The sequence below is a fragment of the Melanostigma gelatinosum genome (assembly GCF_949748355.1).
Source record: "Melanostigma gelatinosum genome assembly, chromosome: 14".
Lineage (NCBI taxonomy): Eukaryota > Metazoa > Chordata > Actinopteri > Perciformes > Zoarcidae > Melanostigma > Melanostigma gelatinosum.
The window spans coordinates 5,230,726-5,367,216 of NC_136647.1; the positions used below are offsets into that span (position 1 = coordinate 5,230,726).

At 42.2% G+C, this 136,491-nt stretch overlaps 4 protein-coding genes across 8 annotated transcripts in view; 3 read left to right on the plus strand and 1 right to left on the minus strand.

The window, feature by feature from the left end:
• Positions 1-5,145, plus strand: part of LOC306787765 (hexokinase-4-like) — a 17,802-nt gene extending 12,657 nt beyond the window's left edge. Inside the window, exons 9-12 of one of the 2 annotated variants that reach the window (XM_079283028.1) lie at positions 1,385-1,568; positions 1,921-2,076; positions 2,354-2,587; positions 3,076-5,145. In XM_079283028.1, coding sequence (XP_079139154.1) covers positions 1,385-1,568; positions 1,921-2,076; positions 2,354-2,587; positions 3,076-3,277 — 776 coding nt within the window. In that variant the 3' untranslated portion in view covers positions 3,278-5,145. Of the gene's footprint in view, positions 1-1,384; positions 1,569-1,920; positions 2,077-2,353; positions 2,588-3,069 lie in introns of both variants that reach the window. The other variant, XM_079283027.1, reaches the window with a different exon arrangement.
• Positions 5,146-9,790: 4,645 nt separating this feature from the next.
• LOC306787772 (uncharacterized protein) lies at positions 9,791-39,878 on the plus strand. The gene is made up of 12 exons (XM_079283036.1): positions 9,791-9,883; positions 20,726-20,878; positions 23,284-23,391; positions 27,032-27,251; positions 27,678-27,905; positions 28,258-28,364; positions 29,079-29,226; positions 30,701-30,753; positions 31,590-31,687; positions 31,802-32,003; positions 32,850-33,053; positions 33,294-39,878. The coding sequence occupies exons 1-12, from the start codon at positions 9,863-9,865 to the stop codon at positions 34,536-34,538; spliced, it is 2,787 nt and encodes a 928-aa protein (XP_079139162.1). The 5' UTR covers positions 9,791-9,862; the 3' UTR covers positions 34,539-39,878.
• A 6,652-nt stretch (positions 39,879-46,530) lies between these two features.
• On the plus strand, positions 46,531-121,527 carry dbn1 (drebrin 1). 4 transcript variants are annotated; one of them, XM_079283149.1, is made up of 14 exons: positions 46,531-46,652; positions 101,019-101,074; positions 103,185-103,297; positions 105,989-106,078; positions 108,211-108,357; positions 108,729-108,806; positions 109,552-109,703; positions 110,226-110,283; positions 110,979-111,035; positions 111,313-111,427; positions 117,831-117,959; positions 118,147-118,628; positions 118,737-118,836; positions 118,994-121,527. In XM_079283149.1, the coding sequence occupies exons 1-14, from the start codon at positions 46,570-46,572 to the stop codon at positions 119,047-119,049; spliced, it is 1,716 nt and encodes a 571-aa protein (XP_079139275.1). In that variant the 5' UTR covers positions 46,531-46,569; the 3' UTR covers positions 119,050-121,527. The 4 variants fall into 4 exon arrangements, with proteins under 4 accessions (XP_079139275.1, XP_079139276.1, XP_079139277.1 ...); XM_079283150.1 differs by having other exon boundaries at positions 118,150-118,628; XM_079283151.1 differs by having other exon boundaries at positions 105,989-106,063.
• Positions 121,528-130,928: 9,401 nt separating this feature from the next.
• prr7 (proline rich 7 (synaptic)) overlaps positions 130,929-136,491 on the minus strand; it is a gene marked incomplete at both ends in the record, with an annotated part of 7,310 nt that continues 1,747 nt past the window's right edge. The window contains one exon of the mRNA XM_079283306.1: positions 130,929-131,554. Within this exon, the coding sequence (XP_079139432.1) occupies positions 130,929-131,554 (626 nt within the window). The remainder of the gene's footprint in view (positions 131,555-136,491) is intronic.

A 136,491-nucleotide genomic window follows, 5' to 3' on the forward strand; every position in this document is an offset into this window, starting at 1 on the left:
AAGTACAATGTAGCATTACAGTGTATACAGTATATATTAACAAACACCATTTCCCATAAGCCCTGGTGGTGCAGAAACTGGTATTGTTTGAAGTCCACATTACCCAGGAGGATGTTACTGAGCCTTACAGAACACACTATTTTATACCTCAGAGACATAATTTGTTGCACCTGGTGAACAGGAGACTCACTCCACAGCATTATTAGATATAATGAGGGTCGTGTTGTAGCTCCTTTCTTCGCTCTAATTAGTTTGTGCGCTGCAATATGAAGCAAACGGTTTTCCCTCGGGAAATAATGACACCAACCCCCTGTGTGTGTGTGTGTGTGTGTGTGTGTGTGTGTGTGTGTGTGTGTGTGTGTGTGTGTGTGTGTGTGTGTGTGTGTGTGTGTGTGTGTGTGTGTGTGTGTGTGTGTGTGTGTGTGTGTGTGTGTGTGTGTGTCGGACAAAGCAGGAAGGTTTGGTTGTGGTGTGTTTGACGTTAACGTACAATCAGCCGCAATATCTCCAAATCCCTTAAAGGAGCAGTGTGTAGGATTTAGTGGCATCTGGTGGTGAGGTTGTAGATTGCATCCAGCTGAATACTCCTCCGCTCACTCCTCCCTTTCCAAGCGTGTTGGAGAAACACAGTGGCCTTCAGGTAACGGAAAAACACGAAACGCTCTCCCTAGAGCTAGCGTCAGTTTGTTTTTGTTTATAGATATAAAACGGCTCATTCTATGGTGACAGAAACACAAAAGTTATTAGTTTCAGGTAATTGTACACAAATGAAAAGATAATTGTGAATATTGTATTTGTCACTAAACCCTACATACTGTTCCTTTAAATCACTGCGGCAGATCCCAATGCACACCGTCTCCTGAATTAAATAACATGAATTAATAACCATCGCACTCACAAGACTGCAAAATGCAAGAATTGAATTCTAATGAATAATAATAAGACAACGAAAAATTGCCTCCTTGGGGACAATAAAGATTGATTGATTAAATCGTTAATTTTCCAGTTGACCCGGGCCTAAAGGGCAGCGAAGCCCTCTTCAATACGTTCAATCTTGAGATATTCCACTGGATGAGTGGAGCTGAGTGAGGATGGGGTTGGATTAAAATTCAGAGGAGTCAACACAGCACATGACTTTTAATAAACCTCACCCAGATTTGATGTTGCAACATCCAAAAATCTGGGTTTATTTGTGATAAGGAAAATTGTTTAATTGAGTCTATTCAGAAAATAATGAGACCAAAGAAAATCATTCATAGAATGCAGAATTCCAGTGTTATTATTCCACGCTTCAAATACTTAAATCTCAGGCGTGGCCACATGCTCAGATTATGTGTGCTGTAATGAATGCCGGCTGTGTGCTTCTCTTCTCTTCTCTCTTTAGGTACGGGAACCAACGCCTGCTACATGGAGGAGATGAAGAACGTGAGGCGTGTGGAGGGCGAGGACGGGCGGATGTGCATCAACACAGAGTGGGGCGGCTTCGGAGACGACGGCTCTCTGAAAGACATCCAGACGGAGTTTGACGTCGTGGTGGACGAGACGTCCATCAACCCCGGCGTCCACACGTGAGTCCGACGGGTCAAACTGTTTTCAGACCTGAAACAGAATTAGTCGAACAACAGACAATGTACAACAAGTTTTAAATATACATCAACCGTCATTTGTCAAGAACAGATGCCAAATAATTGTCTGCTTCCAGCTTCTCACTTGAGTGATGATTCACTGCTTTTTCTCTAAATTTAAAATCTTTGGGTTTTGAACTGCAAAATCAACAAATCAAGAGAGAAATGAGAAGAAAATGCAAAAGAGCATGCTGTTTGAAATCAAATCTTTACTTTTTTTTTATTTGATGTGTTTTTTACCCATTTTCTGATAGATGCTTTTTTTGTCTCTTTCTGTGCTTGTTTTCCTCTGAAGCTTTGAGAAGATGATCAGCGGCATGTATTTGGGAGAAATCGTTCGGCTGCTGCTGGTGAGGCTGACGGAGGACAAGCTGCTGTTTAAGGGACAGACATCGGAGGCGCTGCTGACCCCAGAGGCATTTCAGACAAAGTTCATCTCTGAGATTGAGGAGTGAGTGTCCGATAAATCTATTCAATTCAATCATCCACGTTGTCTTTGTCATCTGGAGTCATAAACCTTCTGATCTGGATTCATTTATTTCTTCAATGAGATATTCAGTCATTTCATATCTTTTGGTGAGATTTATTTCCCTCACTTTAAGAAACAACCAGGCTTTTATTTGAGACAGAATATTATAGATTTACACCAATTTCAGAACATTTTACAGAACGGCAGAGTTGAGCACTAATCTGTGCGTCTTTACTTCCCGTCTGTGTCTGTGGTTCAGGCAGGACGACGGTCTGGAAAACACGCAGAACATTCTGACCAAGTTGGGATTGAACTGGGATTTGGTCGACTCTTGCGTGGTGCGTCTGGTTTGTGACGCCGTCTCCTCGCGCTCCGCTCGTCTGTGCGGCGCTGCCCTCGCAACCCTCGCCAACCGTATCCGGGTCAACCGCCGGCTGGACCGTCTGAAGACCACTGTAGGGGTGGACGGGACGGTCTACAGAAAACACCCCACGTAAGAAGCACTGTGAGAAAAATACAGATGCCGTGAAATGAAACATTGGCAAGAAAAATGTAAAAGTTCAAAAATTCAAAAAAGAATTTCCATACATTTTTTGTATTTTTTGGGTTTTCCCAAAAAAGTCAAACTATCATTGAGTTGAGGTGATGAGAGGAAAACGCCCACCAAACAAATGAACCAGGAGGACGATCAGTTTTGTGGAGATATGAAATCATATATTTATGTGTGTGTGAACACACTTCCTGTCTTTGTGAGAATGTCACAAATCAAAGCATCTCACAGTTTAAAAGTCCCATTCACTCCTTAGCGTCAGCATCATTTTAACAAAACATTTCTGCAGAAGACACTTTCTCACGACAGTGTCCAATATATTCTACTTGTTTAATATATTTTATTGTCTCTTGTCTTCCCATTCACTCTCCCTCCTTCCTCCCCTCCCTCCTTCCTCCCCTCCTCTCTCCTCCCCCCTCCCGTAGTTTCAGCGAGGAGCTCCGGGCGACGGTGCGCCTCCTCGCCCCCGAATGTGACATCACCTTCCTCGTCTCGGAGGACGGCAGCGGGAAGGGCGCTGCCATGGTAACGGCCGTGGCGCAGCGGCTGGCTCACCAATCCCGCCTGTTGGAGGAGAGCGACGGTGAGGAGGACGACGAAGAGGAGGAGGAGGAGGAGGAGGAAGGCCAATAGAGAGGGGGATACAGATGGTGCACAACTATATTTTCAGTTTTTTAAAAGCCAGGATTCACATCTCATCAAACCAAGTTGTTAACGTTGTACATAAGTGAGTCAAACTTGTTACTTTTTTCATTTCTTTCTGTTTTGTTCATGGCCGTTCTACTCGTCTTCTATTTCTGTGGTGCTCAGCAAAGTAAACTAGTAAACATTGATGTAAACGATGCAGGATGTGAAATGTATTGCACGAGGAAGGAAATACATTCAACACGTTTGTTAGAAAACTCCACAGTGCACCTTTTACCCAAAGAGAGAAAAAAAGGAAATGATCAACAATGATCAACACATCAAACAATCTAAAAAATAGAAAAAGATCAGTTTTGCATACTTCTAGAAGGCAGATATAGGTTATTACAGCCGAAAATCTCGTTTTCACAGTTAGTTTTTAACTTTTTTAAGTGGCTACAGAGACAGTAGAGGACATTAAATACAGAAAATATATGTGTATAAGCTAAGAATTATAGATTTTAGGGTGAGTGGAAATGTGTTTTTCTTGGGTTTGCACTCTTTGAGGAATTTGCACTTTTTAAAGAAAGAAAGAAAAGAAAGATGGATTCCAAACGGGCCAATCAGAGCATGGGCATATTGCTGCATAAGAGCAGCAGTCGACCAATGTTCTTGTATTTTGAGGGAAGAGGAAGCCGCTTTTTACTGTCGGCACAATGCAAAGCTTTTTAGTGCTGTTACGTCCATTCAGTGGTTTTCCTGCACTGTAGTGGACAAAACATGCCTCGTGGTGGCTGTGGACTTTAAGTCTGTTACTTCCCATTGCTCCTCTTTTCTTCTGCTTTAAGAAGTTACTGCTGCTCCGTCCAGCTTCCTGTTGCAGTGATACACGGGGCAACTTTTTTGGGTAAATTCACAGCAGGTGTTGCTGCAACACTGCAGCTTTAATTACAGTTCGTCACAACTGGAGTCTTGAACAGATGTGTATATACAGTATATACAGTGTGTATATAATATGTATGTATGTCTATATATATATATATATATATATATATATATATATATATATATATGTATATGTATATATCAATATATAGGTTTTCTCAAGTTGCTAAAAATCTCACTGTTTTTGTTTGAAAGGTGAAATAAAGGGACATTGTTCTAACATAAGGCAGTACAACTTGTTTGTCTGTAGTGATGCTGATGGATGGTTTTAAAGGTGCAAAAGATCAGAGATTGGGAGCATTTCAATTGCCTCTCAACGGCTCTCAACATGGCGGCAGTTAGCCGGCAGCTAATTGGTGATAACAGTGCAAACTACAGCGGAAGTGATGACAGAGTTAACGGTGTTCACGTCATTGTTTACAGCCAATAAATGTACTTGTTTAAAGCCTGTTCTGCAGCTATAATGCTTTATCTTGTTGTTAGTACATTTGTGTTTAATTTGCAGTTAAGAGTTTGAATTCATGTGGAGAACAATGTTTTTGTTGAGAGAATAAGATGATTATCCAAGAAACTGAATACAGCCAGAGATGTTTTCTTGGGAGTTGCCTTCCAGTGGCTGTGAGCAGAACTGCAGCTGAATGCACTTTTACATCAGTGTCGAAGTTCAGTCTGGTGATTGCTGATAAGCAGTAACAGACAAGCGGTCATCAACCAGCAAAACCAAGTTCAAAAAGGGAAATCAAAAATAAATGTTGTTTTCTGTACATGTCCTTGCATGTCGTGCGGTGGCAGCAAACTATCCCAACAGTATCTTTAACAGTGGTGACAGATCTCTGTCCTCAACACTCACCTCGCAATGTTCCAGATAATAAATGCCAGAAACTGAACTGTCCTTTTAACACTGCTACTGCTGGAATTACTTTGTTTGTTTGTTCTTGCACAGGATGATTAAGATCAATATTAATTAAGTCGGTTTTCAATGAACTGAAGTGTGGTACATGAATAAAAATGTTCTCAAGATGGAAGGATGGATGGAAGTATGTCCAGAAAAGTCATAAAAAAGCCATTAAGTATGTCACAAAATACTAAACTTACTGTATTATTATTTGTTCTTTACTTACTTTATTACTTATTTATTTCCCACTTTACTCACTTACTTTCTCCATTAATTACATACGTACAGCATTACTTCTACTTCCCTTTATCCCTGGGGGGATATCCGCATGTCTCGCAGCAGCACGAACAAACCACACAAACAGTGCAAAAACAAATGTTAAACACAAGTGCTAACATGAAAGTAAAATGCATATAAATGTGCAAATTGCAGTAAATTTTGCAAAACTAATAAAATTATAATTTTTAAGGGAAAAAGATGTATTGCACAGACGTTAGGCATATTATGTAATTATGAAGTCCAATTAGTGCACTAAGACTTCCCAGTCCTCTGATTTCTAAGTCAACTTAGTTATGGCCTGTCCCATTATTAAATACCACGAGCATGATTAAATAACTCGGCTTGGAATCCATTTTCATCCTTAAATCCTGGTGGAATCTGTAAAGGCACAAGAAGCAAGTCCATTAATATTGATCTAATATTAAACTGAAGAAGACAAAAATGATTCATCAGGTTTTATAACGTCCAAGGTGTTTCACTGTGCGATTTCATTTCTTGGGAAAAATGTCATCAGTGTGCTTCACTGCAGAATGACCAATTGAATCAGCAGTGAAGCCTCCACAGCTGTGTTGCTGCAGTTCTCGCTGACATGCAGAGGACGAAATGTTGCTGCAGCCTGATGTGCTGCTGCTGCACCTTGTTCCTGCCACACGGCTGCTGATGTGGGGATGAAAGCAAAGGGTCACTCAGCTGCTCGTCTCAGCACTGCAGCACTACGGTCAGAGATATGACAGAGTATTTATTAATGCACACAAACCGTGTAATGCCGTGTGTCAAAGTTTGTGTCTTTCAACTTCAAGTGTTTTGTCCAAAATATATAAATGTAATTCCGGTGGCGGAGAGTAACTAGGTACTGTACCATCTATACAATTGTGTGTTCCATGTACTTCACTAGCGGTTATCCGTTTTAAGCTACTTTTTACTTCTACTCCACTACATCTCAGAGGTAAATATTGTACTTTTTACTCCATTTGTCTTTAGTTACTTTTTAGATACCTTTTGCATCCCCTTCCTGTCCAGTGAAAACCACCTCCAGATGTGTTGATGTTGAATGTTTGTGATAAACTGAAGGATGAAGTGTTCTAAGTGTTGAGGAAATCCTCCTCCTTAAATACTTCTTAAGCTAAATAAACTATTCATAAATCATCTTGGATCCGCTGGAAAAGGCATCGTCACAAAGTTGAAAACAGGGCTGTGTTACTTTTTAGACCTCCATGGTTCTCACAGGACAGCAACATTAACATACATTGCTCTAGATTAAACTAGCCAACAAATGAAAATGCAACATTCACATTATTGCACCAGTAATATTGATCCAGAAACATCATATATATCAGTGTGAAACACTGACAGAGACACATTTTACTGCACAATGTGTACTTGAATGCAGGATTTTGTCTTGTAGTGGAGTGTTTTCAAAGTGTGGTGTTCATACTTTTTACACAAGTAGTAAACTCACACAGAAAATGGAAGGAAACTAAGTACTGTACATAAGTACTGTTTCTGTACTTGAGTATTTACCATAGAAATGGCAGGGATGGAAAACAACTCAGCACATATAAATGCCGTACTTAAGTACTTAAGGCTATTTACCATAGCCTGCATTATTTACCTCACACTCTATGAAACATGGAGTTAAAACAATGGGACTTCTATAGTTTCAGGTTGATTTTCAGTGGAGGGAGAAGTATTCCGGACATTTACACGAAGTAGGAAACATTCATTTACAAGCCTGACATCTACTTTAATAACAGCTCACTCCTTTTTGTTTGCCAGGAGTTGATTTTGACCTTCAGATTAAACACAATCAGAAACACATGTTAATCCGTAAAACAAAGCAGAGCAGAGTGCGCATGAGACTGCAATAATTACAGCTCATTTTCGTGAGCACAAAGCCTGATGTGAGTGTTTTATGTGAGGCCTGCCACTACATGAATGTCATTCTGCAGCCTCATGGAGAGGGCACGTGCTTCCTCCCCCTGCTGGAGACAACCAGCAACAGCAGTTTTGATATGCTCACACCAGGATAGGCCTACTGGAGTCCTGAGAGTGTGATCACGTTTCGACACGAAATCAGCCGAACGAGCTGTTCATCACGTGAGCTAAAGAGGCTGCTCTCTTATTTCACGACCCAATATTTGCACCATGAAGGCTTGATTTAACAGTGTGTGTGTGTACACTGATCATATATATATATATATATATATATTTTTTTTAATTTATATTTATGTAATTTCCTCCTGTGGTGTAGGGAGCAGAATCCTGATATTTTAACCCGAAAAGAAGTTCAAGTGTCCAAACTTTAGGGAGGAACCCTGTGCAGACAGGACATGTAAAAGAGCTCCACCTCCACCATCTGTAACATTGAAATACTGTATGCGTTAAAGGTGCCAAACACGAGATTCTGAGCATTTCTATTGCCTCTAAATGGCTCTCAACATGGCCACAGCTGAGCCTGCAGCTCGAAGCTAACAATGCTAACAGTGTTTACCTGAGGGGGAACCGGAGGATGGGCCGTTTGAGCAAATAGCTGTTTGCTGCTTTATGTATGTATGATGCTGTGAATCCCGTATATATTGCGCCTTTTAAAGCATCAGTCAAAATAGTCACATAACATGATAATATAGCTCTGCTTTTTTCTTTCCGGGTCTTTGGAGAGAAGACCAATATCATTGCGTCCAGGATCAAGTTAGCTTAGCTTAGCACAAACACTGGAAGCAGGGGAGAAATGCTAGCCTAGCTGTGTCAAAACTGCCTTCCAACAAAGCTGTTTGCTATATCTTTACATTTATATGATTAACTTTAGTGTTAAGATAAATACATTGAGACTTTGTGGTAATCAGTTTCATCTTCGTACCAGACGAGTAATTCCCAAAGTGATTGATTGTGTCTGCCTGCGACCCCAGACTGTATTTTTATGAATTGTGAACATCTGAGTAGTTCAACGTGTGATTTTCCATAATCAGATTCACTCACTTTAAGGCCTGATAATGTCAAACTATATTTACTGCAACAATAAAATGCTTTTGTGCTGGAAAGGAACTTAACTGAAACACTGCACTTGAGGTACTTTAATTAATACTTTTTCTATTATGCAATAATTGGGATGATTGTTTTCCACTAGAGACACATCACCATAAACCTCTCACATGGTTTCATTTAAATAACAGTTTGAGGCCCAAAGAGGTAAAATGATTCAATAACACTGTAACCCATTATATAAAATTGCACTTTACTGTTAGCTGCTTGTGTAACAGAGCAATATATCAGCAAGTGTGTGTATGTCTGTGTGTGTGTGTGTGTGTGTGCGTGCGAGTGTAAGTCTGTGTTTGAGGTTACAATAGAGTTGTGAATTTACATTTTTCCTGACCCACAGTTGGAGCTCTTCAAACTTTAAACTCTCCCAGTCCGTCCGAAAATATTAACAATTGCGTCAGAACGTGTCTGGTTCTTTGATAAAAAGTAGAAATGTGTGCACATGGCAATTAAGGGGAAGAAGTTAACTACAACTCCCATGGTCCAGTTTGGCAAGAAACATCCAATCAGTGATCTTAAAACTCTGTCATGGGCGGAGCGAACAGCCGGAGGGGAAAGATAAGCCTGTTGAGAAAATCTCTTTTAAAATCTGCAGCATGAATCAGAAAACGTTTAATTTTGGGTTAAACGTTGGTTGAATTCAGCAACAAAGAAGCGTTTTGTGACTGACTGTCTTATTTTACATGGCAACTGCCTTTTATTTGAGCTCAAAGGATTTAATTGATTCGTAGATTGGCAGACTAAATCTGGTAGATTCTGACTTTCAATTAGTAATTCTTAAAGCAAAATAAAACCTTCTGGTTCCAGCTTCTCAGTTGTGAATATTTTCTGGTTATTTCAGTATACATTATATATTTTAAAAGTGGTTAATGTATATTTTATCAGGTAACATACTAAACTTAAGTTCACATTTGAGGTACTTGTATTGTATCTATATTTACTTGTCGATGCATCTCACTTTGTACTTCACTATCTCAGTGAGGAATGCCATTTTCATTTCATGTGGCTGTTGATAAAAATATAAAAGTTATTCCAGAAAACAGCTGCATGTCTCTCCGTGGTTACAATACACTCTACAGGACAAATGATAGTCTCTTTTCTCGCAATTTAATGATATTTTTTTGATTTAAAACCCCTCTCGCTCAATCTAAACCCCGCCCACGTGTGCCGAGTCACACGGAAATACGTCACACTGCTAAAGATGCTTCAACTGCCGTTTCCCTGTGACTTTAACATTAAGTTGTAATGTACTCTGTGGCAAACTTTGGCCACACCTAGATCCTGTCCCATTTCCACACACACACAAAAAAAAATAACACAAAAAAACCAGGCTTTTTTTTTTTTTTTTTCTTCTTCTTTCTGGTGCGTTTGTTTGTGTGACGGCGAGTCCCGACGGTGTAACCGGAGAGGGGCCTCAGAAGAGGGAATGCAGGACTGCAATGGAGCACAATGCAATACAGGTAAAGCCGATATAATTTACAAATGAATGTCGATTTTTTCTCACGTACACCCGGCGGATTTTCTTAACCTGACGACACGGGGAATATTGTAACCGTGTGTCGCTGTGCATGCATGTCCGATATCGTGTTTTATTTCATTTAGTTTGACCATGTCGTATTGATTGTTTTCCCATATCAACCAAACCCCAGCTCACCGAGAGTTGGTCTGACTTGCAATTACAACTTTATTCAACCAGGCGCAACTTTTTTTTTTTCTTCTTCCTCCAGATGTAGCAGAATGAACCGCTGATATCTGTTTTTACGGGGAAACAACCGTGTGTGACACCGAGCGGTCGCCTCGTTTTTATATCGGAGACTCGGTCGTTAAATTCCGGTGTAATATTTCTGATATTTCCTCCGTGTTAATGATTAATTTCTTTGTGTGTCGTGTCGACAGTCTCCGCTTTCTACGTTACCAACCCCCACTCACACTAACAGCACATTAGCGAAATAACATTTCATTTTCTGACCGTTTTGCATGCGTGAAAATATCAGGAAACTTTTAAGCTCTGCGTCGACATTTTTTCATTTTTGAACGTTTGAGTCTTAAAAAATTTAATTTCCACCCCCCGAGGTGTGATATTAAAGATTGAAAAATAAAATTTCGACAGGGACTAGGTGGAGCAGCAGCAAGCAATGTTGGTTATAATAGGAAGCATATTGATATTGTTGTCAAATCCCTCCCGACATTTTGTCTCCAGTGTAATTACCAGCAGTTTAAGGAGGAATGTTAATATTGTGTGTCAAGCAAAGAGGGAAATGAGGAGTTTGTGTACTTGAAATAGCGAAGATTAGTGCAGCCTAAAAAACCCAGGAAACATCCAGAGGACACACAGCTTGAGCAATGTGGTGTTTTAATCGAAATAAAAGACGTCTTTTATTTTGACAGGAATCCTTCATGTGTGGCGTGGAGGGTATATTCAATATTCCAGCGGTGGTTGTGTATATTTTTAATAATATCTCTTTATTTTTTTTGAAATATTAATTTATTGCCGTATTGAGAGTTTTTTTCTTTCCTGTGGTGAACTTGTGAGCTTGTTTTGAATAACAGGATACACCCAAGGTCAGCAGTGTGTTGAGATTTTATTTATTTACTAAAGCAGGAGACATTTTATTATTATTAATATTCGTCATACCCCCCCCTCCCTCTCTCTTCCTTCCCGTACTGAGAACTGTGTTTAAAAAAAAATATCTCACTGCATTATCACAGAAATATCACGAGAACTGACGTGTACAGGGCGCAGATTAAGGGTTTCCATCTTAAATTCCTGTGTGTGTGTGTGTGTGTGCGCGTGAGTGTGTGTTCTTATTGTAGACAGAGGACTGCCTCTCGGTGCTCAGATTATATTATATTATGTGGCTTTTTATTTTCCTGCCTGCTCAGCCCTGCCTCGTTTCCACCACTAGGCTGGAGCACTGTGTCAGCTGGGCCACACACAAAACAACCGATTCATAGAACACTCCTATAGTACATAATGGTATGTTTATGATACGCTATACTCGCTTGATGGTAGGACTTGTCATATGGTCTCACTATAATTTAAGTTAAATACACGTTTAATAGTCATTCTGGGGCTAAAACTGTCTGCAGCTAATCTTTCATAGCTAGTCTTTGATCTCACTTTGTGTTTTTCCTGCTTTTCTATCTACAGGGTCTGTGTTTACATATGACTATATGTATAACAGGACTATAACTAGTGCTCAAAGCAATTCATGGATTAGTTGATTAACGGCAATAATACATTTTTTTTACCAGCTTCACAAATATGATCTAAATTGTGGATTAATATGAATTTATTGTAGTGTATCTCTTTCTTTGTCCTGCTCGTATACCGACACATAATAACTAATATCTCAAACTATTGATTAATCAGTTCATGGACAGGAAATACATCTGCGTTGATTTTTGTCAGCAGAAATGCCCAAAAATGATCTGGTTCCAGCTTCTCAAATATTGATATTTGCTGGTTATCCCAGTCTTCTGTGGTAGTACATTTAATATTTTTGTGTTTTGGACTCAAAACAAGGACATTTAAATATGTCGAATTGAGATTTTATCAACGGTATCATCAGCCTAGTCAACAACATGACCACCAGCTTAATCATTTCTTTGACTGACTGGTATTCTTGAAGTAATACTTTAATATTATTTAAATATATTCTGTATCCTTAATCTGACATTAGTGGCCAATATTTTGTCTCAATGGTGATTTTATCTTTCTTATTTTCTTCTTCTCTGTCCTGTTTAGAGTTCTTCTTTGGCTCGTACTTTGTCTGTAGTACTCAATAGTCTCTTATCCTTTATTTTCCAATTCCCATGTTATATGAAGTATAATAGTACATAAATAGTACTTACTTGGAGGGGTTTATCTGTCTTCATGGTGTTCTTGGGAGCTTGAATATATCTATCGTTTACCTCTCGTGGCGTATATTATGTATGTAGAGCTTAGTAGTGATATTATATCATTTTATTCCACTCGTTCCTCTTCGTTGTCCAGGAAAACGGTTTAATGTTCCTTTTTATTGTTCCTGTAATGTCGAACACCTTGTCCGTCTAATTCCTTCTTGATTATATTCCTCCTCGTGTTGTAAGTGTGATGGCTCAGAAATAAACCTGCAATTCTCTCTGGAGGCTCACGGTGGACGTCTTATATGACTTAATGGAGTATGAATCGTATTACTGTAATATTACATCAAATATCGAATGAATACTAATAAGAGCCAATATTCTACATGTGGAGCTATAATCCTGTGATCAAATAATCCTGTGATACTTGTCCAGAGGCTAGTACTGTCGATAGTACTCTGTTGTGTCTTGTATCATAATGAAATGCCTTTATTACGATAATATTCCTTGAATACATGTCTACAATATTCCCACAGTGGATAACACTGAGTCTATACAGCTCAGTGTTGATTTTGTCGTACTTTTATTATATAATTTCTCCTTTTTAATTTGTATACCAATAAAAGAAAAGATACTGTTATTGATAATGATACTGTTTAGTCTTACTTGATAATCCTAGCTCATGTGTCGTCTCCAGTGTAGAAATCCTTAAAAACATTGATGACATAATAACACAATAACACAATAACAGAGACTTCCATCTTAATGTGTTCACAGTGACGTCTGCAGGACCCACAGGTGGTCATTTCAATGGCTCCCCGGTCACATTGGTGTTTTTGACTCATTTTAACTGGCGTTTATTTAGTTATATGGTTATGATTGTGTTCATGCATGTTTATTTACAAAACATACAAATAAATACGGAAAAGCAACGCGCGTCCCCTGGATGCGTCGACAGTGCGTTTACTGCGGCCACACAGCAACACCACTGACTATATTCCCTAAATAGTCTCATAGCATCGATAACGGCCTCCAGGGTACTCGGTAGGGATTTCTATCATCAAACTTAATGTTCATATTTGTACATTAAAAAGCATTTTGTGTCCATGACTCAATATTGAATTTTTAGAGCTTTATATTGTGTCTTTTTATTTTATTTAGTCACTCATGTATCATTAAATTGCACATCGTTAATATCTTTATGTGGACTTGAAATGTACCTGTGAGACTCAGTGCTGGGTTTACAGAGAATATTGAACAATTATTTAATAAATGATGATGTTCTTATAGACACTTGCAGTGCGTTCAGTGACGTTATCTCACGCCGTCGTCTTATAATCTTGCTATGTGGGCTTTGTGTTGCGTCTAAGAAGTCCTGGCGTGATGTTAAACGTGCTCTTGTTGTATCATCAGAGTAGTTTTATTTAACCCTCCCATGGTTCTTTTGGTTTCACTTCATATCGCAGGATATCGAGTAAGTCTGACGTTCAACGGGGACCTTGCCTGTTGCAGTCGTAGTCTCTCTTCAGGTGTGTCAACATAATATTAATTTAATAACAAATATCAAGTTTATATAGAGAATAAAAGTCTCCAAGTAATAGTGAGCTTGTCTGTTTGGTAGCCTACAGTTTTCCCTCAGGCCCTTTTTAAAGCGTCTGTTATACTCTACAGTGACGTAATCAAACATCATGACCGCGTTATGTTATGTGCTGACGGGTTTTAAAAAAAATATTTATATATATATATATACACACACACTGCAGGGGGGTATTAATGTCTATGGCTTATGTATATTTTCTGCTGTGACATTTATTCAGTATCTTTCTAAAAATTGATCGTGGGCCTGCTGCAGCTGGTCTGCAGAGCTCCAGCGGGTGGGGGAGGAGGTTGTGCCTGTGGTGGGGTATGAGTATTGGTTGGGGGAGGGTGTGCTGGGTGGGGGGGGGGGAGGTTGTGGATGATCAACACAGGAGTGTGAATTTGAGAATATTCTGCATTTTGTCAGCAAGGCAGCGGAGCTCGATGACTGGCTGAAATCCAGTTTGTGCGTTTATTTGGTGAATCTTCATGATGTCCCGTCTACTGAAGTAAATGAATAGCAGCTGCACAGCCGGATACAGCCGGAGCTCACGCGCTGTGCTGGGCCTTCTACATCATGGAGATATGGTGGATGTGACCTCTGCCTGCTTTGATTTCATTCACACGTGTAAAACTGTTCAGCCGTGCTTCATCTCAAACATTAGAGCCGCAGCAATTAATTCGTTAACACATTGGTGGGAGGGAAGGAAAACCAACCTGCAACTGTTTGGATAATCAGTTTGAAGAAAAAAACTCCAAATGTTCCCTGGTTAGAGCTTCTCAGGTGTGAGAATTTGCTGCTTTTCTCTGTTTTGAATCATCGTACGCTGAGTATCTTTGGGTTTCAGACATTTGGACAGAACGAGACATTTGGGGGACTTAAGATGGGATATTTTGGAGACATTTTTCTCGACTAAGTGATCAAAGATGATGTTATTTCATGTCCCAAACCTAATGACATGAAGAGTTTACTCTCATAAAAGACAGAAAAGCAAATATTCACATTTGAGAAGCAAGAACCAGCAACGTTTGGGTGTTTTCTGCCGAAAGAAATCACTTGAAGGACAAATAGATAATTACAATAGTTGCCAATTTAATTTTCCATTTGATCTACTCGTAAATATATCGACGAATCGTTGGCGCTCTAAACGGAATCTCTTTAGATTTTGTACTGCTCGGAGGACAAAACAAGACATTTGAATGACGCCATCTTGAGCTTCAGGAAATAAAAAGTCAAACAATGAATTCAATAGAACATAATCTGTGGTTGCAGCCTAATTACTGCCTTGTTTTCAGCTTGTCACTGAGAAATATCTCTTTGATATTTGGGCTCATTTGTAGCTCGTGCGTTGCAGCTGTGGGGTCGCATATTACGTTTCATGTAAAGCGGCTGTAATTCAGTCTTTTCTCGCCTCCAACTCCAAACAGGGGATTACAGAGGCTGCACCGTGGAGTCAGTATCGGAGACACAGCAGTATGCTCACGGCAGCCATGTCTTCTGTTAGGGCTGTTAAAAGCTGCAGCATCACGTCTGCCGTGTTGTACACGAACCAGATCGTCTGCTCGTGTCTGATTTGATCATCTTAAATCCACTTTGACATTTTCATAAAGAAAGGAGGCCTGAGAAATCCTTAATTTAATCCTTAATTTATCTGATCGTCGTCACATTGCATTAGAGGAGGGGTCCGGTGATATTCTAAATGTTTCTCACTGTCACCACATCCATCAATGGACAAAATGGGGAAAAAATGAATGAATCTACTTCCATTATTGTGCGTGTATCAAAGCCTAATATATCGTCTCCCCTCTGTGCCCAGAAACTATTAAAAACACATCAATAATGGTGACATTTTCCTTCATTACCATACACACACACACACACACACAGTTTACTCATTCCGCCTGATCTGAAGGAAAATACACAAAATGTATCTGGAATTTATTCCTTTAAGTATTTTTTTTAAGGAAAAATGCCAGCTGATCTGGTTCTGGCTCCTCAAATGTCTTTGCTGTGTTTGTCGTTTATGACAGTAAACTGTACTCGTAGGTTTTAAAACCTAAAGATCATCAAACCACCACTTGATTAATTAAGAAGGCAATTAGTAGATCTTGGTACCGTCTTTATTTGTTCTTGTTTATACAAAAAACAAATGCCATGTTTTTACTAAATCACACTCTAACCTTCACCTGAAGTAAAAAATAACACTGAATTGAAACTTTGCTCAGATGTAACCTTTTATTTGGAGAGTAAAAAGCTTTTGAATGAAACCAACCTGCTGTCATATACAAGCCAACAAAGGGGGCTATTATTATGATTCATCTCTGTTATTGTTTTCATCTTGGGCCCGTTGTAGTGCATGTGAATAAACACTGCTGACTGAAGCCTGGCAGCTCCCTGTCCTCCCTGTCAGATACACAGATTATCAATGAGGAGAAAGCTCTGCTGCTGATGAGTGCCGTTTAATGACACGCTATCAGACCTCTAAGCTTCAGAACAGCTTCGGAATCAGGACGAACTGCCTCCATCTTTTAAGGTGTGTTTGGTGTTATGTTTTAGCGCCTTTCCACAAACTACCCGGGGCTCCTCACACTTCCTCTTACAAAGCAGTGAAATCCAAACTGCAGCTTTATGTAGGCAGCAGCAGCAGCAGCAGCAGAGGCATTATTGAACCTGCTCGAGGTGTGCTCGATTTATTGTTGGAGCCGGTAAACACCCACAAACAGCGAGCATTATCTGCCTGTGAGGTAAGACGGATCAAGTGCTCCTCATCTCTTACAGAGCGTAAACCTGCAGGAAGCTCCGTGTAAACCGAGCTGTAGATTCAACAAAGACGGATTCCACATGACGTTCATTTTAGACAAATAGCACATCTGCCATTTTGGGGACAATAAGGGGGGAAACCTGCCTTCACAGAGTGACTGCTGGAGAACCTGTTCCAGGTTATTTACAGTTTATCAATAATCAATAAGCCTGTTTTAATGTCGGCATTCTAATTCTCAGTGCGCAGGTTTGACATTTTCCTACATTTTAGTGCTGCGGGCTACAATTACTTTCATCATCCGTTGATATGAGAAGAATTTTCTCTATTAATTCATTATACAGCTAGACATTTAAGTCACGTATAGCAGATTTATTAATAATTTGAATTAATATACCAGTTGTCTGCCTCTGTAAGAGAAAATGGTGGATGTGTCAGTAGTAACAACCCAAATATATTCAGTTTACTGTCACAGAAGACAAAGATACGGGAAATATTCAAAGTTAAGAAGCTGGAGCCTTTTGTATTTGTGCTTTAATTGATTATATAAATGTTCTGTCGGTAGAGTAATCAGTAACACGACTTGTCGTTTCAGCTCTAATATATTTTCGCTTTAAAGGAAAATACGAAAGGAATATAAACAATATTGACTTTAACATTCATTTTCAGTGTCAGGTGATCAATCTACGAAAGTAGTCCAAGATGGCATTCATCAAATCCTATTCAGTTTACAGCGATTATAAACGGAGAGAAGAAGCTTGAACCAGAGAAGGTTGTTTTTGAAATTCGAAACAAATATCACTTATTTTTCAGATAAAGCTAAACAAAACCTTCGCAGATGATGTGATTTGCAACTTTTCTTTCTGATTTATATTCCTGGAAACTGAACATCTTCGGCGTTTGGACTGATTTTTTTCAAACGAGACATTTGAAGTCGTCCCACTGAGGGTCCGGGAACTATCGACATCTAACATTCTGTCGACCAAACAATTGTTTCCAGCTCTTCATTGTATTGTGTTCTGTCCAAATACATAAAGTGAAAGTTCAGTCAGTTTCCCCGAGGGAAACTATTGGATGAATGGTGTTCACAGAGCCTCGCCCAACTTAGGATTCCACACTTAAGCCTCTGCTGAAGTGAAGCGTGATGAAGGTGTTTTATTAAGTGCTTGTTAAAGAACACATTTTAAACCGGCATGCAGCTCCATTCTTACACTTTACAACTCTGAGCTTTTCCCTTGTTGTTTTTCTGATGATGAAATAACACACGGCGGCGAAACAGACACCTTTTCTGAGCCACATGAAATGAAGGTACAATAAAAATGGAGGTTTGGTCACAGCAGCTGAACACTCCCACTGGCTAGCAGAAGAAGTGAGTCAAACTGCTGCTACAGAATCTGTGACGATACAACAGCTGCACAAGTGTCAGCTCTGAGGGGGAAATATTTGGTTTTAGTCCTTTTTGTCCGGTTTGTAAAAGTGGAAGAAGAAACACTTCATAAAGAAGTCAATTTATGAAGTTTAATTTAAAGCTTGTTGAACTCTCCGTTGCTTTACTCTGGTGTTAAGTGTTGTGATATGATAATGAGGAGATTTTATCAAATTGAATTAAAAGGAGATATTTCAGAAGAAGTTGAAACAATAAGCCAATTTTCATTCGTCTCCTGAGAGTATATGAAGCTGCGATAATTCAGATCATTTATTAAACTGTTTAAATCATTTATTACGCAAGAACACCAAACATTTGTATTGTTATGAATTTAATGTCCTCTGGTTGTGGACTGTTGATCAGACAAAACAAGGAACTTGAAGACGTCATCTTGGACATCTTGGACTCATTTCTCAGTATTTTCTGGTGTTTTATTGACAAAATGATAAAAAAAAATGATCAACAGATCAACAAATTCTGAGAATAATGGATAGATGCAGCCCCACCTTTGAACCTCATAGGTTATTAATGAATAACATCAATGTACGGCATCTTTAACTGCCTGAAACATCACCATGACACACCGAGAAACAGACAACAGTAGTTGCAAAGTTAATGCCGTTGATGCAAACTCAGCACTTCCTGTAGCTGTTTCAAAGTAAAAGCCTTCTACCAAAAAAAGGGACGGTGATTCCGGCTTTTACATTGGCGGACTTTCAGGAAGCGGTTAGTTTGTGTCATTCCTGCACGTTAGCTGAAACATTTATTTATACAGAGTTACCTGTGACTAACATTGTACAATTTCACGAATAGTTATTCTTGGTACGGCACTTACTTTAAAGGTTTAATAGCTTAAAAAACAGAAAGCAGGTAGTTTGATGTCCAGTTTATATTTTATATACATTTCTATACAACGGGTACAGTGATGAGGAGCGAAGCTTCTTCCAGTAATGAAGAATGAAGTCGACGTGTGAAATGAAAGCAGTGAGGGTAATAACGGGGCTACAGGACCCTCACCTGAGATCTGACCTGAGAGGAAGTCACATGACTTCCTGCCATAGTGTGCACATTACCCAGCATACCTAAGCAATTTAACCTTTTTGTTTACAACACACACATAAAATGTAATCATTAAAAAGAGAGTACAGCGATGCATAATCGCTCCAAATGCAGAGCTGTGAAAGGTCTCAGTCCTGTTGGGTTTCGTTCTTGACAGAAGAAGGAAGGAGAACAGCACGTGTACTGTAGTTGGATCCTCCATAATGCATCACAGATACTCAATGATTAACTACAGCTGATGATTGACTGCTTTCTGGGAATCACGTGGCCTTCATACTGTCCATCCGGCCGAAAGTAAAAGGCTGAATTATTTCTATTAATTCAACCCTTTAACTGTCGATGTTTATTTACCGAACACACCAGGGTGCACAGGCGTCTCAGATCAGTTTAACAGGAAGTGAGACCACCATGTTGCAGTGGAACTACTCATTACAGGAAGTTGGCTATCTTCATATTTTATTTTGCTCTCATATTAAGAAGTTGAACAGATGTTATCTGGAGAAGAGTTGCGACATACAGATGATTTAAGATCACACAAGTTAATACATGTCTTAGTTTTCAGGCTTTCCTATCATGTTTTTGATTGTTGGTAGTAACACTGGCAGTCAGTAAGAGCAGGCGCTGCTCCATTTTGAATACAAATATCACTTCAGTGATATCTGAACATAATTTGAGTCTTTATCAGGGGGTTACAGATATGTCTCAACAGTCGCAGGAGTTAATCTTTAACATTTCCTCTCCACGTTTCTTTAATAGACTGCATTACATTATCCTGCTCTGAGTTGCTGTTTATACAGCATATACATACATGTATATGCTGTATAAACATACATGTATATGCTGCCTCGCTGCAAGATGGTGCAACTTTATTGTCGGAGGTGTTGATGTCAGAGTTGCTTTCTGCAGAATTTATGGCTTGAACACACCCTGGAGAATGTAGGGAAGACACCGTGTAGCACACAGGCATTTCAACTGCCGGTTTCCTCTTGTAACGCAAGGAAATGTCAAATTGTAGAAAAGGCTGAATTCTATAACCTTGAGACTGTACCACGGCTGAGTGTTTGGAATCCCACCCACAGTCCTTTGCTGCATGTCGTCCTCTCTCCTGACGATCGCTGTCAAATAAAGGCAAACGACTATCTTTCGTATCTTTAGAAGAAAAATAAGAGAGAATATACCTTAAAAGTGGTCTTACAGTCACTTTGTCAGTCTGCCATTCGATTCATTCAATGAAATTTAAATTTGTTCCAGAGAAACGAGTAACTCAATGTTTTTGGGCTGGATTTGTAATAGTTTGTGTTATTACAAATGGCAAAGTGATTTTGAAGAAGACTTTGTTCCATGTAACTTAACTCTTTAATAACTTTGACTCTCTGTAGCTTGATTTGAGCAGCGCTACATGCTAGGAACATTCATTTCCTCCTCACGAACTTATTTCCTTTTTTCACTCTGATGTTACTTCATCAGGAAGCTGTGCTGAGATCTGGGTAACTATCGATGATGTTTCTGTCTCTGATATTTGTGGGAGTAACATTCTGGTCTGTGATCGTTCTTAAACACCCTGCGTATACCACCGCCTGTCGCGGGGGGCCCGCTAACTCTTCCTCATCAGTGCTGTCTTGTCTTTCCGTCAGTGGTTGGGTGCCCCCTCCTGCCAGCGAGGCAGCTACGCCTTCTATAAGTCGGTGGGCAACAGAGCTCAACCCGACGGGCCCGTCCAGGTGTGGAAGCTCGGGGAGTTTTACTTCATCCGCTGTGGACCGCAGGATCCCGTGTGCATCGCAGAGGTGAGATTACCTGCTCGTCTGTTCGGTTAAAGCTGCTCTAATCTGTATCACGGCAGCGGCTTCACGCAACTCTATAATGTCAAAAGGGGTCGCTCTTGTTAATGAACCCACAGAGAATTATCAGCTGACTCTGCAGATCGTCAATAATAGGAAGCTATTGTCATGCATTGTCTTGCATTAAAACGGTAACATTTAAGCAGCAGAGGCAGAGATATTCTACATTTTAGTCCCGAGCAGCTGCATGAACACTGGATACTACAGTTCCCACAATGCAACTTGAAAACAGCAGGTCTGATTTTTCACAAAGCTCCTGCAGAGCCACATAAAACATTCAACTGTTTCCACAAAATTGTAAAATGGTTTTGTCGTGCCCCTTTAACTGTTGACTGTCTGACTAAATGTACAAATTGAGGCCTAACTGGGTCACGCTGCTGCACTCCTGCCTGCTCACATGGGCTGGAGTGGACTCGTAGTGTGTTGAGTCTACATCCCACGGCAAGGCTACATTTAGGTCGCGAGCTGAAGAAGCGTTAATGAGATTGTATTTAGGTTGACAGTTTTGTATTGGCGGTAATGACGGATGGGAAGTCTTTGCTTTAACGCATTTGTTCAAGTGGCAAACGCTGGAAGGAGAGAAACAAACGCATTGTTTAAATGAGTCAACGAAACTGAACTGACAGGTTTGTCTTCTTTACCAAATCAACAATAAATCAGTAAGAACCACTTGACATATGTGGGTCAGTCGCAAACAACAACAAATGGAGTCTCTTTCAGACATGCAGCCCGCTACGTTAATCTGCAATTCAACATGTCGTGTCTGAATAAACACCGTGTTCACTTTGATGTCGAGCAAAGTCCGACTGTAAACACGTAATGCTGTCTGATTAACATACAGCAGCAACACCAGGTACCATTAGATGGTATTTGTGGAGGTAGACCTACGGGGGATGGTAAAAAACAAAATCAATCCCATGTACTTCAACACACACTTCTACCGCGTGCATATTGTTTTTTGTTTGGAAGTTAAAAAGTTGAGTTTTATATTGATGTGAAAACATCTCCTTTTAAACAACTGTATTCATTCAAGCTTAATCACATTTGAACGCATCATGATGATGTTAGTTTACCATCGCCCAATACTCATTTGTACTGAATAATGTAAATCAATGTCCTGCTGTTAATGCCGGTTATATGCTGGGTAAACTATGACGTGGCAAATTCAAATTGGCCTCATATTAATAATAAATGAATACGTTAATGGGAAAAGAAGCTACGTATGGTATTGACAAAGACGTCGGCTGTTGGTGATTGCGCTGACGATAGTCGATCATCGGCTGTCGGCACGACCATATTTTACATGCAGTGTGAGAGCCAATAGGAATGAAACGAGAGTGCAGCTTGACGTCCAGCCACTGTTGTGTACTAAAACACGCAGCAGTATAATTCACACTCAAATAACGTTTCAAACTGTGCGCAGTTAAAACGCAGCTGTTCTAGTCATGTCGTCAGTTTAGTGTCGTAAACTGTCCCCCCTGTTTGTTGGGAGCTCTGTTTTAAAACCGGAAAGGAAAGCCAGAAACATCAAAAATCATTTTTCGATGCTATAATACAGACACATTGCTCTTCATTACTTTTCAAACATACTTAATCATTTTTCGACAGAATATTTCTGTCCCCGTCAGGAGCCTGTAGTAATGATGACTCTGTGTTTCCAGTGATGTCATTGATCAGTAGTCGTTCGGCAGGTTTTGTTGAGCCAGCTTTGTGACTCTGGAAATGTAAGTTAAACCCAGATATAAAGCTGAGGAACCCGACGATCGAGCTCTGTGAAACGAACGTCTGATCTCAACCCAAAGACTTTTCTTTAAGCTCAGAGCACCTCTGTACTGGAGTAGAGCCTCAGGCCCGTCGTCTGGTGTTATCTGTAATTCTTAAAGCAGTGAATGTCAAACGGCGCATATCTGCCTCCCTGACCTCTCCTTCAAGGTACAAGATATTATAATGTAACACAGTAATGCAATGGACCCATAATATGAGGATATCTCTGGGTGTCACAACTTGTAAAGTACACACGTCTTTCCCAGCGTGGCCTAGCTTTAACAGTCATATAGGTTAAGCTTTGGTTACTATAGATGTGTTCCTGTGAAACGCTTTTCTCTTTTGACAAAAGCTGTCTGTACATTGTGTAACTGGCTGGTTTTCAGTTTGACTGCTTTGCATTTCTGAGCTCAATCAGATCAGATGTGTTTCAGGATGTTCTGTCCTCAGAAGAAGAACTTTTGAAAACGAATTGTTATGAATAGTTAAATGCATTTTTTAAATCACAAGAAATGTGGAAGACTCCAGTAATCAAAGCTTTTCAGCAAACTGTTTTTAAATGACGTTGTGGTCTTCTTCGTGTGCAGGTGACCTTACTGTGGGAGGACCAGACGCGACGCCACCTGCTGGCCAGCGCCAGACTCTACTTCCTGCCTGAGGACACGCCGAAGGGGCGGACCAGGGAACACGGAGAGGTGGGTCGAAGTGTTCGTCTCGACATGGACGGATATTTCGGGCACATGTTTATTTATATAAATAACTCTGTCGTGCACTGTTTATATTTTTATTACACACGCTTGAATTAATTTTCCTTCAACTACACCAAAAATAAACCACGCACATATACAAACTTCTATATAAGGACATATCCTGCACAGGATATGACATACTTGTCCTTCCCATTTATATCAATGAGGGTGAACTAAAAAGTAAGAAGCTTGTGAATTTCCCCTTTTAAAATAAATGTCGATGAGTAAAAAGTCCAATATTTGCTTTTGAAGTGTTGTGGAGTGGAAGTATAAAGTACTTGTGTAAATGTACTGTCCACCACTAAAACCAGAGGATTAGTGTTAATAAGTACCACCGACATTATGAGCATTTATACTATATGAAGCATGACAAATAGGAGTGATGTCATTCTGCAATTGCTGCGGTCTGTGGGAGTGAACGTCTCCCAAATATTATCTGGGGAATGCTTTAAGAGCGTCTATTAATTATCGTGTCACTCTACTCACTCTACTGTCACTCTACCTCCTGTTTTTATCCAATCGTCTTTGGCGAAGCACTCAAACAGGTTTAGTCAAATATTTCTCGTTAATCGGAAACTGATCTTTCCTTTCGTTTTCATGAAAATAACATGACTGAGCTCTAAAGAACATCTCGGCTCTCTGTGGTCTGAGATTATTGAATGATCTGCTTTGTATGAATTAAACAAAAACCAGTAAAATGACTTTAAACACAACATGAATAGAGTAAAAAGTATTGCTGCTGATGTTTTTGATTAACACAGTTCACATGCAGGCTGCGGCTCAGCTTTCACATGAAAATCCCCCTTTGGGACGAATGTCTTACCCAAATGTAAGTCTTTGATAATGGCGTGTCTGAAACGCACATTTCCAACTTGGATATTTCCACTCTTGAAGTCTCTTTATGGATTTTTCTATTTTCCTGGTGGAAAATTGAGCCTTCAGAAAGTGTTTTCACAGGAATCATTTCTTTTATATGGAGAGTTGAAAGCCGTCTTATTTGTGTTATAAAGTTTTACATGAAAGACTTCTTTCTTCTTGAAAGATTAGTCTGATCAATCAGTGTTTACATACTTATAACATTAAAAGCGTTCATCAACATTCCAACATTTTAAAAGAGGAACAACACCTATAATCTGTAATATAATGTAAATCTGAAAACCCTTTCAGACGGGTGGATTTTCTTTGTTTCCCTCCGTTTCCAGTCTTTATGCTAAGCTAAGCTAACTGACTTCTAAATAAGTACCTTTGTCACTTCTACATTAACTTCCACACTACGGCGCAACCCTGGAGTTCTCAAACTGGTGTTGTCAACAATAGTGTTGATGTAGCCTTAGAGTTCGAGTATTTGAGCTTTAAAAATGTTTATTCATGACTCCTGCTGAGCCACTTAATGTAAAAACATTTAACTTTGTTCACATGTTAATGAGCTCACATCTGGCACAGAGGAGGTTGAGGTTTTGTGTGGGGGGGGGCTTCTGGGAGGAGACGTCAGCTGCTTCAGCTCCACTTTAGACCACAGACGTAAGTGAACTGCAATATGTCTGCATTGTGCCAATACTATCTAAACAGGGGAACATTGTCAGCTGAAATTAAATGTAGATGAAATGGGTTATTTTAAATCACATGTAAAACATTTTCACTCCTTAAAACCACCTGATTAATCTAATTTAAAATGAGCTCCACCTTTACCAGCTCCAACATTAAAGTGATGCATCGATGATTATAATCCAGTGATATTTCTTATTTTTCCTTCATATTAACTCAGCAAACCCTCTGTGTGGTTCTTCAGTCAATAAAGACAAATACAGTTTGACTGTTCAGCTCCGAGATTCTCAGTAAATATCTCTCAGCGGCTTGTTTGGTTTATACTCGCGGTCAGATCTCATTTTACACAAACAAAAAGAGACTAAATGCAGATCGGAGAGAAGAGAGGAAACCGAGGTTGCAAAGGCCAATTATTTACAGATGAATGAATAGTGATGAGTCCAACATGCATTTCTGTCTCATAAACTTCCTCTATTTTTAAATGCTGCATCACATGCAGTCATGGAACAAGTGCTCATATTACTGAAGTATAAGTAACAATGCAACACCATAAAAATACTCTCTTACATTGACAAGTCCTGTGTTAGAAGTGTGACTTATGTATAGAAGTATTAGCAACATAATGTACTTTAAGTACCAAAGTAAAAGTACTCAGAATGGCCCCTGTCTGTGTTCTATTACTGGATAATTATTATTGGTTTATTGCTATACATAAGCGATACTTTAATGTAGTGTTTGGTTGAGTTGAAGCTAATTTTACCTCATAGACTGCAGGGGTATTTAATATATAACACAAATATATAATGATGTAATAATATATCAAGTACATGAGAATTACATCAATGTTACATAGACGGGCAGAGTGTCTTTTATCCCCCAAAAGTTAGATTGAGAGTTAATCTGTGAAACGTTATTAAATCACTTTGAGACAAATATTCAGTGAATTTCTAATAAACAACCAACGGCTAAAGTCACCGTCTCTCCTTTTAAAAATGTTTAGATATTTGTGCCGTCAGCTGTGTAAACGCTAAATCACTTTCTTTCTTTTTTAAATGGTGGAGAGTAAAGTTTAGCTGAGCTCACTTTCTGCTTTCATAATAAATCCTTATTTGGGCAGTTTCAGCCTCATCTCTCTCTCACTCTGCAGGTTCTTTTTATGTTCTCACGTAAATGTCAAAGACTTCACCAGCAAAGCAATCAAGACTTGGCACACGCTCAGCTCTGAAAGCTCTCCTTCACATATGAACGAGCAGGTGAATGTTGAACAGGCGGAGTTTGGGAGGAGCAGAGTAACCAAGTGCTTCCTCAGACAAGAATCTAAGAATCTTTTATTGTTGAACTGTTCAATGCTTCTGCCCCACTTCCAACCCCTTCACATGCGCATGAATCGTCTTTTCCTTCTATTTGCTAACGAGCCAAAACCAGATTGACTTTTCTCGCTCGAGTTAAAAGTTAGTCCGTTGTTGTCAGTCCTCATTGTTTGTTTCCTGGCCGGTTCTCCTTCCTCATGCTTTGTCGAGAGTTGTTGCCAAACTGCCTTCTCGACAAGACGTGCTGACTGATATCCAAATCTTAATTTAAGATAAACTTTACCACGTGAAATAAATGCATCAATAGAAAATGTAAAGAGTATGTGAACAGCTGTATTGTTAATGCTCTTACCACTTAAATCATGTTTAGTTTCCTCTAAGTAAATATGTAAGCAAGCATTGTTATTCTACACATTAAGTAGTATCAAGCTGGTGATGTTGGCTAAAATCATGCTCTTTACCAGAAGATGATTACTTCCCACAGGGCCGACAAGTGACTTTAAGCTGTTAAGTAGATGGTGAAGCCTTTAATTATTAACGCATGTATTAATTTAGGTCGTCACATGTTTTCGTGTTTTTACTATCTTTAGAATTTCATTCATGATATTCTTTAAAATAATTTTTGATGCGTTGGTTTAGAGTATTTCCCACATTTCAAGAAAACAAAACCACAACATCTCATCCAGAACAGAAGTCTAATCATGGAATGAACCTCTTCTGTGTGTTTTTAGGATGAGGTTCTGGCGGTGTCCAGGAAGATGGTGCTGCGGGTGGAGGACCTGGTGCAATGGGCGTGTGCCGAGTCGGCAGGTTGGACCAGCAGCCTGAAGCCGCCGCCCTGCGGGACCAACGGCCTCCACAAGCCTCTACAGAGCAGCGACGGGAACAACAACAACAACAACAACAACAACAGCAGCAGCACCAGCGAGCCGCTCAAAGACAAAACTGAGAGTAAGAAAATGACTGAAACCCACGAATCAAACGCACCCTGAGACCCCACAGTGATTGGCTAATATGTGTGGCAGCAGCTTAATAAGCTAAAGTTGGTGCATGAAGTACAGAAATATTGTTCTGTCAATTATTCATTTTAGCAGCTTCTATTTTTCACAATAGCAGTCGACCAGAAGAGGGAGGGATTATGTCCTGACTGCTTTTAATGTAAAACATCTCTGCAGGAAGTTTTAGGTTTCATTGACAGTAGCTGAACAGCTATTAAAAGAACAGACGAGTACAACGATGAAAAATAATGACTCATAAAGTGAAACGCAGAGTGCTGAGTGCTGTACTGATGGAATCGGTGCGCTGAAGATGGACACCATGCTGAACGTAACGACTGAAGTACGTTTGGTTCATTCGTCTCACGTCTTCTCCTCTCAGACGACCTGGTGGAGCGTCAGGGCATCAAAGTGCTCAGCTACCCGCAGTACTGCCGCTTCCGCTCGCTGCAGAGACGCATCCAGGACGGAGCGAGGGGGCCGGCGCTGCAGGACCTCCAGCTGCTGGCCCTGGGAGGCGTCAAGGCACTGCCCAACACGCGGCTGATGTACTGCAGGGACACCTTCAACCACCCGACGCTGGAGAGCGCCAGCTTCTCCTGGCAGTTCAGTGAGTGTTTTAAGGGAAACCAGTCCACTGAGGGGCGATACCAGAGCGGATCATTGAGGCAGATACTTGACGATATATTTTTTAAAACCTTTTTCCGAAAACGGTTCTCAACAGGCGTCAAAAAAGGTTATTTGCCGGCAATACTCTGATACTGGATCAAACTGTTTCTAGGTTTTCTGTGTGTCATTTAGTTTGTGGTTTGCTTTAACACAACTTTATTTAGGAATATAAAACAAAAAGCTTTAGACGTTGCCTCTGTTGGTCCCTCCGAACTATATATATCTGTAGCTCTCTGAAATAATTGGAAAGCACTTAGAATTACGAGCCGTTTCTGTTGTGTTTTGTTCTTCAGGATGTCCGTCTGTCAGTCTTCGAGGGCGACCTCGCAAGAGGAGAGGCCAAGACGACAGAGACTCCCCGAACTCTAGCCAATCAGAGTCCTGGATTGAGAGGATGAAGGTTTGTTCCTAATATGTAATTTTTTTGTCTTTGTGGCTTAACTTTTTTTTTTTAATCAGTTTCTTTAATTATATTTAAGAAACAGTTTTTTATAAAGGCGAAGTTAAATGCACCAACTACCATGTTTTGTTTTTTTAAGCCTCTCTGTAGAATCTTATTAAAAACTTCCAACAAAACATAAATACCAATAAAGGTGAGGAAAGCACCTTTCAACAAGAAGCAAAGAAATGCTTAATACACAATAAAGTCAGCCACAGCTTTGTTTAGTGCTGATTAGCAAATGTTGTCATGCTATAAATGTAAACTAAACCTGGTAAACATTATACCTGCTGAATGCAGCGTGTTCACAGTGTCTGTGTGATCATGACACTGTGTTGACACTGCTGTTAGCATGCTGATGTTAGCATGCAGCTCAAAGCACTGCGGTGTCAAAGTACAGCCGCTATCGTAGATTGTTATTCTTGTTCATTTAGATATAAAAGGTGGACGTGTATCTAAGATGATAAAGGCAACGGATAATTACTGTATCAACAAAGAGGAGCAGTGTTCAGTCCATATCTTCACTGAGACATCTCGCTGGAACACGACTACAGATTTCTAAAACGCGAAACAAAACGACCGACAATTTCTAGTTTCATTCCGTGTGTTATTGTGCGAACTGGTTTAGTCTGCGTGTCTGTGTTGTCACACTCGTTGTCATCGTAACACTCTCAGGAGAACGTGATGGGCAGCGTGGAGGTCGGCTGTGAGGGCAGCTGGCTCCCCGACCCTGAGGAGCAGCTGTTCCTGGATCAGCTCTTCGCGTACATGGAACGCCTCGGCTCGCCCATCCACAAAGTGCCCAACCTCGGCTTCAAGAAGAGTGAGTCTCATCCTCTATTTCTTCTTATTGTCTATCTGTTCTTTCTTTCTCTTATCGGTACGCTCTTTTTTCTCTTTCTGTTTTTTGTTATTTTCTTTCTGATAGTCTCCGTTTCTCGTGTATTTCTTTCCTTTCCTCTGTCCTTTCTGTCTTACTTATATTTTCTACTATTTATTTCTTTATTTTTGTCTTTTTCTTTGGTTTCTGTTCTTCCTTTATATTTCCATCCTTTCCTCTCCTTCTGTATTTTGTTCTTTCTCTCTTTGAAAGGTGCTGTTGACATTAGAGAAATTAAAGGAGAAGTTGACGGGTTCAGTTCATCCCCATCATGCTTCTGGCTAAATCTGTCAGAAAACATTTCTCTTCCACCTTTTCATTTAACCAGAGCTGCCCCGTTGAGATTACAAATCTTTTTCAAGAGGCCAAAAGTTACAGACCGACAACCTAAATCAGAAACACAAAAAATACCCAAAAGGTAGCAGATTAATAAAGTCATATCAACAGTAAAGTCTTATAAAATACACATCTTAGAAACAACAGCTGATTAAAACAGCACTGTGGACGGCTGCGGCTCAACACTCCTGCTCGACTGGTTTAACGATCACACTTGTTTGTGTTCAGGCTTCATATCATATTTCTGCTGTTCGCAGTTTACCAGCAGCAGAAAATCTTCTTAAAAATGATATAACTGAGTTTTTTAAGCCACATGGAGGCAGACCTTTTTTTTTTTTCTGCTTTTTATTTACAGTTTCTACATTTATAATATCTATCGATCTGCTTTTTAGTATTTCGTCATATTTCAAGTTCAGCCTTTTTTATGCCTTCACCATCAACTATTACATTAGCTGATTGACAAAATATAACAATACAAATATACATCATGCAAAATAATACCACAACTCAAAATGTGAACACCTTTTCGTTAGAAATACAAATGTAATGTTTCTATCATATCTTTATTTACTTTATACTTATATCAAGTTCAAGACAATTTTCATACTGATAAAATACTATATTTAATATCTAGGGGAACTTTGGGATCTTAACTGTCATTTTGATTTGAGATCAACTGAATACAAAAGTTGTTGCTGGTGGAGCCGCCTGAAGCTTTTGTGTGTTTGATTATGTAAATGTGTGGCAGCTGAAGTCCTGATCTGAAGCGGTGCTTCTGCTCTCTGTCTTCCCCTGAGGACAGTTAACATTTCATCTGATCTGTTTCATCATGTTACGGCTACAGTCAAAGCCTAATCGTACACAAACAGGAGGGTTTGTTTCATCTGGATCTTTATAAGCAGGAGAGAATAAAACTGCTCATTTGAAGTGCTTTACAGGTTTTTACCAGAACACATTTGTTTAGTCAAATTGAGTGCTTTTACTTCAGGAGGTACGACTTTTGTCTGCCATGGTTCATATTTGCATGTCTCATCTGTTTCCACTTGCCGAGTTTAAACATGTCCGCCTCCTCTCTCCTTAGTTGACCTCTTCCTCATGTACTCTGTGGTCAAGCGGCTCGGAGGCCACAAAAGGGTGAGTCGCCTCAAGTTATTTCAGTTTATTTAACCTTTATCTTGGGGAATAGTTTGATATTTTGTGAAATTCTTATTTGTTTCTTCATGGAGAGTTGCATGAGAAGATTGAAACCAGTCTTATGTCTGAATGCTGAATATTTACTGAGCATCAGCAGCCAGTTAGCTTAGCATAAAGACACATCCAACTTTACACCCTAAACAAATAGAGAGAGCAGGCCCTACAACAATGTGTTGTTTGGGTGGTAAACGGGCCTTTGTAATTCAGATTGCCACCTCGAAAATAGGTTTGTGTATTCAGTGACAATCAGTCATTTCTAAGCAGTTTACAGTAAATAAACACACAGAAAACCCAGCTTTACAATCGATGTAAACAGGCAGACGGTACAGAAACGGGCGGTATAGTTGACAACAAAAGGCCTGTTCAATCGTTCATTTCTCCCTCTGTACTGAGCTGAGCCTTGTACTGAACAATACTGCATTATACAACCTGGTGTTACACCCCTAATGACACACTGTCTAATGTATGTAATTCTTGCAACACACACCCAACAACGAGCACGCCAAACAAAAACCAAAAAATTAAGTTCAAATGAATTTCCAACCAACACATTGTATTCAACCCACACGGACTAATCCTAAAATACGTCCCAGCTGCGGTCACACTTAATTCAGCTCCTCATCCATTTTCATGATGATTACCCATTGAATGTGTCTTGTTTCTGAATGGCAGTTAAATTTTCCAATTCAAAGTGAACCCAGCAAACACGCGTTCATTTTCAGCAGGATTTCAGAATTTCAAAGCTGATCGTGTGTGTGTGTGTGTGTGTGTCACAGGTGACATTGGACCGTCTCTGGAAAATAGTCTATAACGAGCTGGGAGGATGTGCCGGCAGCACCAGTGCTGCTACCTGCACCAGGAGACACTACGAGAGGTCAGACATGAACATGAACCCCTCCTACGAAATCCTTCAGGCTCAAACAAAAGGTCCAAATGTAAAAGTACATGCACTCAGCATCCTGTAACTGTGTGTGTGTGTGTATCTCAGACTGATGCTTCCTTATGAAGAGCACCTCGGAGCAGCAGCAGCAGCAGCAGGAGGAGAAGCAGCAGAATTCAAAATCCCAGAATCCCCCATGCCTCTGAAACCCAGAGGGATAAGAGGAAGGAAACCACTTCAGAGAGGCAGAAAACCAGGACCCAAACCCAAGGACAAGAAGATGACAACCCCTGCTGCTGCTTCTCATGCTGTAAGTGACGGGCCAAATGTACACAACAGTTCATTTTATTATCGTTTGTTTTAATCATGTAATGACTTTGCTACCCCTTCAAACTCAATTTGCCTCCTGTTCTGTTTACTTCTGCTGCCAATTTTGCACCGCGCACGTTTTTCAGTCAGAGATGTGTTTTTGCCAGCGTGGGCTCTTCATCTTAAAGAAACACTGTGACGTCATGACTCTTGATAAGTTTGGAAGCAATATCGGAACGTACCTTTTTAAATAAGTTTGTCTTGATAAAACCTGCAAACATCCAAACAGGGGTCAGGGGTCGTATTCACAAAACATCCTAAGACTAAAAGTTATGAGACATTTTTAAAATGTAGGGTGTGTCAGCCCCATCTTTAGCCGTTTATTAAGTTTTTGGTCTAATCTTTTGGAATTATGACGTATTAATAACTTTTAAAAGTATACTTTGATGGTGGTGAGTTAATAAAGATCCAATCGGCTTACCCACAAGTCAAAGCAATCCACAGTGGAGATGATGGTTAGCACAATTAACTACATAAAGCTGGTTCCATGGCCATCGCTGGATTTCCATGTAAAAACAAGTGAGTATTTTATTTTGTGGAAAGCCAAAGTCCTTTGTGAATACGGCCCAGATAAAGAAAGCAAGGCAAGGGAAATGCATTATTGCTGGTAAACTCAATGAGCTGCACATTATATGTACACAGCAGTAAGTAACATGTACAGAATACAAGAACTACAGTACAAGAGAAAAATACACACAGAAAACAACAACATCCTAAAGACATGAACAAACCCAGCGACGGCTTAAAGACACGAGACACGAGCGCTGATCTTCGTCTCTCCGAGTAGATCGTGAACGCGAGCGGCACCGTGGTGGTGAAGAGAGGCAGAGGCCGGCCGCCGGGCACGCGCAACAAGGCCACGCTGATCGCTCAGGCCAAGCTGGTGGCTCAGCAGCAGGCCAAAGCCAAAGCAGCAGCCGAGTGTCAGCAGCAGAGTCCTCTGCTTCCAGTCCGAGGGGACGGTGGACCGGCCCCCAGCAGCACGCACAGGGTAACGCCTCCAACACTGCTGTCCTGTGAAATGATCACCACCTGTAGGCTTGATAGGACCTTAACGTAACATGTATTTAAACTATACAGAGCTGCAACATAACTATGATAATAGTGTTGCGATTTGTTAGTGTCAGTATATCATTATCCTTATTAGATGCATGTTGATAACAGATTAATAAATATGAATAAATCCGATCCATGACCGCCTTGTTCTTCTTCTCTCCTCCCCTCCCTGCAGCCCGTCTATCCGGCTATCCTCCCTGTCAACATGCCCCTCACCCCCGACCTCTCCCCCATGTCAGCCCCCTTCCTCCCCTTCCTGCCCAAACCAAAGGAGCCGATGCCGGACCGGGGGGAGGCCGTGGCTGTTGCACCAGGTGTGCTCCTCTCCACTCTGCCTCGCCACTTCGTTGGAGGATCTCTGGGCGGCTTCAGTCCCATCAAAGGCGTCTGTCCTCTGGATGTCTTCAGGAACCGCATCAGCCTCCAGAGAGTCCCGGAGAGCCCGGCCCTGACGCCTCAGGACCCGACCATCTACACACTCCAGCACAAAAGCGGAAGCCTGAATACGCCTCAACCCAGCGGGGACCAGCTCCAGCCTCAGCCCCACCCGCTCCACCACCACCAGCACCAGCAGCAGCAGCAGCAGCAGCAGCAGCACAACCACTGCTCGGGGTGTAACGTGGACGAGGCAGCCCAGAGAGGGGGCAGCCGGGACGCCAGGAACCGGCCTCCTCTGCCCCCTCTCCGGGTCCTGCCTTTGAACCTGGACTGCAGCGTTCAGGTGTGCCAGCTGATGAGGACTCGTCTGGGCTCGTCTCAATTCCAGACCTTCACCCGCCGACTGTCGGAGGCTCTGTCCCAGGACCTGAGCACCAAGCCCCCCTGCTCTCCCATCACCCCTCCCCCCGAGCAGGCGCTGCCTCTCAACCTCAGCAAACGCTTAACGGCTAAGAGACCCAGCACGGAGGGACCGGAGCCGAGTCTGGCAACGATCAATGGGATCACGGATCAACCGCCATCCAAGAGACCCAGACTTGGCTGCACGGATCAAGCCGAGGGCTTCAGCCTGGGAGGCCGGTCCAGCTCTGGAGGAAGTGACGGAGGAGGAGAACAGGATGTTGAGATGGAGAACCAGGAGGAACCCGCGGACCTGAGCTCCCCTAGCAGGATCAGGGCCTTCCTGCTCGGGCTGCCACCCTTCCAGGTGAAATTTGAGGACGATCTGAACGGGACGAGGTTTGGGAAGTTTCTTCCACCGGTATCCATGGCCGACACCCCGAGGACCGAGACAGAGACAGGAGAGGGAGGAGGGGAAGTAAAGGAGGAGGTGGTGGTTGAAATAGAGCGACGTGAAGCTGAGAGAAACAACAAACTACAGAAGTCAGAGCAGGAGGAGAAAGATCCCCCCCACCTCTCTGGTCCTGGTCCAGCAGAGCTGAAGAGAGCCGGGCCCTCAAACACCGACACGCACTGTTTTTAGCATTATTCCCTCTGTTGATATGAGCATTTTGTCTGATAAATTGGGGATTTGTCGGTTTTGGAATGTGGGAAGTTGTTTCCACCGTGGGGCTTGGTGTTGGATGCCGGATGTTTCAGCGGTTGATCCGGCTCAGGTTAACGCCTGAACATCTGGAGCAGGGACGTTTTCTTTGCATCACATTTAAGAACAATTGAACTCACAACTTCTCTTTCTTTCCCATTTTTGTCTCCTTGTTGTTTTTTTTCCGTTTTTTTTAGATCGCGTCGTTGATTGAACTTTGCAGAGGAATGACGACACTGAGACTCATGACAATCACAAATCGGTTTCTCTTTCTTTCTCTGTTCACTTCTGTCTCTTTAAGGTAAAACACAAAGAAACAGAGGAGTGAGACTGTGACTCTTAAACACTGCCATAACCCTCCATAACACTATTAACTCTACGATTCAATGTTTCGGTGGAATGTTGAAAAAGATCCATATTACTTAAAATATAAATCATTCTATCTATGCGTGATGCTATGCATCAAGACTTCATAAATTAGCATCTAGAGTGTACTGTAGTTTGATAGTTTCATTTTTAAATTGTACTCTACTTCTGTAGAGAGATAGTTATTTTCTGATAAAGTGTCTAGATGTTATCTGGAGCTCCTCAGTCTTCACGTTATAGCTCGTTAAGTGAAGCCTTTCTGTAGTCCTGCTCGTTAGAAGAAATTATATAAACTTACACACATGTGCCTTAAATGGCCGGCGATCTGTTTCATCGCTGGCTTCAAATACATTCAGTTAAAGAGATACCTTGATGTTGGACCTGTTAGGTTTCCCTGCACTCCTCAGCAGGGCTGGGTGTCTTTGAACTACTGGTGTGGAGACGATGCCTGAGATTCTGTTACGTTGAGAAATGAAACAACTTTCATCAAAAGAAGCCAAAGTCATCAAATTTTAAAAGTCTTAATATTAGCAGCTGTACTTAAAACTGGTAAAAATGTAGGTTTAAATCAAGCGCTTTAAAAATGCCGACACGTTTCACACGGCACTAATAAATAAAGTAAACGTTTCGACACCCAGCCCAGCTGTTTTCCTGGTCACTGTGGCCACTTGTTGGCGCCGTCGTCCCGCCTTCATCGCCACCAGTCGTTCAGCCGACAACGAATCAGCACCGGCAGAAGAATCGTGTGTAGAGATCGAACATGTAGCCCGAACATTCAGACTACCTCAGTTGTTTTTCCAACAATTTACATTTTTTTCTTAAATTCCAGAAAAATATTTGTTTGTGTCTTGTCTTTAAATTAGTTGACGATAAGAAAAATATATAATATCGCCAGAATGATCCTTCAACCTGCAATCTGGATACTTCACGGTTGTGCTTTACTCCTGATATTACGGAGCGCTCGGTTCGATCAACTGATATCGAGGAGAGGTGGCGGTAGTTGACCTTTCAACTTGGCAGGGTGTTTATATTTTGTTCTGTGAATAGTTTGAATTGATTTTTGGGAAGTAGACTTACTTGCTTCCTGGCCGAGTGTGACCAACATCTCTAAAAGCTTACTCTTTAATACTTTATAACTCGTTTGTTTAATCTGTACAAAAGACTAAATGTAAAAATGACACGTTGTGGTCCTTGTGGTTGTATACCACCATATTTGTTTGCTGGGAGAACCAGTCAAGACGTAGTCTGACACATAACCCCTTTTAAGATTGAGATTTAAACATTTTAATCAGTGAGCGTTAGCGGTGTATGTTGTGACTGTTGGACAGAGCCTGGCTAGCCGTTCCCCCGCTTCGCATTCATTGTGCTGAGCTAGGCTAATCATATATTTAGCATGCAAGCATTAGAGTCGTATCGATCTCATCTAAATCCGGGCAAGAAAGCAAAAAAGCCGTTGCTTTAAGAGAGCGGCCGACATTCTCATTCTCAGTGAAAATGAGAAAATCGAACCTTCAGCATTCACCAAAGAACGTGTTGCAGTTTCCCACTTTAAACCAATCCTCCTCTTCATCTAAAGTGCCAACACAAACACGCCGACACCATATTGTGACAACAACCCGATGTAGCTGAACAAAAGCAAATCAAAATGTCAAGGTATCCCTTTAACCGCAGCCTTCTCCTTCCACTCGTCTCGGTTGGTTTCAGATTTGCACACCTACTGTACCCACGTGCTTCATTTGTTTTTCCATATTTATATTTGCCATGTTTTATTTCATCTTACTGCCAATTTCTTTTGTTATTTTAATAGTGGAATCGGCTACGACACCGAAATTAACTGGTGCTGTTTGTTCTTTATGTAGCCATATTGTTGTTGTTTTTAATGGTTGAAGCTGCAAATTCTTTTCATCTCAGAAAGTCATTTGTCTCAAATGGCTTTTTCCTGCTTTTGAAAGGAGTTAAACATTTCTCACAGCAGATTTATTTGTCCAGAGAGTTTTAAGAAAATATTTTAAAGAACTAAAATTAAAAGATAACATGACAGTTTTATTCTGATTTATCGGGCGGTTGGCTCAGTGTGAGACGGAATTGTTTGTGAATGAATGCACGAGTGGAGAAATGTATCCTCGGTAGATCATAGCTGCGCAGAAGCACCAAAGCACATGCAACTCCACCAGACCTCACCAGTGACGGTTGCCATTCATATTTCGGGATGCTATTGGTCATTATTGTTAACGAGAGGAAGACAAAATACTTCTCGTTTGTGGTTATTGCTTGACAACAATCATCAATGCAGTGAGAGTGGATATATCTCACAATAAGTCTGATATTCTTACAGCGGGATTCATGTATATTTTGGGTCTCGCTCTGCTTCATCCTGTCTGTAAGCCTTTATTTATTAAGGTGACGTGTTTCTGAGCGCGCTCAGTCTGTGCAGTGCTGCAGTAAAGGCCTCCGTGTGCTTTAAAGAAAAGAGTTCGTACACCTGCGGCTAAAGATAAAAATGTTTGTATCCGAGCACTTGATTGTTGGGTGAGAAGCCGCTCGGTGGCGGTAATGTACCACCAGCGAAGAAGAAGAACAGCAACATGTTTGTTTCTCTTTTTTTAGAACTATGTCTTTTGTGTGTCTTGGCGCTGACTTCGTTAAAATGGGGAGGACGGCCCACGCTTTTACTGCACTCGGTTGTACGTTAGAAAAAGGACGCTTGAGAGCAAACTCCAGCTACTTCGACACCTCCGTACAAACTCCGCCTCAGCTGTAAAGAGAGGTGCGAGACACGTTTACACCATCGAAAGTGTTCTCAAACTCCCTGATAAACTGCTGCTACGCCTGTCAATTTATAACTCTCCTTCACAGTGGATGTGTTGTCGTGAAAAGGGCTTTTTTATTTTATTCAACCCTGCACAAATATTCTAGTTGGCTGATAAAATTCTTCTTGGCCTTGGAAGTGCCGCTGGGCTAGCTTACTTCTGTAGGTTCAGCAGTACGCTAGTTAGCCAGACATGCTAACGTTTGTAGCTTACGATAAGCACTCTGTTTGTCGCACTCCTGACAGAGTTGCTCTTGCAATTTTGGTTTTGGAAACGCTTTAAACTTTGAACACTTTGCGGAAATAAAGATGTGTTAGCGTTATTAGATATATTTCACAATTATAAAAACTTACGTCCTGTCAATAGTTAACATAATTCTTTTTAAGAAGTTCTTCGAGGTGTCAAGCTACCTTCATACAACCACGAGGCCGTCGCCGACGATATATGTAACTTTCTGAAAAAGAGGCGTGAACATATCTTTCAAGCTCTCTTTTTCAACGACTTCTCCATACAAATACTTCTGCCACTTTATTTGTGTGAAAAACCGAGTGCAACACCTTAAACTAACTGACTTAAGTGCTCTCCGTTCTCCACGTTTCAACGAGTTATTGCATCTCCAGCTCCGCTACGTAGTGGCAGGCTGGTCACCCCTCGAGTGTGGCGTTTACACATTTACCTTTGCTTTCATGTTTAACATTCTACGCGCTGGGAGCTTCCCAGTCAAACCACAGCTCCACAGGACCAGTATGATGTCAGTCTGACTCTCCTGAACATTGTGTTGCCTTACTTAGTTAACCCCCCCCCCCCCCCCCTGCATGATCATTTTTTATGTTAATGACAACATGTGGAGATCTTCTAGTTTGGACTAAAACCAGTATGAGAGTCAAATTGTTTTTCTTCTTCTTTGGTTATTTAAGCTTCAGTTTGTCGAGGTTTCTTTAGGTATAATTTCTTTTCCTTTTTTTTCCTTTTTGATAAAGTTAAAGATTTAAATGTTTACATTTTGTTATGCATGTTCAAACTGATTTGTTATATCCAGTGTTTTGCACACTACTTCAGCAACTTAAAAATGAAGTGCCTGATACTTAAAAGCGAACATTGAGCGTTGATATTTGTAAGCAACTGAAAGTTCCGTTTGCTCGTTAGCCTTCATGCCATTGACTTGAACAACGGCTCCTGTTGTCCTGTGGTGTTTTCTCCATCCCTTGTTTCAAAGCGTGAGGGGAGATTATCTCGCAGGACGCTCGCTCGACTCCACGGCGTCTCCCGGAGCAAACTGGACCTACAGGACTCGGCACCTAGTGATGTGATTCATCCGGTGAGCAACATTCATGAAGATAAATGATCAAATGAAAGGTGCTACATGTGACATTTTAACGTCTGGGAATTATTACAGAACAGAGAAGAAGAACTTTGTCATGAAACCAAGCTGTGAAATGACTGAGGCGCAAACAATTATTTTCATTGTTGAACAATTAATCACTTTATGATAAAAAAAGACTTAAAAGGGAATTAAAATTTGCATTATCCATTAATTCTTTAATCGATAAAATAGGGAAGATGTCCTTCACGCAGATCAAATTGATGTCTTGTTTTGTCCGGCCAACGGTTAAGTTGAGCGGAAGGGTTCATGGGAAATGTAGTGTGAATGTGGAAAACCATCGGCACTAAAAGTGCTTTTCCATCCTTTAAAAGTGAGACGACGATGTTATAAATGCTGCATGTTGCACCTTTTTCCTAAACCGTTGGATGTTAAGTACCAATGAATGTTTCAGTCACATCTTCTTGTGATCTCATTTTGAGCACTTGACACCATTTCCTCAAATTGTTTTGGTTCTGTTTTTCCTCCTCGAAAAAGTCGGTCACACGGTTTTGTTTTTTCTTTGTAAACTGTGTTGAACTTTTGAAGAGAACGGACTCTTTCTGGTATAATCGCAGTCTGCGAGGCGTTTCACTCGATCTGTGTTCTTGCATTTGTGTGATTTGATGATTGCAGATCTTCAGCACAAACTCCAGTTCCATATTTTAGTTTCTATAAGCGGTTAACGGCTGGCAGTGTCAGGTACCATTCCATTTTAACACTGTATATTTATAATAAAAGTAATCCGTTAATAAAGCCTGAGTGGGGTTTTGTTTTGTTCATTTCTGCTCTTCCATGATGAATCAATATTTACTGTCATGTTCATGGTGTGTTCTCATGTGGGATTTTGAGGATCACAAAAAAAAAATCGAAATTATGAGAAATAAGTATTTTTTGAAGACTGTTGCATGTAAAAAAAATGTCATAAGTTGTTTTGACAACTGACAAAAGTTGTAGTAATAATAAGAGAATACTTTTAGAAATACGTTTTAATTTTTAAAAAGTTTTGCCTTGAATTTGCAAATGAATCATATGAGATTAAAGTTGGGATTTTAAAATAAACAAAAATAAAAAAATATTTCTGAAAGAAGTATTGTTACAAGATTCAAGTTGTAATTTGGAGGTGCAATTATAAATGGTAAATTATAATGTTCTGATAAAGCCATCATTTTATACAAATTGTCATAATTCTGACAAAAGTCCTGATATTATGAGAAAAGTAATATTACAATAATTAAGTTGTAATATAAATCAGCCATAGTTCATTATTAGTTATGAGATTATTGTATGTAAATTGAGGATAAAATACCTGAATTGATCTGTTGGACTAAAGCTGTGATTCCTTAAAATGAACACAAGGTGGAGGCAGAGCTCTGTTCATAATGAGATGTGGATGCGCTACTCTCACCGTCGAGCTTTTATTAGGGGCGTTTATCACAGCAGGAAACTCAAATATTAGGAGAATAAAAGTGGTGATTATAAAAGAAATTAAATTTTTTTTCAGGAGTCGATATAAAAATCCAGTTAGTCTTGTGATGTGTCATTTTTTTCTTTATCGGTTATACCTAAAGATGAATTACTTTCCTGTTCATTTGTTTAAATCTACAATTTTACTGTTTTATTGACCTTTTTGATACTGAACTCTTATTGGTTTCAGGAAAGAAAGAAACATGAAGTTTTGTGTTGAATCTGCACTTTTCCGGTGATTTGGATGCTTTCTCAAATGTATGAATTGAAATTCAGTTCATTTATGGGGCTCAGTTTTTATAACAGAGTAATTAAATAGTCATAATCGTTGCTGAGGTAAAAAAAAAAACTACATCACCAGATATTGAGATGTCTCGGAAACGTAAAAAAAAAAAAGAAAATCCGCATCAAGCTTTTGTTTTCACACACACACACACACACACATTCCTTCCCTCCAGGTCTTTTATTCTGTTTTAACAAAAATGTCCAGTGTGTAAACATTCGCACCAAAGAGGAAATGAACACATTCCTCAGTCAGCAGCAGGAACTGTGTGTGTGTGTGTGCGTGTGTGCGTGCGTGCGTCCAAAATCAGCAGGACTGGATCAATAAGGCAACTTTATTTGTGGAGCACCTTTCAACAACAAGGCCATTCCACACTGCCTTACATAAGACAGAAATGCATTAGGACCAGATATAAAGGAAACGTCTATGTTTTTAACAAGAGTCAAATAAAATACAGATAACGATGTGTAGAAATAGTTCAAGCGGCTGTAGCTATATATATGTCCAACACTAACACCATGAAATGACAGTGTGTTGTGTGTCTGCACCTCTAGAGAATGATCCGCTGAATCTGCAGCTCCTCTCGGCTTTACAGAGCTTCATTGTGAGTTTCGCTGTTCATCTGTCGGGCCTACGACTTTACTGTTCTGGTTCGCTCTCACAGCGTCATTTTCAAAGAACTATACATCTGCTCAGCAACAAACAGCAGACGGACACAGCCAGAGACCAGCAGGTGAACACAGTGGAGCATTTAGCTGCTAAAGAGACAGTTACTTCCCTCAGGAGTGGGTGGAGACCAAACATGGAGCTCAAAGAGAGCTCATACTGGACTTGCATTCAGGTGATGATATGTACATGTCATGATTTATGATAGTTTATTATTGCATGCTAATAACGGGACAAAGACACTTATCTGAAACAGATTCAAAGGTCCAATAGTTTAGTTTCCTGGAGTGAGAAGGACACTGATGAGACTACAGACTTCTCATGGTGTTCGTCTTAGTTGGGTTCAGTATTTCATGTCATTCGGTGTCCCTCTCTGTCTCTGGTCCGGTTTCTGTGTTGTGGATTACAGAATCACCACAGGGCTCCGTCTCACTGCTTTGGTATGCGAGTTGTGTTTTTCCTGCACAGCCTGACAGACTTTTAACCCTTCGAGACTAATAAAATATTTTCCTTTGAAGCCTCAGCTCTTTGTCTGAGAGTCGATCAGCTGACTGTAAAAAATACTATAGAAATATCAGCTTATTGTTGTTGGTTTTGTAACCGGTTTGTCTCAACGCATAACTATTATCATCACTATTTTACTGTATTGAGGATATAAAAGCAGCCTCCGGTCCAGCAGTGCTGCAGGTTTTAGGACCACAGAGACCTTCAGTAACCGAACCAGAGCCGCTCTGTTCCAACATTCACTGATGTCTCGGAGAGATTTACAGCTCGACATCCACGGCGTTTAGAATGAATCCTCAGTTTGTTTCACCCCCACGGAGTTTTTATTTCTGTTTCCTCACCACAACCCCCACAACTCCCACCGCTCTGCATCAAATTTTGACTTTCCGTATCGAGTTATTGTTTTTTCCTTTCACTCAGACAGAATCAGACCCTGTGTGTGTGTGTGTGTGTGTGTGTGTGTGTGTGTGTGTGTGTGTGTGTGTGTGTGTGTGTGTGTGTGTGTGTGTGTGTGTGTGTGTGTGTGTGTGTGTGTGTGTGTGTGACTGCTGTTGAACGGGCTTAACTCTGAGGAGGTGAGCTTAGAAAGAGAGAATTTAAATGTCGAGATTATATTTCGATCTGCCGTCCATCGATTTATTGCTGAGAATGCATCAAGAAGTAAAATCAGTCTGAAGTAAAGAGGCTGTAATTGCCATAAGGCAAAGGAAGATGGCAGATGGGAAATGAGCCTTTTCTTTTCCCTTTTGTTTGGTGTCCATCTGTCCACCTGTCTGCCTCCTCATTTAGAAACATCCCAGTATAGAAGCTGATCCATAAAATCAATCAATACCCCTCTGCCACGGAGGAGGAGAATGAATCTGTAAAACAAAGAGCGCGCAGTAGCAGGCAGCGAAACCAACACCAGTTTAAAGCCCTTTGTCTGCTTCCCAGCGTTGACTACAAATAACAGCACAAGGGGTGAAGAGATACTTACATAAATAAAAACAGGAAAATTGCCAATGTTGGCGTTCGGTTGGGAACAGGAAACAATCAGAAGTCTCCTGAGTTAAAAGTCTGACGTTTTTGTTGACTCATCACTTTTCAGTATAATAACGTCACCTGACTTCCTGCTTTGCTCACAATAAGTACTACAGCCACGAGAGGACTTCATCAGTGGAAGGTTAACAGATACTGAAAGACCGTCTCCCAAATGAACAAGTTGTTAAGATGTAAATATAAAATAAAAGCTTAAAGCACAGATGTTTAATTCCTCAACAGTTAAGCTTTGAATGTACTTCAGCAACCTCTGACCTTCATAAAGACAGACATTAACGTCTCATTATTATTATTATTATTATTATTATTGTTAAAGGTTCGTCAAAAGGTATTATTAGTCTTTGAAAATCCTCAAATTAAAAGTAATTTCTTTTTCATGTTCAGCCCACACTGACCTAATTCTGAAGGATGTATGGCTCCTCTTTGTGGCGCGTTTGGCGGATTAAGAAGTCACAGATTTTCCAAGTGTTATTTATTCCTCCCTGAAGCTGGTAGCAGAGTCTGTGTAAACTCCAGCCTCCAGCCCTGACAGCCTAATTTGCCCAGTCAGAGGGTCCATTAAGAGGCAGTGCTGAAGCTCGTTAATGAAGCACTTCCACTGCGCGGTATGACGCGGCTCCACTCACTTCCACTCACTGCCATCTGACAGGAGACATCAATATTAGTTCTGAGCAACTTTTTTCAGGTTGTCTTCAACAAGAAGAATCAGTGAAACGGCTATGCTAACTGCAGGCCACCACACACACACACACACACACACACACACACACAAAGTTTAACTTTAGTCTGATCTGTTTGAGGTATTTGGTTATAGTTTTAATACACTTTATTACACAGTGAAGTCCAGTCATTTGTATTCATGTTTAAGCTCCAATACGTTCTTCATCTGGTTATTTGTTTATTTGTCAGGAAAAAACATCAACAGAAAGGAAATCTTGAAAAAACAAAAAGGGTCAGGGGTGACCTCACATGTAAGTAAATCAAACTGAAGATGGATACCAGCATACATGATGGTGGATACACTCAGATAAATTCTATGCAAACTGATTGAGTTTCAGCAGGTCCACCTTGCACTACGTCGCTGTTTGTGCCAATTAAAGCGCCCACCAGCGCCCCCCCCCCCCCCCCCCCCCCCCCCGTCTATTATCCTCCGGCCTCAGTGTTGGAGCTGTGGGAGCAGAGGGGAAGGTATGTGGGCTCAGTGCCAGAGGAGCCTGGGAGAAAAACACTGAGGCTGCCCGTGTGTGGGGTTCAACGCTCTGAGGCAAGGCAGGTTACCCCAGCAACCGGCCACCAGACAAGGGGGGGGGGGGGTGAAAACCTCCAAAATGTCAACTTTTCCAGGAAACGGGAAGAAAAGAAGCTCATTTTCAGTCCATCGTCCACAAGGACTTTAAAAAAAAACACTACAAAGGAGCTTTGAGAGGAATTCTTGAACCATCAGGTCACTGAAATGTTGTTTCACTCTTTTAACTTTTGTCATTATAACACAAATTAAAAAGTACAAATGTCAACCACATGACTTTCAGAATGATGTCTTATCATTTGATTATAACTGTTGACGCATGAATGTGTTGTGGCAGCTGGTAAAGCTCATCTTAATACCTTGTCGTACCGCTGGGTAGCTTGTGATTTCACCAAGGGGTCTATAACGTTTCATCATCATTCATAATAACAACAGTGTTGATCATATTCTATATTATTAAGCTGAATCTGCAAAGTAACTAAAGTTATCATGCAATGAAGTAAAAAGTACAATCTTTGTCTCTGTGATGTAGAAAGTAGCAGAAAATGGAAATACTCAATTCATTAAAGTACAAGCATCTCGAAATTGTACTTAAGTGCAGAAGTCCAACTGAGGCGGAGAAATTCAAAGATTCGACTGATTTAAGTCTGACAATAGAAGATAAACTGAGTCTGAAATGTCCTAAAATGGCCACCATACAGAGGACAATATCTTCTTCTCTCTCTTTTTATTTAAGTGACACGATCGTTCCTCTGACTCCACCCTCAGGACAAACTTTACATCTATTGCAAGGTAAGGACACACACACACACACACACACACACACACAAAGTGTTGTACACACAGTATGTGTGAATGTTTGCTGCTCATTGGTGCTGATGTTCAGCCTCCTGCACAGCACCATCTGTGAAGCGCTCCCTGCTTGGACATCATGAAGCTCTGTAGCTGCTGCAGGAGCTCGTTCCTAATTAGAAGCCAGTCTGTCCTCCAGGAACAAGAAGCTGCAGCCAGACTTCTGGCAACACACGACTGATCGGCTCCTCGGCTCTCTGAGAGGCTGCAGAGAAACTAACGCACCAGGAGACGCACTGATACGTTGCTGCATTCAGAGAGAGTCTTCCTGCCGGAGAAAGAAAAAAGAAACCAGTGCGTTAATATCCCTCTTCAGTCATGGTGTAGAGAAACAATGTATGTTTATTCAAGTATAGCATACGAATTATCTTACTGCACGAAATATAAATACGTTTTACTCAAGTTCTTTGTTGAAGTACAATTCTTTTACGTACTTGTACTTTCACTCCACTACATCTCAGAGTGAAATAATGTACTTTTTTCTCCAGCACATTTACCTGACACTTAAAGTTACTTAATTTTTTTAGTTACTTTTTACATGATGCAGTACTACACTACCAATCACACAGTACGACACTGCTAATGCTCCATTATATAAAGGACCTGAAATTGACATTAACATCAAAACACTCCTCTGTAGGTGAGCTGTCGAACTAAACTAAAGTGTGATGATGAGACTATAGACATGCTGTTTTGTTTCACCTCCTTCGTTCAGGCATTGTGTTCATGTGAGAGGATTTCCTCTGTTTCTCTGTCCGTCCGTTCAGCCCACTTCCCCCAGGCCCGTGCATTCCCAAGGACCTCTTCATCCATCCACCAGATGCCCTCAGACTCTCCCACCAGTCCCGGTCACCTGACTCAAACATCCACCTGCTCACCTGTTTCTCATTCCCCAATGGTTTAAATTAGACAACACATGAACTAAGCATTGGCTTGAAAACGTCAGCTTGCAATAAGTGGAAGATTAATTGGAAACTATCTTTGATAATTTATTGACTAAGTCATTTTTCATGCAAAAAAAACAACACTATCTCCCCAGATGTGAAGATTTGGGGCTTTCCCTGTCTGTTGTGATTGTAAACTGAAGACGTTTTGGACTTATAGTTCAGACCTCACATTCTTCTCCTTTTTTGACATTATACAGACCTCGTTTTGTTTTTATTTTGCATCTGACAGCAGCTGATGTCTTTGTACAGCTGTAGAAGTGAACTTGTCGGCACTAGGACCCATCAGGCTATGAGTTCCGGCGCTAGGACCCCTCGGACATCGTTATGGTCTCTTTGTCTCCACCAGTCAGAGCGCCTCCTCCTCCTCCTCTCTAGTCTCACTCCGTGTCTCTCTCCATCAGCAGCGGTCTGGATGCTTGCAGGGACAGAAACATGGCTGTGAATCTCGGCAAGAACAGACTGGAGCTGCTGACCGCCTACCAGGACGTCATCGACGAGACCTCGGACACCGACTGGTGAGTCCTGCGCCCCGGCACGGCTATCTCCTCTCTCTCTCTCTGCGTTGCTGCTCTCTCGGCGTCCCTCGGGGTTTTCTTATCCGGGGTTGGTGCACGCTGAGGATGCGCAGGGCACACAGTGCAGCATCATCATCATCATCATCATACCCGTAGTGGTGTAAACTATACAGCCCGGGCAGATTCCCCCACTGCTCCACGCGCTGTCAACTCAGTTTGTGTCTTTAGCTCTGCGTAATTACGCGCATTCAGCGGCTGCGAGCCGGAGGAAGCTCTTAAAGCGGTGAAAGTGAGAGTTTTGTATTTTTTTTGGTTATAGATCAGGAGAGCAGCAGGTTTTTCGTGTCTGGACTGAACTGCACTGCAGAGTCGGGGCAATGTGCGCTGCTGCTGTGTAACACCGTGTGCGCACTGGAGAAATAATTGTGCAAGCGGACCGCTTTGTTTCCCCTCAGTCGGGACCAGGTTTACTCGCAGCCAGCTGGAAGCAATTTCAGGCTTTTATGCAACGCGATGCAGCAGCGCATGCGTGTGTGTGTGAGTGTGTTCGTGTGTGTTTGTGTGTGTGTGTGAGGCTTCAGCATGGGTAAACGGGCCTGGTCCAGAGATACTGATGAGCCCCTGCATCCCCAATCGAGGGGCGAGGCCGGGAGGGGGTTGGGTGGGGGGGGCTTCCATCATCACTCTTTGTGGCCTTTTCCTCACTTGGAAATAGTGCACGAGGTGGCAAGCACATAGCATGCTGAAATATAGAACGTGGAAGTGAAACCACTGCGCTCAAACCGCATTGTATTCGGCTTTAAAGTTCTCATGAAGCAAGGTTTTTGAAAACGAGTACTAGAAATGTGGAAATGCACAAGTGGGAATTTTCTTTGAATTCCAGACAAGGTCGGATCATAAACCCGCAAAAGAACATTTTGTCCCAAGTCTTCAAATATAGAAATCAAACTATTTTCAGTGGAAAGTTGTTTTTGATAAATTCTCTTTTATGCATTGGTAGAAAAAACACAAGATGCACCTTTTAGAATTAGAGACATAAAAAACACAATGTGACCATGTAAGGGCCAAGAATTTACATCCACACTGAAGGAACAAAATTCAAACATGGTTTCAAAGCAAAATTAAAACACTTGAATGAAAGTGATGCTAAAAGAAAAAAAGGAAGTCCGTGAATGTAAGTCCAACACTATCTCTCTTTTAGCTCTGTTTTTGGTCTCCACCAACTCCTGAGGGAAATATCTCTTTCCTGTCTTGATTTCCGCTCATTACATGCATACGGCCTACGGTAATAGAAGTACTTAGTTCGGTTTATGTAAATAGGTGAACCCATTCTTTTGTAGGTATGGCCGAGTTGACTTGAGCTGCAGATTCAGCTGTTCATCTTTTAGGTTCCCGTTTCACATTGTGACTTGTTGTCATCTCTTTATTTTAAAAGGATGCTTTTGATTTAAGTGGTGTCATTGAATTCACAGGCCGCTCACAACAGTCGCCACTAAGTTCCAAATCACTGCAGGTCGGGCAGTGTTTCAGCTCAGATTACAGATCCTGTTTTTGAGTTGTTGGGAGAAATGTGAACCTGTGCCATCTGTTGCCGGCCATTAGTCTAAATGAGGTCAGATTGACTTGAAAACACACGCAGTGGTTCTGCTTTCAGTTTGTAGCCTCCGTGGTTTTGGTTCCACATTTTGTTCTTGGTTTGGACCAAGAACAAACTTCTGTTGCAACCCTGTAAATAAACAATGAATACAATATCCAATGCTTTGGGGATTCGAATGTATCACATATTTGGGATGCACTCCCCTGTAGTTGGAGATTGGGAGTGAAATAACATTGTGTATTCGGGGAATTGAACAAATACCTTTGAAAGCTGCAACACCACGTTTAGGGTCATTATAACAAATCAAGGCAGGATGGGAGGTTTGTCATGCTGGACAGTGAAAGCTTTGGATACCAGCGCCAGTATATGAAATACTGTTAACAATACAAAACCCCCTTTTTTTGATGCCAATATTAGATGTAACAAAATAGGACAATTGTTGTTGCAATTGACCAAATATATGATTTTAAATGAGGCAAAGTCTGATCAAAGAAGAAGTAAACTTTACCACTTTTTGCTCGGTACTCAAAAAGTATTGCGGTTGGATACCTGGCCCTCTGGAAACACCTCTGTATCACTCTCATGGCTTCGTTTTGGGGTTGTTTATTGACTACAGTCAATCATGTGAGATGTTATTCACACATCGACTGACAAAGTCTAATTTCTATCTCTTCCTGAGGTCACAACAGTCTGGCACTGAGCTCTAAAAAAAGATGGAAAGACGTCATTGTTAACTGCTTGTTAAGTTGTTGATCCAGACAGGAAATTATGCCCCCCCCCCCCCCCTTCACTCAGACTCTCCTTCCTCCAAGCTCTGGCATCACAATGTTTGCGTGTCACCCCGTCCTGTTAATGCGAGTGACAGCTGCCAACGATCAACCCACAGGTTAATGTTTGTCCTCTCAACTGTTTGCTTGCTCTGTGGGATGATCTGGTGCAGCAGAGAGACGACGCGGAGGGCCGCAGGCCTGCCCCCGTTTTTTCACACTTGATGAGATTTGAACAAAGGCAGAGACTTCTAAACGCCACTGACCCCAAACAACACGGGACACCCTCCACCCCCCTCTGTCCGAATAATGACACACCCATCTACCCGTCGAAGATCCTTCTTGAAGCTAAATAAGGGCAGTAGCAGTCTGGCTTCATGGGTCTGGTGTTTGTGTGCACATTAATGTAAAAAACAATCAACCAATCGGAGCTGTTTAAGGTTGCATTGAGGATTACCTTCCTGCATAGCTTATAAAGAATAATGATGTATATTAGGCAGCAACAAAAACTGTTTAATGCTCCTAACAGCTTCCATGTCGCCTTTAAAATGGCCGTGGGATACTTTTCACGATTTTATAGACCAAACAATACAAGGAGAAAATTATCGAGAAGAGAAATTGAAAATTCAAGTAGATATCCGTTGCAGCAAGAAACACAATTTTATTTCTATCATCAGGCTACTGCAGTAGTTACTGAAATAGTTCGAGCTTCAAAATGTTTGGATTTTGCTGATTGTTTTTCTCCAGTTACCGTGAACCCAATCTTTCTGGGGTTTGGACCATTGGTTGGACAAAACAAGCACTTTGGTAAATTGAAATGACATTTCTTTGCACTATTTTAATCGGCAGACTATGATGGAAATAATCTTAAATTTTTGGCGTGAACTGGATTTAAATTAAATTCCCCACAAATTGAGTGGTCTTTTGGTGTCCGGTGTACATTCCTTTAGGCTTGTTTTTTTTTCTCTTCATCTTCGCCGTCCTCTTCATCTTCATTACCTGCTACGTCGTCTTTATCTTGTAAAGGTTTGATTCGTGTCTCCGGCTCTTTTTGTGTCAGCATTGGAATCAATCAGGAAGGTGTGTTTTTCTCTTTTTATTCCTGGAACACAAAGCTGTAGCGGTTTATTCATCAACTACATCCTCACATAATGTGTGTCCCTGTGAACGGGCCTTATCTCCCAGCCTGGCATCCTCCTGCAGCTTGTGTCTCAGCTCTCAGAGGAGAGCGATGCAGAGAAGGACTTTATTAAAATGATGCTAGTTCTCGGGGCTGGGAGAGAATCCCGTATGAGAATGTATCGCTTTTCAATCACATCATATCGTGATGAAATCATATATCGTGGTACACGATTACGTCGTCTTGATGATAACAAGCATACCAACACAAATGTCATTGTTTTGCTCTAAAGTTGTTAATTAAATGACAAAACACTCTGCACTTTTCATGTACTGAGTACAACCCTGCCGTGACTTGTTCTTATACATCATGTGATCTAAACCACTAGCAGTGCAGCAGCCGGACTCTACGGATGGCAGTGTTGGTCGGTCTAACACGTTGGTCCAGACTGACATACCTCAACAGTTATGGGATGGATTATCATGACATTTTGTACAGACATTCCTAGTTCCTAGAGAAGTAATCATCACATTTGCATTGTCTACGTTTTTTTAAGAGCATATCCGGCACTCAAGCTATATGCTTTCTGCAAGAGGAGCTTGTTTACCCTCTTTGACCTCATGTCATGTGGTGAACAATGTCCTGTGGCAGCAGGAAGCATTTAGACATCAACATTTGGTTGCATAGGGACTTCAAGGCTGGTGGAAAGGACTTAACTCAGCAGTCCTACAACTTTTATTTTAGGTTTTTAGCAAATTGATTTGTGTTAACGGACGGCGATGTGCATATTCGTATTCAATGTATGAAGGCGTGTTATTGCTAACCTGCTTTCAAATGCTGCTGTATTCAAAGTGAGAATATCAGCTTGGAGATCTGAGAGCTGGAACAAGATGGGATCGACGTTTACGGCGTGTTCTCATAATTTCATCCAGCGCCTGAAGGACGAAGAGAAGACCGTCGGCTCTCCAACCACAAATGTCAGACTGTAGCGAAGGTGACGTTGTGAAAACAGGGCAGTGAGTGATTCAGGGTTATCCAATATCAAACAGTCCGCAGACGTTCAGGAATGCTGATCGGCCCGAGGCTGCTGTCATATGACCCTTTGACCCCCTCCAGCTGTTTGGGGAGGCCATTACCTGACGAGTCACCTCTGGCAGCTTGACAAAAGAAGAAACTGGTGGTAAGAGGAGCCGAGCAGGAGGGTCGGCGGACTCTGAGTCATGTTTCATTAATTGCAGCTCTCAGACAGAGAACCGTCAGGTCTGACGCAGTTGTTCTTTTTATGAATTTTCTCTCGTTGCTCACATTTTTCTACTTGGCTATTCATTTATACATGTTTTTTTATTTACCGCTGAAAGGTTTCTGTTCAGACTGATGGGTTCAAGGTTGGTTATTCAATGCAGCACTAAGGAGGTCAAGTGAACAACAAAACAGTGCTGTAAAAAAACAGCTACAAGCCACGCACCTTGGCACTCTGGGCTCGTGGTGTCCTTTGGTGGTGGATTTACTTAGACAGGTAACAAAGGAAAGGAAAAACTTGAATAAATGAGTGTATAAATCTTCCAAACAAGGCCTGACTGAATGGTTTGATGATAAAAGATAATGTGACTCATTTATCATCAAGCTATTCAATTCAATTCAATTTATTTTTGTACAGCCCAAAATCACAAATTACAAATTTGCCTCAGAGGGCTTTACAATATGTACACATTTGACATCCTCTTGTCCCGGAACCCTCACATCAGAACAGGAAAAACTCCCCAAAAAAACCCTTTAACGGGGAGGAAAGAGGAAGAAACCTGTGGGAGAGCAATAGAGGAGGGAAGCTATGGTATTTACAAGTCCATTGGTTCCCTCGCTCACCTACGGTCATGACCTTTTGGGTTGTGACCGAAAGAATGAGATCGCCGCTACAAGCGGCCTAAATGAGCTTCCTCTTGTTGGATTGCTGGGCTCAGCCTAAGAAGGAAGGGCGTTCAGACATCTGGTGGGAGCTCGGAGTAGAGATGCGGCTCCCTTGCGTCTAAAGGGGCCAGCTGAGGTGGTTTCGGCTATCTGATCGGGATGCCTTCTGGGCGCCTCCCCCGAGAGGTTTTCTGGGCATTCCCAACTGGTAAGCGGCCCGGGGGTAGACCTAGAACACGCTTGATACATCTCATCTTGCCTCGGAACAACTCTTAGTCCCCCAGGAAGGGAAGTCTGGAATCCCCTGCTACGCCTGCTGCCCCGGCGGCGGATTAGTGGAAGATAATGGATGGATGAAAATTGGATGTCATTGGCCCAGATAGCGTATTTTATTCGACCAACAGTACAAAAGCGTACAAATATGACATTATTGTACCTTTTTATCAATGACAAAGAAAAGCATCAACTTCTGAGAACTGGGACTTTGGGATATTTTTTATAAATATACCATTTATCGACTAATTGATTAATCTGCGATTCGTAACAGCGCTAGCATCAAATGATGAGGGAACATGTGACCCAACTCCAGTCACATGATATTTTTATTAGCTTGCAGGTGGCTGGAGCGTGTTGTATTTGTGTGCTTTCATGAATCAAACATGCATGCATACGTTTAAAAACGGATAAAATAATCTGACTGTACTGTTCACTGTATGTGAATGTTGTGGAGTAAAATCTTCCCTGTTGGATTCACATTGAAACCCCTCAGCCTCCTGTCATCGATTGTTTCGTCTGGCTGTTAGACTTGTTGGAGCCAGTGAGAGACGAAGCATATTATTAATGGATCCTCAACGTTTTCCAATCGGCTTCATATTTCTTACGACCGTTTCTTCTCAAGTCTGTCAGGAAGTATGTTCAGACGGCTCCAAATTTAACCTTTTGACTTCTTGTAGGTGTTGAGGACATCAGCCAGAAGCTTACAACTTACTTAACTTCTGTTTTTCCTTCTGCTCTTAGCAGGTATTAAAACCATATGAAGTACGTTTCCTGCTCTCTCTGCACTCTCCTCAGATTAATATAGAACAGGGTCAGTCGTACAACATGCAAAGCAGACTCTTACCTTCGTCATGGCTGCTTTGTCAAAAACAGTTGGACGTCGTCTCCCTGGACAATTCATCTCCTGTCCATTTTACATTGATAGCTCCTGCATTTGCATGAGCAAACGTACGTTCAGTCAGAAAATGGCAGCTCCATGGCCAGTTTTGTTCCTTTATTTTGATCTAGAAAGATTCCGATTTTTGTTTAATTCCGTAATAAACCCTTTTTAAAACTATTTCGACATGGAAATTACATAACTGAAATGATGACCCAGTTGTTTGACCTCATGAAAGGGACATTAGGGAAACAAATCCATGCTACATGTTTGACAGATAAGGATATTCCTCGTTGTATTGATCGGTCGCTCTTCTTCCCTCCCCTTTCTCCGCCTCCTCTTCCTATCTTATTTTCTACTACTTTTAACGATTGACCAGTCTTTTCAAATCAATTTTTCTCTATTTACCTCGTCTTCTTTCCCTCCCTCTTCTAGCATCTATACATCTATATTTAGGAGACGGTGGTTCAAACACATCTGTAGTTTTTTAATGCAGAGTTTGCTAACTGACACAACAAGTTCCCACGCTAGCCTGTTCCCAGTTTGCTAGCCTGTTAGCCGTTAGCACACCAGATACAGCCTCTCTCTTCCTCCTGTCCTCCTGTGCGGCTTACTTCTCTCCATCTCATCTTTCTCCATCACCTCCATCTTCTCTTCTTGCTGGCACAGCTCCATAATTGGGTCGTAACCTTCAGTAAATGTCCCAGAGACATGGGAGATTTCGGGTCGGACGGCGGGCGTGTCGGGCCGAGGTCAGCGTCATGATGAGGAGGGTGACGTTACGCTGCAGTCCAGACGATGAAGCCAGCAAATCAAAACCAGACACGCCTCAGGCCTCACAGGGATACTTTTTAAAGGCTCATTCCGAACTTTTCCCCAGAAGAAATGAATAAATAAATCCTTATTTACTCACTAAACACGCTCCTACCACTTACCACCTGACACAAACATGCCTGTGGCTAATCCAATCTGGTCCTGCAGAAGAAACTGGCCCGGGTGCTCGGCCTCCTCCTGGATCTGCAGGTTTATCAAAGGGTCCTCCTGCTGCTGTTTCCAGTACAGAGACAAACACTTAGCTGAGATGATGAATTCAGTGTCAGGATGACTCACCCAAGGTGGATTTGGTGGTAACTCCCTCCTGATGCAACGCATAATCTGCCTTTATTGTACAATATGGAGCTCTGTACAGATGCAGCTGCTGGGTGGTGCAGAAACCTGGACTGAAGATACATTTGTTTTTAATCCAGAGCTTGTTAACTGAGTCTCTCGTGTCACTTTTACATCTGGGAGTAGGAGGGTCTCCACTCAGATTAAACTCTGCTCTGATTTAGGGGAATGCATTTGGATGTTTTCAAAGGGCTGTTGCTCCACGGAGATGAAGATAATATTCATTCAATTGTTTTGGTGAAACTTACGGTGAGTATCAGGACCTCCCTGCTGATCTGCTCTCCTCACTGACTACAGACTCTCTTATGATCCTCCCTTCTCATTGCATGACATTGATATGGTCTGTGTGTGTTGATGAGGCCTTACAAACATGCATTTCTTCCGCTTTAAACATTTGCGAAACCATATATTTGAAAACATTTTGTATGTCCGTGTTTGCTAACTAGCAGTCTTCTTCCTTATCTTAGCTGGTTCATTGCTATAATGTTACTCCAGCAGCTGTCTGATATTCACTCCATAAAACTGTGCATCTTGTGCTACAAATGATGATCAGTTTCATTCGCAATGAATCGATTGGTCTTTCTTTTAAACCATTCATCTAGAAAATCTGAGAAAATCTGAAAAAAACATTTTTTTCCCCCAGAACTCAAAATGGCGTCTTTGAATTGTTTGTTTTCCTCGAACAACAGTCCAAACCCAAAGAGATTCAGTTTACAGAGATACGAAACAAAGAAATGTGGCATATCCTCTTCGTGGAGGATCTGGAATCTGTAAATGTGATGATCTTTAGCTTGCTAAATGAATAATTTGTCATTAAAATGTTCGTTTTTGGTCACTGGACTGTACCAATTAGTTAACTGTGACTCCATCAGGAGGAGAGATGTTTCATATGAAGATGAGTGTCAGTGAGGTTTTTCTGCTCAAGCCTGCTCAATAAGGTTTTTCTTTTGATGGAAAACAAAGGAAGATGTCACAAACTCTGGGGCTGAGGGAGTGAAGGTACAACCTTTTTTAACACATTTAACACAGGAGGTGAATGTCAGGAAAAATGTACAACAGCCGGTTGAGCCAAAAGCCAGCTTTTGTTCAATGAACAGTCCACTTAAAGTGCACATGTAGTCAGGCCGAGTGTCAGGCTGTCAAAGGTTCTGAGTTCAAAAAGGGAGCGTTGCAGTTTGCAGCCTCGAAGCTTTTTCTAAATACTTTTTTTTTCCCATCTCTGTGTGAGTGTGAATCATTTGCACTCTGCACTCTCAGTTTCACAGCACGAGGGAGAGGAGGAGGAGGAGGAGAAGAAGAAGAGGGAGATCAAATTGGCCAGAAAAGAGAAGTCAGTCAGCTGTTATTTTTAGCTTTGCTTTCACACATTTTACATTTACAACCAGAGTACAGGACTCATCGCTTTATGCAGAAAGAGAAAGCGTTCAGAAATAATGACGTGATTTCTCTATTTTATTTTGATGTGTTGATATCCTCTTTAAAGAACATACAGCAGGTATTCTACAGACCGCATTTAGCGCCGCTTTAAACAAGCGGTGCCGTGGTTTAAGCCTCCCAAGGACAACGAGAGACTCTCTGCTTCCTCTGTACGTGAGACAAGGAGCCAATATGGGGCTTTTCCTCAGTGCAATGAAATGTGTTTCGAGTCCACGGGAGGCAGAAACTACAAAGACGACTGTCAAATGATTTAAGTGTCACAAGAACTCGACAATCTTAATCTGACGTCCAATTCAATTCGATCCAAAGACATTTGACATGTTTTCACGTCATTCCTGTGCGCGTGGGGTCAGCAGGAAGTCGTCTGGAGGACTCTAATGAGCACGCTGTGTGGACCCAAATACACGTAGGAAGCCTGAAACAGGTTTTCAGCATCCAGCGGGCAACTTTGATTGGAATGAATGTGACGCCATCTTGGAACACAGCTCAGCTCTTGTGATGGAGCCGTGCTGCAGTTACAAAACAGCTGAAAGAATGTGTCTTGTCCTGGAATAGTGGCAAATATACGTTTATTGTAATATTTCATATAAATAAGCTGAATTGAGTTGTAAAAGATCCTGATCGCCGCAGTCCGGTCAAATGGCACTTTTCTTTGGAGTTCTCCGTGGAAAAATAAATCGGCTGAGTCTCATTTCGATGAACAGGCCGTTCAAGTTAATTGAGGCATCTGCCAAGTGGAGTACAAATACATGTTCATGTACACACTGCAGTCAAACATGATGCTAGTTGGACAGAAAAAGCAATACTTTTACTGCAGAATGAATTCTCCCACGCTGAGTTTTAGCTGCGAGCTTGAAGAACACCCGATGCAGATACTGACTGTGCCGACCGAGCAGCAAGCGTTGAGATGATTACCTGATCGAATGCCTGGTTAGGCATTAGGGTTTCAGCTGTTAACCCTGCCTCCCAAAACTCTTGTGCATTTATTACATTTTAAAAAGTGTTGCAGATGATTCAGCGATGTGATTCCGCAGCCGTTTCGCTGTTCAGTGTTTTTAGAAGCGGTGTCATTCAAAAATGTATCGTAGAGCCTTCAAACGAGAAGCTTCTGATTCATCCACGGCCTCGACCGTCCACAGTGAGAACAGAGAAAATTGATGGATGACTTTGCGAGGTGAAGGAAAGCTGTTTGTTTCAAGGATTCTGAAGCCTTTGACACTCTCTGATCGTCAGCCTTTGACGAGACTCAAGGCTGTCGGTGATTAAACCACTGAAACAAGCTGGAAAAGACTGAAGCTTGTGTGTGTGGGTGTGTGTGGGTGGGTGGGTGGTTGAATTCTTGGCTGTTGCTCTCTTTCAGTGTTCTCAGGTCAAAAAGCAAACGAGAGTGTTTGTAATGCCACATGTAGGCCGCTGTGTCCTCTGCTCTCTTAAGGACTGGATTTGGCTGCTCTATGTTCACATCCACACCAACAATGCCATCATTATGGGATCAAAGCAGTACGACGGAGCCCGTTAAAACACAATTATTTAATGTATGCTCGTCGGCGAACACAATCGCAGTTGGCGTGTTTTAGCCTTGTATACACTTTAATCCACACACGGCCGGCGGAAGAAGTAGACAGACCTTTTAGTAACAGTAGTAATACCACAAAGTAAACAGCAGATATAGTAGATTTAGTTTGGTTATTGTTGATGCTATAGTTGAGTGTAAAGACGGGAAACACCGGCAGACAGTTGGTGGGGGTCACATATGAGAGTCCGCTGAACAGTTTCCTTAATCAGTGTCGTTATAAAATTCAGTGTTAGATATTCATACATTATTCAATCATGGCGGGCCGCTGACATACTTTAATTTTCTGCTACAGCGAACCCTGGCTCAAGTTACCTTTACAAAAAAGGTTTAAATTCTCTCCTCGTTCCTCCTTCAGATGGTTTCGAGGGCCAAGCCGTCCTCTACTCTCCACACCAGTTGATGGAAACGCGCATAATTCGCATTTATTTTTAAAAGGACATTTCAAAAGTTCCCTTCATATCCTGTTAGCAGCTTTACAGTCCGGTGCCTGCCTTCATTGATCTATTTCCTCATGTTTCTAGTACATAGAAGTACCTGAAGCTAACCTCGTCCTATGTTGAAATACTGGTGGCAGTTTTGCCTCTGGGAGACTTAATGCCATTTAGTCTGTTGTTTTATTGAATAAAAAGCCATCAGAGCTGAAGCCGCTGCTGCCGGTCGGCGCTCTGGCTGGATTCAGATTGGAAGTCAATGTTGTTGAGTCTCTTTTTGCCTGTGAGCGGGGCTCTTTATCTGACCTCTGGACTGGAACGTAATGGCTTTTTAAACCAGTTACCCTCTGTACAAAGTGGACTTTAGGCCGTAACTGTAGTTGGCGATGTTCACCTCTGCGGTATCTCCTGTTTGATGAGGATTCATCAATCTTAATCTCGCACCACAGAGTTTAAGCCGAACAGAAAACCGTATTTGTCATGTATACTTGTTGAGAGCAGGCAGTCTCCGTCTCAGTAGAGCGGCTTTTATTTCAGCTACAGTTCCTCTTCATCACTCCTCATCATTTCTACTTTCCCCTGTCATTCCCAGTATCATCTGTCGCCCCCCCGCACTTGGGATTTTTCTTTTTAAACTCTACCCTCCCTGTACTTTTTTTTTTGTCCAGACCCTTTCTTCATTTCTGCCTTTTCAGAGAGCTGACTCCTACCTGTATTTTTTTGGAAACGTGTTTTTTGTTACTCCCTCGCTGTCAACGTATCCCATCATGCTGCTCTGTTCCGTTCAAACGGAACCTTCTGATGCTAAAGCAGTCGAGACTCACAGTTCATCCCCCGCTATCGCTTTGTAAACAATGGACGGAGGGACGGAGGTCAGTGTTTGTCCGCTGTGGACCTCTGAGTCACTCTGACACTGCCTGGGACTGTGTGTGTGTGTGTGTGTGTGTGTGTGTGTGTGTGTGTGTGTGTGTGTGTGTGTGTGTGTGTGTGTGTGTGTGTGTGTGTGTGTGTGTGTGTGTGTGTGTGTGTGTGTGTGTGTGTGTGTGTGTGTGTGTGTGTGTGTGTGTGTGTGTGTGTGAATCACTCTTATCTCTGTGTTTGATTGTTCTGTGTTTAGTGTGAGAGCTGATGAGTGGGTACGATGACAGCAATGTCACGAAACAAACGTACTTTGCAGTATATTTGCAGATGAATGTAGAATCCAGCAGTGTTGGAATGTAACAAAGTACATTTTACTTGAGTACTGTACATTTCAGGTCCTTGTACTTAAACTGAGTGCTACTTTCTACTTGCACTCCAGTACATCTCAGTGGTAGTTAATTGTACTTCATACAGGGTTACATGTGTCTGACAGCTGAAGTTATTTGACAGATTACAGTTTTTCATCCCCTTCCTGTCCCGTGAAAAACAGGAATGTGTTGATGTTGAATGTTTGTGATAAACTGACGGATGAAGTTGTCTTTTATGCGTCTTTTGGATCAGCTGGAAAATGTATCATTACAAAGCTGGAAACAGCTGTTTTTCTGAGGTCATGACAACATATGATGATTGTATAAGACATGAAGCATTGCTGTAGATTAAACTACCCGATACTGTCGTGTCAAAAGGAGTTAAAATTAGAACAACTTCAAACATCTACAGCAGTAAAATGAAACATACACATTAATGCAGCAGACATATTATTCCAGAAACATTATATACAACATCTTCTTTAAACCGGATTGAATTTGGACGACGAGTGAACTTCTTTATGAATGTCTCGATTATCACACGACCACTGTTCTAACGGCACATCGATGACTGTATTTCAATGTGAAGTGGCTTCTGAACACGTTGATGAGTCAAAGGAGAAAGAGCTGAAAGCAGAACTGCAGACAGCAGCAGCAGGCAGAGGGGATGGGGGATGGGCGAGGGGAGATTCAGAGGGAGCTGATGAGGATTTGGAAAGGGATAGAAACTGAAACTAGCTAAAGAGGTCAATAAAGGGGGGGGGGGTGTAAATACGGCAGCACTGTTGACAAGAGGCCAAACCAGACTTACTGGGTGTGTGTGATCCTATTAGGGTCATTTACATTACAAAAACACATTTCAAGACTCATAATGTCACGTGAGGTGTGTTGTCACCATGGAGCGGGTTTTCTAACGATCCCCCCTCGGCTGCAACGATCAGCAACCTGTTGAGAGAATTTCACTGCAAAAAGAAGAAAAAGTTGAGAAGTCTAAACAATATTTTACAGGATTACGGGAAGAACGTTTAATTTGGCGAGGCTCGAGGCTCGACTCTCCGTGAAAAATCCACACAGCTGGGAATTGTTCCTCCACTTCCACTCGCTGATTTAAGAGTTTCAACAATTCGCTGAGGCCACTTAGCAGCTGGGATAGCTCGACACTGAAGGCCAGGGCAGGCCCACACACACACACACACACACACACACACACACACACACACACACACACACACACACACACACACACACACACACACACACACACACACACACACACACACACACACGTCTCTACAGCTGTCCAATTTGGTCCAAGTAACAATGAAATTAAGTGGTTTCAGAGCAACAGTACACAGCCACCATTCAAGCCAACAGTATCACTTTAAAGCAGACTCTTTCTGGTTTCGACCTCATGCAGGAGAAGAAGAAGCTGCAGGTTAAATGAAGTATTCCATATACACGGTTAACTACCACAGAAGGGCTTTACTGTGAACCCTCCGACTCCACTGTGAAGCCCCAGCGGAGCTGAAGCAGTTCAAATTACTCTGAACTCCTCCAGCTCCATGCGGGAGAGACAGCCGGGTAACGTTTCTCATGTACAGACAATACATTCCTCTCGACTGTCCTGCAGCTTCCAGGCTTCTCCAGAGCTGCAGAGTAGACTGACCCATTTCTTTTGTTTTTTATTATCCAGCCAAAAGACAAGAAAAAAAGAGTCTCACAGGACAGAAAAGTGAACATCACCACGATGCAGTCCTTGAGCCAGACTAGGAAATCCCAGTCTAATCTTCACAGCCAGGGCTGGAAGGTTTTAGGAGATTGTCAGAGCGAGCCTGGCAAAGTTATTTGGCCGTTAAACCCTCCAAACCAAATCCACTGGTCCCCGAATTCCTCCCCAAAGACGAGAGGGCTTGTAGGCTTTTACGATTACTGGGGGGTTTAAAGGGATCCCAAAATACATATTGGGACATTTTACAGTTTGAACATGTTTTTCTAATGGCCGATCAGTAATAAAACCAACACAATAATGAATGAGACATTCGATGAGTTCGTGTACTTTACGATCCTAAATGGATGGATGGACTTTATAACCTGCATGCAGTGTATCTACAGTGAAGGTGGTGGTTACTGGTGATTGTTGTAATCAACAGGAATGATGACTTTTTGGTCCATTTTTGATAAATGATGAATGATCAGAATCGGGTTCATTGCTTAGTAGGTTTTCACATACAATGAATTGATATTTCATTGCGTAATGGTCCCAATAAACATAAATAACAAGAGAAACAATCAACATGAGAGAAAAGAAACAGAAAAAACGAGTACTGCAAAAGTCAAGAATCATCAACATAAAACAAATGAGAATATGTGTAAAAATATGGTTGTTTTAAAATGGAAAGAGCTGTAGAGTGTTGAATATGAAGAGGATAGAATAGTGATGAGGTCATCTCTCTCTACCTCAGCTTGTGTTCAGCTTGCTGCTGTATGCTTCATCGGGGAGGAAGAGGAGAAATGGCCTTACATGGGCGCAGTTTACCCGTCTCACACACTCACACCGTCCACCTGCTGTATCATTGTCTGTTCAGCCTCTTTCCTGGAAGAGCTGCGTGTGTGTGTGTGTGTGTGTGTGTGTGTACATGAGCCTGATGACTAAACGGGCCGGCTTCCCGTTCCCAGTTTTTAAACATCACCACCGAGCTGTTTACTCTCCAGAACCGAGCCTCTCCATCTGACTCTTCTTCAGCTGAGGAGATAACCACACTCGAGGCGGTCCGGTTCATTGTGATCGTCCGACACCGAGCCAAATGTATAAATCAGGATTTCAGCCAGTGTCGAAAGAAGTATTGCGATCTCAATTAAAAGTAGCAATAACGCACAATAGAAATACTCCATTACTAGTTGTGGAACGTATTTAATGACATGTATTCATGTACTGTAGGCTTACTGTATAAAGTACCTCAAATTTATGAATTTTATTTTCATGCCACTTTCTACTTCCACTCTACTTTTCAGAGGGAGATATTGTAACTTTTTACTGCAGCCAATTTTTTGTTACTGTACAAGATCGACATAGAAAAACTAATGTGCGCACGAGGCGCCTGCAGGTGTTTGTCAAACTTAATGAAATTGGAGGCAACCCATCCACACCGTGCTGTCACCTCTGAAACCCGGGGGAATAATCCAGCACGGCACTCTTCACTGGGCGGTTGCACGGCTGCCGTTCTGCATTTACATCACAGCTCAGGCATCCGGCTGCAGCTGAAGCTGAGATATCTTCCTCTGTCTGCTACCAAGTCACTTCTCACACCTCACTTGTTTAGTTTGGGTGAAAACAAACTGGTGTTTTTTGTCCTCTTTGGTTTGTTTGGGATGTTGTTAAAGCTGTCGATCGAACTCTGGCTCCCAGTGTGAAGAGACGGTTCGTCACAAACCAGCGATTGTCTTTATCTTTCCTTTTCTATGGGCGGTGCAGGTGTTAAACTGGCAAAGAGACTGAAAAGCAGGAGAAAATGCAGCTCGCAAATGTTAATCAGTTCCACGAGGCGCCTGGCATCTAAAAAGCTGCCGGTGGTGTGAAATAACAAACCTATTTAAAATCCATTTTCTTGCACGACACAGGAACAGTTTCAACACTCCCGCTGATGTGCTGCTGCGTTTTCCAGGTCGACTGAAACAAGTGAAACACCAGCTCTGTGGGTGTGAACGCTGTCTGACTCAACAGCGGAGCATGAAGGCGGCCCGTGGTTTCATTTACAAAGTTGAGGTTTTGATGCACCGCTGAACTCGGCGAGCTTTCTTCAGGGGAGTCTAAATGTATTCCTCACCTGTCGATCCAATGCTTTAATGTTTCAGTTGGTACCTTTTATCACTCACCCTCCCTCCCTTCTGTTTGACGCGTCAGCGTTTTTCTTACTGTATCGGTAGTGCACTCAGGAGTGAGAGCACTGTGCGTTAATGTGAGTTTAATGGTCCATAGGTCAACCATTTTGAACCGAATTGGTACAAAATCGTCGGTCTGAAAACAGTCTTGCGTTAAAAGACTGTCGCGTCACAACAAATTGGATGCACCCAGATGTTTGGGTACACCCGTTGATGATGCTAGACGCTAGTCAACGGCGGCTCGGTGGCGCTCTGGGACCGATGCTGGGACCGGCACACAGAAAGGCCCTGGAAGCTGAGCTCCCTTCTCTATATTTCCATCCACTTCTCTCCCTCCTCTCTTCATCATTATCCATCTGCTTCTTCCTCGTCTTCTTCCTCTCGCCTGACTTAATATTCACCACAATTAAATTCAGTTTGCTCCACTGCCGTCTCGCTCTTCTCTCTCTCTCTCCCAGAGTGTCGTGTTTTTAACAGAGGAAGCCTCGCTTCACTTGACATGTCTATAAATGAGCTCCTGGTGGAAAAATGTGCGATAATCCTCTGAAACAAACCCGTTTTCACGCTCTCTGCTGCTGAGGCCTCTCTCTGTCTCCTGTATCATATGTTCACTGGATGATGGCTGAGGCTCAGGGATTTACAGCAGATATCGCGTACTTTGTGGAACTGAGCCCGGCTTACAGCCTCTGCAGAGGCGCAGGCTGTTTTTAGTTTTTTTTTAAAGAAAAGTCTTTTCTAACGAGTTCAGCGGGTAATTATTGTGAGGAATTGAAATGAAAGCAGAGGCTGAGTTTGTAGGAGAGACTGTAATTGGACAGATTTCTGAGAAGGTTACAGTGAAGAAACCGACGGGTCAGAATACACGCTATTTCATCATATTTCAAAATGAATATTTCATGGTAGTCGTAGTAGAGAGGCAGCAGAGCAGCATTGATTTGGGTTTTAGTGGGAAGAGGGGGCAGAAGGTTGTGATTCCAAAGCATGACTCAGCCCAGTGTACTGTCTGACACACAGCCTGCTGCCTGATGGGAAACAGATCTATTCTGTTGTAACCATGTATGAGCTCATGTCGTGCTCCCTCTCTGCGTTTAAACCAGGAGTCCTCATTTGTCCTATTACAGTACAGTATCAGTACAGCTGACGCATGGTAAAAGAGGGTCAAACAAGCACAGGACTTTCACGCAGGAGACTGCTGTTTGTGTCCCGCTTAAAACCATGTTGACTGTTTTCACTGTCATTTTTACGTACTTTACTAACGCCAGTTACGTAACAAACGCAGGACTCGCTATTTCACGTAAACAACATACTGAAGTTAACCCTAACCTAAACCTTTTCCTAAGCCTAACCAAGTAAGCAACTAAGAGAACCTACGTTCGAAGATTATTTTGAAAAGATGTCGTTGTGACGTCATAAAAGTGGTTTATTTCGATTTGTAAGATCAGAAAATGCTTCTATGTGTTGCTCTAGACAGCTTGGACGATATTATATTCTGTACATTTTATTAGAAGGACTCTCGTGTCCAAGTCCCCCACTTTGTTGACCGAACCGTCCTCCCAGAATTTGTCCCAAGAATAAATCCAAGCATTTCCCCGGTGAGATAAATGAGCATCTGCTGCAGTGCTAGAACGCATGGATCGTGTCAGACTGACATGTAGCGTCTCGGCTCATAATCTCCTCAGTCGTCGCTTGCTGTCAAAGTACAGTAGCACCAATTAGTAGCACCGGCAGGCAGCACCACACTGGGTCCTCATCCACTTTCACCTTTTTAAAGATTCAGAAAATCTCCACGTCTTAAATTAAACCCAAATTATGAAACAATCGGCTCAGAGTGATGAACTCCAGGACGCTCTTTTCATCCCCTTGGGCTGAAAATAAAGAGCATGTTTCATCATCTCAGCTAAATATGGTCGTGAATTATTTTTCATTTGTGCTGCATCATACACCGGTGGTTGGTGTGTGTGTGTGTGTGTGTGGTTCGCTCGGTTCTGTGGGTTACAGTGAGAAGACGGAGGCAGTGGTTGAAAGCACCCGTTCACTAATATCTGCCCTCCTTTCTTTGTGCGTCAGACGTCTCTCTTTCCCATTTCACTCATACATATTCATCTCTCACTCTCCTCCTCCCCCCCCCCCCCCTCTCCACATGTGGTAATACTATTAAAATGTCTGTCAATGGTTAATTCCTGCAGCCTGGATCAGCAGAGGGAGACTGAGCAGAGCTGCGCTGTTAATTCAGTCGTCAGCGTGACTTTATTTCACGAAATAAAAAAAATATGCAGCATTTTGAGGAGGTTTGCTCCTTCGTGAATGAAGCTATTAAATGATAACTTTTAGTACCATCACCCAGAACAGTTTATGGCAGTGGTTGCCTGTAGTGGTTTGTAAAATCTTATCAACCTTCATCACATTTTATGGAGTTGCTACATGAGATATACACCACTAGATTACTGGCAATATAAACCCATCAACACCTTGAGTCGAGTGACGAGTTCAACATTTTGGTAAAAAGCACTAATTGACCCTTGATTTCCAGTCTTTAGGTCCTAACTACAGCTTTGTACTTAACACACTCAGGCTAACAATATTTAGCTTTATTGCGTTGTGTATCTGTGTTTGAGATGTTACATCATATGACGTGACAGATAATTATTTACAGAACAACTTGCGCTGCTTTTGAGCCTCTTAAACAACGGAACTTTCCCGCAGTTCGACTGCACTCCGAGTGAAGCAGCTTTTCGAGTGCGTTCTCTGTCGATGTCAATGTCCGTGTCACAAACTGTCTCCGTCTGTCTCTCTCGATACAATCCCATAAGCCCCGAGCCCACGGGCCTGCTGCCACCCGGGCAAGCTGAGCACAGCTTGATTCATCAAACATGGGAGTGCTGTCCGTAAAGAGTCAGCACTCCTCTGTGTAACAGCTACAGTCCAGTGAGAGCGCCGATGTTCTGACGCCACTCAATCAACACGTGATATCATTCTGAGGAGATCATCTCAGAGAGACCATTGCATCCCCCGATACTGTCAGTAAAACGGGCCTTTAGCAGAGCCACGGTTCGGCACGATACAGTGGAGCCACGGTTCGGTACAGTAGAAAACTATACATGCCAGAGAAATGTACTTGATTTTAAAATATATTTATTCATTACAACTAATATCATGAAGTTATTCTTTGACTTTGAACAATGATGGAACTATACCTGAGTGACCCATCTTCTGGGGTGTCTTCTTAGCAACACATAAGCATCAAAAACAAGAACTGCTCCTTAATGTTATGTAGTATTGTTACTTACATCTTCTCCATCATCATTTTAGTATGAACAATGATGGAACTAAACCTGAGTGAACGTGGCTCTTCATCAATAAAGGTTTTTATTTTTTTATTCAAACGTATTGTTCGGTTCGTCATGCGTACCGAACCGTGAGCCTCGTACCGAGCGGTTCAATACGAATGCGCGTATTGTTACACCCCTAACCTCCACTGATTTGCAACAGCAAATATGTTTCGTGAGAAATGTTTTGCTGCAGTTTGATGAACATCTGGAAAATGCTCTTCGTTAACTGCAACATGTTCCATGAAAACACATTTTCTTTTGCCAGAATATCTATACAATCGCAGCACCTCCTTCACTCAACAAAAAGTGTTGCCAATCCAGGCAGCAATTCTGTTTTCCACAAAGCACATGTGGCAAGACAAACAGGCGGCAGGCTGTTCGGTTTGTTGCGTGGAACACACACAGTAAGTGCCAGTTTGCCCTCCGGTTTGTCGACGAGACTAAATCTGCATGATTTAGCTTAAGTGCCAGTTTGCCCTCCAGTTTGTCGACGAGACTAAATCTGCATGATTTAGCTCATGCTGCCTCTTGGAGAGGAAACATGGCCCTGATTTGTTTTTGCACCCAGACAGCCGATCCCCTGCATGTCTTCATGTCTGTCTCGCTCTGCTGGAAAAAAAGACAAGAGCTGAAGGAAGTCAGTGTCGATCAGATTTAGTGATTGACGAGATTAAACTTCGTCATATACACAATACTGCATCGTCATTTTCCTTTTTGCTGAATTCCTGTTGCAGCTAATTAAAGCCCGGAAATAAGAGGAACATCTTTCTCTCCGTCCGACCTGTTATTTCGTGCTCGCAGGGTAATCGTTCTCTCTCCCTGTAGAGTCAAGAGAATGTTTTTCCCGACGCCTGAGGTGGACAGAAACACACGGGAGGATGGATGAAATGGTAATGCTGCGTGTTTTGGTCTGAACACACACACACACACACACACACACACACACACCAGTTCCAATGCACCTGGATTCATGCTCGTGCAGCTGTGAGTGGTTTCGTGAAGGCGTTTGATGGTCGGCTCGATTGTTTTGAGGCTTTGAAGGCCTCCTCTCCCCCCCCCCCCCTCAGTGGATTCAGCCGCAGGCAGGTCATCTCAGATCACCACAGTCGTGGGTTCACCCCTGTCACCGCTCACAGCTGAGAGGACAGATACAACCGTTCAAACAATATACGTGGTGAACGTTATATTTCTGGTTGTCGTCAGGGGAATTACAATTTCAGCCTTTTCAAATAAATCATGCAATAAACAACATTAAAAGTTTGAAAATTAGCTCAAAACCAATAACGGCCTCATTTGTTATTGATTACGGGATTATTCGAAAAATGATACAAGCCTGGACACGGAGCTCGAGCAGAAATCGCTGTATGTACTATTTTGAAAGTTTCGTTTATTTGATGAGGACATCAGAGTAGCGTTAGTATTGTAGCATACATTGATGCACAAAGACAAGAGACTCGAGTTATCGTGTTTGTAGAGAAATGTTATTTTACAACACCTGTCCCCAGGAGGGTTGACAGACGCCTCAAAGCATCAATTTGGCACCATGTTGACATTTGAATCGTTTGCTTTGGTCAAGAATCGGCAGAAAACACAAAAAGATTCTGAAATGGTTTGACACACAAATTGTGTCCTAACTGGACCTTCCAGCTGTGCTTCCACATTCACAGCTGCATATTTCTGAAACAATGGATTTTTTCAAATTGTTAGTATCAGCCCGAGGAACGTGACGTTCACTAAACAACCTCGGATCAAATCAGAAACAGCAAAATGCAGCAATTGCGTGTTTTGTTTCAGAATATCTCTGGATCTGTTTTTAATAAAGAAGCTTAGTTTCAGTCCTGCAGTGCAGACTAACGTCCTCTGGCTCTCTGTTTATCTCAGACATCACCACACAGTTTGTCCTGTACACGGTGAACACCCCCTCCATTTTCTTCTTCGCTCTGTGGCTCTGTCGTCCTGTCCATACCGTTCTGTATTCTGCGAGTTCGTTTTGTTCCGCTGTGGTTTTCAGTCGTGCGGAGCACAGAACGGTTTGTGTGTCTGATAGCGAGGATAAATCATCGCCATACCTTTTTTTTTTTTAAATCAGCATTTTGCTCTGGCAGCAGCATTGTCGCTTGGAGCAGCAAAGACAATACCAGCTGAGATGATACCACGGGTATCTGACCGACGAACGGGTCTGGAAGAAACGGAAAGTCCCGCCAGTCAAATGTCAGGTTCTTGGTATTTGATTTAGAGTTGTCATTTGGATCTTTTAAATAATCCAAACTCAATAGCTCAATAACAAACAACTTTGTCATCAGTTACAGGAAAAGCTTGTTGTTGCATTGGAACCATGACTCTGGTGATTTCGGCGTCTGTACCCACCTCTGTCCGCATGTAGCTCCAAAGGACGACAAACATGGCCGGCAAGAGGGTTCGCTCCATCGCCAGAAAGCCCCTCTCTTAACGACACAAATATCAGCACACAAGTGTTTTGATGCGAGGAAAACAAGCCATTTAAAATTGAATGCTCACAATGGTAAGTTACATAAACAGAAGGAAGAGCAGAAATGGAGAAAGAAAATAGTGTAGAAACAGGAGGGCGAGCCAAGAGACCAACATGAGTGATAGCAGCTTGGCCTGCACTTTGCTGATATAAGCACTCTGCCTTATTGAGGTGTGTGTGTGTGTGTGTGTGTTTCAGAGGAGAGGATGGTGGCGGCTTACACGAGACCACAGGGGCATTGTGGGTAGTTCCCTCATAGGTTTTCTCCCTCTGCCTGCATACAAGCAGTGCATCACTTCCCTCTGTCTCATTCTTCTAGTTCACACTCAGTTTACCTCGTCTCTATATTTCCAACCAAAATTATAATACTTACAATCTTAATGTTGGCGCGATTTTAGTAGTATAGTAGTTTTCATAATGACCTCATGCATTCAGATTACAAACCAACGCACGAGGGATTTACAAACGACGCATGCATGAACTGGACGTGTTATGGAAGACTTTGCACATAATGTTGGTTTGCTTGTCTAATCCCGATGACAAGGCCAACACTGAAACCCCTGTGTGTGTGTGTATATATATATATATATATATATATATATATCAAGATGGCCGTATGGTGGTGGATGTACACTTGTCAGTCCAGCGTAGAGAAGATGCGGTTTGGTTACATCCTGCCGGACAGTGCTGTCGTTGACGTGATGCAGCTGACAGCACTGCAGTGTGGACTGTGATAATGTGATGGCCCTCCGGTCTGACGGCCGTGAGACGGCATGTCAGCTTTCATAAACGCCAGCCAAAGATGTTCATGCACCCAAGCGCAGCTAGTACGTGGTCACTGGTGCAGAACTGGTTTACAGATACTGCTACTTTACATCAATATTCATCTGACAAGCCTACTTGTCACAATTTATGTTTCAGCTTCGAGCAAACTTAAACATGTTTTTCGCAAAACAATCTGTATTGATTTCCTTTTTGGTGTTGCTGCTAGAGCAGTTCAATTAATGTGCATTACACGTAAAACTAGAAAACAGCTGGGTGGAAACCCTGCTCATGTTTCCTCTTCCCTCACACGGTGAAGAGGAAGATGTCATCTGCCTGCAGCTCCTCACAGTCGGCGTTTTTTCTCTCTCTCCGACTGTTTGCTTCCGATAAATCAGAGCCCGACGCTCGATGCCTCGCAGCTGTTTGAGCACGATAGCGGCCCAATGTACACAGCTTTGTTCCAGAAGTCCTGTCCAAGCTCTCGTTACACGCCCCCGTTCTCTCTTATCCTCTTGCTGTCAATCATTCATACAATATCAATCTTTTATTTGAGTTCTGCTTCATTAAGTTGCCTTTTGTGAGCAGAAAAGCACGAGAATTCTTGATTTTTTTTGAGGGGGTTCACAGGCTTTTTGATGTATTCCGAACCAACACTGACCAGGAAATCCGAGAGAGACGGACACTATTCTCTCACTGTACGTCTTTCATCCTCCTTCGTCCTTTCGGGCCTCGCACTTCCTTCCCAGACCATCTGGGTGCTGGCGGGGTACAGCTAACCCTGCTGCCTCGCTCCCCTTGTGCCTGACAACATTACACAGCCACAAAACAATTAGCTGTGTGCTAACCTCAGAGGCAAATACTGTACGGAAGCTGAAAGGCTTTAAGCTAAAGCTAGGTGGTACAAGACGGTCATGGAGTTGTACTTAACAGGAGCTCAGACGCTCATCAGATTACAGTAATGGAACATTATGCATATCATAAATCATTGGACTTCATTGTGCTTCACTGTTTCAGTGTTTCTCTGCACCAGAGTGAACCAAACAAGGGTTTAAGAAGGACAGAACAGAGAAAGAGAGAGAGGACAACATGTGTTTCCTAACCCACCACCATTTAATGTCACCATTAACCACCGTTACCATGCAGCAGAGTGATTCATAATGGATAGTTCAAGTAGCATTACAAATGGGTGACTCGGGGGTCTGACTCTCTTCCTGTGGCTGTGTGAAATACTGAGTAAATAATGTCGAGAAAATTAGAGGATAAGGACATAAAGAAGAAGACGCTTCTTTAAAGGTCACTCCAGACATTCTGCACATCTACGCTGGAGGGAAACTCTCAAGCTCATATGACCATCGGAATAGTTTCAAACCAAAAGCTTTCAGATAATAGATGAGTCGGATATCATCGATGTCATGAGTTTTACCTCATCGTTGAGAGGGCGTCGCTCATTTAAAACAGCTGTTTCACAATGAAACAAAGAGTCTGTAAGACTGCAAAATAAGAACATCCTTGGTGGTTTTTAGGAAGTTGCAAATTCCAGATTGGATATCGCACAGAGACGAGAGGCTAAAAATAAGATGCAAGTATTGATTCTGAAACCTGACACCAAGTCCTGCTGAAGCAATGTGAAGGACAGAGATGACGGATCCCTGAAATGAAATAATCCAAGTTTCTGCTGGTCAGTTAAAGTGATATTCCTACCCAATATTGGATCAGTTAAATATCTGCGGCGCAGTGATTTCTTTCTGAACTTGATAGAACTCTGATTGCTCACGCTGTCTTCTGGCTGGTGCCGTATATATTTGGCCGGATACTCTTGTGTTCCTCTGTGATTAAAAGTCAACTTTCAAATGTAAATTTACAGCCAGAAGCTTTGTCCTCATTCTTGCCCTCTGTTCTGAAACTCGAGCGTCACAATCTCGTCTTGTCCTCATAAATCTGCCCTCGTGTGCTCTCAAATCTGGAATATTGGTTTGCCTCAAATTGAGTTCCCATTCACTCGATTGTGTTACCGTTCAAGGGACTTCTGAATGCCGGTGCCTCTTGAACACAGCTGCTCTTTAATTCTTCAACTGATTGTCAAGGTCTCACATTCATGGTTTGCCTCTCTGAAACAGCTTCAGCTGTGTTTACTTTTGACCATTTTGGAATCACGCTGCAAGGATTTGCTCCCAATACTGAACATACTTTAAGCGACATAGTTTAGAAGAAGAATGCGCCAACCGGCATCGCCACTTGTTTGAGGTGTTTGTGATTGAAATTTATAATCGTCGTCGTTTTGTCCCCATTTTCTTATCTTCTACATAACCATTTAACACTCATCTCTTCACAAACTACCTCACCTTTTCCCAACTGAATCCCTCCTACATCTCCCTGATTTACTTGCTGTAATAACCTCCTATCTTCTTCTCTGCATGAGCTCTAATTTCTCTTATTTCTGCACCGACACCTCTTCACTCCCACGTAACCACTCAGATATCACGGGAATAGAACCGGTTTACTGCCCCCCCCCCAACACCCACTCGAACCCTTTGAATGGTTGCTGTTCATCTACAATACAAATTGAAGCTTATTATGCGTTTGCGGCGGTGAAATGCTCGGCATCAGAGCGTCGGTGAAATAGCTTGGATTGAAAAGGGTGTAAATAATAGAAAAGGTGAAGGACCAGCAGCAGCCTCTGTGACAGACGCTTCAGAAAAGAGGCTGTAGATACCCAGTGCAGGCTAAGAATACCCAGCAGGATTTTACCTGTAATTGAAGGCGGAACAGAAAAGAACAGAAGGTTATTTTTGTGTCTTTTCTTCGGTTCTCTGTCTTTTTTCCCCTCACTGTCCTTTTCTCACTTCCTGTCTAGAGGGACAACGACTGAGGAGACGGTCTGAAGAGAAAGTCAGAGACTCATTCAAGTTCGGGGAGTCACTGGATACCGGTCGTCACGATGTTTAAATAATGAAGCGTCTCTTAAATCAAGCTTTTGTACGGTTATGATCACATACTTTCTCTCCACTTAAACCCATATTCATTTATTAATTTGCTAAAAAGGAGACAAAATGCATACGAAGCAAATTTGACTGATACGATTAGAAATATTTTTGATATTTTTGCAATAGATATCACAAACGGTTTGGCATCAAGAATTCTTTTGTCCACAATGATCGTGCAGTGAACATTTGATATTGATTTGATATGACAGCAGCTAGTCTGAATCTTCAGCTGTGGCTGATCGCGAAAGCCAAAAATGCCTGAAGATACACTTCCTCTAATGGCTTCTAGATTGCATCAAGGTCATTTTAAACCGCAAGAGCACAACTCAGACGCGACAATGCATCCGGTAAAATAGTGTGCTGTCCACACAACCTCAAAAGCAGTGATTGCAATCCGCCTTAAAACGGAAAGAAAAAGAAGCAATGTCGAGGCTCCGATAGCACGGAGCATGAAGCTGGCTGCTGCTAGCGAGAGAAACGAGATGCACCATAAGGCAGAATTCTAGTCTGTCAGCACAGCCCGCAGAGCCTCACAGTTCCTCGGTGTGAAAGGAATGAATAGATTTCCTACATTTGACGCCGAGCCAGAATGCAGGAAATGTTTCGTGGGGAAGACCCCCGCATACCACCTCCGGCGTAGAGTCGGTGTGGTGTCATTCTCACCTGGACATAAGAGGCCAACGGAAGCAGTAAATGGTGCAGAGATTCGTTAAATCCCCCCCACAAACAAGTCCGGTGTGACAGGTAAACAAAGAATCAGGCTGCCCCACTTCCCCCTTTCTATTTCTGTCAGACTGCCACTGACAGCCAAAGGTGCTAAGCCAGGTTACACCAGAGAGAGAGAGAGAGAGAGAGAGAGAGAGAGAGAGAGAGAGAGAGAGAGAGAGAGAGAGAGAGAGAGAGAGAGAGAGAGAGAGAGAGAGAGAGAGAGAGAGAGAGAGAGAGAGAGAGAGAGAGAGAGAGAGAGAGACGTACTGGAAACACACTCTGTTGGAAACAAAATGCAACTTTATCTTCCATTTGCTGGAAATATTTCATTACAAAGTTGAAAACTGAACTGTGTTATAAACATGGCGGTTTGCTGGTGTGGGTTTGTTGGCCCAACACAACTCCACGGCTGGGATAAAAAAACATGGAAGAGTTGGATGATTAGGAAGAACTGCTGTACACAGCATTAATTCGGTTGTCGTTCTAACAGATCACATCTCTCTCTGATGTCGGGTCAAACGTCTGCTTGTGTCCATGGTGCGGGCGCATCGTCACACTTTCCGGGAGATGCGTCTCTGCAGCTCTCTGCGTATGAATTCTGTGCAGGATTTGTTTTGAAGTGTAAATTAGGCATGTATCTGAGCGCTGTTTACCTTTTTTCTTCAAAGAGTATTACTATTGAATGTGTTACGCGCCTCAAATTGCACTAAATTTGACATAGCAATCCCCAGCTAGCTAAATAACGTTTCTATCGTGCTGCGTTATCTAACAATGCATCATATTTTTTTAAATATTTCTCTCATGTAAAAGATAAATGAAGTATAAAGTGGCATACGGACAGGAGCGCTCTGCTGAAGCGTCCGATGTGAAGATGTCTGTTGATCTCATTGTCGTCTGGCGACTCGTTACTTTTATATGTTTACATTGTGCTTCCAGTCAGCAAAAGTAATCCCCGTGTTTCATGAGTGAGATAACGTCAGCGGTATTGATGGTGAACGGCTGCCTTGCTCGGGGGCACTTCGGCTGATTCAGTTTCAAGGACGAGCGCTGGGTCATCCTGCCGCCCGGCAAAATGCAGTTTTATCTCCATCCTTTTATTTGGTTCTGCAATGGCTCCATGTTCCCCCTCAGGGATTAATAACGTTCAAACTATTCGGTGAACGTTATCGATTTGGATCTGAGAGGACTGCAGGCAGACAAAGAGTGGAGGAGAGAGATTGAAGAGGTTGAGTGTTCCACTGTAACGTCTAACAAAAGCTTTTCTGTTGACGAAACACAAATTATTTTGGTCCTACTGGCGCAGTGAACATACTTGTGTTTCAACAGTTCGTTTTTCGGGCTGTTTTTTTACTTCTTTTTGATCAAATTCTTCTTGATTTAAATCAAAGTTTCCTTCATTCAGGGCAAAGTTCTTGAGATGAACTTGAACACTTGTTGTGAAAACTGAGAGGCTTTTCTGTTTTCAGTGTTCGACTGAACAATCGACACTCTTTAGAAATACTTACTGACAATAGAAAGATCACATTGAAATTCTGGGTCTGACTCGTATTCTTGTTTACTTATTCTTTCATCTGATTGTGTCTGATTGAAACTCAATGTTCAGTCTTTCTTTTGTTGTTAAATGAAATAATGGTTTTGTAAAAAAGTCTGTAAATCACCAAAACACACTATAATATTCAAACACACGAAAATGAATATCTTCTTTTTTCAGCCACTAAAGAAATTGACTTTAGACAATGTCGTTTTTTTTTTAACAAGAAATGTACAGAATATCAGAAAGCCATCTGTCGAATTTACCTGTTGGTGAGACAGCAATGGCAGCTGTGCGGTGTAATGTGTGTGAAGGCGGCGTGAGAGCTTGGCGTCGTCCCGCTCCGCTCGCTGTCGGAGAGTTTATTTTGAGCTCTTTTTTTGATTTTCTTTCCTTTTCCTCTCTGTCGTCCGTCTGTGAAGCCAAACAGTTGCCCTGCTCGCTGACGTGAAATACACAACACAGTGTAACTGACATGACGGTAGCTTGCGTTTGAGTTGACGTTGTAATGCGTTTGAGAGGGGAGGATATGGATGCATGGATTTTTCCGTCCGCTGCTCAACTCAGTCCCACCGATTTCCGGCCTTTTATTCATAAATGTGTCACACGGACTCAATCGAAAAGCTTTTTGAAGCTTGACACGCACCACACACTAGCAAATCACCTATTTTACAACAATGAATTCACTTTATGTAAAGCAAACGACCACCGATTTGGAAGTAATTGTTATTTAAAATGAAATGTATTGATTTTAAACCTGAACAAGTACAAGGGTTTGTTCAGTGCTATTTGAATCTGTCTGCTGCTGACGTGTTGAAAGTTATTCATCTCATCACGTCGTGATTATTGTAACTCTCTATAAACAGCTCTAAAAAAAGCTCTAAATCAACTTCAATTGGTCCACAATGGATCTGTGAGGCTTTTAACTGGAACTATGAGAAGAGAACACATTACCCCAATTCTGTACAAACGACTCATTTGCTTCCCATTTCTCCCAGAATGTCTCTGATGAGACGTTAAATGGATTGGCTCTGAGGTATATTTCTGACCTACTAAGCCCATATAAGGACATGCATTTCCACACCATCGCATCAAAAAACACACTATTTCGAAGTGGCTCGAGCCACAAGTAAACGGTGCGGTTGCAATAAAGGGCGGTCAATAAAATGACATTATGTTAACACTCCTACAATAACATACCAGGTCAGTGAAGTCACATCTGTACAGCTGGAAACACATGTGGGAAATTCACAAGAGAATTTCAAACGAGTGTTGAGAGAGTGAGAAGAAGAGAAACTATTTTCGGACCTGCAAACACAAGAAAAATGCAGTCTTTACAATTCAGTTTTTATTGAGCCAAAATCCCAGTTATGGTCACGGACCATTGCCTTGGTTAAAGACAGTGCAAGTATATCTTAAAGGAAAAATCCACAAAAATGTTAAATGCCTATTAGTTTGTTAACAAAGGATATATTAAGAAAACATGAAAAGCGACTCTGCATCACTTTGTATCTTAACATGTTTGTAATTCAAATAATCTTCCCTTTGACAAGTCATCATAAAGTGACATTTTTTTCCATTCAAAGTCATCAGTCTCTCTCCGTGATTCAACCTTAAGAACTGCATTGTAAACCTCACACTGTCATGTCCTGGTTACATCACAAACTAATAGAAAACAGCTGTGAGTGTAATGTGGTCGGAAAGGTCGGTTAATCCCCTCCGGAGGAATCAAAATCTTTCAGACAACTTTCGTTGTTACTGCAGCTTCAGGAGCTTGCTTTATAGACGTGTTGTTCGCTGTCATAAAGCACCTTTAAACTGTCACAAAATACTGATTTAGATTGCTCCAAAAGTGTGAGTCTCAGTGAAGAATGTAATTACTCGTCCACTTAAGCCAAACATTATTATTTTAAAAGTGCCTCACACCATGTGACCTCAGCGTAATACTTTTAAACACTGCAGCTCTGGATGCGCTTCATTTTATTAAGTGACGCTTTTATGTGACGTAAATGTGACTCGATGATTGCAGTTACAGTGTTTTTCCATTTGTTTTTGTATGCTTTTAAAATGGATTCTCTCACATAAAGGGATATTAGAGTTGATGGAAAGTTTGTCATCGGGTAAACGTTGTGTCTTGGTAAACTACTGTGATTGTACTGCTACAGTCCCTTGCAGTGAAGTCAGACTGAAGTAACACAATTGAGAAGTGACTTTGATCTGACACAGTCATCGGTGTCATGAGAGAAAAGAGAAGTTATACACTACGTATAAAAGTCACTTTGCAAGATCATGACTCGAATTGTCCAATGTCAGAGTGTGAGCAGGAGATTTCATCTCTAAGTTACAGCCTACAACCTTTTAAATTTCATCCGTTTCATCCGTTTATCGTGGCTTTTGTACGGTTACTCTTCCGGACCTGCTGTGATTGTGTGCATCTGGTTCTCAGCTCATTTATTCTGGTTCATAATGGTAACGTCGTCCTCCATGAACAAGAGATGTATCTCTCCTCTCTGGTGGTGAACACAACACATGCCCACCGACGAGCTTCTCTGGACGTTTCTCTGCCGACGTAAATGTGCTTCTGGTGACTCCTCATGAGGAGCGACGACATGTTGGTGCTCTTAAGCAGCAGCGTGTCCTGATCTTAGCAGTGCCGGAGCAGGCGACGGAGGATCCCGCCACGTTGGACTCTCGCCAGCAGCTGCCCATCCTCTTCGTCACTGTCAACAATTTACAGACGTAAAGACGGAAAACAAACAGGAGCCGGCCCTCTGTCCTCAGCAACGAGCCGGGAGCTCGGCCATCTGCCTGCAGGGAAAACAGCATGTTGGGACCCCATGTGGCGTCCTGGCATGGAGCACCGCAATACTGTCTGATGACAGCCTCTAATATGAGACAAAAATACTCATTCTGCCATTAGATGGCGATGCTGTGGCGAGCTTAATTGATTTTTGTGGAGGCTGACAGTGAGAGGAAACACTTACATACGTACAAGCCCTCCGTCCACTACAAATGAAACCATCCCTCATCCAGCCCCTCCTTCCATCCCTCCATCCTTCTATCTGTGACGCGATATCCCAGCAGGCCGAGGGGTGTCTGACTCACTCTTTGTGTTCCAGCTAAAAACATCTCGACACCCATTCTCCTTTTCTGGTCACCGACTCGCTCTGCTCTAATCTACTGTGCTCTGCCCTGCTTGGGGAATAACCAGGGTTCTCCTCCCCCCAGCAGAGATGAATTATTTCTGCTGACAGCGTAACTGAAGCCGAAGCCGTCTTGTAAGATATTTTGGCAAATTTTGATGTGATATAAAGTGGGAGTAGCACGGTTTTTTTCCCTTTTCTTTTTTTTTACTGAAACTGACACGATGCAGTGAGATATCTCCGCAGCAATGATCTGAAAACGAGCGGTTTAAACGTTGACAGCTGGCAATGAGTCTGTCCTCATTGGCTCATCCGGGCCACATATGGCGGCTCAGAGGTGTGAATGGATGAGGCTGTGAATGTGGAACAGAATGTTGGTCCTTGAATCCGCGGCCATTGTCACAAACATGCTGTGTTTGACAGAAGTATTTAGATCATTGTAGATATACTTGCAACATAAACTGCCTTTGAAATTTACTTAAAAATACAACTCGACTCACGTCTTAAAAGCAGGTCAATGATCACAATGTCTTTACTTTTGCTTGTGGTTTTAGTCCTGTTTTTGTTCAACCATGTGTCCAAAACACCAAAGAATTACATTTATGATCATGTCAAACAGAGAAAAGCATTTGAGAAGCTAGAACCAGAGAATGCGTGACATTGTTCACCGGGCTGGTTTCAGGGCCGAGACTGAAATATCTCAACAACTATTGGCTGGATTGTCGTGAAATTTGGTTCAGACATTCATTTGCCCCCCAGGATGAATTGTATTAACTTTGGTGATCCCTAAACGTTTAAAGCCCCATCCTCAGGTCAACATTTAGACTTGGTTTTACTTTGGTTGGTGACCAAAAACCTGCAAAACTGATCATTCCCATCAGCCTCAGCCTTTGTTTTCTGTGATAATTATCAAATTAGGATTGTAATTTAGGAATTTCTTGTGGAAAAGTTTGTATGCTAGTTATAACACTTAGAAGGTCTTGTGCTCTGTGCTGCTACAGGATCCCATTGACATCCACTTAGTAAGTTAAGCTAACGAAAGACCACGCTCACTCCCTTCAGACACGTAAATGCCGTAATGAGTTTCTCAAACTCTTGATGAACATAAAAAACACACAAAAAAATCAATTTGAGGCGTTAAACCAGGGGTGTCAAACATACGGCCCGCGGGCCGGACCCGGCCCACCACGTCATTTTATGTGGCCCACGAATCCGCCAGCAAAAAAAAAAATTTAAAGTTAGATGTGAAAATAAAAATATCCCCATGGTCGAAATTATGAGATAGAAAGTCGAAGTGATGAGATGGCATGTTGTCTGTGTGCCGACATTAAAACTATCACAACAGGTGGACAGGAGATGCAACAGCCCATAAAGAGGATTTCCAACAAGTTTCTCAACATGCGTACTTCTCTGTACTGAAACGTCATCAGTCTCAGCCCAAGTACTGTTCCAATTCAAAGTTCACATCGAGCCAAGCACGGCCCTAATGCCCGGATGTGGCTCGCTCTGCCCATTTTACCCGGGATGCATCGGAGGTGACTTGTCTGTACTTGGGACAGCCAAATATCCCAGAATGCATTTTGCACCAGCAACAGGAAACAATGGCGGAGGAGAAATCACACAACTGGAAGTACGTGTTGTGGAAGTCACAGATATCCCGGGAAACTAAACTAACTATGTTAGGAGTACCGTAGTTACATTTACACCGTCTTACATTTACAACCGGCCCTTTGAGGGCGACCGTGATGCTGATGTGGCCCCAGAGTGAAAATGAGTTTGACACCCCTGCGTTAAACCGATGTTTATGACACATATGACATATTTATGTGATTTTACTTCACTTAGCTGCGAAATATGTGACATTATAATGTGGTTTGGGATCTTTTCGCCAGTGTTGCTTGATATCTGATGTGCCCAATAATGCTTGTTGGCTGCTCGGCAAAGGAAAGGCAGCATTAAACGAGAGTGACCGCGATGACTGTGTTCCTCTCTCTCTTTTCTGTAGCTGCAGTTTTCTCAGGACAACTTTGTTTTCTCGCACATTTCTCTCTCCTAAAGATTCCCACTAATCAGTGTTTTGTAATGTTGTGTGTCCACAAACGTTTCATTAGTTTAGGCATTCAATTAAAAATAGTATGAGACAAAATACACAGTCTCCAGAGCAAATTATCAGGAGGAAAAAAAGCTTTTTTCTGACAAAAAAGTTCGTGATTTTGAATTCAAATCAGTACAACCCATGTTCATTTTAAGATTATGAATTATGATCGTGCCATCAAGACTGTACAACCCGTACTCCTAAATTGCTTTACTAGAGGAACGGTACCGGGATTATGTTTACTCTCAATGTTTTTTTTTCCATCTCAGTTTAGATTACGGAAACATTTAGTTTGAGGTTTCGTAAAGATTGTGGTTTAGGTTAAACATTGAGAAAGTATACACATCCTCTCTCCAGCTTGAAGTCACCTTTTAAGTATTTAATCGAGACCACAATCTCTCCCCCGACCGGGACCAAATGCTTCAGTGTCTAGAGGCCGATAGAAACAATCAACATGCTTTAGTTGCCATGGGGGGATATTGTAGGAATACAAATAAAACATGTACGTTTTGAAGATGCTTTCAGTATGTGCCGGAGCGTTCCTCGTTATGTTGCTGAAACGACTAAACTACTCGTGTAAATGTAGCTTTCTGAAGTCAGGCCTGAGTGTTTACAGACGCAATGAGAAGTCCTGCTAGCGTTAGCATTAGCTGGCCTGGTGGTGCCAGCCGCTACGCGATCCAACACTCCCCATTCATCAGCCAGCGCTCCTCTCCTGCCTCCTCAAATGTGATTGGTCAGTGTGTGAGAGACTCTCTGAATGATTGCGCTGTTCAGCTGTGAGGCGGCCTGTCAACACAAAGAGAGACGGAAAAAGAAAAGACAGACTGCAGCATCTTCTCATTGAATCACTTTAAATAAATACATCAGTAAAGTTTGGGTCAGCTGTGTAATATACACATTTCATTATGAAGATAAGTAAAGTAACTGTGTTTTCATTACATTGACTGATCGTCCTTCTCTCTCTTCTCTTCCATGTTTGCTCTCCTCCTGTGATGATGTCTGATCCCATCAGGTAAGGATTATTGTTATTATCATATTGTACACAAACATTCACAGTCAGTGCCGATGTGAGCGGTCGAGCAGAGCCTTATCGCTCTCACAGCTGAAGATTACATCTGAGAGTCTTTTGAAGTTCGCTGGAGTCCTGGAAGCTAGAGGGTGTGGGAGTTGTGTGGGAGTTGTGTGGGAGTTGTGTGGACGGACCATTTCAGTTGGTCTGAATCAGGTTTTCCTTGAGCTGCTGCATGAAATATGACAAACACAAATTTACATTGCACCCTGAGCTAATGAATGAAATATGACGGTAATACATGTGAAGAAAGTGTGCAGCACATCCATATCTGAAGCAAATAAGAGACGGATGAGTGGAAGAAGTACAAAGACGGATTACCTGGGACCGCAACGGTTGAGCTTCCCGTTCTGTTCCTCAGGTTCTACCTGCAGGCTGTGAGCAGGCTGCAGGCTGCAGGCTGCAGGCTGTGAGCAGTTATCAAGTTGTCATTCACTCTTATTGTGTCTGGCTTTCTCTGCCCACGCTGTAGGCCCCACCGGTGTTGTAGTACTAGAGATCGGTAAGCGCTGTTGCATGCTGGGATGTTTGAGAGTGACTGTGCGAGCGATGCTTGAGCCTTTGACCTTTTTTAATTTAAAGTTTTTCATCTCCTTTATTGACCGTACTTAGTTTCCTTCATGCTTAGATTTGAGCTCAAAACAGAGACTGTGGAAGTTTTAGAAATCTGTCTGCGGTCTCAGTGTTCCTGCTGTTGTATTTGCACACTCCGTCCTGCAGTATTTCAAAGGGTCCGGTTATTAAACTTCAGCTCTGTTCAACAGTATCGACCAGAGGACACACCTCCAGTCGCTTACAGATTCTGTGGCTTTAGAAGCAGCAGGCGTTGTCTATTATCCGTGCGAGGAGCCGGCACTTAAAGGTCCAGTCCGCAGCCCTGCTGGGAACAGTTGGAGACGTTTTTATAAAATGGATCAGACGGAGACATCGAGAGGCTGAATGTCGCTGCAAAGTACAGCTGGAGGCGACGGCATGATGTGGGGGAGGAACTGAACGAACCCAACACATAGTTCAGAGGGTGAAAAGCTCGAAGTCCAAGCAAATACACTTCAAACTAAGCTGCAACTTACTGGTGAGACAAATACAACAGATATTTAATTAATAATGATGTATCAGAGAAACGCAGCAAATCCTCATAATATATCCAAATAATATAACCATCGTAATGACTTTCAAGGCAGCAGGAATACCTAAAAACACATTAGATGTTCTTATGTTTTATATCAATCAAATCAATATGAATGATCTTTCATACAGGTTAGCGCACCTCAAATGGCTTTAGAATGACATGTAAAAGGAACACAACAAGCGACACAATCAAACAACAAGAACAATGGAATTATGTTTGAGATTTAAATTATAATTCTGTATTACAACATAAAGGCAAGAAAGCATCTTTCAACGAAAAAGGCAAACCAAAGAGCTTTATCGAGACATAAAAAGTCATGAAGACAAACGCAAGTAATAAAAGTCACAAATTGGCTTTAAAACAAGTTAAAAAAAACAAATCGATAGATATTAAAATAAATATTAACAAACAATTCAAGGAAAATAACATAACAAGCCACATACAAGATTTCTTATGCTTTAAAACATTAAACATTTAAAATAAAAACTCATTTGCAAATCTCTTTTTCGAATTGAAATGTATTTTCCGGCTTAGTGTTCGTCCAGCAGGCTTCTAAATCAAATGACGGAGGGGACACAGATGTCCTCTGTTGTCCCGCCCCTCCTCCCTGCAGCAGCAGTACCGGGCGTTTAAGTCGAGCCATAAAGAAAGTTAACTGAGTTAAAGGGAGGCCTGTGTTCACGGATCCAATCAATGACCTGCACTCAGCTGTAGAGGGGGGGGGGGGGAAGACGCAGTTAACACGAGGAGAGACATGTCACTGCTGCTTTAACGTCTGTGGATTTCAGATGTGCAACGAAGGAAAGAGGACTGGAATTGCTCTTTTAAAGTCGGGATTGAACAATCCAAAACATCATAAAGTCACAATTACATTTGAGATGTTTGAATGTATCCTGTTATCAAGTATTGTGTATCAAAGTCTGATCTTAGAGAGCTCTATTGTTCTCCAAAAACATTGAGAAACGCATGAATGAGCCACAGTTTGAGCACCATATGAATTAATCCACTGCTGAAATCGCGTGACCAGCTGATTTAGAAAATGACTGCGTCTTTAAAAAAAAAATGAAACTATATATTTGTGAGCCGTTTTCAAAGATGAATGCTGGCTTAAAGCTGGCATAAGGGCTTAAAATAAGTACTAAAACTAAGTAAAACATAGTAACATAGATAAGTAAAACACGTGACTTTAAAATAGCTCTAAACACTAAACACACACAGCGAGGATGAAAGTGGTGATGGAGGAGGAGGAGGAAACAGCGGGCAGCATGTGGCCGTGAAAGCTCTCCACCTGTGCAAAAGCTTTTAACTCCAGCCCAATGCGTCTGCCGGTCTCTGGGTCCGAGCCGGCCCACTGTGCTGCTCAGCAGAGGGAAGTGGACTCCCAACACCGCAGCGGCGGGTTTCAGCCAACAGAACTGCAAGAAAACACCAGCAGCCTCTTTTCATTCATCCGTCAACCTGCGTCACAGAAGCCGGACTGCAGCTGAGTCTGACAGAGAGACAAATGGAGCCTCTCATTTACCCACCAGCAAACAAAACTATTGGATGGATTCAAGTTTGAAAGGCAACTTTTGTCCTGACCTGAGAGGAAAGGTTGTTACCTAGGTCTCTAAGACGCTGCATTAACCCCGGTAGCAAGACAATTACACCGAACTTTTCCAACTTTAACCCTTTAACTGTGTGTTGAGTTCATGCAAGTTCATTTGAACCTTTCTGGTCAGCTGAGAATGTCTTCTTCAGCGGTAGGCTGTACTGAGCTCCACCCTCTCGTGTTACTTCTGTGCAAAAAGGACAAGATGGCGAAGACCAAAATGCTGAGCTTGAGGCCTCCAAACACAATATAGACAATGTGCATTAAAAGACTTCAGATCAAGTAAATTCCCTTCACGGGTAAAAGTGGATGAGAAGCCAATGTGAGTCAGCAAGTTGTTCTCGTAAATATTGCCATGCAGAATAAGCTGCCGCCGTGTTTGACAGGAAACAGCAGGTGGTCCAGTATCTGCCTGTAAACCTTCGAGTGTTTACTCCGCAGGTTTTTTTTCCTTTCCTCTCTCTCCGTCTCATTGCTCACGTGGAAGTGTACTATCAGAGATATGATTCTTGATCGTCTGCAGGCAAGGTTAATCAGACGGCCTTACGTTACCCAGCATGCTGGTTCATTGCAACCGTAGGGAAATCCTGACTGCTCGTTTAAAGGCATAGTTTCTGAATAGGGGCTGTGTGCACTGCTCACGCTTCTATACGTTCTCAGTATTTATTCAGCACGTAGACCTTCTAATAAAAAAACCCATAAAAATCTCACTTTTTATAATATGGGACCTTAAAACACGTGAAAAACGCGATCCAAACACATTTTACCGATTTATTTACTCTGTGTAGCTTTAACTTTGGCTTCCTGCTTCTGTACCTGTCAGGATTTTAAAAAGTGAAAGCAGGAGGAGTGCAGCAGGAAACCTTCAATGAATTATTCCGATGCGTACGTAACATAGAATATGTCTTTTTGACAAACACCATTTCTAGCTCCCGGTGGCTCCGTCCCGGTCTTCTCTCTTCCTCTCTTCCTTGTCAGGTTCAATATTGAAACAGGCTCTCCATCCCCCATCATCGTCACCAGGCGGCCAGCACGGTGTCAGCTGCAGAATGATGCATCCGTTTCAAGGCTGGATCATCATTCTAGAGAAGATTTGTTATCTGCTGGCTGGTTATCTGATGTAAATCCGTTACATTTACATCCGATATATTTCTAACATAATTTAGAGCGGTTTCTAAGCATGAAATAAATATCCTGCTTCAGAGTTTGTATGAAATGTGAGGAAGTGCAGCCTCCCTTCATCTCCAGAAGGACCAAAATAACAATGCAGCTTTCAAGTAGCAGGAGCACTCAGCTGCAGTCAGCTGAGGTTATCACAGATGTATCATACGGGCGTATACGTCAACCGGAAGTAACAAGAAATGCATCACAGAAATGTCAAAGATGCAGTGTATATGTTCAGGCTCTTTTAGAAACACAAGATTATCTTTCCCTTCTAAAAAGTCCTTCTCCGTGCATATCTCGGTCATAGATCTTTTATTTGATTTATGTTAATAATGTAGCATTCATGTTGAAACAAATGTCGTTATTTGATTTTTTTTTTTACTCCAAAATCAACATTGTTTTGGCCTCAAACAAGCTGTATTTTTTGGGCTCTAAATGTAGCTTCTGGCTATTGTGGTAACTTTATATATATATATATGTATATATGTGTGTATGTATATGTATATACGAGCATCACACCTGAAGGCAGAGTGGCTGAACCCCCGGCTGAGTTCAGTAATTGGAGAGTGGGTGAAGCAGGTGGCATTGTGTGTGTGTGTGTGTGTGTGTGTGTGTGTGTGTGTGTGTGTGTGTGTGTGTGTGTGTGTGTGTGTGTGTGTGTGTGTGTGTGTGTGTGTGTGTGTGTGTGTGTGTGTGTGTGTGTGTGTGTGTGTGTGTGTGTGTGTGTGTGTGTGTGTGTCAGTCAGCCTCTCTGGTGGGCAGAATGTCATTCTCTGGCCGTTAATTACAGCTCTTTACCGTCTGCGTCACTTAGGGACAACAACCCAGCGAGACGACGGGCTTCCACAGCTCGCTTTGTCTCTTCCTGCTGTCTGAGTGAGAGACGGGAGAAAGACAGAGAGGAGGAAGTGTTCTTCTTCTTCTTTATAGGCATAATTGTCTCGCTGTAATCTTACATGGCTTTGCAGACTTGCTGATATTTCCGCGAGAAATAATAAACTGAAGAAAGACGTGTTTTGGAGGCAGGACTTGGGTTCACCTCATGCAGGCATTTTGTTAGTAACTGGAAGAAAAACAGGAATAAGATATTGATCCCCAGAGGAGGAATTCAGGGGTTGCAGCAGCACAAGTCTAATAAAATCAAAAGAAGAATGCAAATCAAATCAAACACGATTCAAGTACAGATACCGAGAGTGAAGTACCATCTCAGGCAAAGTTACATTCAGGGGTTAGTAGCAGAAAGTATCGTAAAGTACAGCGTATGTAGAGTAATATATCATCTAAAGAATTATAAGATTAAGTTATTATACTTAGTCGTGTCCATATTGATATAGTACAGTATAACATAGAATGGGATATATAATATAATATAAGGTGAAATACTGAACCTTTCCCCTGGTTTATTTTACCTACCCAATAGTGAACCAAGTCCAAATATGTATATATATATATATATAGTTTAATATATTAAACTTGGGGATTTGGGGGGAACTATTACAATGAGTAGATTATGTTGGAGAGGGGTAAAGATAGATTGAGGGTGAACATTTTTTTTTATGACAAACACCAAACCGACCTCCACTAACACCACTAAATGTATTCAGATGCATCAAATATATACGTATCCATTTGTTGATAATAATGAAAAGAATAAATCTCATACGTATCTCCCCATCTAAACAGAATTAGAGCACCGAGAATGAAAGACAAAGGTGTTACAACACCAAAAAAAACCTCTCCTAATCATTCCGCCGCTTCTCTTTCCATATGTAGCTACCGCCCACACACTCGCACAAAAACGCATGTTCGTCACCCGTGCATTAGCAGAGGCCTTCATCCTCCAGACACACAGGTGTAGGTTCACTCTGGACAGATCTCTGAGCCACTGACAGAACATCGCTGTTTTACTATATTCCAGCTGCAAGTGGTTTGTGTTTAGAAAACCTCAGATGTTTCTGCAGCACGATCCAGACTGACCGTAACTCATAAATGAGGGAAGTTAGTCATGAGTGGACAACAATGCTCATGTGTGTGTCTTCAGTTGACATAAGATCTAAAGAGGTTCTTTTCCGTCACTGCGTTTATCTGTGGACCGATTATGTTGCTTGAAAACGATTTGATTTTCTTTTGTTGTGATGATTAAATTGAATGATTTGGACTTTTAGTCAACACACGTAGTCATTGATTGAAACTGGCTGGTTCTTCAGATCTTTCTGTTGTTGAAAGTGCAACTTAGTTGTAGATCTTGATAAAATGATTCAATGCTAGAATCAATGCTAAGACTTTCCTCAGAGTTTCCAGCTCTACATCGAACATGGTCACAGTTATATTGCTGATGTTTCTTATGCATAATGTTTATCACGTTTACCATCTTGGTTGGGTTTGTTCGAATGCTAACATGAGCACGAAACACAAAAGAGGTTGATGGGAATCTGTAGAATTTTTATGTGAAGATGGTGCAAGATGAAAGATTCGGGGAGCCTCAGTTCTTACATTCTTTCTTGAGGGAAACATTAATATCTCGACCAAATTTGATGGAAATCCATTCAGTAGTTGTGGAGATATTTCAATAAAACCCCAAAATGTCAATCTCTAGATGCCAGATGAAGTGTCATCGCAGTCGGTAGGATTCCTCCTCTGGGAACCATGAATGTCTGTATAAAATGTCATAATAATGCAGATAGGAGTTGTTGAGATTATTTTATGTGGATCGAGCAACGCACCGTCATTGTCATGCCTAGAGCCGTGTCGCTATAACGTGCCTAAAAATGAAGAAAAGGACGGGGGAAAAAGAAATGGCAACCTTTCAAATGCAAATGTGCTGCGTGAGATGATGCTTCTTGGTCTGCTTTGCTACAAATAATATCGTCCTCAGTCGAGCATTTTTTGTGTCGCATGACATGATCATGTTTTTCAGCAGTTTATCCATCAGACCAAGGAATCCATTCAGGGCAGAAACTCTGGGGAGTCAGATGTCCTACATGGCTTTTTTTTCCCAGCCTCTCGCTCCAGTTAAAGCTGTGTAACATCTGTAGTATGTTAAATATCTTTATTCAAATGTATTTTAATCTGCACTTCCTACTGAAGTGCGTAAATGTCTCCAGCCACATCCCATCTGACCTACTTCACATTCAGCATCAGCGCACTGTGTGTGTTTGTGCGATGTTGTGATGTGCGGGTCACTTTGGCACGTCGCCGTTCGCCCTGACATTCACACCGGAAATTAGAAGAAGAGAGAGAGGGAGAGAAGACGAGGGGGTGGTGGAGGTGGATTGAGCAGGAAAATGGAGTGTGAGTGTTTTAAATCGACAGAGAATGAAAGAGAGGCAGAGAGACATAGGGCGTGTATTAAAGAGAGAGAGAGGGAGTCGGGATAAAAGGCTTTGCTGGCCGACAGCCCACACCGACTCGCCACCAGAGACTGTTCCATCACAACTCACAAGGGGTGTGTGTGTGTGTGTGTGTGTGTGTGTGTGTGCGCGCGGAGCCCTTTGAAATGTTTTGTTTTAAGTCCAGCCTCTACGACACAGATGTCTCTGTTTGAGGCGATACTACACACGGCTCGATGACTCTGCAGCATCTGAATGAACAGAGACACGGTTATAAGATATACGATTCAAAATCCTCGAAGTAGAGAAGTCCAAAGCAACAGTAAATGTACTTGGTCTCGTCAAAGCTTGATATTTCTAAATTTAACCTCACCTGGTACTTTTGTTGGTTCCCTTTTTTCTGCTGAGTTATTGGATAATTCATACTTGAAATGAAGCGCATAGAACAAAGAATCTGGCAGACATACTCAACCGGTACTCGTCGTGGTGCTTGGGCCCTAACTCTATATTTGTGAGCCATTTATTAAAGATTTACATCTACTTTGGGAACCAATGGGCTTGGAGCTGAGAGCCACAGACAGGAAGTCAGGAGGTATTGAGAGACGGACGAACACATTGTTGACTCATTCTTCTCATTTGATTTGTTGACTTTGAGGACAAACATAGAATAACACGAGTCTTAACACAGGATAATGTGAGTTTTGCGCAGACATGCAAATGACAATGACAACTAACATTCAGCATTTTCATCACTCACAATCAAACCACATCCACATTATGTAGACGACGTCTCATTGAAGTGGAAGCTGTACCAAATAGTTTGAAGCTTCATTCATAATGTTGACATTCAAACTATTATTACCATTATTAACATTTGCATGTCATAATCCACCCTCTCACACACACACACACACACACACAGAGCGAGCAAAGCGGCAATCAGTCCTCGTCCCCGCAATTGTCTGTCCTCAGTCAAAATATGTTGAAAAAACACGTCTATCCGTATTTGTTGGCGTTTAGCTTTTCAAAAACATTTTCACTGCGGTCAAAAAACGACTTGCGCTCAGGTTTGCTGCCCACAAAGGAAGGCTCGTATTAAAGGGGCGGTACAGCAGCAATCTTAAGAGTACCATCAATTATATGTGTACAACCACAAGATCACAACTCGAAAACCTGAATAGATGAGCTTAAAATGGAAACAAGCAGTACATCCAGTACAGCCCGAACAATTAGCAGGGTCTCTCACAACAATCATCTCGAGAACAACAACAACAACAGTACAATTAATGATAATGATGATAATAGTATGTTCCGTTAAAAGCTACCAAAAAGTGAGCAGCTTGAACGGCAATCGCCTCTACCTTCTGATTGTAAGTTCATTTTAAACACAGATGGATGGTTTGAATCATACTTTTGCAGGTAATTTCCCCCTATAATTCATTATTCTCTTGACATTCAAACTAAATATGACGCTCTTTATATCTGTCACTGAGCTGTATCTTATGCTGATAGTGTCAGCTTTGTTCCACTTTTGATGTTGACAGTGATGCGTGACGTCACCGACAACAGAGGGGGAGGTCTGAAAGACTTTTACTGAGCAGGAGAAACTCCACAGGAATGTCAGGAATGACATTTGACATTCTGCCGGCTGTGTTAGAAAGAGTAGAGGAAACAGGAGAGGTGTTTGGAGAAGAGGTCATTGGTCACCTTGTTTAGGGTGTGACAGCCAAAAGGATCACCTCTTCTTCCATGATTGAAAAAAGAAAATGCTCAACTGTAGCATTTACAATACAAGTATGTAAGTGGTGGCAGAGTCGGGGGCTAAAAAGCTTGTGGGTTTTGTTTTTGTGCACTATATCTCTGCAGACCATCAGGTCCCGTCCAAACATTCTCTGTTCCCCACTCCTGTTTACACTCGTCCACTGCTCGCATGGCAACGGCCCAACATTGTGCTGGACACGGTGTTGGTCAGTGCTGAGATGTGATTGGTGCAGAGGAGACGGCAGCTCCGCAGCCACAGGATGTCCATTGTAACCCAGTCCAGCACACAAAGCGGGGCTGTGAATGCTGCTGCTGTTGCCTCCACGGAGAGAGTCCAGACAGCAACGACCTGCCCAGAGCCACATAGCATGAACATTTAAGAAAACAAGCGTTGTAAATATGAAAAATCTGTTTGAAAATCTCTCCAAAAGTACATGGAGTCCTTTTACAATGTGAGTCTGCTGTGACCTGTAAAACACAAAGATCTTTTGGCTTGAACGCATTCATTTAAACTCACTCATTATGTCATCTTTTAATCACAGAACAAGAATAGTGGCTTTTAATTAATTGTTTTTTTATCGTGGATGTTGCCATTAGTGCAAAGTAGCGCTACTGCACAACAAGAGTTGAGGCTGAAGGCCATTCATTCTGAAGGTATGTGGTGATAAAGAGTGTTGGTGATGAGGTCAGCAGCTCACCTAAGTCAACAGGATGTATCCTTCATGGACACCTGCTGTACATTTCATGGCCATCTAGCCAATAGTTATCGAGATAATTCACTGGAATTGCTCCTCATGTGATCCGTGCTTTCAGCTGTTCTAGTTACTCTGCAGCAGCTTTGCCTCGAGCATCTTTTCAGCATACCTGCGTCCAAACTGCTGCACCAATTTCACATCTTGAATTTCCTTCTACGCTGTATTTAAAGAGACAGTATCTGAGTAGAAGTCTAAACAGAGAATTGCAAGTCATTCGTCAAGGTATGTTGACTATTTCTGGAGTAATGGACCGGTGTCCTCACTTCTCCTGGAGGCACTTTTGCATTTTTCAGTGTGAAGGAGAGAATGAGTGGACTGAGGAGGGAGGAGTGCTGAATGCTCACTGAAACCCTGGAAACAATTACAGTGCCACTGACACAGAGTCGGAGAAGAATTCTTCTTTTTTTGGGTGTCAGTGTTTGTGTTGTATAAGTCTGTCGCTGCTTTTCTATCTTGCTGAGTAAGTGTTCAACCAAACCTCTGAATCCTGGGACACACACACACACACACACACACAACCCGAAAGCCTCAATCTGGTCCCCAGAGAGCTGATTAGGGCGAGTCGAGTGTGCAAAGACCTGGGGATGGATGGTGACATGTGTGGATGTGATGTGTCCTAAGGGCCCAGAACAAAAAAAATCCCATTCTGCTGACTAAGCCACTCTGACAGACTTTGGGCCACAGCCGACGCTGTTGTCACTGTCCTGTCCTTCTGCAACACTCACAAAGGCAAACAAAACATACTTCTGTCTGGACTTACAGACACATTCCAGTGAAACAGACATTATAGACGTTCTCTGAAGATGTCTTTGGCACATAAATATCAGATTCTAGACCTATTGGACACAAAAACACTCTAGATCATACCTCTAGATAACCACTGTAAACATCTCTGGTTGACAAACACGATAAACTCATTGGAAAATGAATATTCTCGACATATCTGGGAGGTAAATGTAGCCTTTCGAGGGTTCAGGGGATCTAAGGAGTCCTTGTGGTTCCTGCCTCTCTCATCTGATGCCGTTCTTTAATGTTCGACATTAGTTTCAGTTAAATTAGGATTATCATGGAGGCCTGAAGTGTTTTCACCCTGGGGCCCAAAAGGGAACTGAAACCTATTGCTTTGGGACCAAAGCTAATGTGACTTTATTTGTTAAAGTTACAACTCACTTCTGTTTTATTTGTGAGGGTTTCATTTCAGTTCAGAGTGGAGACTGAGGTTTAGTCATGAGAAGTATTTCTCCACAACTCAGAAACCGTTTCTATTTCAACTTCTTTTGTAGGAAACTCAGTTGTATTTATTCTCATGTTACGTCACAACAAGGTGACTTCTAGTCTTGGCAGTGCCGACGTGTACGGTAACTCATTTTGTTTTCAGATAAGTATATTCAGAAATCCTAATTCTTTAAATGACCAACATGTTCATGTATGTTCCGTCTCTCAGGCCTTTAGGGAAGTGCTGCTATTGTTCTAGTTCTCTCAGCTCTTTCAAACACGAAACAACTGCTGATCCAGGCAGCAATCCAACGCAACTCAGCCTTTTCCCTCAATCTCAACACTACAAAGAACCCACAGCCCAACATGGAGACAGACAGTTCGGCGAGCGGTGAGCCTGATGGTTTGCTCACCAAATTCTTGAGTACTGATGGAAAATGTTCCCTCAGTGATTCCGCTGCCTCATCAGCTCCTGGTTTGGCAAGATAACCACACTTTCCATGTGGCGAATCCATTATTAGCCATGAGCGTGTAAGACGTGCAATGGGAGACATCTGCAAGAGAAATGAATTTTAAAAACACAGTGAAGTTATTTTTTCTGCATTGGACTTAATTCATGAATTAATGATTCATAAATTAGGTTGATGAAGTTTGAGATGATCTCCAGAACATGAACCATGACCAAGAATGTGACAAAATGTCTTATTTAAAGTCCCAAAATAGATAAATCTCCATTCGCAGCACTGCAACATTTGATGCTGTTTTAGCTGGCACTGCAAAGTGTAAATGTGGATTATTGGAGGCCGCATGATGAATTTGCTCACCTTGAACTGTAAGTGGCTGTAATATCGCGTTCATTCTCGCCCTTCCCTCCACCACTTCACCTCTCTCCGCACCACACGCACCACTGCAATCATAATACTCAAGAGAAGCCATTACCGGAGACTTATACTTCCCCTCATTATAATTTAATGCAGGCCCAGACAGATGCTCATGTTCAAGCCATCCTTTTGTCCTTTAATTTCTCCTCTTGACTTGCTGAAGAGAAATACTCCTGTTTATTTTCAAGTTCTTCCACTGTCTCTCTTTTTTTAGTGAGCATCAGATTAGATCCTGATGAGCAGGCTTGTATGGCAGCCTCTGCCATCAGCGTATGAATGTGTGTGTGTGTGTGTGTGTGTGAATGGAGGGAATGTTGGCATGTGGTGCAAAGCACTTTAAGTAGTCGGATGACTAGAGAGGTGCTTTATGAATGCAAATCCTCTCACCAATACTGCCATGTTAACTTCATGCGTGTTGACATTCTATCATGCTAAACGTTAAATGCTTAATGTTAGCATGTCCAACGTTAACATGCACGTTAGCGCTGTAATTGGTAAATATCCCGTAAAATCAATTAGCATGTATTCCAAATAAACATGAACCAGGAAGTATGAAGACATAACTTCCTTACTTAAGTAACGGCACTTCCGTAATTATTTGAACCCACACTATGATCTTTTTATAACTAACTCAGTACTTTTGTTGCCTGAACCAAATGTTTTCCGTGAAGACGGATGATTATTTTGGAAAGACTGCATCCATGTCATGAGCGGAAATTTACACATATTTCTGAAAACATTCATATTCCCCCCCCCCCCCCCAAAATTGATAAATAACAGTTAAACTGCTTCTCCCTGGTCTGTGAAGAACATTGCGGTGTTGTGGTGGCGCTAGCGTGGCCGCAGCTTATCGGTCTTTCCCATCTCTGCCTTTCACACCACTCACACGCGTGTGTTACTCATCGGATCGGCGTGCAGATTTCTGCATTCCCAGGCCGACAGGAACAGGAGTCACGGCTGTTCCCCAGTGCCCTCGTTCACTCCCCCCCCCCTGAAACATTACCCATGATTCCTGTCATGTCTGTCTGCCTCATTTCTTTCGCATGAAGTCACCACGTAGGTTTTCTCGCTCTATAAATCAGGCTACATTATCCGACCACAGGAATAACAGTCATTGCCGGCATACTTAATCATCCCCCGTAGTCCTCTCCATCCTATCCCACAATGCTCTCTGCCTGCCTGCTTCTGCTTTCACAGCTCTTTGTCTGTATTTACAGTCTCTCCGTTCTGCGTATCTCTTTAACCACACATATTTTTCTTTTCCCTCCGGCCATTAAAAACCCGAGAGGGATCCACAACTCCCAAACCCAGAGGATAAATATTGGATTTGTTTTGGGGGACAACGCATGCTTCTCTCTTGAAATTGGACAAATAACAGAAAGAAACACTGCACATGCTGCTGTTGTGTTTTTCATACTTGACCATCACTCATTTTATGCTACTAGATGCAGCTCGTTGGACTTTAGAGAATGTCCGGTGTTCTGGAACAACAAGAAGGGAAACTTTTTGCACCGTTGTTTTGCTGCATCTGTTATAATTAAATTGCACGTTATAGTTGCAAAACTGACATCTTTCCTGACATCAGTAACCTCCTTCTCTCTCTCGCTCTCCCTCTCTCTCATTATCTTCGGTAATGTCTCTGTCTCGTATGTTCTTAACTTTATTCTATTTTATTCTATTATATGTTATATGTTCATGTCTATATTACACTGTGGGACTGCGAGAAACGGCATTTCGAATTTTCTGTATGCATAACACATGTGGAAACTTTGACAATAAAGTGAACTTTGAACTTTGAACTTTGAACTCGTAGGTAACTGCTGAGTCAGCTTTATCTGCTTTTTTTTCTCTTCCTAACTGAGCAGTCGGCTTCACTGAGTCAGTAGGAAAGCTGACAGCAGCTCAGAGCAGCCTGGTGACGCGAGTCCAACGGGCCTGAAAGTAGCCTGGGGGGGTTTGAACCTTTAACTCTGGCAGCTTTATTGGCCCGTCCTGTTCTTAGACCCTGGTGCTCTCAATATTATGAATTTCCATCGAGTTGCCGTGGCAACTGGTGCTTATTCATACACGCTCGGAGCTTTAAAAGTGCAAAACTGATTTAATAAACACAAATGACTGAGTATTTTCACGTCATTAAGATGGTGAAATCCACGGCAGTCATTGAGCTCTCTTTTCAAAAGGCCTGCAGGTGTTGATCATGTGATCTTTAAAGATGGACTCGCTGCCCCAAACGGACATTCAGTTTATTATATGTCACTACGTTCAGTAACTGTTACCGTACCTTCAAAAGTCTCCCTGTCGCTGACGAAATGCTGAATCCAAAAGCAACGGCATGAAATGTGATGCCGGCATGTTGGCCTACTTTATCGACTTACAAGACTTTGAGGTATCCAAAATAATAACCTCCAAAATCCCCATTTAATAAAAGAGCATTTACGAACTATATTAGCTCCCTTAGCTTGTGGCGTGCTAGCCCCGATGGGGCTGCGCAGCAAACCTCATTTTGGTTCTGCCTAAAATGTGTTTCAGCCGGTTCTCATCCACTGTTCGTACGCCTGAGATGTGAAATGATAGCCTGTCCCAAACATAACAAGCCCAAAAGATGCGCGCTGAAGCACTGCAGCAGGCTGCTACTCATGAGCTGCCTCAAACAGACAAACAAATTTACATTTATTCACGTTTCATGACCACGTACATAACATCAGTTGATACTGCTGTGCATTTTATTTTGTTACATGCTGTTTACTGCAGACGTACATCAGGTCTGCAGACCCTTTTGAAGTTGTGAAGTGAGTCCAGCTGGATCATCATCATACAACACACACACGTGAGCACTCTGCATGCTGTGTGCTCACCTGGTTTGTGTGTGTGTGTGTGTTTTGCCCTTCAGCTGTCCTACAGCCTCTTCCCTCCCTCCATCTCTACCTGCACATCGTTGCTCCCCTCAGCTCACAAACTGCTGTTGCCGAGATAACGATGGGGGATGCTGCCCGGTTGCCATGGTGACACTCCCTGCGGGTGTGTGTGTGTGTGTTTGTGTTGAGGGGGGTTATCTTGGCCACCTCTTTTTCTTTTTTTAACAGCCAATGCCATTCACTGCCGGTCCTAAATACATGAGGAGGACAAAATAACAGAAACAGCAGAAATTCTAAAAATCTGGAGCTTTTTTACTTCCTTTCCTGAAGCAACTTGTCACACAATATGTTGCCAACCGGTTTCAGGTCCAGTCTGTCTGCACACCAGGTCAGATTACCTTTTCTCCTCAGACCTCCCAGATGTTGGACCCCTGACTCCAGGCTGGGCATCTTCTTTCCTTTCAAAACATTTCTGAACGGAAGTTCTGTTGTAAAAGGGGATTTGTTCATCTTCAGAAACATCGTCCTGTGTTTGTTGAGACTGTCGCTGAGGTGTTTATTCAGTCCGTCCTGTTCCTGTAAGTCAGATTCAACATGTCGCCACTGTTCCTCCTCCCCGCTTCTGTTTATTCATCTCCTTGAAACATTCTGAAATCATCTCTGTTGGTTGCCTCTTGATCCTGAGGAGTCTGACACAGTCAGCTTCCAGCTTAAAATAGCTGAGGCTCTGCAGCTTCTCCTTGTTGAGACCCCCCTTGAGAAGACCCAGTCTGGTTCATGTGTGTGTGTGTGTGTGTGTGTGTGTGTGTGTGTGTATGCCACGTTGTGCGCAACAGTATTAAATGTGATCGATGTTTTGTGAGCGTGTGATAGACGACATGGAAAGGAGACAGACTGAGGAGGAAGGGGCAGGAAATAAAAGCCCAAAAGAATGAAGGTCCATTTGAAGATACAATGAAACTGCAGCTGCGATGAGTCGTCAATGAGCTTGATTTAGTCCAGACAGTGAACACATTTAATGACGTAAAATGATCTCTTTTTCTCTGAACCTTATCATAAAATTAGCATTTTCCTCTCCGAGCTTTTCTCCGTCACTCTCATGCTGCACGTTGGTGCTGCTGAACTTTAATTTGAACACCATGTAGGTGAAGGCGTCCGTTATCACACTCTAAGGAATGTTAACACCACGTTACATCTTTGTGTTCGACGCGGCTACGCAGAAACCCGAACAAGGATAATAAAACCCGTTATATGAAAGTCACTGTTGGTTCACACGTACTCACACAACCTCCTACGGTAAAGAGCAGATTAGAGAGGAAAAGCAGTTGTGCCGCCTCCAGTTTAAAGCACCGCGATTGTTCTGCACATCAAAGGCAGCGTGGGCACACACACACACACACACACACACACACACACACACACACACACACACTCGTATGATTTCCATACTCACTGAGCCATTCAGTGAGCCCTTGTGACCTGCATGTAGAGATGCACATACTATCTGTGTGCATGCTTTAGGGCTGCCCCGTGTTATTCCACATTCAAGTCCACAATTTATACACAGTCTGAGCTTTGCACTGACTTTGTCGCTCTACATTAATGCCACCTGATCGTTTTCTTTTCTTCCGTTGAACAGGAGTCTTTAGAGCGAGACCATGAATATGATATCGCTTTGGAGAACTTGATTAAAGCACTAATTCGACCGTCTTGCATCATTAGCGTGTCGTGTAAGTGTGTCGGGTAGTTAATGACTGTGTGGGTCGTGTTCAAATTCGAATCGGCTCAAACGTGATCACGACAAAAAAAACAATTGTTCTAGATGTTATGAAATATTAAAGACCAGCCTGATCTCTCACACTTACTGGTGTGAAAGGATGCAGCAGTGACGCAGTATTGGTAAAGCAAAGGTGGAGGGGAGAACAGGTTATTGACGATGACCTCCACACGCGTGTGATTAGTTGATTAATCGAGTTCTCTTCATTCTTCTTCTGATCTTTTATCCTGCTGCTGGCTGTTTCTTCCTCTCTCCCTCCTCCTCCTCCTCCTCCTCCTCCTCCTCTCTACTTTCAACCTCCCTGCCTTTTGGCTCCTCCCTTTCCTTCCACCTCATATCCTTCTTTCCTTCTCCTTCTCCATCATTTTGCCGTCGTGCCTTTCTTCTCTCCATCTACTTCATTTTCCTCCTCCTTTCTATTTCTACTTCCTCTCCTTCTTCTTTCCCCTTCCCTTTTCGCTCCCTTTCCTCCCTTGTATTGTTTCCTTTTGTATTCGCCTCGTCTTCATCCTCTCTTCTTCCTCGTACGGGGCTGTTTCTAGGTCATGGGGCTTTATATGAATAATAAACAGCTGTCTGCTTTAAAGAGAATTATTTATAGAGCATCGAGAGAGTGAGTGAGACTCACATCTTTCTCTCTCGCTGTCTTAAACGCTTGCTCTTTTTCTTTCTCATCCATCCTTTTTATACCCTGTTGTCTTTATTGTCTGTCATCTTTTTATTTCCTGACTGATGCTTTCTTTGTTTCTCGTCTATCATTCGCCCTTTCCTTTCCTGCCTCCAACAATTTGCTTCTCTACTGGTTTGTTGTGAAGCTGCTACTACTGCAACTGTGAATACAGTAGCAGTAGTAGTAGTAGTAGTAGTAGTAGTCTTAGTAGTAGTCGTAGTATTAGTCGTAGTACTAGGCACGGTCAACATCGTAGTCTGAGATATTTTTCTTATTGTGGCCCTCAAAGCCCAGAATTCTTTGGAGAAAGATGCATTTTAGATGATTTAGTAACATGACATGTCTCTATAGAGAGAGGGGGGGGGGGGGTCTGAAGCAGAGAGTGACTCGGCTGAAACAGACAGACAGGATGGAGGGAGGTGAGGTCAGCAGAAAGTCAGACGTGGCCAGACTAAAGCTTCAGGCTGAAATAGCATGAGGTCATCTGGGCCGGTAATACCCGGCATACACAGCGTCACATGGACGTGCAGCGGCGGGGGGGGGGAAAAAAACCCTTTCCTTATTTAACAAGCAGCATCAAGTTAAATCCTCCCTCAAAGTTTACAAACTATGCATTCTTTTTTAAAAAGCACAAAGCTTTCAATGCCATAGTTTAAACTAGTTTAAGGTCACAGTGTTGCTGTCATATTTGCACTCATGCAGTAAAGGGGGGCTTATTAAGGAAACCTTAAATTCTTGTGCTCGCTGAAGTTTGCAGATAATTAATAGGAATTGTATGTTCTCCTGATCTGAAGGTGTCTTGGTGCCTCAGGGGTTCAGGATGCTGACCTGTCTGCTCTTCATTTTTCAGAGTTTTACAACATTTGTGTGTGTTTCATGTTTAAATGTGGCCGTTGTGACTCTACTGTGTGCATCGTGCTGACTTTGCACTCACTTGCGCCGTTGTAGAGATTTTGGGGAAACGAGAACTCAACATCAATCAGGACAAGATGAAAACACCATGTATCTAACGAGAGAACATGATGTAATAACGCATTCTATAATGAATCATATTAAACGCCCTGAGTTTATCTGATGAAGATGTTCTTGTAGAAATATAAAGATCACTCAAACCAAATGACAAGCAGACAATCTAAACCAACATGAAGTCATTGAGCTTTTGTGCTGATTAAGTTTGGTGAAGAGTATTATATTCCAGTTTATAATAATTTAATAATCGACAATGCACTGCTCTCCAGTTTATAATCTCCTGTTTCAACCCTTAATAGATGAAAGGGTCATTTCTCTAACCTCAATCCCTGCGTGCATTTAATATGCTGGTTTTCAGTTTCCTTCTCCTGATTTGATGGTGAGTCAGTCTGCATTAGAGTGAAAACCGTCAATACTTTTTTATTCATCCGGATCCAATATTTAATATCTGGAAGCTATTCCTCTTTAACGCCACCTGACCCACCAGATGGTCCATCACTTCAACACATACGGTGTCAAATTACTGTGTCAAACCCACAGAAATGTATCTGCTACTTACAGTGGTGGAAAATACATTTATTCACTTTTTACTCTACTTCAGTGCAATTTTGAGGAACTATTTTGCTATTTTACGATCCACCTTTCAGAGGGAAATATTGAACTTTGTACTACGATACATTTATACGACAAATGGAGCTTTTTTCCGATGTATAAGGAATTACGCATTGCAATTAGCCTCATGCATGTTTAACCACCTTAATGCATCTGTAATAATGATCCTGTAATATACACAATGAGTTCTTTTACTTGTTATACTTTAACTGCACCTTTATTTGTAATGGAATATGTTATGGTGTGGTATTGCTTAAAGTTTATAATCTGAGTATTTCTTGAATAGAAGCTGTTGGTGTGTGTGTATAAAATGATGCACAGGACTCAGCCTTTTATAGTTAAGATGAAAGTTGAACCAAGTCTGTCAGTACGGAGCTAAATCTGAGAAGTCCCTAAAATGGCGACCAACACGGAAGATAAACCAGTTAGATTCTGGTAACAACCCTCAGGTCAAACTTCTCATTTTTACCCCACTAGTGGCGAAGATAACAATCCTCAGGCAGCTTCACAAGACGTACGGTAGGTAGTATGGTTACAGGCTTGTTGTGTTGTTGGAATAAATTAATTCTGACCTGCAGTTTAATAGATTTGACAAGAGGGTCATAAGAAGAGGTCAGACGGTTTTAATCTGGAGATGTCGGCTAAATCTCTTCGTTTAACCTCAGCCAAAGCGGTCAGAGGGGTACGAGTGTGTGAATGAGGGTGTGTGTGGGCATGCATATAATTGATTTTAGATGACGCACAAGTATCTGTTATGCTGGGGAAAAAAGACATTGGTGGAGAGGGCAACAAAGGTGTTTTGGTCTTGTTCTCTTATATTTGTGCACACAAAAGTTAGACATATTGTGATGATATTTTGTGCAGATATTTGTGGTTCCTAAAGGATGAATCCTACTGACTTTGCTTTTTCCTTTAACGCCACCATCAGGTCAAAATGTAAATGTCACCAATGTGATCAAATACCTGCAAATCTTATGACATTCCCATCAGCCAGCTGTGCTTTGTGCTTTGTGTTTATTAGCTCATGTTAGCATGCTAACACGCCGCTATGGCCGTCGACTCAAAGTCTTGCTGCTGGAAACGTCTCTCAAATGATTTAATTGTTCGGCTAATTGTTTCAGGTGCATTTACAGTTCGTACTGAATCTGGACCATGTTTTGCGCTAAGTGTAAAGTCATCAGATTTCTGACTTGAGTCCAGGCCGCGAACACAAGCCACGTGATACTGTAAACATTGATAAAGGTGAAACGTTGTCTTCTTTCTCTCCCTCTCTTTCTAACAGGGCCTTGTACACATATGAGGATGAGAGCAATGATTTGAAACTGGCATCATCAGGCGGTAAGTCTGTTTTTTTTTTGTCAGCAAATCCAGTACATGAATTGTAATCTCCCCCACATGCGACGTCTTGCTGTTCTCATTCTTTGTATGTCATAACGAACATGGCTGTATCAGCATGTTAACGTCATGTGTGGAGATGGTTGTAATTTGCTGCTGCCCACCATCTTTGATGAGCTCTGCAGGTTCTGATGTTGCTTGGGGGCGAGTTATCATGTTCTTTGTCTCCTGATTGTTTCTGAGCTGGATTCATTATTACCACAGTTAATGACGCGCTGCACGATCATTACCGTTTAATGACTCTCCTCCGTATTTCATGCACACACATGCAGTATGAAAGGGTCTTCCTTCTGCCTCCCTTTAATGACATCATTGCACCATGGCAGGTGTGAATCTGCAAATAAACAGATGGACATAACCCTTATACACTTTAAGGATTGTAGATTTCTCTCCATTTCACCCAAATTTGATTGTGTTTGTCATGTGTGCAAAACATAATTTGTATACCTAATGTAGTAACTCAGACTTTGGCCTGAGTGTTAATGTCTACCCTGGAGCACACACAGTGGGAGGAAATCGAATAAAGATATTTATCGGAGCAGTTGGAGTGTAAAAATGTAAGCAATGTATTTCAAAAGACAATAAACTGATGAATATAACCGATGGAGGGATGTGTAATTAGATACATTCATAATAAAGTTTATGATTTATGCACAAACCGGAACCTAATGTGATCTGATGTAATAAACAACATAGTAGCATTTTAACGTGCTTAACCTCACTTTGGGAAGAACATGGTGAAGGAGCTGCTGGCTTCCTGCACCTGTACTTCTCCTCATGTAAGTAGTCCTCTTTGAGTGATCTCCTTAAACAGAGTTCCCTTGGGTCCTTAAAAACCTGAAAAACAGTTGACCAATATTCCAGTGATGGAAAAAAGTCAAATGTTCTTGAAAAGCAATCAAAAATGATCCTAATCTCCTATTTTCCAACAAACTACTAATCTTTCTATCAGAGCTCCCCAAAACTGATCACATTGCCATCTGGAAGTTATGTGCCGGATCATATTATCGTTCAAAAGATAGTTTATGAATGAGAGTATTTAAAATGTTGTGATGTGAAAAGCTGAATCCCAAATCACGTCACATGGTAGCACAGGCAGGTTACACCTGAAAAAGAAAAGCCTTAGCTGCTGTTGCTATGGAGAAAAAGACAGTCAGAGGCACAAATTAAATTATTGCAGCTAAAAACAAAACATGAGTTAATCCAAAAAGCACCAAGAATCTGAAATTGTCAAATATTTGATTAGCTTCTTAAGTCAGAAAGTGCTGCGAGACAAACACACACATTGTTGGTTTTGGCTTCAGAAATGTGTTGTTGAAGACGCGTCCCGTGGTCTTATTCTGTGAGTCTAATGCAATCATCTGCACATAATTCCTGAATATAAACGTGCTGATCCCATGAGAGGAGTGAACTACAGAGAAGCGTCTGCATCACTATTGTTGGAGCGCTGCATTGATGAAGAGCCACTTCTGCCGACAGCGTCTCCTCAGAGAGAGAGAGACGTGAATATTTCAGCAGCCGCGGAGAGGAAACGCAGTTTGTTCATCCGCACTGTAAACCTCGGAGGGATCCATCTGCCTCCTCGCATCTCCAGCGGAGCACAGTCATGTTTGTGTGTTTGTGTGCGAGGTGTTTGCGAATGTGTGCGTAGACGTCTCTGAAAGCTACGCTGAGATGCAGAAAGCAGGATCATGAGCAGCCTGGAACACAACACCACTGATCCTTTCCTTAAGTAAAAGATCCTTTACTTAATTCACTCCTTTGCAATTAACGGTCATGCATTCAAAACACGACTTAGAGGTGCATAATTCAAAACTCTGAACGTTAATATAGAAGCAAGCAACACTTTACTTTGTAAAGAAATAGTGGTGCATCTCTCGCTTCCTGGCAGAGTTGCATTATAAGATCTCTGATTGCTTTATTTCACGAGCTGATTCATTTGTTAATATTCTCCCAGTTTGTGTATTTCGACAGCATGCTCCTTCCTGCTAGAGGACGGTGTAACAGAAGCATGGCTGGTGGAGTAATGCAGCCTCTTGTTCTGTGAGTGCAGGAGGAGGTCTGGCAGAGATCACGCTGACCTTTGACAGTGCCAGGGTGATGTACGGCTTCTGCAGCCTGAAGGAGCCCGCCGCCACTCTGCCACGATACATCCTCATCAACTGGGTGAGTCGCCGGGTCAGGGGGGGCATGACGCTACGCCAAACACTCCAGGAAACACACGCACACACACACACACACACACACACACACCGAAATGTCCTCAAAGGAATTAAAGGAGGATATTGGAGTCATTAAGGGTCACAGCACATTTTTAATGTAACCGTTTGTTTAACAAGGACACGCCGTGTCACCGACGGGAACGACCTGAAGCCAGGTTCTGTCTGTTCTGCTGCTGAGGCTGCAGCTCTGTGATTGGATGATGTTACGTTTCTCACACAGTTGCTGCTGCAGACGTGAAGTACTCTGTGTAATAAATCCTCTTGTTCTGCTGTTGAGTCTACTTTTATGATGCTTTTTGTGCTGTTGTTGATGTTTTAAACACTGTGATTGAGGTTTTAATTCAATTATTTGCTCGAGCATTGAGGTCTTGTTGTACCCCTCACAATGAAGAAAAACCATCAACACAGAAAACTGAACATTATGAACTTTGTCACGGTGTTATTTGTGACGGAACTTGACTTAATTGCATCAGATTGCACAGGTGCACCTAATAAAGTGGCCACTTGGTGTAAGATGCTGATGTCGCCACAAACAAGCAAAGAGAATAACAGCTCCTCCAACGTAAACACTGGCTCCACTTGCAGGCCATGACGGTTACAACATCTTCATTTGATTTGTTTTACTTTCTGTTTTTATGAGTTGTTCTGGTTTTACATGAAACACATACAACATCCTTTGTATGTCCATTATTTTAAGAAGGATCCCTCATCTGTTGCCACTTCTGACGTTTATGACATTTTTACTTTTAAAGTTTTTTTTAATCTGAATTGAGCGTCTCAGGACGGAGGGCGTCATTTTGTACCGACTGAAGAAGTCCTGTGTTGTTTTGAAAGCATTTGTTTACTTGTAGCATAGATATAGAAACAGGAACTATATTTACCAAATGCTTACTTCAACAGTGGGATTATTAATGAATATATTGCTGCTCGCTGTGTTTAAAGGGAATTTTGAAGTCAGTTTTAACAAATCATATTGATATTTTTTATTTTTATGAAAAGATCTGACACAAATAAGCAGTGTGTTCGCACCAAGACTTGTGATCAGACAACAAAAGGTGTTAAGTTCCATCATGTGGCTGAGGTTTATCAGGTGTCAGTCTCGTGGTTTTGTGTTTTGGAGAGCACAGATGTATTATGTGGTGATTTTACCAAGAGAGCAGATGTGGCTGTGATGAACGTTACAGAGACCGAACTGACCAAACGGAGACGAGTCGCCGCACATGTAACCGAGCCGGAGACGTTTGTCCACCAATGAATTCACGATGTAAAGGAAATGTAACCTGAAGAAACGCATCACTTGTGATGTTGGAGCTCATTCCACCGAACTGAGAGCCTCCAACAGAGTGTGTTAATAGCATTTAAACACAGTCTGAGTTCATCCGAGAGCCGCAAGATGAATGTTTTACTGCCTCAACCTGACAACAGCAGGAGCGCCCTGAGCGACTTCATCTGCATAATGAGAGAGCGCTGAGAGAAATAGAGAGAAGTGCAGAAAGAGACGGAGAGAGGTGGAATCAAACAATCTGCTCTCCTAGAAACAAAGTTCATATGCGACTAATTTCTTTTGCCAGTTACAGGATTATGTTCAGAAGCAATGATTTTCCATGTAAAGTATCCTTTAAATCATCTTTATGTTTGCAATAACAATTATATCTCAAAAGAAATGTAATGAAAGGTTTGTTAACGAATTTGGCAAGTCTCATATTTGCTGATGTTTACTGATCAAATATTTCATTTCCTTTCCTACATTATTGTAATGTCTATAGCCCCGTCCGTGCTGGATGTATTTCTCTAGGGGGAGGTGGGTGTGAATTACCTCTTGTTTTTCAACGATTTTTAATCAGCTCAGTGTGAAATTTGGCTTTTGTGTGAAAATGGAGGAAGTAGAAAATGTTTTTGACGATTTGATCTGATTGAAAACAAATGAACACCAACAACGTGGATGGGTTTACATCGGCGACGTACGTGTGCGTCTCATGACGGTCGCCTCGTTGCGTCGGTATCCTACACCGAGGGCCACGGAAAGGGAAATAAAGAGACTGAGGAGTCCGTCATAATGTGACACAGCAACACTAACAGCCCAAAGAGCACCGGACCAAAGTAAACCGGGCTGAAATGGACCAGATATCAACTCAAATGTATCGAAAGTGAACAGAAATACACCATAAAATACATCCAGCATTACCAAAATGTATCAAACAGTCTTAAATATACTGCAAAACCATTCAAGTTATCTCTCTTACGCTCTCTCTTTCAGTCAGACACACGCAGACGAACACACTGACAGATAAAGTGGATAAATACTGATATTGAGAGATAAATTGCCACGAGTTGCTCGCTCTCTGTAATTGCAGCTTATTGCGTTTGTATTGTGTTGGTCTGACTGAGCCGTGATTACTGAAAGACATCCGGTCTGTTGTCGTAATGTAAGCTGTTACAATAAGCCAACATGACCACGGCTGAACAAAAGGCCCTGATGAGACCAGAACGAGGGGAAAGAAACACAAGATGTTGCTGGTGCTGTTGAGCTTTTTCTGCGTCACGCTTTAAGTTCACCATCTCTCCTCCTCTTCTTTCTTCCCCCCCCCCCCCCCCCCCCCCTTTCCCTCCATCCTTTCTTCTGTCTCCCGCTCAGGTCGGGGAAGACGTGCCGGATGCCAGGAAGTGTGCCTGTGCCAGCCACGTGGCCACAATCGCAGACTTCTTACAGGTCAGACCCTCCATGGTACTGAAACATTTTCCTAAATGAATTCTCTTGCAACAGTTGTACAAATGATCTTTTTAACGTGTTTCAACATGTGTTTTATTGAAATAATGGGTTTCAGAGCGCAGGGCTCCCGTTGACTTTCAGAGTGCTGAAAGAAAGAAAAACTCAAGCAGCGTCAAAGAAATGAATGACGTTCACGCAACAGGGGCAAATTATTCACTCCTGAGAATCAAAGTATTTAAGTTGAAAGTGCTGTTGCGTGTACTTATAATTTAGCTATTTTCATTCTTTAATAATGACCACAATGCAGGAAGCAAAGTCTCTGAAACTCATTTTTCAGTGAGACGACCCAGAAAGGTGCGACAGGCTGAACCTGTGTGGCTCTTTAATCTTCACCTGTGGTTCAGTCTGAACCCGACTGTCCCGTCGAGATCACCTGAACATCTCTAGCAGTCGTCGTTTCTGAGGTTTAACTGAAACCTGCAAGTTTAACTGAGGTCATGAAGTTCAGTAGAAAGACAGATTTCTCATTTTATTAAACATTTTAACTCAACATGCTCGACTACCGACAGAGGGTTACTACGATGTTTGATCTAATGCAGCCCATCTGCAGTGATACTGGTTGTTTTACTACGATGTTTGATCTAATGCAGCCCATCTGCAGTGATACTGGTTGTTTTACTACGATGTTTGATCTAATGCAGCCCATCTGCAGTGATACTGGTTGTTTTACTACGATGTTTGATCTAATGCAGCCCATCTGCAGTGATACTGGTTATTTTACTACGATGTTTGATCTAATGCAGCCCATCTGCAGTGATACTGGTTATTTTACTACGATGTTAGATTTAATGCAGCCCATCTGCAGTGATACTGGTTGTTTTACTACGATGTTTGATCTAATGCAGCCCATCTGCAGTGATACTGGTTGTTTTACTACGATGTTTGATCTAATGCAGCCCATCTGCAGTGATACTGGTTGTTTTACTACGATGTTTGATCTAATGCAGCCCATCTGCAGTGATACTGGTTGTTTTACTACGATGTTTGATCTAATGCAGCCCATCTGCAGTGATACTGGTTATTTTACTACGATGTTTGATCTAATGCAGCCCATCTGCAGTGATACTGGTTGTTTTACTCCGATGTTTGATCTAATGCAGCCCATCTGCAGTGATACTGGTTGTTTTACTACGATGTTTGATCTAATGCAGCCCATCTGCAGTGATACTGGTTGTTTTGTATAATCTGCTTTAGTTCTGTGTCACACACTGAATGTTTGAATGTTCATCTGTTTTCAATCAACTCTCTGTGGGAAAAGAAGCTCCAGCACATGAAACCTGTAGGAGGATCGTGTGTGTGTGTGTGTGTGTGTGTGTGTGTCAAACCGTTTATTCACAAGTGCACACCTGGCTGAGTGAGTGTGTAGTTTTGCATTTGATGAGTACACAAAAAGATCTACATAAAATAGAGGTGACACTTTATTTATCTCTATGTATTATGTATCTGTGTGTGTTTGTGTTCATAACAGCCTGTGTGTGTATGTGTGTGTTCATGACTGTGTGTGCGTGTGTGTTAATACCAGCCAGTGTGTGCGTGTGTTCTGTAGTGTCATTATTCTAAGTGGCAGTTCTCGCTCCCACACAGCATTGACTTCATCACACCAACGAGGCTTTCAATGGTCCTTTTAGGGACACACACACACACACACACACACACACACACACACACACACACACACACACACACACACACACACACACACAGTCACAAAAGTCTTTCTTGACACTAGTATACACCACTGTATTGATTTATATTACTGTACAATATACTTTACAAGACATTCTATCATATTAAATAAATAGAATAAAATCTAGTAAGACTCATTGAATACAATTAGAGTTGATTGATCAATGAAATGGCTTTATTGGCACGACTATAATCTGACAGTGTTGACAAAGCACCGTATAAATGTGCATGAATTAGTTTACATATATTGACCGCAGAAAAAGTTAAATTGGAAAGAATAAATAAACAAAGCAGAAGTTCACTGTGTGTGATGATTCCCGATGAAGAATGTTGATGATGACAGACACAAATTGTATTTGCGATCCTCATTTTGACGCCTCGTCTTATGACTTTGTCTTCAGGGAGTGGAGGTCACCGTCAACGCCAGCAGTCTGGACGACATCGACCCGTCAGCCATCGGGCAGCGGCTGACCAACGGCACGGTGGTGGTGGCGGCCAGTCCGGTCCTGAGCCGCCTGAAAACCCGAGAGGAAGAGCACGCAGACGTGGTACGAAGACAGACTCTGCATCTTAAAGGACCGCCCAGTCTAAGATCTGCCTCATCAGTCAGAGTAGTCTGATCATACACGAAGGTTGTGAGGAAGAACTAACAGAGCTGGACTTTGTGATTTGTTATTTCCTGACATATTAAGTGTATTTGAACACTTTGGGATTTCTAGCGAGGAGTTTCTAGAGAGGAGTTTATAAAGAGTTGACACTGAGCGTGTCACATGGGTGACTTCGTGTCTTTGTAGGGAGCAGTAACAACACCTCTCACATGAACACACACAGTCAGTAACATTCACAGACACACTGTTCCCCTGGCTGTTCGTCTGACTGAAGGAAGCCAACCTTTGTCTGTCCCTCTCCCCCGACGCAGGGCACAGTGTACGAGAAGACCAATGCAGAGGTGGAGATGAAGAAAATCAATAGGGAGGAGTTTTGGGAGCAGGCCAAGGTAAGTGGGAAGGGAAGAGAAGGAAATTATGGGAGGGAAGGAAAGAAACCTTTTAATCATGCATCATTAGTAAAACAATCATAAATCAAAGCATGAGTCTGATTTAATACAACTATCCGTTGTAATAACATTGTACTCACCAGCACTTTATTTGGAACGAGAAGTGAGTGTGGTCGTAAAGTTGATGAGGAAAACGCTGTGCTTGCGTTTCGATTTTGCTGCCAGATCTCAGCCGCTGACCTGTTGTTTTCACAGATAAACCACAAACAAAAGTACAAAAATTGGACCCAACTTTAAATAAGTCCGAGGGCATCCATTTACATTGGTAAAGACAGTGTAAATGCTAGTGCAGCAGTTTTTAGGAATCCTTCCTTTAGAAACATTCACCAGGAGTTTATCCTCATTAGCTGAGTTTTAAAGTTTCATTTTTGTAAAAACTTAGACGAGAAGGTTGATATCACTCTCAGACATGAGTCTGTGTCTGAGGAGTGTTGAATAAATAAAGCTGATGTGAATCCCCGTTGTGTTCGGGAGGAGCAGAGTGGAAGTGAAGGAGTCAAACACTGCTGCGTCCTCCAGCTGTGTTGCCTTCAGCGCGCTTCAAACTAAATGTGAAAAGACAGCGTGCTTCTTCACAGCTTCACAAACTGCAGATGTGAAATAAATGACTCAACCTGTCGACCGACGGGCAGCGAGGCGACGACGCCCTTCTGAATGTCTTCCTTTTGCTGTGTTTGCTCTCCAGCGTGAAGAGGAGGTGAGGAAGGAGGAGGAGAAGAAGAAGGTGGCGGAGGAGCGGCAGCGCTTCGACGAGGAGCGAATGGAGCTGGAGAGGAAAGAGCAGGAGAGCCGGGAGCAGAGGTACTGCGAGAGGGAGAGGCAGATCGAGGAGCACAGGTGAGGAACAGCATCGTGCTCTGAATTCTAGAAAATCTATTTCAGGATCAACATCTGCAGAGGAAGTCCTCCACAGAGCCGGTGCCCCGCTTCATAAAAGCAGCGCTGCGCCTCAAAGACGCAAATGACTGATCTTCATCTCCTCTGGCTAAAAAGACACTTTCCTGATATATATCTTCTCTGTTATTTATGATCTCTAAAAGAGAAACGATGACATAATGACACCTACAGCAGAGGATCTGCATATTCATGAAACTTATAGGAAGAGTCAGTGCTGCATTTTAGGTTTGATATGACTTTAAGAGGCACGTCTGCGTCGAGCAGCAGCTGAATCATCGACAGCCGGTATCTCCCGAACTAAGCAACTCGCACCAAAACAATCTAGTTTGATAAACAGCACCACAGGTAAGAGGAAAGAGCTGTGTTTTTGATTATGGGTGAACTGTGCCTTTGATTATGCAAAGTTACTTTTCGGGTGTGTAAAGTGTTGCCTGATCTGTGTGTTCATGTGTGTGCGAGCAGGAAGAAGTTGCTGGAGGAGGAAAAGTCCAAAGAGAGGTTGCGGAGCCAGACCACCATAGTGAGTTCCTGTAACCTTAAATCACTCTGCTGCTGGTCATCATCATGGAATCACAAGATTCTACTTCTACATGAATCATCTTACTCCTGGAGACTTGCTTCATGCCGTTAGAAGTGTTCAGGCTCCTTGTATGCTGGTGTGTTTCCGTTTCTTTTCCCTCTTCCCACCGAAGCATCACTTTCCTTCCCAAAAGGCCGTGAACACTTGAACGCCTCTGGTTTTTGTCACGCAGCGACACAAAAACGAAATGAATTTGTCTGACAGTGGGGTTTGTGTTTGAAGGGAGTGATTATACGCTGTGTGTGATTTCCCAAAAATGTCAAGTCTGGCAGTGAGTGTATTCAGTCCATCAGTGTGTGTGTGTGTGTGTGTGTGTGTGTGTGTGTGTGTGTGTGTGTGTGTGTGTGTGTGGTTTTTCTCATCTTGCAATCAGCTGACCGCTGCAGCACAGCTGTGATATTTCAGCTAATCTCCTGAACATCTTGATCTCTGTCCTTGTGGCAAGTTCTCACACGCAGAGCAGTTACGTTGCCTTGCTCAAGAGAATTTAGGCGTTGTTTGTTACTGATGGGGGGGGGGGGGGGGGGGAGAGTCTTTAAAAGCATTGAATGAGGTTTTTACTTTTTGGATTACAGTTTTGCAGCTCGTTCATTTTTTCTTTTTGCATCTTAAATTTGTATTCTTCCTCTCTGCAGGCAGCAGAGCCGAGCCTCGAGGACCTCAACCTGGACAAGAAGGAGACTGAGGTGGAGGTGAGCGACGTTACTCTTTCATCAGACATTAGACATGTATTAAACCTATTTTAAGAGTTATAGATTTGTTAGATTAGAATGTATTCTATGAACTATTATACTGCAGGTTTTATATCAGCATAGTTTAAATGGTGAGGATCAATATGAATGTATTCCCTTAGTAAACATATTGAATTAAGCTCAATGAATCATTTCAGAATCTGTAGTTCTTTGCTTTATTTGCTCAACATGAACTGAACAGGATCCAGAGAGTCTGTGTTTATCCGTGTGTTTCCAGGAGGCGAAGGCCATCATCGCTCAGCGGTCAGAAAACCCTCGCGAGTTTTTCAAGCTGAAGGAGAGAGCCATGACCATCAGCGTCGACACCTCACCCGTCTCCATCCACAGGACCGGTAAGCACTTTCAAACTCACCTCACACTCGTCTTCTACGTGGGTCCACTTCGTCCTCGTGTGAACCTCTGAACCACAAAGTAAAAACAACATACCAACGAGTAGAGAGGACTTATGTAAGTTAACTCTGAAGTCTGAGGCTGTGACCCATTGAGAAGTTTATTCTCATTCATTTTTGTGAAAACATTCTCGTGGAACATAAAGAAAACAAGCACGATTAACTGCGCTGACGAACAAAATCACATAAATCAGGAAAGCTGTGCTCGTCTTTCCATCGATGGTCTTAATCCAGGACAGTAAAAAACTGTTGCCTCCAACAAGTGCATTTACTCAAGTTCTGTGGTTAAAAATTGCACTTGAGTATTTCCATTTGATGGTACTTTATACTTGTACTTCAATATATTTCAGAGGGAAATATATTCATTACTTTCTTTCCTGTTATTTAGTTAGAAAACATGGTATTCTTACATTATGAAGCACTAAACTACTAATCTACTCAGTAGTAGATCATGTTTAATGTGCTCAACATTGACAAAGTGCATTTTAAATGACTTTAAATATTATATTCTAGAATAATATAACACTGTGAAAGGAAGTATTCTGCATCATGGCTACTTTTCTTTTCATACATTTTACTGGTAATACTTTGATAGAAACGATAGTAACATTTTGAATCAGTACTTGTACTTGGAATGGAGTATTTGTAGGTTGTGATATTTCTGGATCTGCGTACTTCTTTCACACCACTGAGTACAAGTTCCTGACATTTGTACTGGCGGGTGTGAAGGTTCATTGCATCTGAATCATCATGTGTCAAGTTCAACGTGTCATTTATCACGTTCGACATCTCCTCAGCTGCTGTTTCCTTCGAGCCAGACCTCGAAACTGTCGTTCACAGAGATGCACATTTTCCCCCAAAAAAACTTCATGTAGCAGAAAGAGGAAAAAGCTTTAAGTTCACATCTGGAACCGCAGCACGAAGGAGCCGGACGCTGTAAAAAGCAGCAGCCGATCCCTCTCCTGTCACTGTTGGATGGCTGCTGTTGAGCCTTGGGGCACATTTGGACACCTTACCTTTTGTTTTTATGCAATTTTAATTTGCATTGTTGTATGTTGTTTGTGTGCAGCCTTTGTGTTCTGTCATGACCCGGCTTCAAACACAGAGTCAAAATCTCAGTGGCAAGGATGTAATGTCCAGCGGGGAACATGTCCCCCTCACTTTTTCTGATATATTTACGGTTTCACAACGACTTTCTCACTAAAATGCCTCCGGTGTGTCTTCTGAGCAGAGAGGAGTTGCTCAAATGATTTCATTCAGTAAGTCCTAACCAGACTTTTTTCTTCACAATGTGTTGATTTTCAACAAGCAAATAATCAAGACATTCGCGTCGTCTAAACACCAACAGTTATTCAGTTTTCAGTGACTTTCCTTCTCTGGGATTCATTATTGTGAAATCTGCTGCTTCAATGGAGCACAAATGGAAGTTTGACACCTGAGGATAAAACAAAGTGCGTCAGCATTTCATTTCTGCCTAACTGCATGCTTGCTCCTGCCAGTTTGTTTGAAGTCACACTAACGACTTTTCTTTCTCTCTCTCTCTTCTTTCTTTCTGTTTTTTCATTGCGGGTTTTCTTCATCCACCTCTTCACTCATTTGACCTCACGTTTGTGTTCACCATCTCCATTCCTTCTTTCTCATTTCACTCCTTCATTCATTTGTTCACCCACTCCTCCGCTCTTTGATTTCTCCGTTTTGTGATATTCATCCTCTGGCACCTTTCTCTTTCTTCTTCATGGGTTTTCACGGGCCTTTCCCACAATCCTCTCTGCTTCGTCCTTTTTCCTCTGGGGGTGAACTTCTTGTGTCTTGACTCTGAGTTCTTCTGTCTTCCTTCTACTCTCCCTCCCTCTCCTGCTTTTTGTCTGTCCTGTCTCACTGTCTCGTCCGTCTTCCCTCACACCTCTCTGTCCTGGTGCTTCGCTTCGTGTCCCTGTTACATGTTTGTGTGTGTTTGAATCTTCGTGTGTGTGTGTGTGGCTTTGTGTCGTCTCGACCGCCAGGCCGCTTGGACAGCCCGTTCTTGAAGCAGCAGCACAGTCTCAGCAGCCCCAGTCCGACTCCCCCATCCCGGGGCCTGTCGCCCCTCCGCACCCCGCCACACAAACGGACGCAGCCCGCCGCTGCAGCCGGTAGGTACAGCACATAACCGATAAACAGCAGAAGAAGGAGACAGATGGATCCCTCCCCAATCCCCTCCACAGATATGGAGGCTGAAGCAAAACTGCATGTGAATTGAAAATGTGAGAGCTTAAGAAGATGCATTTACATGCACACTAATGTCCAAATGATTCGTCTTCTTCTGGTAAGACGATGCCTCTCAGACCAACACGCTTTATCTCATTTTTAAGTCCACGTGCATTTTCATGATTTCAGTTGTAGCTCCTCATCTTCGTAGACCCTCCACGTAGCACACACACACTTTCACACCCCACACATCTGCCCACCAGCCCTGAAAACCTCCTCCCGCTGAGTTCCCCCTCTAGCCCTGCCCTCCGTTCCCCAACACTGACTGAACACTTTCATCTCCAAATAACTTCTTTAGGTTACAGTTTAAAGTAGCTCATTCTCATATTGTCTCGTTATCTATTTTGAAGGATAAGTCGGTTGATTTTATATTTTTCTTCTTGTCAACAAATCCCATAAAAAGACCCCAAACCAACAATGACTATACCTACAAACACATATTGTGTGTGCCTGATATCTCCTTCCTTTGTGCTATAGAGCTCCACAACTATTAAGCCCAATCAGCCACACTGTTTCACAGAGACATGTTCCTTCATTACCGTAAATAATACTCATCATAGCACCAAATGTTGACTAATCCGCTGCTGAAAATAGTCCCTAACCAATGCACTGTTTCCTACAAACTACTTAAAAATGTAGTGACCAGCTGTTGTAGTCTGCTCTTTTTTAATTAAACTACTTTAGTGAGTTGTTTTTAAAGATTTGCGTCTTCAGTGGCAACCAATGGGTTTGGATTTGAGAGACACCGACAGGAAGTCAGACAGGATTGAGAGGCGGACTCATGTTGGTTTTGGTCTTTTCATTGTTAATGACAATAAGACAAATGTAAAATAATGCCATGATTTTCCTTTAAGCGCAGATATTTCAACATCTATCAATTTCACTTTTTGTGAGTATGTTCAATGGTAGCTTATAAGCTTATCAAACACAAAATAACAATGGCGCAAAATTATCCTTCAAAGGAAAGTCAGAAAAGGCAACTAAAGTTGCTGTTTTTGTTCAAAACCACACACCAAAGACCTACTATTTGTAGCATGGATGCTAACAGTGTCTGCACTGTGTTCGACCTCCTGGACATTAAAAACAAGCCCTTTTTGAGCATGACATATTTTTATATGTAATAATAAGCTGGGCACACAAGCATTTCACGCACTAGATAATGAAATAGCCTACTTAAACCTAAACTTTATGGCTGAAACCCATAAAGCTGTTTGTCGGTTTGTGTTATAGATGTGGAGTCTGTCGTCTTCATCCTTTAGATGTCATCCAGTCAGCTGCTGATGTTGAATTATTTTTGTAAATGTTTTTTTCTGATGTTTTCTGATTCTAAATCAGCAACAAGGTCATTTTTACTTCTCACAGGGAGCGAGAGAGAGCTGTTACTTTAACTCCAGAATCTCACTGGTTTTCTATCACCTCCCTTCTCTTCTGATCCTCAATCTCACGCCTCTTCTGATCCTGGATCTGTGCACACACACTCAAACACACACTCCTCCTGCGGCTTTAAATCCTGACCGACTGACCAAACTGTGAGTGTTTGTGTGTGAATGTGACGCCGTCGAGCCGTCCGTCAGTCGCCACCGTTGTTTGTTGGCCTTTTGACTGAATATGGACCTTTGCCCTCTGACCTCTGTGAAGTTGATCTAGATGTCGTTCTGTTTAAAGACCATAATGGTGATGTGTGTTTTAGCCCATTAACTACAAGCACAAAACACCTGCCAATGTTTTTACATGTTTTCCTTTAAGAAACATCCAAGACTTCAATTTACAAAATATGCAGTTAAAAAATCTGTTATAATATTTGACTGTTTCTTGCATTACAATTTCAGCCGTTTAGCAGCCGGGTGCAAATTACTAAAACATTTTCTAAATTCCCAAAATGCATCAACCAAGAAGAGTTTCCAATCTTTTTTTTCAAAACAATTTTTTACAATTGTGGTATCCAACTGTGCAGATGGTTTTGGGGTATTTCTTTTGTCCAGGTTTTGAGATATCTTTCTGCCTTCGCACTAATACGATGGAAAGATGTTGCATTTGTCCTGGACAACAACAAAAAAGAAACAAACTCTCTGCATCAACTTTCTAAAGCTAAGTTGGAAAATGTGTTGCTTTAAAAACATATGAAATGCTCTGGAACATGAGCAGCAACAATGTAGCTACTGGGCAAAATCATGCAGACCACCTTTGTTATCTGCAGTGTGTGTTATTGCATGTCTGTAGGCGCTGTGATGGCAGATGTTATGCTGGGTGGGCAAAGAACCGGTTCATCCCTGTCCCTCGTGACAGCTGACAACAAAGAAAGTTCTCTGTCATCAATCCTTCTTTTAATGTGAAAGGGTATTGACAATCTATCGGTAAAAGATCAATTTCTTTTTCCACTACTTCCAGCAATTAGCCTGGATCCCGCAGAGTCTTCCGAGGGTTTTAACCACGAGTTGAACTGGAGAACCCACCATGCTAGTCCCCGCTTTGTCATTTTAACGAGGTCACACATCTCGGTCAGACCTTTGTTTCCAGTCAAAGTGACACCGTTGTTTTCTCATCTGTGTCTTATCGTGTTCGTGGTCCTCTGGGAAATCTTGTTCTGGTTTCTGAACAGGACGTCTGACTCCAACTAGCATGAAATCACCGCAAACATCTGAGAGAAAGTGACGTTTTTATCGTGGAAGTGATTCCCTAGACTCTCGCTGTGTTGATGTTTGTCACAATGAGTTATGTGTTCCTCGATGTGTCGTCAGCATTGTGACTGTGACTCACCCGCAATGTGTCCGTATGCATCGATGGCTTAACAATGAATGTTCAGAGGATACCTGATGGCTGTTTAATGACTTGCTGGATTGTACTGATTGTGTCTTGGGTTTTGGTGACAACTAACCTGGAATATGCCACTGTCCTATTTACCGGTACCGATACTTCCTCCGTCTGTGTGACATGTCCAATGTGTGCTGTAGGCGTCTATTGACAAGTGTCACATGGTAACTCGCCCTGTGGTTGTTGCGCTTGTCTTACATTGCGATTCTGCTAAAGACGGGGTTGCCAAGTCTCAAACGGCAATTAGAACTTAACAGAAAGTACAGCTGAGGCCGATGGAAATGTCATTAGTTTTACAGATATTTTGTCATAAACCAAGGTGTGTGACAAATTTAAATTACGATAGATGAATAGCCAGAGGATCACCAGTGTCATGAGGATATATCCTGAGGGGAACTTGCATGTCTGTACCGAATGTCATGGCAATCAATCCAATAGCTCTCGAGTCATTTCACTCAAACCCACAAATGTGCACCTCATAGTGGCGCGAGGAGAAAAGTCAGGATTCACCAAAGTCTTCAGTAAACATCCTCTGGGGACAATGAGTGTCTCTACCAGAATTTGTCCCAATACGTTTTGTAGATTATGAAATATTTAACTGGATATTTAAAATGTAAAAAAGACTCTAGATGAAAAGTCAGGGGATCAACAAAGTCATTAGTGTTCAACCTCTGGTCACCATAACTTTCTGAACCAAATTCCATGGCAATCCATTTGATGGTTGTTGAAATATTTCAGTCTGGATCAACGTGTTGAACCAGCCGACTGATCTGCAGACTGACATCTCTAGCGCCAAGCTGCTAGAATAAAATGCTAAAAAATACAACTTTGAATGCGATTATAGTCCTTCAGACAGCTTGGTGTCACCAACTCGAGTCACAAAGAGTCTGATTAGCTCAGTGACTGTGTCTGTTTGCTGGTCCTGTGATGGAACAAGTGATGTGATTGCTGTGATTTTGTCTGCTGCTGGATGCGTTGAAGTAACACAGGATATGATTGGAGGTCAGATCACTAAATATCTGCCTCTTATCTTATTTGATTCAAGATAAATCAACAAAGAAAACGTTCAGTCGACTTTCTAAAAGCAGATTGATGTTCATTATTCCAAATTCTGGTATATTTTGACAAAATAAACCACCAGTCGTGGCGTTTCAGTTCAGCATTCTGTGTTACAGATGTTCAACACATCTGGTTTATGAGTGCAATCATGTTACTGAGGGACAATTTTGGTGAATATTGTTTTGCTCTGTGCCTTTTTCGATGTTGCTGTGCCATTCTGTGCCTCTAGGGGACGATGACGATGAAGCAAGCACAGAGCGCAACATGGCCGCCGCGTCGCCCGTTCCTAAATTAGTCACCCCGTCCATCAAAGAGGACTTGTGCAGGGAGGAGGAGGAGGACTGCACAGACGAGTGGGGTAAGAGTGAAGTCAATATTGAAATAAAGTCACTGAGATGCTGCTGAAGCAAAGGTTCGATGCATCCTTCAACTGAATGTCCTGTTGAGGTAGATGTTTACACATCTTTTCATCTGCAAATCAACTCGTGGCTGTGTTAAGACAAAATATAGGGATTCAATTGGTGTTCTGCTTTTTTTTTGTCCAGCAGATTCGGTGCCAAAAGAGGAGCAGACGCCGTCGGTGCAGGAGTCGACACCCACCAAGCCCGTGCAGAGCGTCGCCCCGCAGGCCCGCGACTCCTCCAGCTTCTCTGTGTGGGAGTCCGGGACGGACAGCCTGGTCAACCTGTGGGACAGCAACTCCGACCTTCCCCCCAACCACTCCCAGACCTCCCAGACCTCCCAGTCCTCCAATCTGGTGGACCTGATGGGTGACGTTGGTGTTCCACCCGGCACTAGCGGCAAGCCTCAGCCCCTCCTCAGCTTCGCCGAGATGATGGACGGGACCTACTGCTCGGCCACCGGCGCCGAGGACGACCCCGCCAGTCTTGTGGACGTGATGGGCTCCGACCAGATGACCCTCAGCTACCAGCATGCACTGCAGCATGCATCTGGGGAAAAGAAGGAGCTGGTCGATGGACAGCGGCTGATGACCAATGGGGAGACGCTGCTGAAAGAAGGGACTCAGGTCAGAAAGTTTATTAATGATCATGCCGCCCTTTTGTGAAGATGTTTTCTGTCTTTTTCTCTGTTAATGGTTTTATTTCTCCTTCTATTTGTCCGACGCTTCTTATAGGCGAGTGAGGGCTACTTCAGCCAATCACAGGAGGAAGAATTTGGCCAATCAGAAGAGTCCTCGGCTAAACCTGCGCCTGTCTTTTATAACAAGCCACCAGGTGAGATACTTGTCTGATGATGAATTACTTTTAACTCTTAAATATTCTAAAGTAACAATCAACCCCAGGGTTGGCTAAATATAAGCAACACCTCTGTCTGATGTGCAGCACTATCATACCAGAAAATAATCAGTCAAATATGTTTTTGTGTGATCAGAGATTGACATTACGTGCTGGGACACGGACCCCGTGGTTGACGATGATGACGACTAACCAGTCAATCAGACACCACCACCAAGAGGACCAAGAGGAAGTAGGAAGTGCGCTTCATGAAGAAACTGTTTTTTTTTTTCTTTTTCTAAAAAACAAAACACAAACAAACAAAAAAAAAAGTAACAATAATAACGAATCTTGCATCAAAATTACTTCTGTATTATCTTTTAGAGGAAAACAAAACAGTAGCCAACAGAAGAAGAAAGACGGGGTTTGAGTTATCTTTAAAGATGGTTTGAAGGCTCAGTTCTGGGCTTTTTTCTGTGTTTGTTATTTTATTTATTTGTTTTTTTTCTTCTTTTTTCTTTGCTATGCAGATGTAATAGCTGGGAATGGGAGGGGGGGGGGGCTTTTATTTTGTGTAAATGATTTATTACACGTTAACGTAGTGCACTGCTGCATATTAGAGACAATGAAGCCCAGTGTGTGACAGACACACCTGGTCTGTAGAGCTTTAATAACACCCTATAAAACTAATACAGTGGATCATCACAGCTGCCATGTATATCTTCACTCTCTGATTCTTCTCTTACCTCTTTTTCACCTCCCTCCTCCCTGCTGCCTTCCGCCAAAAATATTCGCCTCTGCAAGTCAGTTAATCTTGTATTTAGCCCTCACTTTAATCAGAAACAGGTGAAACATGTTATTTATTGTGGCGTATCTGAACAGCTGATGGGACCCTGAAGAAATCTATCCAGTCAAATCGTGGCTCCGTTTTCGTTCTTTTTTTCGCTGCTTTTGTATGATTTTAAGACTGAATTCAAGATTAAATGGCTTGTAAATCTGGTTGCTTTTTTCCGGTGCACTTTGATTTCCGTTTCTGCCTCCTCGTAGGTCAACTGCAGCTTCTCAATCAAACCTTCCCCTCTGGTTCGATAAAAATCATCCTTTTTATCCCACTTATATATTTACACAGCAAAAGAAAAAAGCTCTTCATCTGATCTAGATGAATATAATGTAGATATTTTTCCAGTTTTGTAGGAGAGTTTGGCTTTAAGATAATAAACACATTCAGCTAGTGCACAGCAGAAAAAAAAGTAATGAATCCTTTGTATGATTCTTCTGAACGGTCTCCAAAAGCTAAAAACAGGACTTTTTCACCAGGCCCTTCATGATGTGGGTATTTTTGGACCGCAGTGAGCACAGCTCCTGTTCAGAGTTGAGGAGGTTTGGGAGGCAGGACGCCTGCCTTTTCCAAATTTTTCAAAAGAACAATTTTTTAATGTTATTTTCTGGCAGTCAGGCCTTATTGTTCCACTCAGACGGAGGCTGAGTTAGATGCTGGATGACAGAGGGAGGATGGGATGAAACAGCTGGAAGCAAACTTGGGCCACACGGTGTTTGCAAATACTATTTTCATGACTTTGTTTTCATCTGCATGGAGAACCAGATGTTCATGATTGATCACAGCGCTACTGTCCTGATTTGATCGAGTCAAGTAAGCTGTCAAATCGAGTCAATCGTATTTGTAGATACCAGTTTATCTATGGATCACAGCCCGCATCGACAGGAAGAACAATTACATCAGTCAATAACCCCTTTAAATCTACATATGTGAGTAATTTATGACGATATAAAAGAGAGTCCTTCCCAGCTGGGATTAAATTTAACATAACTCAGCCTCTTCTGCTTCCACTCTTAAGTTCCTCAATTTTATAGAAAGTGCAATAATCACCTGACCGCCCCCTTCTAAGGCCTCTGTAAAGTTAGAAGGAATGCCACCATCAAAGGGTGACTTTATCATTTCTGTAGCACCTAAACAGGATGAAGTCATCTCTGAACGTCTTTCTGCAGAGATCCAGAGGGCTCAGCGGCCCGAGCTGATGAGCAGAAACTCAAGTAGAAGAAGAGTAGCCTGTGAAAAAATCGATAAAAGTTGCTCGGCCAACATATCGGCATTGTGATCGTGCGACAATAATTGAAGATTTTAAAACGTCGGTCACTCCAAGCAGCGTCAAACAAAAGCTAAACTTCTCAATCCCTCTCTGACCCACGTCTGCTGCCCGACTGCTTTTGTTCTGTGCCATGCAAAAAAAACAAAGTACCATTATGTATTTTATTTTTTATTGATGCAATATTTAGTTGCCCTGAAAACTGGAGTGTGAGGTGGGGCGGGCTGAGACGGGAGGTGTGCGTGTTTTTAATACCTGTCAAAGTGTGCTAGAATTGATTTTCAGGACCTTTTTGAATATTAGCAACAACATTGTTAGTTTTTTTTTTTTTGCTGTAAATTCCTGTAGAAAATAAAAACTCCTAGGCAATAATAACACGTGTATGTGTGTGTACAGCACCTGGATACTTTGTGTGTGTTCTTTAGATGAGTTTTGTCGCTCGCTCGGGTGTTTTTGGGGACCTGGTTTGATTTATACCTCTGCATCCTAAATGATCAGGTGACAGGAGGAGAACGTGCTCGCATCCAACATCCGCCTCATTTTATTAAATCCTGTAAAATTAGTGAATAAATACGCAACTCTTGAATTCATTTTTGTACCATCATTCATTTCGTTGTTTGCAGATTAAAAGAAATCTAGAAATAGTAAAAAAAACTTTTTGCACTCTATATAAATAAAGACAATAGGCAGGAATAAACATAATTGTAATACATAATGGAATATCCAAGAAATACAGAGACAACAGCTAATCACAATAATATAATAAAAATATCATTAAAAAAAGAGAAATAATGACAAATCCTATCACTTCGGATGATGCAGTCCCATACATCGTTATAAATTAAGTAAATTAATGAATATCTTTTCCCCAGATTTAACTTCTTCTAGATGGAATCCATGAATGTGGAGAGAGAGAAAAGGTCAAATAATAAAAAGGAAACATGGAAACAGCTTGAGCTCCTGGTAAGTTTTGGTATTGATGATTGTTGCATTTGTGGACCAATTAAAGAAGGAAAGTCAGCTGAGCAAAGGACCCCGAAACATGTCTGATTAGAGAGATTGTAAATATGCTCCAAAACACGCAGAACAATCATTTTTGTAATCATTGTTTTGCTTCATATTCACTTCAATGCAATTCGACTTCCTTTTATAGTGGAGGAACTTGAGTTTATACCACTTCTGTCGTAGTTTGCACTGTTAGAACCGTTAGCTATGAGCTGCCAGCGCCCTGTCGACATGTTGAGAGGCAATCAAAATGTGGCATAGTTACAAAATGTTGCGATCAAAGACGGTCTATTTATGGAAGATATGCATATTGTATGCATGTATAAAAACATGGAGTTTTCAAGCTTTCAGAATCAGTAACCAACTGTTTGTTGTCCAAACTTTGTACTAGTATTTTATTTTAACAATACATTTGTACAAATATGGTAAATGTACAATGAGTTGGGTTCAAATGATCCAGGATCATTTCCTCCTCAGTCTACAGTAACTATGATTGGGATCCCTGGACACAAGAAATTCAGAGCTTTCCAAAACATCTAAATGCACCTTGACTCGAAAGACACAGCGATAGGGAAACAAAGCAATCGAACCTCACATTTTAAAGTCAAACTGGTTCAAAGCTATCTTCTTGACAAAACATTTCTTCGAGGCACATGTTATATTCTCCAAAAATAGCAGATTTGTGTTGCATGCAGTGCTACAGTAAAGTAGGGGCTGCTGGGAAGTGAGATTGGGCCTGAGGGAGAAGAAGCAGCCTGACTGCCTTGTACTGGTGTGAGCTCTGGATGTTCGTGGCCACCTGGCGGCTATATTGACTCAATTACACCAACAAGCATTCATCATTCGTTTCAGCTTGCTTCGACAAATCTAACTGATTGTGGACCCCCTCCAATTATCTGCCTGTATAGCATGGAGCGCTTCAGTCATATGAATATTAATCAATCCTATTTGTGTTTTATTACTATTTCAATGTGTTTTGGCAGAATTGTGTTTGTAACAGCGATATGGAAATAAATAATGTTTTGAAGTGAAACTCCCTGTTAACAGTCAATATGTAAACATAGCCAAAACATGGTAATAATGACAATATTGCCTTTGAAATTTAGATGACTAGGCGGCGATGCAAATCTTATTTTTCCCTTTATTGCTTCTCCATTTCTCTGAAATGGTAATGTAAATAGGTTTACAATGGAATCATATAACCTTGCTTCTTATATTCAAAAGGAGACCAGACATTTTCATGGAAGCGTTTTGGTTCCTGATTCACTTTCGGTACATTCATTGAGGTGATTTTTGGGATAAAAAGGGCAGCATAAGATGTCAGCAAATGCCCCAAAAACAGCACATTTTTACATTCAAGTGACAAAACCCTCTACCGGTCGTAGGAATTATGGCTCTTGTCCATCAGGAACAAAAGGAGGAAGTCAGGTGACGTTGTTATGGAGCCAAAAAGTAGGTTAATGGATGGAACAGCAAAACAACTGCTCTTCATTTCACGTTCCCAACCAACAATCAACATTGGTTTCTTTTAACCACGAACAGTCCCCAACATTAACCACACGGTTATTATTGTCAGCATGAAGATTTGGGTCTTCATTTCAGACCACAAGGTTTCCTAATCATGATGCTTTTGTGTCTAATTCTGACCAAACCTTACCCGTCCAGGATGATAAAAGGGTTTATTTCTGCAGCTGAGGTTTGTAACCATTGTCCTGTCGAGGAGGGCTTCAGATGAGAACATACTCGAGTGTGTCGTTCTGAAGGGCAGATATGAATGATGCATTTAGTCGTTTCATTTGGAGGACTTGTTTGGAGGACACTTATTGGAAACATCACGACTCCAAGAAAAAAATCTGGCTGCTCGGTCGGAACAAATTTCTAGTTGAGATCCAAAACATGTTCTCATTGAAGTGTGTACAGATTGTAAAGCCGTCTGAGGCTAAAATAAATTAATTTAATTACAGGCTTCGTTACTCAAAGAACGAATGAGCTCATTTAAAGCTACACATGCTCACTGATTGGACCAGAGGTATAAGACATGCACTAACATTACATTAAACATACGTTAAACGTTAGATGATCTGAATAGTTCCTGTAGTTGACATGTCTACCACTAGATGGCGCCGTTGTATTTCCTCTCCACTGCAGCTCTGAGAGGACCTTTGTCCTTTTCCTGTTCTCCTCTTCTGCTGTTTCATCCCCATCTCAAGAAACAAATAACAGTTTCGTCATAATCTGTAATCTCTGTGGCACTTTTCCCTTCTGTTGATGTTTGGAATACATTTCCCAGGGTGCAATTCTCCCAAACATGACTTCAGACAGACTGGTTTTTTCCTGTCTTACCTGCCAGGAAGGTCAAAATCCAACCAGAGAGAGGGAAAAGATAACCATTTAAATAGGATATGTTCCTTCAGCACATAGCTGCAGCACTCATGTCTCACAGTTTTGCATGAAGACGGTCGTCTTTAAATAACTCCAGTTAGCCAAACTCTCCCTCCGTTCACCATGACAACGACCGTGAGGTCTATTAAATCGGATCTTTTCTATTTGTCATTCATCATCATGGCATGATTACCAGGTTCAGCTGCAGCCCTTCAGTTCAGCTTTAAGGTCCCACATTATTCCCGCTTCATGATTTTGAAACCGACCAGAATGGATTTCTTAAATTGAATGATTTTACACATTATAGCGTCTTCACCCTTCATCAACTCGTTTTAAGATCCTTTTTATGATATGAGATGGTTTTATTATGACGTATTTGACGTGTCATTGCGTGCTAAATTACTCTGGGTTCACAAGAAATCTTAGTCTTGTATGTTGTTATATTCACAAACAAAAAAAGTGTATTTTTATCATATTCACTCCCCATGAAGTCCTGAAAGACGTTGTTTTATTCCAAATAAATCCTCTTTGGGGACTTGATGAAAGTAAACCTGCTGATTGGAGGTTTTCCAGGTCAGAAGCTCTAAACTGGGCAGACTGGAGGCAATAAGGAACCAGTAGGCCTTCCTCACAGAAGACACTTTGACTCGTCATAGCAGGAAAATCACATGTGTTACTAATAACACTAACGATGTCTCCGCTCTCATTAAGTGTTCAAGTGAGTGTGACGGTGAACCTGCATGTACAACACAACCCTGGATTCAAAGCAGCTGGATTGAAACCAGCCAACATTACTTTGATTATTTACACCCGAGCTCTTTTCCCCGTGACGAGTCACTGAATGTCGTCTGTGACAAAGGCCTGCAATGACTGCAGTGTATCTAAAAACACCTGCACTGATTTAAAACATTTGATTTCAACATCTCTCCTCGCGTCTCTGCTTTGAGCAATGAAGGTGAAAATAAGTGTATTTTCATGTAAAATAGCTTTGACTTGTTTTATTCATCCTTGTACTGAGCTAAATCTTTTCCAGGCGTTTGTCCCTGTGTATTTTGCATTTGAATCAGGCATTTAAACAGATGTATGAGAGGGAAGGCCAGTTTTCCTCTTAGCCGCTTGTTGCAGTGGTTGAGAGGGAAGACTGTAATTTGGCTGACGGATATTAATACTCCAGAGGTCGTCCAATCAATCGGTCCGGCCACTTGTTGAGCAGCCTCGATCACTTATTAATCAGTGGAAATGAGCTGTGATTACGCTCTGTGACTGTGATGCTCTACATCAAGGCTGCAGGTTATTTTCCACCTCGTTTCCTTCGGTACGGCTTCAGAGAAACGAGCTGCTGTGGGGTTTGACAGGAAAAACAGGACCATAGAAAAACGATGTTGGTTGTTGTTGGATGTTGGTTTTGACCTACAGGTTCCTGAGGGGACGTTCTTTTTATTCCACATTAAATGTTTGATTCGAGGAAAGATAACATCGAGAAACAAAAAGGGGATTACAAGGCTCGACTGAAAGGCTGTGCACCCGCTCTGCTGCCTTGTATCTGAGGTTTACCTGAGAATCTTCAAACTCTGCAGCTTTAACAGTGACTGAACATGTCCCCTATCACCCCCTTACACCAGAACTACATCTCCCCATCCATCACCCATTAAAACATGGACAACTTGTCCCCATCTCCCGGGTCCTTTTGTCTATTCATGCTTCTTTCTTTTCATTGTCTTTTTTTCTGACTGCTTCTTACGTGCTCTTTTCTTCAATAAGTACAGGATCTTCTGTGACATGCTGATTGTACTGTATGTCTTTACTTCAAAATCCTCCAAACCTGCCCAGATGTTCTCTTCGGTTTCTTTTTTTGTGGGATTTGATTTGTGGGATTCTCATATCACACTGAAAAGAAACACTCAATGCCACAACGTTAACGTCGTGAAACGATGGACACACACCTACCTGCTCAAGGTTAGAAATAAGATTATGGTTTCTGTTGAAATAATGTCACAGCCGTCACAACGCAACTACTATCAATCGATTTTTTTAAACACCCTCAGTGGACTTCAATAACGGCGGCACTGAATGAAGGTCGGAGGAAAGGAGAATGTTCACCTTAACTCACCTTCACAGGTGTGTTTCTCTCTCTGCTGCTCATAACGAGATGGATGAAAGGAAGCAGCAGCTGTGTTCTTCTGCGTTTGTGTGACGCTGCAGACAGTTTTCAACCTTTCTGTTAAAACGTCTCCCAGTGGCAGCAGGAGGAGCCACGCTGGGTGTCAAACTCTCGGATTGTTGCCAAGGAAACTTTGTCTTTGTCATCAAGGTTGTGACCTTTTTGAATAAATAAATGTCCCTCTGTCAGCTATGAGGATGCTACTTCACACCTCAGATTTTATAAACTTCTACTCCCACAGGCATGAATAGAAACTTTGAATGAAATACAAAACACTGCATGTGATTAAGGCCTTTAATATCACAGGCATGAGACCGCTGCTTAGAAAAGGTGAGATATATATATAATTGCACTACTGCTGTCAGTACAAACCTGTGACAAAAAAAATGAAGATGTAAGAGTGAAATATACTACTCTGCATATCAAAACAATAGATGTGGCAAATTTGAACATCAAAAGACTTTTTCTCTGCCTACAAAGCAGTTTCCTTTCAGCTGGAAAAGGATACCCAATTTAAGGGTGGTCCGATCCTTTGTGCTTGTTAAAACCCCAATTTCTTTTCCTACACGAGTTAAATACAGAAGACGTGACACCTGTGCTTGTGGAGGCTTTCCAGTTGTTTAAAGGCACATTCGTCACACGTAGACAGAAAGTAACTTTCCCAACATCTCTCGGTTTCATCAATGATAAATTCATACCCTGCATTAGTAATGAGCCCTTTTCACAGCAGCCATTGTGACGCGCCGTAGCAGAGTACACACAGGTGTAACTGATCCCATTGATTATGGTCCGTTGTGTTCAGTCACAGCCAGCATGCACAACACCAGGGCCATAATTAATGTTACTAACTAATGACACCTGTGTTTACCCTGCCATGACATGCCAAAATGGCTGCTGTGAAAAGAGGCCGATTCATCATTTCATTGTACATCTTTCATCAACATTTTGGAAAGAATTCACAGACGTCGAAGTCCATTGAACAGAATTAAAACGGAATCATGTTAGAAGCTTCATTTATACATTTTGTGATAATCTGAGTTACGATGAATAACAACATGCTCGACTAGTGGGGTGTTTATCAAATCGCTAGAGAGCACATCTGTAGCTGTGGAAGCAGTATTGAACGGCCGCTCTCTCTCTCTCTCTCTCTCTTTATGTAACCTCGCAGGCTGAATCATCATCATCATCATCATCATTAAGCTGTTTGTCTTGTGCACGTCTTGAGGATGAGACGCTCGTCTTCACTTGCGCAATCCATTTCTCAGTTTTCTCGAGGCCAAGAAACATTTCGTGTGAAGGTGTGAACATGTCATGTTTGATCATCTGTAAATCATCAGCCTGGAGGGACTGGTTTGATGACCGACATTGACAGCTTCTTGCAGCTCCTGTCATGTATTTTTAACATGTTTTTTTTAATATATCAGGCAGATCTGAGTACATAACTCAATCTGAACTGGGTTTCTGTAATTCTATATGAATGGGATTGAACTCAACAGGACACAAGAATAGTCTGACATTGTGACCGTTAATAAGAGCAGCTTGTGTTTGCAGCCCAGTGTCTGTAGGATTTATGTTCCCATTGGATGCCCAACGCCAACGTTCAGTGCCAGAAGGAGTGTGGCCCCTTTGCAGCACAGTGCAAATTAAACCTTACTTTTTTTTTTTGACTGACAAAGACTTACGTCCTCATGTGCCCTTTCGAGGCCTGTGTCCTCGCATGTCTGGTTGTGTGAAACTTCCTCTGACACCAAGCGTCTCAGATATCTTTCCTCTCGGGGGCGAGCAGATGTTTGTCCGAAATAAGAGATAATAAAGCTGTGGAAGACGTCAATACTTGCGCAGAGCTGATTTGCCTTCCTGATTTCATGGAATGACCTTCGTACCAGAACAAGCTGTTACAGTTCTTCCAGGTTTTGTGAAGATTAGATGATTTTTACATCGGCCTCGAGTGAATTGTTCTAACAACATGCATGTAGGCTATAGATTACCCAGAAGCAAATGCTAAAGCACATAAACACACAGAATAGAAGATGGAAGGATAAAAATGCTTAAAAGAACAACAAATGCTCAAGAAAATGTCATTTTCTGAACAAAAGTATATTATACTTGTAACCTACTGCCAATCACGACTCGTTTTACTTTGCATTTTATGATCATAATGCGCTGCAGCGTTATTATTGAGGCTCTCCACCTTGATGGAAGTCAGAGTTGGAAATGATTATGATCATTTAAAACCATTGTTGACATTATTTGCGGCAGCAGGGAATCAGGGAGAGGATGTTGACATTTAAATAAACTGCTGCAGTCGTCGCTCTCAGTCGAACTCGGCTTTGAATCTTAAAATGTGATGATCGTAATCGTAGATCTGTTTGAAGGGTGAATCAACACAGATTCAGATGCTGTTGGTTAAAAAAGCCGCTGCTGCACTACACTCGTTGCTTCACCTCAGGCCACATAATTAATGATGTGAAGCAGGTGTTTAACTTTTCACAGCTGATGCGACACCACTGATTCAGGCGTCCTCTGGATGTGCATGTGTGTGTGACAGCTCTTTGCACAAGGTGATAGGATGAAGTCAAAGCTGTACATGATCAGCTTTTAAGCCAAGAAAGTTCTGGATTTTGCAGGTGAGCCAGTAGGAAACATTGACAGGCTCAATGGCTTTTACGAATTAACTCTTGAATATTTGATACAGAATGTAACGGCCACGCACAAAAACGCACAACTCCACAATGTTAGATGTGAAACTGAAGTACCAGATATCATGGCATGGTTGAAATGTAGAACCGTAAAATAAAAATCTAGTCAAATTTCCAGAGCAGCAGGGCGATGTTGAGTATTTGATTTTCCACTAAACATTAACTACATGGTACCTTTGAGAGGACTCTCCCACCGTGAAGCACTTTTATGAGGTTTAATCAAATGTGTTAGGAGGAAGGGGAAATCAAATAATATATCACATATAACAATATGTCTAATAAATAATCCTTTTTTTATTCTTTGAGTTTTCAGTGTTATGTATCGCCGTTTTGGTGCCGAATACTAATAATGTTCATTGCCACCAGACGCATTGTAATCCTTAAAAAACATCTGAGCTTGATTTTTCTAAACCTCTCATCACGTGAAAAGTCTAAAATAAAAAAGAAGTAGAAGAAGCACAACAGGACACAAACACCAATGTCCACGAGGATCATCTCTCTCGAAACAAAAAAACGGAGGTAAGAAATGTACAGTATTATTTGACACTATAAAGGAGATCTTAATGCAAATGAATCCAGAACACATCTGGTGATGTTAACAGCTTTAATTTCAATTTAAAAACGCTCCAGAGAGAGGAATCCAATATTTGATGGTTTTTTTGCGGAGACATTTTCTCCTCCTTAAATTATTGGAAGAAGCCTAGCTGGTGAAGACGTTTTTATTTCACAAGAGAAAAGGCAATTTGTCACAAAGCTTAGACGAATGATGATAAATTTGCACATGAAAAAAATAGTGTTTCACTCAAATGACCCAGCTGACGTCATCCTGTGAGCACCAAAGCCCGAGCTTCCGGATTGAAGACAAACGGCAACAGTTTGTAGTAAAGACATTGCAAACAACGAAGCAGCGTGATACAAAATGCAATGCAAGCACACTTGGTCCTCTGGAGAGCTTCTTGGACTCTACCTTTTTGTTTCGGCTGTCCGTGTAAAAACTGGCCTTCGGGCACTAACGTCACGAACGCGGTGGCCCGAGTCCCACCGAAGCGTCACCACGTGTTCTTTTTAAACTGCGAATACTCAGACAAGACGAGCCGTGAGCAGACTCTCCGAAGAATCGCAGCATATGAAAGAGGAGAGGTCGTCGTGGGCAACAGACAGCTCCCGGGAGCCATGGCAACGGCAGACTGGTACAATAGGTTGCTCCGGCACACAGAGAGACGAGATGGGTTGAGCAGAATGAGAGGCGACATGAGAGGGGGGATGTGGAGAGGAAAAGGAAGGGAGTCTGGATGAAAGCTAGAGCAGCAGCTGTGCCTGTTGATCGTCCTTTTACCGCGTTACTGGTCCTTTTCTCTTCTGTTCTTCAAAAGGAACTTGACTCAATTAGCGTCAATATGACACCGGGATGCCTCTCTGTGACTTCACAATGCCGTGAAGCGCAGTGTAATTTCCTCATTTACTCGCACACATGCTCGAAAGCCAACGATCCCAGCAGAGTAAGTGGCGCCCTTCGCCTACAGCGCTGCGTGGGGGAATTTAACTCCTGACGCCTCTTTAACACTCCTTTAGCTCTTTCAGGGAATTAAATCTCTACTACTAGCGGTGTCAGTGCTGCAAACACGGAGGCGCAAAGGAGGCATACAGACAGGAAGTCTCTTTGTAGATCTCCTCCTTGAAGTCTCTTCAGAGATGGGCCAACTTATTGGTTAGTTCGACGACTCCAGTAAGCGTCCAGGTCTAGACAGCGGTGCTACGACCCAGCAGGGGGAAGGCTGTTGGCAGGCCACAGCTGGGCTCCAGACCTCTCAGACTATGAACCCCCTGAAGCCCCTGTAACCCTCCTTGGAAACCATGGATCCCCCCTTGGAGTCCTTGTATCCCTCCTTGAAGACCATGTATGCCTCCTTGGAGTCCTTGTATGCTTCCTTGGAGTCCTATTATTCCACCTCTCAGCCCAAGTCCATCATGGTGAGTCCTGGACTCTCGGCGGGGCATGGTAGCCATCGCGGCGGCAGCCTGGATGGAGCGGGCCCCCGGCGGGGTGAGGTTGTTGTGGTTCAGGTCCATGTTGGACAGCAGATGACCCAGGGAGTCCCAGCGCTGGGATGAAGGCAGGCGTATCAGGGAGGAGTAGCCTCGCTCGGGGAACACGGCCGTCACGGGAGGCTTGCTGGTCTCGGATGTGAACACCGGAGCAGGATCCTGGTATTCCCTCAGAGGCGGAGGTGGTGCGGTTCGGAGCGGGGCTGGCTTCAGGTAGGTGCCCCCCCGCGGGTCGGCCAAGACCTCACTGTAGGGCGGAGGAGGATCTTCCATCAGAACTGCCTCCTCATAGCAAGGTGGTTTCCCAAATAGGTCTGTGTCTGGAAAAAAAGAAGACTGGAATTAATTACAACGGTTTAGGACACAATCACTTAGTTTGATTTCGGAAATATTCTTCGTTTGGCTTAAAATAGCCATGAAAGTGGCGTAACTACATTATGCAAGTCACGTGAGGAATAAATAAACGTTGACTTCTCGTTTCACATGGGGGACGAACCCCGGTCCTCCTGGCTGAAAGGTTGTTGGTCCCATCCTGCCCACTTGTATGTGCTTTTTCTGTCTCTATACTTCCCTATGCATTATTACGTATATAACGTACAACATACTTTCGTGGGATATCTACGAATTACAGTGCACAATGTTTTGTAGGTATAGCTACGAATGCTGAATGAGACCAGTCTGTCACAACATACACCAACATTTCTGCGAGTCAGCTTTGCTGCCAATTTGTCCCAGAGGCCAACTGCAGTACTGCAACCTAAAATAAACCCCCATCCCCATAGACCACCATCATAATGGGACCCCTGCAAAACTGTTGACAAGACGTATCAAACGGCATGTACGGTCAATAATTACTCTTTCTGGTGGAGGCTAGAAAAGCTGACAATGGACACTGCTGAGCATGTGCACTGGGCTGCTGACGCTGAAGCAATATCCATACAAATACATGAATATACACGTGTGTGTCAGGGTGCAACACAAACCGAACGCTTGCAATACACAACGTCCTGCTGTGATGCATGTGACAGTGTGTTCAGCTGTTGGAACAAAAACCATCACAGCACATTCTGAACTCTCTCTCTTTATCACTCGGTCTTATTTCAGGCGCACTCGTTTCCCACTTGAAGACTGAAGCATCGTTGCTAATGGAGGAACTGCAATGCAGCACTCTGTGCAACAAGATAGATAATCACATGGTGAACAGGGTGCCGCTCTCCCTTTTCACTGAGCCCCGTTGTTCCCCCAATCTTAACAGTGCTGTTGTGTACTGGTGTGTTTCAGTCCATTTGATAGATTATTAATAGAGGGGTATTAATGACACAAAGCTTGTTTTAATGTTGTTATGGGTTAATTGGATTTAAATGTGTTTTTGTGGCTGGGATGCTGCGGTAGATCAGCAGCAGAGAGTGTAAACAGGTTTGCTTCATTATGTCCTTTCAGCAGGGAGGGGCTGGGCACTGTTGAGATGTAGGGAGATAGGTGACATCCTTCTGCAGTAAATGACATTCTGTTCTATTTAGTTGTGCTCATTGGTATGTAATACGTGCCCATAGATAAACTGTGCAGTCAGCAGTCATTTTGAAACCTTTTATTGATGGTGATTTCATTATTTTGTATGATTTGGATGTCTGTTTGGTTTCGCTCCCCCTGTGCTCCCTGGGCAGGTGGTATGTTCCAGTTAGATGAGAAGCTGAGAAGTTTAAACCTCATTCATTGGAGCAGAGGTAGTGAAGAGTTGGCAGCTTGCTTCCTTTGTTTGGTGTTCTTTTTCTTCAGTTTAGTTTTATTGAAATTCCCAGGTTTCATTTTCACCCTTTGTTTTAGTTGGTTGTGGTTTGACACTATCAGCAACATTGTTTTCACTGAAATCTGTAAAATATGAGCACAGCACAGTCAAATAAGAAGATATCACGATTATTTACTGCAGTATTTTGTTCACCAGCAGCTAAATATTCCTAATTTGCTCTCCACTAATTGAACCCCTGTTGCTAAATAAACCAGTTAAAGATTCAACAGTGATGTGTTCAGACTGGTGCAGATAATTGGACACAAGTTCAGTGTTTTCAGCAGAAACAGCTGCAGAGGTGTGTCAGTTGTCACGGTGCATTTAAAGAGTGCTGAGAACAGTCAACAGACTCCCTGTGTTCTGCTGAGGGCATTTCAGCAGCTACAGCTGACATGAGTAATGGAGCGATGCGTCTTTCTTTTTATTTATTCTATTGTATCGGATACAATTTCCCATCATGTGGGTGAAACAGCAGAAAACAAGTCGCTACATTTGACTTCTGAGTGAAAGAAAGTGCTTTGACATTTTCTTCTGGCTGGTATTAAAGAAAAAAATAATGAATGTGTTGGAATTTGAGTGAATATGTTTTAGTGTAGAGATATAAAAGCACACAAATAAGATTTTTCAGGAAATGGCATCTATGCTGCAATGCAAAAGTTCACAACTGCAATATTTTTCAAAAATACCTTTCAGAGAGCCTGTGGACATACTGTAAGACTGAGTCTATATTCTAACGTATCGTCAGTATAAAGGCAAATATGTTGGGCTGATGAATCTGCCCAGATCCTGATCAATATTTGTCGAAATGTTGCACAAGCTCTCTGCTGCAACAGTAACTCGGCTTGTGAAGTTCTTGCAGAGGCTCTTTTGGGAAAAGAAAGTATCTTCGGCCTTCGCTGCTACCTGAATGTTTTGTATGCTCGTCTTTGCTCATAAGCGAGGAGAGATTATGGCGTCTGATCTTAACCAAACCATGTCATTGGTCGGGACCGTTGAAAACCGGGACATTTTAGTGTTTTACAGATATTTGTCATGACTCGGGGGGGAAACACAGCTGGAAAAGTGGGACAACCCTTCACAAAAGTTCAAGTTTGCTGTCTGTTGGTGGAAAATATGAACAACTATTTGATGTAAATGACCCTGAGTTCCAAGAGTCCCTGATGATCACAACCAATCCACAGCTTGAACCTGTTTACATCCTCAACAGCAAACATCCCAGTGGTGAATCAACAGCTGTTTTGTTGTACTGTTGCCATGGAGCCAGATGTATTTATAGATGCGTGTGTGTGTGTGTGTGTGTGTGTGTGTGTGTGTGTGTGTGTGTGTGTGTGTGTGTGTGTGTGTGTGTGAGTGTACCTGACCAAAGTCCATCCCTCCTACAGGATCACACTTTCATTGTTAACTCCCCCGTCCATCTCCCTCTGCTGTCATAAATACCAGCTGCCAGGACGGCTTTAAATAAACATCAGCAGAAAGACATGGGACTGATGTTCTGAGGATCAGAGGGGTTTCGTTTGCAGCAGCTCTGTGGGGATAAAGTGTGTGACTGTGTGATACAGTGATCTGTGACAGCTACAGCTATACATCACGGTGATCACATTGGTCATGGTGAGTGGAGTACACTGAAACATGACTTGCAGTGCGTGTTTTATTCCTGTATATCAGGGCCTTGTTTCACAAAGCGGGTTTAACATGTGAAAACCAGTTGTCAATGTTGGTTTATTCGCCACTTAACTTCCGTGCTTCAGTAATGCCATCCGTAGTGATTTGAACCCAAGCACCGATTTCTTTTTCATGATTTTTCCAGTTCACAACTCTGTGGCTGCAGACGGCTGCAGAGGAGGAATCATCAGCCACCACTGAGCGTCTTATGAGAGCTGCTCCCAGTGTGAACATCCTGTCAGAGCGAGACATGCTGGCTGTGTGGGATGACAGCTGAGTGATGCTGAGTGATGCATGAAATCTGTGTGTTTGGAGCAAAACTCGTACGTTGTTTTTACCGTCTTTTCGAGGCTTTAAAATGATATTGTCTTTGCCTTAAGCATTCAACGCTCTCGACTCCAAGACTGCCTTCTGCTGCCAGTTCAGTTTTTGTTTCAGATTTAACTGTATGATCATTTTTGGAGAATTGAATTATGTTTTACTGAAAGGTGTTTCTATTATTTTGTGCATTTACGGTATATCCTGTAGCGTACGCTAAATAGAAACACTATAAGCTGCAGCCTCCGTGAAACTGTCTCAGCCAAAGCTTTACGTTACAACCTTCATGAAGCTGTGTTTTCGTGCAGGATTTTTGTATTAGACCAAACAAACGAGATACATGTTCATTCTTAAGCCTTGAGTGCTTTCGTTCTGTTCCCAATGCCTTTTGGATGCATTTACACTTGGCCTTTTTGATACTGCGTAGCTATCTGAAGAAGCGTAAATGGGGTAGAAGTCAAGAGAGTGTGAGAGCTGATGTGATTCTGCTTGTGTCCCACCACTCTCACCATCTCCACGCCCCTCTCTTCCCTCTGGTAAAGACGACTGAAGCGGCTCCTGGCTCCTCTCTCGGTCCTCTGTTGTGCTCAGCTGGTCGGCACCTGCTTCTCTTTTAGCTCTGCTGCTGCCTGGATACTAAACCTCTTCATCAGTCTCCTTTGTGACCGAGACTCCAGCAACCTTTTGTTTCATCTGGTGCTGTCTCTGCTCATTAAACATCTTTGACAGCAGCTGATGCTCCTTTACTCACTCCAGCTCTCCTTCCACTCTCCAAAAATCCCTCTTTCCCACGTCTTTACTCTCTACAGATATTTGGAGCTTTGTGCTCTTCTTCTTCCTTCATTGCTTTCTAATTCTTCGTTCATTGCTTTTTGATTTATTGGGGTTTTTTCTTTCTGTAAATCATTTTAGGATTCATTCTTCCTCAGACAGCAGCATCTTTTAATCTTTGCGAAGTTAGTATTTGATGAAACACTGTTGCACATCTGCTGTACATGTTGCTCTAATGTCACTTAGAGCTCGTAAGATTTGCATTGGGTCCTTCACTTCCACTATATGACACACCTAAAGAGTCAGTATTTGCCAAAAGCACAAGTGGAACAGCTCAGCGACCTGCAGTGTCGGTCTGTGTTTGTAGCTGGCAGCTGGGAGTGTGAACGAGGCAGGGTGTTGATTAAAGAGAGCTTTTATACCCGATGGATCTGGTTCCTGGTGTCAAAATCATTACCCAAATCCTGTTGATTGCCTGATCCAGAGTTTCTGTTTTACCAGCTGGAGCAACAAGTGAACCAGCTATTGCTTTTGCAGGGAGGGACGTCATCTATCGTGTAGCTGTGGCTCAGGAGCAAGCGCGAGTCATACACTAATTAGAAGATCAGCGGTTCGATTTAATTGCATGTCTACTGACCATTTATCTGTGCTGAAGCCAGAATACCAAGGCTGTTTTAAATGAACTGTTTATGACCTATTTTCAGTTGCGTTGGCGGTGTG

What these genes read in the sequence shown, in the direction of transcription:
- dbn1 (XM_079283149.1), top strand. Translation starts at nt 46,570, where the DNA reads ATGGCTGTGAATCTCGGCAAGAACAGACTGGAGCTGCTGACCGCCTAC. An exon ending in TACAGGTCAGACCCTCCATG is followed by an intron (nt 106,079 to 108,210) that starts GTACTGAAACAT and finishes CTTTGTCTTCAG; the next exon opens with GGAGTGGAGGTCACCGTCAA. An exon ending in AGGAAGAGCACGCAGACGTG is followed by an intron (nt 108,358 to 108,728) that starts GTACGAAGACAG and finishes CCCCCGACGCAG; the next exon opens with GGCACAGTGTACGAGAAGAC.
- LOC306787772 (XM_079283036.1), top strand. Translation starts at nt 9,863, where the DNA reads ATGGAGCACAATGCAATACAG. An exon ending in TGGAGCACAATGCAATACAG is followed by an intron (nt 9,884 to 20,725) that starts GTAAAGCCGATA and finishes TCTTTCCGTCAG; the next exon opens with TGGTTGGGTGCCCCCTCCTG. An exon ending in CCTGGATTGAGAGGATGAAG is followed by an intron (nt 28,365 to 29,078) that starts GTTTGTTCCTAA and finishes TAACACTCTCAG; the next exon opens with GAGAACGTGATGGGCAGCGT.